This window comes from Phyllostomus discolor, chromosome 1, assembly GCF_004126475.2.
Source record: "Phyllostomus discolor isolate MPI-MPIP mPhyDis1 chromosome 1, mPhyDis1.pri.v3, whole genome shotgun sequence".
Classification (NCBI taxonomy): Eukaryota; Metazoa; Chordata; class Mammalia; order Chiroptera; family Phyllostomidae; genus Phyllostomus; species Phyllostomus discolor.
The window spans coordinates 101,138,995-101,260,890 of record NC_040903.2 but is presented as its reverse complement, the minus strand read 5'-3'; the positions used below and the strand labels follow the sequence as shown (position 1 = coordinate 101,260,890).

The 121,896-nt window shown below is 36.9% G+C and overlaps 1 protein-coding gene and 3 pseudogenes across 3 annotated transcripts; 1 reads left to right on the top strand and 3 right to left on the bottom strand.

The window, feature by feature from the left end:
- Nucleotides 1-923: 923 nt before the first annotated feature.
- Nucleotides 924-6,059, top strand: LOC114491996 (annotated as a pseudogene).
- A 2,930-nt stretch (nt 6,060-8,989) lies between these two features.
- KLHL8 (kelch like family member 8) lies at nt 8,990-80,086 on the bottom strand. Of its 3 annotated transcripts, none has more exons than XM_028506614.2 (10): nt 79,935-80,086; nt 47,195-47,557; nt 36,366-36,914; nt 32,883-33,069; nt 24,998-25,141; nt 23,267-23,378; nt 14,876-15,044; nt 14,499-14,658; nt 11,773-11,974; nt 8,990-11,544 (listed from the first exon to the last, which is right to left on the bottom strand). In XM_028506614.2, exons 2-10 carry the CDS (start codon nt 47,405-47,407, stop codon nt 11,421-11,423), a joined length of 1,860 nt encoding a protein of 619 aa, XP_028362415.1. In that variant the 5' UTR covers nt 47,408-47,557; nt 79,935-80,086; the 3' UTR covers nt 8,990-11,420. The 3 variants fall into 3 exon arrangements, with proteins under 3 accessions (XP_028362415.1, XP_035882694.1, XP_035882697.1); XM_036026801.1 differs by lacking the exon at nt 79,935-80,086 and adding an exon at nt 56,756-56,779; XM_036026804.1 differs by lacking the exons at nt 47,195-47,557; nt 79,935-80,086 and adding an exon at nt 39,383-39,463.
- LOC114491994 lies at nt 65,799-79,262 on the bottom strand (annotated as a pseudogene).
- A 16,513-nt stretch (nt 80,087-96,599) lies between the features above and the next one.
- On the bottom strand, nt 96,600-97,417 carry LOC114493160 (annotated as a pseudogene).
- Between the last annotated feature and the right edge of the window lie 24,479 nt (nt 97,418-121,896).

Sequence of the window (121,896 nt, the reverse complement as noted above, 5' to 3'; positions counted from 1 at the left end):
CCACTTGCCTCATCAGAATGGACCTTGCTTGTCTGTGCATAGAGAACTTTGCACCCCCCTCCACTGTTGATCTTTTTGTTGTTTCCCTCTCCCTCCTTATAAAAACCTCTGCCTCCACTGAGAAGTGGAGATGGGCTCTGAGACAGTAGTCCCCCACCTTCCAGGGTGCTGGCACCTGAAAATAAACCCACTTTCCTTTACATCGGCACCTGCCTCTCAAGTCTCGGCTTTTATAGCAGCAGGCAGCCAGACCTATGTTCAGTAACATAGGCACTGTGGATAAGTTTGGTATTTTCTTTAAAAGTTTATTACAATCCAGCTATTCACTTGTATGATCCTACCCAAGAAAAATGGAAACATGCTCACATTAAGACATATTCATGAACATTCATGGCAGCATTAGGCATAACAGCCAAAAGTGGGAAAGAATCAAAATGACCAACTAGTGAATGGATAAATAAAATGCGGTTACCCATAGAATGGAATACTGTTCAGCAATAAAAATGTTACAGTATGGGTGAAATTAGTCTAAAAACCTGCTAAGTGAAGGCAGCCTGATGTAAAAGACTGTAGAGTGTTATTTCACTTACGGAACACTCCCAAAGGCTGCTTGCCTCTGAGGGGAGGCAGGGAGGGTAGAAGTAGAGACTGACTGTAAGGGCTCCTGAGAATTTTGAGGGGATGATGAAAATGTCCCAATGCTGGGTTACTGTAATGTTGGCACTAAATCATGAACTGAAAACACAGTGGGTGAATTTTGTATAAATTATATGTCAAAATAAAAATGACTTCCAAAAAAGCACACCGAGTACTGCATGAGAAATGAAGTGAGACGGACAGAAGGAAAAGTACAGCGCTGTGTCTGTGTGTAATACAACGCCACTGTGTCATTCAGCCCCGAGCTCTGGTTTCCAGCAGGAACAATGATCATTGTTTATGGACGAATAGGGAGAAATCAGGAAATTTATGGCCAGGTAAAAATGTTACTATTTTTGGCCAACAGGCAAAACAGAAATTAAAAACAAACAACAGTTGCAAAGTTCCAGGCAATTATTTTCTGAACCTACATCAGTGTATGGGAGTCATACTTACAAAGGGATTTGGTGAACACACCACGTGCCAAGGGACAGGTGTATATAAAGTAACTGATACTTGAGACATTCAGGGCACACATACAAAGTGACTGACACATCTATGCCAAGTAATCTTACATGTGATGAATTATCCTTTCATAAACTAAATTTATTCAAGGCTTCAAGTATGAGAAATATATGGGATCATTCTGTTAAGGTCTACTAAGATAGTCAACAAATAACTCTCACGGAGGGACTTTTAGTGCATAAAAGAAAGGTAGGTGAATATTAAGATAAAACTGCCTTCTGGGATCTATAGAATGGCACTGGCAACATTCTGCTCTGGGGGTTGTGAATGTCCAGATAATGTAAAGGTTGTCCTATCACTGTTAGTTCTCAGATAAATTATAAACAACATTCTTTTTAAATACTGAATTCTCAATAACAACAAACAAGGAAACACCCCAGGCCAATTTATGTATCAGCTGGAACCTGAACAGGAGTGGTAAGTAGACAGAAGACCACGGTGGCTCTGAGGACAAAGGCCATTGTCAACGCTGAGACTGGGAGACTGAGCACTGAACCCTCAGTCAAGGGAAGGAGTCAAACCCCAGCACTGGGAATTAGGTCAGAGGAGAGCTAACACGTCCCAAGAGCAGTTCCTGGCCTGGAGAAGCAAATGCAAAACCTGTCACAGAGGATGTGCCCAATTTAGAATCTCTGGATTTCTACAGGTTCAACTAAGTATGTGGGTTTACAAAATAATGTCACCAAACTCAGGAAAGAATAGCACCATAAGGAAAAATTCAGAAACAATAAATAAATTTAGAGTCATGATGACAAGATACTGGATTTATCAGCCACAGGATATGAAGTATTATGAAAATGCTGAAAGAAAGTGATAAAAAGAAGAGTACATCAAACAACCAAACTTATGTAAAAAAAATGAAATAGAACTTTCAGAAATGAAAACATTGTAGTTGAAAACTTCAATAATTAAAGGCAGATTATACAGAAATGAACATTAGTAAATAGAAAAAGAGAACGGTAATATTCAAATTTTTTTCCATGGCAAAAGTTTTCAGAGCAGAAAGCATCACAAATGTAAGAATTACAATGTACACTAGCATGACAAATACAAAGACACATCCAGGTGGCCTTCTAGTGAAACTACAGGCCAGATGAGATCCTAGAGGCAGCAGAGAGAAAAAACAAACCCCATAGATCAGAGATGACTTGTAATACAAAGGAAACCATGACACCAGAAACAACTTCAAAATATCAAGACAAAACTAACTATAACTGTCTCTAGTAAAACTATCAAGCATAACAATAAGTGCTATGACCTCAAAATGTGTGGGGCAAACTTTAAGCACTCTTACCACACACATCGATATGATGTGAGGTGATGGATGAGTTCATTAACCTGTTTGTAGCAATCATTTCACAAAGAATTCATGTCAAATCATCACATTTTGCACTTTAAATATATACAATTTTGTCAATTATACTTTAATAAAGCTAAAAAAATTTTTATAAAAAGTGACAGTAAAATAAAAACATTTTCCAATGTTTTTCTGGTAATTCACCCCATTACCAGATTAAAGTAGAAAAACCATGTTTACTTTAAGATGAAAAAAGGCAGCCTCTAAAATTCAACCTGTATTTGAAATTTTCTTGCCCTAATTAAGAATAGCAGAATTTAGGAAGATTCAATATTGTAGAGCTGTCAATAATCCCTAATTAATTTACATGTTAAATGTGATTCTATTTTTTGAATCTACTTAAATTGCTCTTTCCCCAACACTTTGACAAACTAATTCTATGTAATGAAAGAGCAAAAGACCAAGACCACTCCTTAAGAAAAATAGGAGAGAACTTAAATAAATAAGGACTTTTCTTTCCTGTGTTAAGACAGGGGTGTCAAACCCATTTTCACTGGGGCCACATCAGCCTCACGCTTGCCTTCAAAGGGCTGAATGTAATTTTAGGGCTGTATAAATGTAACTACTCCTTAACTAGGGGCAAGGAGCTTAGTGCTGCTGCTGGGTAGAAACAAGGTGCTGGGCCAGATAAAACAAGGTGGAGAGCTGAAGTTGGCCCATGGACCTTGTGTCTGCCACTTGTGTCTTAAGAACTTTAATCAAGTTACAGCAATTAAAATAATGTCACTTAGCCCTTTGTTAGACAAATTGACCAATGGAATAGAACAGTAAGTCCAAAAACAGTAAGACATGTTTACTTATGTGGAAATTGGCCATCTAAAGTCCCCAAGGAAAGGATGAATTAGTAAATAGAATAAAATTGGTTATCTATATAAATTAAATTTTTCTTATCACACACAAATCAATTCCAGGTGGACTAAACACATATGACTTTCTTTTTTTGGTCTCCACATGTTTTTTGTTTTTTGAATTGTATTGATTTTTGAGAGAGAAACATACATTGATTGCATTCATTGGTTGATTCTTGCATGTGCCCTGACAGGGGATTGAACCCCCAACCTTGGTGTATCAGGACAATGCTCTAACCAACTGAGCCACCCAGCCAGGGTAGTCTCCATGTGTTTTATTGAAGTATGAAGTCTGTCCAGAAAGTATCAAGTCATGTAATATGAAAGAGAGACATTTATCGAAGATAGAAGAAACATTGCGCATAGGACGCTGATGCCTCAGTCCCCTTCAACATAGACACTTTGGGACCTCACGACTTCTCCCAGCATTTCTTCCACTGTTCAAAACACTGTGTAAAACCCCTTGTGGGAATCACCATCAGCAGTCCCATCATATTTTTTAAGTTTCATTGATGGTCTGAAATCTCTTCCCTTTCAAAAGTGATTTTAGTTGTGGGGAAAGCCAGAAGTTGCAGGGCAACAAATCTGGGCTGCAGTGGGGCTGAGTCACCTGGGTGATTTGATGTTTCACCAAAAACTCTGCACTAGACATGATGCATGAGCAGGCACGTTGGCACAATGAAGCAGCCAATCACCAGCTGCCCACAGCTGTGGCAATTTTCATCATATTGTCTCTCTCAACTGACGAAGAACATTGAGGTAGTTCAATGATCTCTGAACAAGATCATTGTTTGGCCTGGAGGGGTGGACTCATGATAGACAACACCTTCCCAATAAAAAAACACAGTTAACATGGGATTGATCTTGCTGCAACTTTGTTGCACCTTCTTTGGGCGTGGAGAACCAGGTGACTTCCAGTAGGGTGACAGACTGTTTCTGGATCACAGCCATAGACCCACAATTCCTCACAGTTATGACCTTCTTGAGTAAATCTGGCTCATGAGTAGTGGTTTGAATCAAGTCATTAGCAACTGCAGCACGACAATTCCTTCTACTTTGGTAGCAGAAGCTGCAGAACAAATTTTGCCACAAACACATTTCATGCCAAGACCTTGCATCAAAATCTCAGGCATAGTAGTTTTTGGAATCCCCAGATCAGCTTCTAGTTCTCGCACTGCCAGTCACCAATCCTTGTTGTCCATACATATTCAACATTCTCAGGTGTTCTGTTTCCTATTTTATAAACTTTATATAAATTGATTCAGTCATAATGTACTATTCTGTTTCTGGATTGGTGAGATTTCTCTATATTTTGTGTAGTAATACTTTATGTTCTTGATTGCATATTATGCCATCGTATGACCATACTGTAGTGTATTTAAGCATTTTTTTAATATTGAAGGAAAATTCACTATTATGATTGTTGCACACATGCATGCACTTCTATTGAGTATATACTGAGATAAGAATTGCTGCATCACAGGTTCAATTTACAACTTTGACTTTTAGAAGAGATGGTAAGAAATTTCTTAAGACACAAAAAGAACTACATTTGAATATTTTATAATTAACTTTCTTACCAAAACACCAAAATGATAAGCCACAAGCCACAAACTGGACAGATATGTGCAATAAAAATAAATGGAAATATTAGAATACATTATGAAGAATTCTTAAGTATAAAAATAGAAAAAATAGAAAAATAGACAAAAGACATCAAGAAGTATTTCACAGAAGAAACAGGAATGACTAGTAATCAAGGAAATATATTCAATCAATAAGGAAAAAAAGCCACAATGAAATATAATTTTATACCTGCCAGATTGGCAAGAATTAGGTGTTACAATAGCAAGTGAGTGGTAAACCATAACGTCAACTGGCACACCACTTTGAAAAAAACTTTGTATTATTTATAAAACTGATACAAAGCTAACTAAGCACATACCTACAACTAACTATACTTACAGGCATATACTCTAAAATCACCCTTGCACACATGTACCAAGAAACTATATGAAATATGATTGTTCACTTTAGTGCTATAAAAGCTAAGAAAAAGAAAACTATATCCAACACAAATTACAGCTTTTCCACCAGGTTCCCCCAACCCCCAAGCTCCACTTAAGCTAGCATAGCCCTCCTCTCCTTCCAGCTGCCGGCAACCTCATCAGCCAGGATGAGATGTTCTCTGATATCTACATCTGGAAGATTAGTCAGGCTGTGCCTGGAGGGGAGGGGAAGAGGGTCAGTGGGCAGAGAATAACATTGATGACTCAGTCATTGGTGGCAATGTCTCCACTGAAGGTCCTGAGGGCAAAGTTTCCGAAAGCACAGCCATCACTGGTGTTGATATTGTCATGAACCATCATTTGCAGAAAACAAGCTTCACAAAAAAAGCCTATGAGAAGTACATCAAAGATGACATGGAATCAGTCAAAGGGAAACTTGGAGACCTGCAAGAACAAAGCCTTTTTTGACAGGGGCTACAGAACAAACTGAGCATATCCTTGCTAATTTCAAAACTCCCAGTTCTTGATTGATGAAAACCTGAATTCAGATGGTGTGCTTGCTCTGTGGGAGTACTGTGAAGATGCTGCAACCCCACATATGATTCTCTTTAAGGATGGTTTAAAGAGGGAAAAGAGTTAAGAATCTGGAATTTGGGTCTGTCACCTGTCATCGTAACTGCTGCTTTTCAGCCACACACCAGGACTAGGACAAATGGGACTGATGTTATCTTGAGCTCTTCATTTATTTTGACCTTGATTTATTTGGGGTGGAGGCATTGTTTTTAACAAAAAGATGTCATGTATGCTGTCTAAAATTAAAATGCATTAAACTAATTTGAGAGAATGTCTCTTAGTTTAATACATATTTAAATTCATACTGTATAGAATTCCTGGAGAAGCTAAAGCCTGGTTATACACCACTACTAAAGCATAAGACTGTCTTCAGATAATTTCTACAGTGAAAACAACTCTTGAGACTTGAATACAAAAAAACAAGGATCAAAAGTCTTAATTCTGGGTTGAAGTAAAGGGAAAGACGAGGCTCACAGAAGAGCCAACATTTGAAGTGGATTTCTTAGACATTTCATTACCTACAAACAGAACTGGAAGAGATTACCATACAAATAAAGAGACTAATACAGTTTGAAAAAATTACAAAAATAAATCTGTTGAATGAAAAAGGACTAACATATCAGTATAATACTATTTTTATTTATTTATTTTTAGACAGAGAGAAGGGAAGGAGAAAGTGAGGTAGAGAAACATTAATGTGTGGTTGCTCTCACATGACCCCAACTGGGGACCTGGCCCACAACCTAGGCATGTGTCCTGACTGGGAATTGAACCTGTGACCCTTTGGTTTGCAGGCCCACACTCAACCACTGAGCTACACCAGCCAGGGCGATACTATTTTTTTTTTTTATGAAGCTCATCAACAAAAGTAAACAATATGTAATTTAGGGATATATGTATAACAACTAAAGGAAAAAAAACAAACTAATGATTGATTCAGGATACTTACCTCTCAGGTAGGGTGGGAATTGGAATTGAGAGGGCACACTAATGTGGAGTCAATCCTACCAGAAATATTCTAGTTCTTAGGAAGTAGGTATACGAGTGTTTTATCAGTACACTTGATAATATCCATGTTGCATATATTTATATATGTATCAAATACATACAGAAATATAGTGACCGGTGGCTACCAGAGGCAGCTAGTTGTAGGGAGTAGGTGAAACAGGTGAAGGACAGCAAAGACATAAACTTCTAGTTCTAAGTCCTGGGGATGTTATGTACAGCATTGTGACTATAGTTAGTAATACTGCATTATCTATTTGGAAGTTGCTATGGATGGTGATGCATGTTTAACTGGACTTATGTGGCGACCATTTCACAATACACACATATATCAAATCATTATGCTGTACACTTGAAACTAATATGTCAATTACATCTCAATAAAATAATAGGAAAGTGACAAAAAAGAATATAGTGACCAGAAATATTTTTATACTGCTAAGAAGAGACTGTGAAAAAACAAATCATCTTCCTTTAAAAGCATATAGACTTTCTTGTGAAAGCAGAGTTTCATAGCTGGTTAGGTGGAACAGTTAACTTTTTCAATCATAAAGAACACTGGTCAACCACTGATTAGTTGTGGATCTTGAAATACTTAATGTCTTTGAAACTATTTTTTAAATCGAGATAATAGAAGAGTGATTTGTTAAAACAGCAACAAAAACAACTAGAATTTTTGCATTCAAGTAAAGTTTGCCCTCAAAGAAGCTATATACTTCATTCACTGAAGGTGCTATTGCTCAGGGTAATTTTAGCACTCTTCCACTAAAACTGTTTACTTTTGAAAAAGTTTTTTCCAGTGAAAGAAAATATTCTTTGTGGGTAGATTTCAACTGTGATAAGCATAAAATATCTTGAATCCAGTATGATCAATAAAATACACAGGACCATAACCAAGTTAAGACCCTGCTCAAAATCAACACAACTTTCAAGAGACCAGTTCTCTCAGATGACAAATGGGATCTTCAGGCTGTTTTTTCAAAGAGGAGTTTCAGATAAGTTTTTAGCAATGGCAGCACAGCTAAACAAAACTGTAGTTTCACGAAGTTACTACCTATAAGGACAACATTCATCTTAATGTATAATGAATCTCATTTCTATACAGTACAAGTCTGCAATTGCTGAAGAGACAGTTGCTAGTGGCTGATTATATCAGTTACCTGTAACTTTTGTAAGGGTAACAAACATCTTCCTATTTTCGGTTAAACAGAAATATCCTTTTTATGAGAAAAATATTGCAGCCAACCTACTAAATTGATTTGTATTTGTGTGATGGAGAAAAATAATTACATCGTTTTGATAAGATTCATAAAAGTAATCAAACAGAGAAGTAAAGTTTTATCGACCATACAGAAAGACATTCCTATTTATAATAGATACATGCAATGTAGTTTAATAAATAGCACTGATACAAACCCAACTCTTTGATCTCAGTACTTGATAGTATATATAATTTATTATTTTGATTTGCTCTCGAGTACTACACAAATTTACACATGGTTTTAAGAAAATATTATGTTGAAGTTTTATTGCCACCTGTAAACTCCACATAAAGGGGAAAAGAGACAGAGCCAATGGCATCCCAATAGTAATTTCTTTAAAAGTCTGAGATGAGAAATCACAGAAAACATTCTTAACTGATAAGACATGAATTAGATTCTAAATGCATTCTCTACACAGAGAAAAAGGGAACAAATTTTTCACATTTATCATTTGTGAGAGTAGTTCATGCAATTTCAATAATCTCTTAACTAGACATTTAATAGCATTTTAAGTTCAAAATACATTTGGTAATTAAGAGAATGAATGATAACTCCTCCAAGGAAATAGAGTTTATTCAAACACTAAAAAATAATCAATTAGTTACACAAAATATAGTGAAATTAGTCAAAAACAATATTGAGTAATTTGTTTTTAAAGTGGCAGTGCAATAATAGTAAAGCAGTGGCTTTAATGACTAATGGGAAAACCACACAAAAGCACCTAGAAATATATCCTGAAGAAATAATATGCAAATTTTCATTTTTTCTTTTTTCCATGTACAATTTCAAAATTTAGCTCTATTTTATATCACTTTTTGATAGGCATTTTAACATCTGAGCTGAAAGTAACAGGCCTCACAATTAAGGAGCCATCTTTTAATATTTCATCTCATTATACCTATGAATATAATCATCTTTCAACTGCATAATTCCTTTGGCCTGATTCTCATTTCATATCTTAAAGAATATGTGTTTAATAAAGAGATTGTGCATATGATTCCACTATTTATCTTTTCAACCATTGCCGGGTCCTTCAAGGCTGTGCTTCTGACTGTGCCCACACAATGTGCCAGTCAGCCACATGTTCCGTTGCTTCATGTGACTTCTCTTGTGAGTAGTTCATATTTTATGGGTAGCTGGGGTACCAACTTAGTATGCTAGGTGACTACTGTAAAATAAAAATCACAATTGGAAATGTAACATCTTTATGTTCCTAAATTCTATACACATGATGAATGCAGAAATGTTTAAGGAAAAATATTTTAATCTTAGAAATAAGATCAAAATCCCTTTCACCACCAAATAAATAGAATAAACTGGTAACTACAGCTCGGCAAGCACTGTAATACAAGAACGCCATTAGATATGACAAATACACAGTTGAAGCCAGGTTTTGAAACTTATTCTCTACATCCAGCCTGTTGTAGCCAGTCTAGTAAGTACTACAGAGTTAAATGCTCTGGGGATTGACTGAATATGGTTATAGTTATATAAGACAACACTGGGTCAGATCCAGCAATGACATATAGACTTGCTCATAGGCTGAGAGCAAAAAAATGGCATAATTTGGGAAATTTTAAATCTGCTTCATGAAAGACCTTTTTATGCTATGCTGAGCTCTCCTACAATTTTGCCTTTTTTTTTTTGGAGGGTCTATTATACCTAACTAGCTTTTGTAATGTGGCTTTTTGATCTACTGCATGGACAAGCCCAGGTTATCCTTTAATGAGGACCACCAGAGCTACTAACTAGGCAATGCACTTCAGGGCTGGCTAGACGGGGTTAGTGTTCTTCATTCCCCTGCTTCCCTGTGAACCAGAAGACTGACCAGCAGTGAATTATACTAAATTCTAAGGCATTACTAAAGGAAAATTTAGAAAGGCCTAGAAGAGAAGTATCAAACTGCACTGCAAATACAAAATAGAAAATATTTAATATTCTTCATAAATATTTATAAAAATATATACATAAAGGGTAGGTCATTTTATAATGCTGGTTAAAACCATGAAAAGCTGTTAAATCAGTAGGTGTACAAATATCCTGACTTCAAATTAAGGTACAGAAAGATTTTCAATTAAAGTTCAATAAATATACCAAAGGGGATTAAATAAAACAGGAAAAAATATTTCTCTGTTTTACCAACAATATCTTTTATTTGTGATGATGGACTTTAATCAGTAAACTACAGTCTATATAAGGTTTCTGTAAAAATGCATTCATTTTCTGATAATAAATTAATACAGATTCTGTACAGTTAGAAACACCAGAATGGTGGCAAATAGCAAAATAGGGAGTTCAGAATCAAACAATTAAGTCAAAAAAGAGTGTTGAACATATTTTTAGGTTCCCCTCATTAAAGAGTCACATAAGCTGTACTGTTTTTTCTCAAGGTTTCTTCACTGGGCACCAGAGTAACATCAACTCTAAAGCCTTCCTCTAATATTTACTCTAGTTCAACTTTTGCTTATTATGTAAAAATTCCTTTTTGTAAGAGATGAAAAAATAAAAGTGTACATTTGTTCAGGTTGAATTAGTTCAGCTAGGTCTCTTGGTGTCTTAACAAGCCAAACTGAAATTAAGATCTTCTAACACTCCTATAAGTTTCTGAAAATGCAGCCAAGTGGCATGCAGAAAGAGGACACATTTGTTTCTACTTCTGTAAATATCCAAGAAATTGAAAAATCAACACCTAGAAAAAAGCAAGGCATACATTCGTCAGCACCAAATAGAAATGCTCTTTAAAAGGAGGTTTCTTACCTATCCTGATATCCTGGTGTTGATGAATAGGTTCTAATCTGCCCTCTAGGAAAAATCCACTGCCTAAGGTTAATACCTTTAGGCAAAAGAAGTTGTAAAACTAAGCAAATGACTCTGTTTTACATTTTGATTCATCCACACTTTTTAAAATGGGGATTTCAACATTTGGCATGACTTTAAACCTTTTTTCAGAGCAGGTATGGTTTTAGGTTACAATGTCTTCCTTCCCTACTCAATTATTTGCTAAAGTAGGAAGAACCAAATTTAACTTAATTACTAATAATTCTTTACCTACTATTCCAAAAGTTTCACTTAGTCACAAGACAACAGTTCACATTTAAATAAGACTCTAGTAGTAGTTAAAATTGTTCAAAGATGGTCATACAAAATCCGGGTCGTCTTTCTTGACTATCAGACAGGACTAAATCGTTGTCGGCTGAAACTCAAATCACATGCAGTCAACCACATTATTGGGCCCGTGACCTACATCTCGAATTTGGCTATTTAAACAGGCACACACAGCTACACCTGCTCCAGCTCTGCAGTGAGACACAGATCCAACTAGCTCCCATCTGAAAAGAAAGAGCAGAAAGAATGTTATCTTGAAACAAAGCATGATTTACTCAAAATATCAACAAGATAAAAATTGCCTATTAAGGGACTGGTTTTAAAAGACACCAAGCTTTCTTAGGGAGATAAGATATCCTAAATGTTTTATGTTAACTACATCTAGCAGCATTTTAGCACTGTGAAGTAATCAGTTACTGGAAGATCCCATTAAAGCAGATAACAAAAATTACCTATTCTGCACTGGATCAAATGCTTCTACAGTATTTAAGTATGCATTGCCATTATGACCACCAACTGCAAAGATCTTGCCCATCACTGTTGCGATCCCCACTCCACCCCTGGGAGTGGTAAGTGCTGCTACATAGTCCCACTTGTTGCTTCGAGGGTCATACCGCTCAACTGAACTAAGAGGAGAATTATCATCAAAACCACCTATAGAGAGAAAAATTTTAAAAGCATTACATTTTATAGAAATTAACTGCTAAGCCTCAATTCAACAACTTCAACAAACCTAATCTTTTAAAAACATTTTAGAGAAAAGAGAAAATCTGGAAAAAAAATTCACCTCAACACCTATAACCACTACCAATTCCTATTAGATATTTTCTACAATTCAAGATAACTGAAATAGTATTTTATTGCAATACAAGCACTTAATCTTAAAGAAGGAAACACTAGAGTCCCTGTATCTAAGAATACAATTTAAGAGAAAAGAAAAAAACAACAGACATTCCTACAACTTTTCCTTAGCTTCCTATGAGCAAGCAAGACAACACTGAGATTCCTCTGTGTGTACATGTATTATATTTTTAAACAGTAACAAGGCTTGAGAAGAAAATATACTACATTAAGTCATTTGACTCATTTAGATGTAAGTTAAAGTTTTCCAGCGATTTCCTTTAATACTATAATTGCCATCATAACTAGAAACAGTAAACTAGGATTGAATTCTTACCAATTTTTGCCAAAACTACATCCTCATGCTACAATATTGTAGGTGATGACAGTACTGTCTGCAGATCATTCTAACAATGTTACTTATAACATCCCTGAGGGTTAAACATAGACTGTTATTTTAACAGTGCTTGTTTTTTCCTTTATAAGTAAATGTCCCTCTTTAGGCTCTATGTCAGTCTACATGAATAACAGTTTTCTTTGGTGACTAACCCTATTTTCCTGAAGACAGGAAGTATTGATATTATGATCAACCTATTTAGAAACAAGGTCAGTAAAAAGAATATCAACAGGTAACTTCTCTAATGGCTTTAACTTGATGTAATCAACTGAGGTAAAATTCAACAAATTTATGTGCATAACTTGACAAATTTTAACAAATGTATCAGCAAATGATAACTGTCATCAACACCATGACATAGAACACCTTTTCATTATAATACAGAGTTTAGTTTTATTGTTCATGCTAATGTAAAAGATTAAGTTTTTATTGGTTATATTTTTCATAGCCCTCTTTTGCACTGGCTTCCTATCATTTCCTTGGGTAATGCATATATATAAGAAAGAATTCAAAGCAGAGGAAAGAGGATGCAAACAGCTTGTCAGACATGTGCATAGTTACCTCCAAAGCTTTCTTATTCAAAACAATTATATCTAAGTAGGATTTGAAGACTTAGAGGGGGTTTTTTAATGTTCAACCTGAGTCAGTTTTATTCTTACCATTTCTGTTCCAACTATAAGGTTAGGTTTAAAAGTAACAACAACAATGATACTCTTATTGACATAACACATACACAATGCCTATGCTGGACAGGGAGCTGTGAGGTAGCAACTGTGTACTGTAAACTCTGGTTTCTCAAAGACCCAAGTCTAAATTCCAGCTTTGTCACTTGTTTAGGCATGTAACTGTAAGTTACTCATCTGAGACTGACTCCTTCACAGAACTGCTGTGATCAGGCAGGATCTGAAGGTAAATTATGTTATTTCTTCTCTTCTTTAACGCACATGAGCACTGGAAGATTCAGCATTACTTTTATTACTTGCAGATATTTAAATGCTAACAATATCCCATTCTCTTTTCAAAAACCCTAAGTTATATAACACCAAACAATTTATATCAACATAAGTATGACATGTGCTAGTGGCAAACTCTGAATTTGTTTCTTCCTCTGTAAAGGAAGAAATTACTAATCCCAATATAGCTACCTATTTATTGGGTAACTACAAAGCACCAGATGCAATTGGAGATGCTTAACATATATTACCTCTAATTCTTAAAACAATTGGAAAGACAGGCATTATTGTTCCCATCTCTCAGTCCTTTAAAGCCTTACTATTGGAAGTGAGTGGACCAGAAGTAGCATCAATTATCACTAGGAAACTGATAAATATACAGAATCTGGGCCCCTCCTATGCAGTTCAACAATACCTCCATATTATTCATATGCATATCAGAGTTTGAGAAAGCATTGCCCTATGGTTCCTTCCAACTCTGCAAGTCACAAATTAATATAATGATGCCAATACCCATTCTGTATAGCTTAACGTAATCAACATAATTCTCTTGAGATGCAAAAAACATGTCTTAGATCTTTAAAGATTTTAGCAAAGCACATTCAATTTCTGCCCTTAGATTAAAAAATATGTATCTTATTTAAATGTAATACCTTAGTTTAGATACACTTGCTACTCCATACTAGGATGGAGTTTAGTTTATCCCTCAGTTTAGATATACTTGCTAGGAGTATGGAGTAGCAAGTATATCTAAACTTCTCCATGGAGGTAGAAGTTTCAAACATAAAACAGAAAGATATAAACAAAAAAGCATGAATGTCAACTGTAAGAATTCAAAAGCAAACCTTAGGACGGATTCCATTTGAACCTAATGAATGCATTAATGAATCTATTTGAAAGTATTATAATTTGTGTTATTGTGTTCTTTTATAACACTGTTATTGCACACCCTGTAAAAAATTAGACCAGAGAAATACCATCCACTCACCAACAACATATAAGCAACCGTGGAGCTCACTAACTCCATTGCCTGCTCTTCGTTGACCCATCTCTTTAACTTCTATCCACTTATCCAGATGTGGATCATACCGCTCCACACTAGATAAAGAAGCTACCCCATCGTTGCCACCTACTGCATAAACATGGTTCTAAGAGAAAATAAAAACATATCACATTAGACTTTGAATTTATTTATATATTATCCTGATGGTATACCAGAATCTTGAAAGCAAGCAGCATTTTGTGAAATAATATGGAGTATAATTGATATGTGCACATTGAAAATATGAATATACCAGATCTTTCCTTATTTGGTTAGGAATGTGATACAATCCAATCCAATGAGCAAGTTGCCATATCACTTACTATTAGAGCCACAGAGCCAACTCCTCCGCGGGGAATATTCATTGGTGCTACTGTACTCCACTGATCACATTCTATGTCATATCTCTCCACATAGTTGAAGCAAGTGTTGTCATCTAACCCTCCAATTGCATAAATTGGGCCTCCTAAGGAGGCCAAGGCAATTCCTCGCCTACAAAGTTGATAAAACACATTTTAGCATCTGGTTTTATTTTCAGAAAACAGGTAGCAAAAAAACAATTGTGCCAATGCAAGTCATTCATGATGTTAAACTTCAACGTGTATTTAGATTTATCAACGCTTTTAAACAGATGGTACAGTATTGCCAAATGTGCACGTCTATGTTAACAGTGCCTTGGGAGTTTTATGATGCATAGTCTATACAGGTTACTTTAAATTCAAATGAAGTAATAAGGTAAAAACCAACAAAATACTATAAATGGAGTCCAAAATAGTCAATTAGTAAAACACGGTTGCATAATTGAGAGGCTGACGAATTGAAAGATGATTTATTATGGAGATCAGAAGTCAATGCCATTTCTAAATTCATGTAATTTGCAGAGCATGTTTTGTTGCAGGATTTCATTACATTGCACAAAAGAACAAAAATTTTTATATTACAAATTTTATATCAAACTGCTTTACTTATATAAGACATTTGTTTCTCTTCTTGGAAAAGAGATTTACCCCATGTTAAATTACTGTAATAATGATCAGAAAAAGATCACATAAATTTCTTAAAAAACACATTACAGTAGTCAAAAGTTGAACTATTCTAGAACTATTATCTGTCACTGACTTGGTATGTAGTTTACATAAAGTAGTGTATTTTATAAATCTCTCCTACCTTGCTTCTTTATCTGTAACCCATTTGAGACAGGAGAAGATACAGCTAATATTAATGAGTTAATATAGACAAAGCACTAAGAACAGTGAGTGGCCCATATTTAGTGCTATGTATTACCTATTATTGGTGAGAGCAGCAGTTCTACTGAGATTCTAACTCTAAGTTTGCCAAAGCAGTATCCTAGGAAAGAATTCTTAAGGATAATGTTATCATTCATTTTCAGTCACCTTAACCTCTTTTCTCTTGAGTATAAAGAAATGACTCATAAAATATTATGGTTATACAACTATATGCCAAGAAATTTGAAATTCTGGGTGAAATGAACAAATTTCTAGAAAAAATATCTAGAAAAAAAAACTTCCAAAACTGAATGAAGAGGAAGCAGGAAGTCTGAACAGACCAGTAATAGCTGAAGAAATTGAAGCAGTTATCAAAAAACTCCCGGTACACAAAAGCCCTGGACCGGATGGTTTCACAGGAGAATTCTACAAAACATTTAAGGAAGAGCTAATGCCTATCCTTCACAGGCTATTCCAAAAAATGCAAGAAGACAGAAGACTCCCAAGATCTTTTTATGAAGCTAGCATCGTCCTAATCCCCAAACCAGATAAGTACACAATGAAGACAGAAACTACAGGCCAATATCGTTGATGAATACAGATGCTAAATTCCTGAACAAAACAGTCACAAACCGCATCCAGCAATATATTAAAGAGATCATATGCCATGGATCAAGTGGGATTCATCCCAGGGATGCAAGGATGGTACAATATTCACAAATCAATAAACGTAACACATCACATAAACAAAATGAAAGACAAAAATCACATGATCATATCAATAGATGAGGAAAAAGCATCTGACAGGGTACAGCACCCATTTATGACAAAAACACTCAGCAAAATGGGTTAGAGGGAGCATTCCTCAACATAATAAAGGCCATATATGAGATACCTACAGCCAATATCATACTCAATGGACAAAAACTAACAGCTTTCCCACTAAGATCAGGAACAAGACAAGGATGTCCTTTTTCACCACTTCTATTCAACATTGTATTGGAAGTCCTAGCCACAGTAATCAGATAAGAAAAAGAAATAACATGTATCGAAATTGGAAAGAAGGAAGCAAAACTGTCATTGTTTGGAGATGACATGACAGTGAACACAAAAAATCCTATAGACTCCACCAAAAAATTACTTGACCTAATAAGTGAATTTGGCAAAACAGTAGGATACAAAGTTGATATTCAGCAATCAAAAGCATTTTTGAACACCAACAATGAAATATCCGAAACAGAAATCAGGAAAAAAATCCCATTTGGTATAGCAACAAGAAAATTAAAGTATCTAGGAATAAACCTAAACAAGGAAGTAAAAGACCTGTACTCAGAAAACTATACAACACTGAAGAAAGAAATTAAGGAAGACACAAACAAATGGAAGCACATACCGGGTTCATGGATTAAAAGAACTAACATCATCAAAATGTCCATACTACCCAAAGCAATTTATAGATTCAACACAATCCCTATGAAAATACCAATGACATATTTCACAAATATAGAACACACATTTCAAACATTTATATGGAACCTAAACGACCCTGAATAGCTGCAGCAATTTTGAGAAAGAAGAACAAGTGAGAGGGATCACAATACCTGATATCAAGCTGTATTACAAGGCCACTGTAATCAAAACAGCCTGGTACTGGCATAAGAACAGACACATAAATCAATGGAACAGAATAGAGAGCCCAGAAATAAACCCAAGTCTCTGTGGTCAATTAATATTGGACAAATGGGGCAGAAGCGTAAAATGGAGTAAAAATAGCCTCTTCAACAAATGGTGTTGGAAGATCTAGACAGCTAGTTGCAAAGAAATGAAACTCAATCACCAACTTACACCATATACAAAAATAAATTGAAGGTGTTTGATAAGAGACTTAAATATAATTTGTGACACCATAAAAGTCCTAGAGGAGAATATAGGGAGGAAAATCTCAGATATTCCACCCAGCAATATTTTCACCAATATGGCCCCTAGATCAATGGACACAAAAGAAAGAATAAACAAATGGGACTCCATCAAATTAAAAATCTTCTGCATGGCTAAAGAAAACATCGACAAAATGGAAAGAGAACCAACCACATGGGAAAATATATTTGCAAATGATACCCTGGATAAGGGTTTGATCTCCAAAATATGTAAAGAACTCACGTGACGCCACTCCAGGAAGATAAACCACCTAATTAAAAAACTAGGCAAAGGACCTGAACAGACACTTCTCCAAGGAGGACAAACAAGGGGTCTAGAGACATATGACAGGAAGCTCAGCATCACTATCCATCAGAGAGATGCAAATTAAAACCACAATGAGATGCCATTTCACATGGGTCAGAATGGCCATCATAAACAAATCAACAAACAAGTGCTGGTGAGGTTGTGTAGAAAAGGGAACCCTAGTGCACTGTTGGTGGGAATGCAGACTGGTGCAGCCACTGTGGAAAACAGTATGGAATTTCCTCAGAAAGCTAAAAATGGAACTGCCTTTTGACCTGTCAAATCCACTGCTGGAATTATACCCTAAGAATCCTGAAACACCAATTCAAAAGAACGTATGCACCAATATGTTCATAGCAGCACAATTTACAGTAGACAAGTGTTGGAAGCAACATAAATGCCCATCAGTAAATCAGTGGATCAAAAAACTATGGCACATTTACTCAATGGAATACTACACAGCAGAAAGAAGAACAAACTCCTACTCTTCATGACAGCATGGATGGATCTGGAAAGCATTATGCTAAGTGAAATAAGCCAGGCAGTGAAAGACAAATAACATATGATCTCACCCATAAGTGGACCCTAATCAATAAAACAAACAAGCAAGCAAAATATAACCAAAGACACTGAAATAAAGAACAAGCCAACAGTAATCAGAGGGGAGGATGAAGGAGATAATGGGGGGAAAATGGGTAAGGGTCCTCAGGGAACTTGTATAAAGACCACATGGACAAAGCCAATGGGGTGTAGAATCAAGGGTGGGAGGTGGGCATAGGTGGGGTGAGTGGGAGTGGTGGGGAGGAAATGGAGATAACTGTACTTGAACAACAATAAAAAATTATTTTAAATTTTAAAAATAATAGAATATTGTGGTCATAAAAATGTGTAGGTGTGTGAACACATGTCTGTACTCTAGAACACAAGGGTGCTATATCATGCCAGAAATAAGTGTGCCTAGTAATTTCCCTCCCCACACACCAAAGCACAAGAGCACATGACATTGGCTAGTTCTTAATTCCTCAAAAGTCTTCTCGATTTTTGTGACACTGCATGTTGGAGTTCCCTCCCACATCTCTGGCTGGTTGCTTTTCAGCTTCCTCTATCAGTGCCTTCTTTTCTACTCCTTCATTAAATTATGAAGTTCCCTAAGGCCTCTTTTCACCCTATCATTTCTCGCTATAGGCAATCTCATCTTTTCAATGGATTTATGGTAACTCTTAATATCCAGACATATATCCAACTTCTACCTCCAATCTGTCTTGCTGGCTCTTTACCTTCACTATAGTGTGCATGAAATTCACTGTCTACTTCTCCATGACAGGCAGAATTCTAAGATGCCCCCACCAGGATATTCACTCTCTAGTTTTTGCTTATGATATGTTCCATTATATGGCAAAGGAGAGATTGCTTGAATGTCTACTCTAATTATATATACCCTATAAAAGCAGAGAGGTTTATCTAGCTGGTAGCAGAAGAAAAGTCAGAAACTTAAAGAATGAGGTGGATTCTGCATGCCGCTGCTTGTTTCACAATAGAGAAGAACACCTGGCAAAAACCTGAGTAGTCTCTAGGAGCTGAGAGTAGTTGTTGGCCAATAGCCAGTACAAATGAGAAACTCCACCCTACAATCATAAGGAGCAGAATCCTATCAATAACCTACAGGACCTTGGAAAAGCTTCTTCCCCAGAGCCTCCAGATAAGAGCTCAGCCCAATCTACACCTTAATTTTGGCCGTGTGAGTCCCTAAGTAGAAAATCTAGTCATACCTGTTGGACATCTGACCTATGGAATGGTGAGCTAAAAAATGGATGTTGCTTTAAGACACTAAGTTTGTGGTAATTGGCTACACAGCAATAAAATACTAGCAGACCCATCACAAGACAAACAAAAATTTTATTTTTTTCCTGTCTTGTTCTGCTTAATGCAAAAAAGTTGCATCACTATCCATATCCAGGTGCTTAAACCAAAAACTGAAGGATCATCTTTGCCTCTACCTTATTGCTCTTTCTAGCTGCCACACCTAATTATCTTGTTGATAATACTCTTCTGAACTCTCTCTCAAATATGTCCTCTTTTCTCTATCCCACCCTCTATTACTTTAGTCCAAGTCACCATTATTCCTTGACTGAAATAGTACAATAATCCTTTTGGCCTCCCAGACTGTTTTCAAGCTGGTCCTTCTCAAATCCCTCGTCTATTTCATGTGCAGAGGATGTTAGAAATGACAAGCATGATTACATCATCCCCACACTATTAAAAAGTACATGTGTGTATGTGTATTTCAAAGCCCACTAGATAAAATAAATCTGGGCAAACCCGAAAGGCCCTCATTCTGCTGTGGCTAACCTCCCAATTTGCAAGGACTCTTCATTTCTTTCTGCACCCCCCATGCTACTCATCCACCCACTACTACTTAACTAGGCTAAATTATTCTATCCCTTCAGGTCTTAGGTTAAATGGGACTTCATTAAGATCTTTTCCACTCTCCAGCACCCTTTACTCACCCTGTGCTAACATTACTACTGCCGTGTAATTGTGTCTTTATTTATATTTTATGTTCTAGAATGTAAGCTCTATGGAAGCAGGGACTTTGGCTGTCTTATTATTGTATCTTCGACCCTTGGTATATCTTGCAATGGTCACTTAACCAGCCTTTGTTGAATAAATAAATCAACCCCTAGAGATGCTCTGTTAGGATAAAGGGCTTCAATAAAACCACAGGTTAAACAAACACCAGTGTCCATTTTAGTGGAAAGATGAAAAAGCAGGGAGGGGAGTAAAGAAAACTAGTTATTTTACATGTGAATATGATCTTGGAATGCATACTGAAAAAAATGATTTGGGAGAATACAAGTTGGTAAGCATATAATGACAAAATAATTGTAGTTGTTATTTCTTTATATAGTTGGGTAGCTATTGTAAAGTCCTCAAGGCATATTTTAAAAGGTTAACAAAATTCAACTGCTATTTGCTAGAGAACTTTCAATTCTTGGCTAAAAACAGCTTAGCATAATAAAGAGGCAAGAATATAAAGATTAAAAATGTACTTCAGGGTTTTCTCCCTCATTTTAACTCATGTACTACAATTTAAACTATTTGTAGTTACCATATAGCATAAATCAAACCCTACTGAACTATTAAAATGTCACTTGTAGATAAATGGGAGGTAATTGTGTATTTTAAGATCAGTTTTTTCCCCTAGGATTCTTTTGCCTTGTGAGGAAAAAAAAGGCTAAAAATTTCTTTTTAGCAGAACTCTTTTCATAGTTTCATCTAATCTTTCATACTTAATAACACATGAAGAAAACCCAGTTAAAAACACTTCATTTTAAATTGGCAGAGTACAGAAAATCATATGGCAATGTATCCCATGCGCAGTTCAACTTGAAATTGCTTGTGTGGACAACAAGTCATTTTTAGCTCTTATAGAATGTTGCTACTATTTACGAATCATATTGGCCATGATGGTTTGAAGTTTGTTGTTTTTTTTTTTTTTAATTTTTTTGTTGTTGTTCAAGTATAGTAGTCTCCATTTTCACCCCACCATGCCCCACCCATCCCCACCACCCACCCTCAATCCTACCCCCTTTGGCTTTGTCAATGTGTCCTTCATACATGTTCCTTGATGAACCTTCTCCTATTATCCCCCATTATCCCTCTCCCCCTCCTAGAGATGGATACTGTCAGTTTGTTCTTTATTTCAATGTCTCTGGTTGTATTTCGCTTATTTGTTTTGTTGATTAGGTTTCATTTATAGGTGTTTTTCTTTTAAATAAAATTATAATAGAGATGTTTTGATTCTGTTTCTATACAAAGCTACTCTTAAGCATTATTTTGGATACTTATTCAGATAGCCCTCTTTTTTTTCCCATTATTACATTTTCACTCTGAAACAAAGAGGCAGAATTATGGTAGCTGGGTTTATGGAAGTTATTAAGCTCAGTCTTTGAAATCCTCACCCTATTTGCTGAATTTTAAATTTAAAAAGTGAAAGAATAGGTAAGTCAATCTCCCACTTGGTGCAAAAAATGTTATCTCTCCAACATATATAATTCCAGTCATTGGGAGGTATTATAGTGTGCTGTATTATTATTATTATTGTTATTATTACTATTATTATATTGAACTGTAAATATTTGTTCCTTCCTTCTAAGACACCATACATCTCTTAAAATATCTAGATACTCTCTTAAGTGCTTATGTCTCCAGACCAAAACTCTTCAACAATTTTTTATATGACATGGTTTTCAGATCTTTTACCTACTAGTCTGTACTTCCATGCAGTCTACATTTATAACCATGTTTGTGCACCCCTGTAGACCATAACTATTTTCAAATTATAAACACATACTAACAGATTATATTCATTATAAAACATCCACTTAAAATAAATTTCAAAGGATGCAATTAAAAATGTACAGAGTCTCATATTTTATTCCCACTCCCCAACTGATACTGCATATTGGCACTTTGAGACCAGAGCTATAGATACAGACAGATCAGCATAAAGAACAGTGCAACTGCAATCTAATCTCCTTTGATTGAAAGGCTTCAATTCTTTTAACGTAGGCAACTATATTATATTTGCTATTTTCCTCTCTCTCTCTCTCTCTTTTTTAAATGCTGTGCAAGTACTTTTTCCATATGAAACATAATCATAAACCTGACATCCCACTATGTTGTACTGGTATAATTGATTTTTTTAAAAATTATGTAAAGCAGGTTTTAATCTATAACTCTAATTTTAATATGTTTACATTTTGCCTCTAGATCTAGAGTACATTTTTGGTCTACTACATCTCTGAATTCTGATTTTGTCACATATCTAAAAATTTGGTATTTAACTCATTTTGAAAATTCTGAACAGGTTAGTCAACATTTACTAAGTCGCATTACTAGATACCTCCCTCTCCTTTAGACTGATCCATTTATCAACATATGTTTCAATTTATTATAGTTGAAGATTTTAAATATTAATACTTATAATGATAAACAATTCATAGAAATAGTGGGATATTTTCTTATCATGTTAGAGTACATCTACCTTAATTCTAAAGCCATTATCTTATTAGGGAAACATTTTTAATTCTCAAGAAAATTAAAAGAAGTTATAATAAAGCATCACATTGGATGCTTTAACAAAATGTATGCGAGAAGATATTTAAAACTTCTAAAAATATGAAAAGTAAAAAATTATCCCTTTCAATCAAAGCAGCTCTATTTTCTACCAAAAAATCAAAATAAATGTCCATGCTGATCTACCTCTTTGTGTTCATTGATGCCTTCATCATCCATTTATTAGTGAGAGGATCAAACATCTCCATGCTACCTAAATGTTCATTTCCATCATGTCCACCTACTGCATACACTTTACCTGTCAAATAAAGAAGTATTTTCATTTGATTCCAAATAAACCTAGTTATTTACATATAATCAATATACAAGGTCTGTCCAGAAAAAGTCCAGCCATTGTTAATATGATAAGAACAGTTCCAATGACATTGGTGTAACCTGGCAGCCAAGGAGAGTGGACTGCAATGCACATGTGTGAACACTGCAACTTTACTGTACTAGTCAGTGGGAGTAGTAGACACCATTCAGTGATCCTGTACACTGTGTGGCCATCACATTCAAAATGACTGAGCAAGCACAGCAACGAACCTGTATCAAATTTTGTGTTAAGCTTGAACATTCCTCCAAGGAAACTATTCAGATGATTCAGAAGGCCACAGCTATGGGCAACTGATGATTGGCAGCTTCATCATGACAATATGATTGCTCACACATCATGTCTCCTGCAGAGTTTTTTTGTGAAACATCAGATCACTCAGGTGACTCAGCCCCCTACAGCCCAGATTTGGCACCCTGTGACTTCTGGCTTTTCCTAAAACTAAAATCACCTTTGAAAGGGAAGAGATTTCAGACCATTGATGAGATTCAGGAAAATACGATGGGGCAGCTGATGGAGATTGGGAGAACTGTGTGAGGTCCCAAGGTACCTACTTTGAAGGGCACTGAGGTATCACCATCCTATGTACAATGTTTCTCATGTCTTGTATCTTCTTCTCTAAATGTCTCTATTTTTCATATTATATGGCTGGATACCTTCTGCACAGATCTTGTATAATTAAAACAGCATAAAAATTTTCAAGTTTTCTTTTGGCCAACATTATGATCAATGTCACTTTTGTATTCAAGTGAAAACAAATGTATGTTTCTACTTAATAAAATGCCTGGAATGTGCTGTTCTACATGGAGCTATTTAAATGTTCAAATGCTATCCCTCTCTTAGGTTTCGCAACATTTTTATAGTAGGTAATATCAGTAAACAATGCTTTCAGAGAATATCTAGTAAAATAAAAAAATTCCCTTGTGTAACATAAAGAAAATATAAAACAATATAATATGAGCAAACTTTTTCTAAATGAAATAAATAAAATATACAAACTGGAAAGTTACATATCAAAATTTTAACTGTGACAATTTCTGGGTGTTTGGGTTACAGATTATTTTTACTTTTATGAAAATGTTGTATTTTTCCAAAAAAAAGCATTTATGTGTTTATAATCAGAGTAAAAGTGATTTTTAAAAAGTCTAACAATTTTTCCATGTTTTCTGCAATTAATCATTTTCAGTAACCAGTAAAAAAAAAAATCTCATTTCAATAATAATTAGATGGGTATAGAAAAAAGGTGATATGTATTTATTACTCGGTTCAATAAATATTTTTCTTAATGTCAATTCTTTCGTGAATATAGCTTATTTTAACTCTCTTTTCCCTGATACTCATCTTCTGAAAAGCAACTGCATGCAAGAGATTGTACACTGAGCATCGATGGGCATAAAACAATAACCACCACTCAAATATTTTATTGATATACTGAAACATATTTTATCATTAAGCAATTTTCTTATAGAAAGAATTCTCAAAGTTCAAATATTTTAAAAGAGCATCATGATTATATGATGAGATTTATACAATAGTGATCCCACCTTCCACAGAGATGACACCCACATGTCGCCTTCGACTATTCATTTCTGGTCCAAAGAACCAACTGTTTTTGTTGATAGAATAGCACTCAATACTGCGGAAAGGGTCACCAGATCCACCTCGGCCACCCACACAAAATAGCACACCTAAAGGTAAAGTCACAAACAGAGGTCAAAATCACAGTTGCCAAATTTTTGAAAAATTAATATGGAAAAAATATTTAGGAAGTTAAAATTTGATTAATGGTAAAAAATGAGTTATTTGGGTAGCATTCAGTGTTATTACATTATTAGAAATCTCTCTTTTCTGTTTTTCCTCATTTGATTTTTGTCAAAGAATAAGACACATAACCTACCCCTGCTTGCTAACATCCCATTACAATACAGTTTGATCTTTACCCGCTATGTAAAATTGCTCTAAGGTCATAACAAGAGCCAATGAACTCTCAATCTCATACTGAACACAACTGCAACATTTGATCAGTGTTTTTTGAGAAATTCCTTAACTCTCTTGGCTTCCCTAATATCAGTCTCCTTTTTTGTCTGATCATTTCTCTTTTTCCTATGTTTTTCATGGTTCATCCTAGGCCTACTTCCTACATACTTCCTGCTCACACGGGAAGATTTTTATTCCTTTATTTTAAATCCCATCTTATGACAGAGCCTTCCAATTTATATTTGTAAGCCACATTTCCACTTGATGTCCCACAGGCACCCAAACCCAACATGTTCAAAAGGATCTCCCTTCCTCACCTACCTAAACCACCTCTCCCTTCCCTGAGGTGTCCTCCTTCTACCTCACTACTCCCACTGCCACTGCCTTAAGTGAGGTCCTCATCAGTTAGTGCCCACTACTGCAAAGTCCTTATCACTTAGTCGTCTTTTTGTTTTTGGACTGTCAACAGAGTGATCTAATTATAAAGGTTCTTGCAACAGCTTTTCATTACCTCCATCAACAGTTTCTTAAAAGTGTTAGCAATGCCACTAAATTATACATTTAAAAATGGCAATTTTAGTGTTACACAAGCATACTTCAGAGATACTGTGGGTCCAGTTCCAGACTAACCACAATAAAGCCAGTCACAAGAATTCTTTGATTTCCCAATGCATATAAAAGCTAAAATAGGGGCTGCTTAAGTGTATTTTGCCACAATTAACAAGGAACTAAAATTTCAGCATGGTTCAGAATCATCCCAATAACATAAAACACTAATTGTGGGGCCTGACACCCAAAGTTCCTGATTCAGTAGGTCTGTTGTAGGTAAGAAGTTCCCAAGTGAATGCTAATGCTACCGGTCCAGGCGCCACTGCTTCCTTCACACTATGAGAACCTCTGCTGTAGGAGACAAAAGTCTCAGCACGGCATAAAGGCCCTGCAGTTTCTAACCTGATTTTCCCCTTCTTTCTCTTAAAACTTCAAGCTCCTGCAACATGCATCTAGTTAGTGCTCATACTTGATGTTCTGATAGGAACTTTTTGGCAACTTTCACTTAATACACTATTTTGAAATGATCTGTATTACGCTGATATTTGTCACCAGAAGCTAAGCTAGGTTAAGACTGTGTGTTAAAGTATTTATGCACTAATAAGAACTAGCATAGTTCCTGGAATGTTTCAGGCATTCAATAAATATAAAACAAACAAAAAAAACCCTTTCCCTAACTGGCACCCAGACAAACAACTATTTCTTATTAAAAACCAAGACAGGTTTACTTTTTTATAAAACCTTCTCTGACCCTTGCAAGGTGAAAAGTACCACTCTTTTCTTCATGCTTCCCACTGTATGTTATGATTAAATCAAAGAATTTGTAATACTTTATGGCATTTATTTATTGACATGTCTATTTCCCTAGATCAGACTATAAGTTCCCTTAAAATAGGGATGGGTGTTTGTGTTTGCATTTCTAATGCTAACTAGAACGCAACACGTAGTAGGCACTTAATTAATGTTTGCTGAATGTCTGTATAAATGAATGATCAGAATTGCTTGTACTGTCTTTTCTAACTAATCCAATATCTTAAGTCAGAGAAATTTAAAGTTGAAAGAGACTTTTAAAATCATGCAGTCAAAATTGTTTATAAGTAAATTGAGGCCATCAGAGAATACGAAATCTGCTCAAAATACAGATGTTTAATGGCACTGCTGGAATTATAATCCCAGAATGTAATTGTAATCATTGATGAGATTTTCTTTAAATGTAAATCAGTATTTTACCTACATAGATCACCTAAGAACATGACATGGGAGAAAACTAATAATGAAGCAAAAAGACCAGGATGCAAATCCTTTCTCTGCTATTTCTCTGTAGGTCTTTGAGCATACCTTTACCCTCTCTGATTCTTAGCCTCATCCATAAAATGGAATAATACCAAATATTTCATAATGAGGATCAAATCCTTCACTAATGCCTACTTCATTAAGTCCCTGCAATCATGTAAAGGATCATATATGTGAGGGTTGGCCTATGTTTGGCATATAACCTAGACTGCCAAGATGTTGTTTGAATTCAAACCTAAATCTGAAGAATTTCATTAAATACCTTGATATCCCGAAACAGGATTCACAACTAAAATAAATCTATACTTTAAAATAATTTAATTATAAAGTAAAATAATTTAATTTATAAAGTATTATAAAGTAAAACCAACCTATGAAAAAAGAAATCAGCAGTCCTTTCCTGTTAAAATTATTCAGAATAACTATACTCCAGAGCAGATCTATGACATTCAAACTTTCTTTATACCTAGATAAAATCCCATATATATAATCAAATATTGCCTTCTGTTGTTATTTTAGGCTACCCCATTGGTATCTTTGATAATAACTATATTAGATAGCAGCAAATTTACAGGGAGTCTCTGGTCAGAGTACTGACACCTGAATTCTTGGACCTCATTTATTTTCCTTTCTCCCTCATATATTCTTTGTGTTTATAAAGAGTAACATTAAGTAAACATGAACTTGGGAAAAGGTAAAACCTGAAAATTGTGCAAATAAAGGTGAAACTGCATGCCTCCTCAAAAATAAGAGTGTTAGATTCTAGGAGTTTAATATAGTCTGTTATACAACATTAGATTTAGTACCTTCCTTTTGATTTGATAAAATACAAAAAAACCCCACAAGTATTTAAGAATGCACTATGTGTCAAGCTCCTTGCTTGGTGCTATAGATACAAAACTAAATAAGATACTTATCTGTCTTTGTAGAGCTCAAAATATACTACATAAATGAATTTCAATGCAACATAGTAAAAAAAAAGTTAAAGTGTTATAAAAGTACAAATGACAGGAACTAATTCTGCCTAAAGAATTAGAAAGAACTCAAAATAAGACATATTTTAGCAGGCTCTTCAGAGCGCATAAGATTTGTAATGGCTTTTTAAATTTTTATTTTAACTTATTTTTTATTGAATTTATTGGGGTGACATTGGTTAATAAAATTATGTTAAGTTTCAGCTGTACAATTCTATATCATCTCCCTAATGTATTATGTAATGGCTTTTAAAAAAACTGGCATATTGGTAAAACTATCTGAATCATGTACAGTAAGAACTCATGGACGATATCAGAAGAATGGCAGTGTGAGAAATCCCCTTGGCCTCTCCCCTGAAAATTTCAACAATTTGAACAGCTATAACTCACCAAAAGATTCCCTGCTAAAAATATAGGCATGCCTGAGAGGTCCACACATTGAAGCATCTAAAGGTGGACAACTGGGAACAAACAGGAGATAAGTGGGGAGAAGGGCTGAGCCACAGATGCAGCCCTGCAGCCAGAAGCTCACGGTGGGGCTCAGCCCAGAGAAGGGAGGAAGCTGGCTCTGAAAGGCAATCCCTTCAGCCAGGAGGAGCAAAGAGACTTGGTGGGCATCTTGGAAAGAGCAAGCAGTATGAGCCACAGCTGAGCCCAGAGATAATGGGCAAGGACACAGCACTGGGGTACTGGATACAAAGGCACAGAGCCCAGCCTAGAGCTCTTCTCCCTTTGTCCTTGGTGTAGGATTGTGGAACACCACTGTCTGCAAACCTGAGAACTGGTACTACAGAATGACTATTTTCTCTGAGCAAGGGATGTACTCTGTGACTGGTCCCAGGTTGAGGTGCAGGGGGCACCCGGCAGAGGTTCAAGGTCGCCATTACTGGGAGGGCAAAACAAAGAAGGTGGCTGGGTTCCCCCAGCAAACCCAGTCCCATGTGTCATGGCTACAGTAACAGCAGCCAGAGACAGCTGAGGGGAGGGGGTGGGGAGCACTGGAATGTCACTGAGCTAAAACCTCGTGATTTAGTGCCACCTACTGGAAAATAATAGAAAGACACCTTCTTAGTAATCTGTTAAAGAAGTGCCACTCATACACAGATGCCTGGACAGAAGAGGAATCCATCAAATACCATGCGTGACTAACCAAGGTAGTGAGGCAGCACAGAAATAAAATGAAAAAATCTACAGAAATCAAACTTAAGCACATGGAAATAGGTTATATAAATAACAGAGAATTCAAGACTGCAGTTCTGAAAATAATGAGCTGCAAGAAAATACAGACGGGTAATCTAATGTGCTCAGAACACAAATTAAAAAATGAAACGAGAACTTTACCAAAGAGACTGAAACGTTAAAAAACAACCAAACAGAAATTCTGGAGATGGAGAATTCAATAAATGATATCAAGAATGAACTAGACAGCAGAGGAAATAGAGCTGACCAGATGAAGGAAAGAATGATGATACCAAAAACAGAGATCTAGAAATGATGCAGAGGGAAGGAGAGAGATACTTGGGCATAAAAAATGAAGGAACTCTCGAAAAGTATGACTCCATCAGAAACAGCAATGTAAGAATAATAGAAGCACCCAAAGAAGAAGAAGAGAGAGAAGGGAAGAGAGAGCCTATTCAAACAAATAGTTGATAAGAACTTCCCAGAACTATGTGAAGAGCTACATCCTCAAATCCAAGCAGGAAACAGAATACCTTGTTCCCTTAATCCAAAGAGGCCTTCTACAAGGTTCATTGTTTTTAAAACTGTCAATAATTAATTACAAAAAAAGAATTCTCAAGACTCCCTGGGAAAAGAATAAAGTAACCTATAAAGGAAAGCCAATTTGGTTATCATGAGACTTCTCAGCAGAACTTTACGAGCCATAAGAGAGTGGAACCAAATGTTCAAACTACTGAAAGAGAGAAATTACCAGCCAATAATAATATATCCAGCCAAGTTATTTTTTTAGATATGAAGGAGAAATAAAGAATTTTCCAGACATACAGAAGCTGAAGGAATTTATCACTAGAAGATCTCCACTGCAGGAAATACTCAAGGGGGTTATTCTACCAAAACAATGAGTGAGATCACTGACAAACTTACAACATAAACAGAGATTGTTTGTGACAACAAAAACATAAAAGAAGAGTGGGTAAAGGGCTGAATTTGCAAACAAGGATGGAAATCAGATGCATTCAGAAGAAAAATGACTACTGTGTGTGTGTGTGTGTGTGTGTGTATATATATATATATGTGTGTATATATACACACATATATATATATATACACACACATATATGAAACTTTTTTTTCATAAACCTAATGGTAATCTCACACAAAAACCCAAAACAGACACAGCTATTGATAAAAAGAGGAAACACGGGAAAGAAGTATGAAATACTACCAACAAAAACAACAGACAAAAACACAAAGGGAAAGAACCAATGGAGATACAGAGCTACCAGAAAACAAAGATAAAATGGCTATAGGAAATCCTCATATATAAATAATTACCATAAATGTAAATGGACTGAATGCACCAATAAAGAGGCACTGAGTAGAAGACTGAATAAAAAAACAAAACCCAATCATATGCTACTTCAGGAGAATTGTGTAAGCTGCAAAGACAAACTTAGACTAACTGAAATGGTAAGAAATGATTCTCCAGACAAATAACATCCACAGAAAAGCAAGTGTAGCCATACTTATATTTGACAAAATAGATTTCAAGCTAACAAAGGGAACAAGAGACAAAGATGGGCATTTTATAATGATAGAGAGGACACTACATCGAAAAGACATAATATTTCTTAATATATATGCACTCAATCAGGGAGCACAAAAATATATAAAATAACTAACAGAACAAAAGGGAGAAACTGACAAAAACACAATCATAATTGAGGACCTTAATACTCCACTGACAGCTCTTGATAGATCATCCAAATGAAAATCAATAAAAATATTGGCCTTAAATAAGAAACTAGAATGAATAGACATAATTGACATTTACAGAGCCAACTGATGTTTACAGAGGCTTTCATCAGAACATCAGATTATACATTCCTCTCCAGTGCACATGGAACAGTCACAAGGACAAACCAAATGCTGGGTCACAAAACTAACCTCAGCTAGCCTCAACAAAATTCAAGAAGATTAAAATTATTATACCAAGCATATTTTCTGACCACAATGCTTTGAAGTTAGAAATCAACTCCAAAAAGGAGTAAAGAAATCCACAAATATAAGTAACATTACTAATAAATGACTTAGTCAAAGAAGAAATAAAAAGTGAGATTAAAAGATATAGAGAAACAAATGAGAATGAAAGTACAAATAGCAAAACTTCAGGGATACAGCAAAAGCAGTAAAAGAGGGAAATTTATATCAGTACAGGTCTAGTTCAAGAAACAAGAGAAATCACAAGTAAACAACCTAACATTACCTCTTAAAGAACTACAAAAACAAGAACAGAAGCAATCCAAAGTTAGCAGAAGGAAATACAAATTGTAACAGAATTGAATAAAACAGAGAACAAAAACACTATAGAAAAAAATTAATACAACAAAGAGCTGGCTCTTTGAAAAGATTAATAAAATTGACAAATCCCTGGCTAGACTAAGGATGAAAGAGAAAAGACTCATATAAACAAAATCAGAAATGAAAGAAATTACTACAGACATCACAGATATACAAAGGATCATACTAGAATATTATGAAAGACTATGCCACCAAATTCAACAACCTAGAAGAAATGAATAAATTCCTACAATCATATGACCTTCCTAGACTGAATCAAGAACTGGAAAATCTAAATAGAACAATCAACAGTAAGGAAACTGAAACAACCATCAAAAATCTCCCAAAAAGTAAAAGTCCAGGACCAGGTAGCTTCACTATTGAATTCTACCAAACACTCAAATAAGATTTGATACCTATTCTCAAACTCTCCCAGATAACTGAAGAAGAGGCAATACTTCCTAACATGTTTTGTAAGGCCAACAGAATCCTGACACTAAAACCTGGCAAGGATCACATAAAAAAGAAAACTACAATATCTTTGATGAATACAGACGCAAAAATCCTAAACAAATACATTTAGAAAATAGTTTGTCATGAACTATTTTCATTCCAAAGGCACAATCATCATGATCAAGAGGGGTTCATTCCAAAGGCATGAGATCATTCAACATACACAAATTGATGAATGTATTGGATTGGCCAAAAAGTTATTTTTCCCCCCATAAGATGGCTATTGTAGCATTTAGCAGCCTTAATTTTATTTGAAATAATTTTGTTAGACTGTATTGCGACAGCTATCATATCAGCGTGCATTTTCTAAAAACGTAAGTTGGTGAATTTTATATAGCCATTTTAATATTGATCCTATTAACCACTGTCACCTCAACAAATTTAATTTAAAAAGTCAACTATCCAGTGTTTCCCAATCCCTATTACTATTTCCAAGATGCAGTTAATTTAAAATTTTAAAAAATTCATAAATAACTTTATTTGCCAATTATTATTCTAAGGCAATCAGATATTAATCATCCAGTTAAGACTGGGCATATATAACCAACCCTCAAATACAACAAAGATCTTTCCAGCAGAGTTGATAAATGAGTAATTTAATTACCAGCAGTATGCTTCCTTGGTGTAGTCCGAACAGAGTATTCAAAGTCAGGTACTGCTCTGCTACTCAAGTGAAGGTGGTAATTTCTTGCTTCATCCAGTAAGTCTCTACATTTTAGATTTTGCTTCACAATCTGTTCTTTTGCCACAACACCCATAAGAAAATCCACTGGCAACAGCGGCAACCGAACCTAAGATCATGAGTATTTGTGGATATAAATTTAACTTGTAACTGATCACTCATTCTCTACTTTCACTGCAGTACATTATATTCTTTTTAATATTGATTTTATATAGGCAGAGGAAGGGAAAGAGAGAGAGAGAAAAACATCAATTTGTTGTTCCATCCATTTATACATTCATCAGTTGACTCCTGTATGTGCCCTGAAATGGGATCGAACCCACAACCTTAGGGTATCGGGATAATGTTTTCACCAACTGAGCTACCTGGCTAGGGCCTGCTGCAGTACATTACCTTTTAAAAACTCATTTACTTCATAAAGAATTAAAATACAATGTGCCAAATTCTAAAGCAATTTCCAGTAGGTCTGCACTAACAAAATTAGATTATATGGTAAATATATCCTCCCCTTTTAAATGCAGCTATCAGTAGACTAAATAAAGTAATTCAATTGTCTTCATTCAAGTTTCTTACTTCCAATGATAGTCATAATTAGAAAAGGCTCCTCGCTGCTAAAGAAAAGGCATAATCAAAACAAAATTGCTGTTCTTTGTCATTATGCTCCTTAAAGCTCAGACTGAACATATGAAAATGTGATCTATTTCTTACTTAAACACACAAACACTCAGATCTGAAACAAACAGGTGTTGTTTTCTTTAAATCAATGACCTTGGAAAGTTACTATATTTTGCCGGGTATAATGCACCCTTTTTTGCCCAAATTTTTGAGGGAAAAATAAGGATGCTCATTATATATGGGTAGTAATAATTCCATATCTATATAAATGTATTTCATTTTTTAATTTATGCTTATGCATTAAAAGTGTAACTCTAGAAAGAAATAACAATATCTGTATGAAAAATAATACCAAGGAATACCATAATTGGTTTTGAACTTACAAAGAACCTGCAATGAAAGCAGTTTCTGCCAACAATTCAACAAAATGAAATGAAGAGTGATGTATTGTTATCCACAGAGTAAGACGGATGATGCCTGATTGTCATCCACTTGATAAGATAGGTGACACCAAATTTTTTATCATAGGGTGAACAGCACGACATTTCTTTTCATATACTTTAGGCGGGAGAAATTATCAGAAAATCCTTTAGACAATGTTGAAACAGTTTTTGTACACTGCAAGCTTTAAGCTAAAAAGTATGGCAACAGAGCTGCCAAGAGACACTTCGGACTTCCTCCCGCAGACAGTGTCATCAGGTTGTGGAAGCAACAGGAAGAAAAGCTTCTTCAGATGCCAAGACAGAAGAAGGCAATGTGAGGGAAACCTCCAAAATGGCCAGATATGGAGCAGGAGGTGAAGACCTGATTCTGGAGCAGTGTCAGACTGGGATCTCTGTTTCAACCAATATGGTACAAAAAGGTAAAAGGATTGTAACAGAGAAAAACGGATGATTTCTCAGGGACACCTACAAAACACGAGGACACAAACAAAACTTGCCCCAAAACTTCCAGCAGCCTATGAAAATCAAGTTTTGGAATTTCATTCTTATGTTCAATCTTCAAAAGACTTACAACTCTGAGCTATCGAAAATCACCAATATGGATGTCCCGCTGATATTTGATGTGCCACCCAACAGAACTGTGGATGTAAAAGGAGCAAAGACCATGGCTGTTAAAACTAGTGGTCATGAGAAAACACATTTCACTGTTGTTCTAGCCTGTTGTGCAGGTGGGACAAAGCTACCACCTGTGATCATCTTTAAAAGAAAAACTTTTCCAAAAGAAAAGATTCTGAGTGGAGTTATTGTCCATGTGCATGAACAAGGAAGGATGAATGAATAAGGCATGACACTCTGGTTTAACAAAGTCTGGTCACCAAGGCTTGGAGGATTACTTAAAAAAAAACAGCTTTGCTTGTTTTTGATCACTTCAAAGCCCACATTACACAAAGTGCAAAAGCAGTCACAGTGGACTTGAAAACCCAACTTGCGGTGATACCTGGTGGGCTAACCAGCCAACTGCAACCTCTTGATGCGTCAGTAAACAAGCCCTTTAAGAAAGATTGGACATCATAGATGCAGTCAGCTGGTAATGGTTTAACCCCTATAGGCAGGCTCAAGAAAGCATCCATTGCCCAGGTTTGTGATTGGATCCTGAGATTGTGGAAGGTGTCAAGAAGGAAGTAGTTGTGAAATCGTTTAAAAAAATGTGTCATCAACAATGCTATGGACGGAACTGAGGACAATGAAAGTACCGGGATGAGGACAGTGACTCTTCAGAAGACACTGGTAATGTAGAAATTGAAGAAGATGATCCCTCTAATATTAACAGTGATGAAGAGTTCTTGGTCTTCTATGATGCATAAATATTGTAAATTTGTTACTGGTACATAAAATTTCTTGTACTTTGTATCTGGTTCTTGTGTTTTGTAATTATTTGTTTCATAAAATTTCTTGTACCATAATATGTTCAAAAATGAATGCTAAAAATTCCTTTATAATACAAAAAAACAAGTAAAATATAAATAAATAAATAATTGAATTAAAAAATTAAAAGATTTTTTTTCCTGGAAGTTTGGGCCAAAAAAGTGGATGCACATTATTCACGGCAAAACACTGTGTAGACTAACTGAAGGATGTATCCCCTCATTTAGTAGAAGTAGTTACCATTCCTCTCTTAAAGAAGCATTGATTTTCTAGTAGATTAAAGAGATTATCAAACCCAGTAATACTATTTTGAGTTAAAAGCATGCACACACACAATAAGATATAGCTGAAAGATAATAAAACTTTTTGTTTTTGTTGACAGATTTGTTTTCAAAGTAATTCTAAGGCCTACTTATTATCCAAGTCACATCTGTTGACAGTAAACACAAATGATTAAAATAAAGACACATTTCTGAGATTTAAAAGTAAAATTGGGTGAGGGAAGAAAATGGGAAGTGATATCTTGTAATTCTTTCCAGATCAAATTTATATGCATTAGGAATAAGTGTACTTTCATTAGCAAAGCAATTTGGTAGAAACTTCATTAAAAACAACAGCGGTGAATTAATTTTGAACAGTCTCCTCAAAACCATTTTCTAATACCATAAAGTATTCATTACTACTATCTTAAGGGATATTTTAAATTTTAGTTTAAAGAACAGAGAATAGTATTTCTAATTCAAATATAGCAAATTCAGATTTATCCTTAAATAGTATAGAGAATAAAAAGGAGAGTAAGAGTCAAAGCCATTTTCACATTGTATTATATCAATGGATAATTTATACCTTTCATGACAAATGAAACATGTTGATTTGCTTCTGTATTGTTCATTTTTACACATAATCTCATTTCAGTCCCTACCTGTGCAAGTGTTTCATCCAACCACTTGGAATGATGCTGAGGATTGGCAAGAAGCCACTTGATGGCTGCATTATAGACCTGTTTTTCATTCTCAATATTTAGATCACTGGAGGACAAAAGCTTATGGAGATGCTGGGGTGACACACTTGCAAAGTCTTCACACTCCACTACTTCAGTAAAATGCTCACAGGCATACTGATCCGCCATGTCCATTAAGTCTATTCGATTGTGACTTTCTGCAAAGGCTCTTACTGCCAAACAGTTGGAAGGATGAAAATGTAACTTCATGTATTCACAACAAGCTCTAGCCACCAGTTCAACTTGTAGAATACAGGCTGCATATAAGAGAGGCTGGACGTTGTCCACAGTCAAAGTCAGCCGTGAAGAATAGACAAACTTTACCAGGTCTTCTATTGCATCACCATCAAAATCTCTAATCTCAATGACTGTTTGCTTGGCTTCAGCCATTTCCGAGAGAAACATGGCTCTAAAGTAGGGAATAACACAAGCCAATACCAGTTTGTGACAAGAGATTAACTTTGAGCCAACCTGTTCAAAACAAACAAAAAGAGACTCAGTTTAATATCATAATTAGTTTTGGGTCAGATATACCAGGGACAATAACTCCAGAAAAATTGAGTATATTTGTTTTTAACAATGTAATTTTTTGGTCACTTCACTTATTTTTAATCTAGGCCAATTTCTTAAAACCAGGTAATTTTCTTCTTCCAAATTAGCCACTTTACTTTTATACATGTATCTGTGTGTGTATATACATATATAATGTATACATACACACACACACATATATAATGTATATACAGTAAACTATAACATTGCATAAGTTTAAGGTATACAACATAATGATTTGATATATGTAAATATTATGAAATGATTACCACAATATTTAGTAAACATCCATTGCCTCACACAATTACACTTTTTTCTTTCCCTGTAATGAAAAGTTTTAAGACATTAGCAACTTTCAAATATACAGTCCAATATTATTCACTATAGTCATCACGTCAGGAACTATTTAAGTTCTTTTCATATACATTCACTCACTCAGTTGTCCCAATGCCCTATGATTACATACTATTATTATCCACAATTTATCAGTGGGGAATTTTGAAGCACAGAGTAAATAAGTCAATATTTAGTAGTATTTTCTATGACTTAACCTAGGGTTTTTAAAATCATTCCCAGCTTATTTTGAAATAATGTATTTTACATAAAAATAATAAAATCACTGAAATCTCATTACCTTAATTATTGAAAGATTAGATTGCTTGCAATAATTCGCCATTATAAATGATCCAGTAATGAACTTCATTAAAACTGAACCTTTGTCTACATTCCGTTATTTCCTACAGATAAATTCCTAAAAATATAAATCCTGCTTCAAAGAATAGGTACGATTTGGATGTATTCTGCTAAACTGTCCATTTTCAGTCTACCTACAATATCTATTCCACATTCTGAGTATTAACTTGTTAAGAAATACTTGCCAATTTGATGAGTGAAAATATTATCTCATTATTTTAGTTTATCTTTCTTTAACTAATACAACTGAATCATTCATACATTGTGGGCTATTTGTATTTCTTCTATAAACTTGTTTCTATGACATTTTTTAAATTTGTTTATAAGAACACATATATTGAGAGTATCAGTCATCTGTCTCATATATACTTCAAATTTTTGTTTAATAGAGTGCTTTTCAATTTTATTCCCCCCTATAAATTTTTAAATAATTAAATCAATCTTTTATTTTTGACTTCTGCTTTTGGTACTATGCTTGAAATAGGAGTCATTCTAATACCCCATAAGTATTTAAGTATTTTTTCCAGTATTTTTTTAATGTTTCACACCACAATTTTATTTCCATCCAGAAGTTCTGGGTACTGAATAGACAGATATCTTCTTTTTAACCTAGTAGGTATCCAATTTTCCCAGCACTTTATATTGAATAGTCAATGAGTATAAGTAATAGAATAGTAGTGTTTTGGCAATTTTCCTGTTTTCATGTAGCATTTGATTATATAATACACTTATAGTTGTGTCTCATTATTTGGGAACTAATTTTATTTAAGATTTTATTTATTTATTTTTAGAGAGGGAAGGGAGGGAGAAACAGAGTGCGAGAGAAACATCAATGTGCGGTTGCTAGGGGCTGTGGCCTGCAACCCAGGCATGTGCCCTGACTGGGAATCGAACCTGCGATGCTTTGGTTCGCAGCCCACACTCAATCCACTGAGCTAGGGAACTAATTTTAAAATAAGAACTTCTAATGAAGAAGGCCTAAGGACTGTTACAATATATAAATGGTTTTGCTTAAAAATGTCCTTGCCCAACTTTTTTTCACTGATTTAGAGGAAAAAGCAATAACACACATTTCAACAAATGATTATTTCTATCATATATACTATGTTAAATTTTTAAAAAGAATTTATAAGGTAGGGTTTAGATTCTACTGAAGCTCAAAAACTACACTAAAGTAGAAAGCTTGGCATGTTTTTAAATTCACTTCAGTCCTAATGAGATCTAAAATGTGATATCAAACATTTTGAGAATAGCCTTAATATATCCCTTTTCTGAATTATCTGCACACACGACCACTGAGATTTGATTTTTATGCAAATATCTGTAAATCTCACCTGGCATATACCTGCTCGATTAAACAACTTGCCAACATTCTACTACATAACAGTACTATAAAATAGAGTTCTAAAATTTTCAGACAGACATTATTTTAACACTGTCTTCTCATCCAAGCTGTACAAATCAATAGTCCATAAGTTATCTTCATGTTGTTTATGATAAGATTCTGTTCCCTCTGTAAGTATGTTTTAATTTTAATTTCTTAATTCAAATAAACAAAAACATGGATATTTAAGACTCACACAAAACACACATACACAATCACACCCCTATGTACCCCTTAAAATAAATACCCATCTTAACTTTAAAAAGAGCCTTGAGCACTGTGTATGAAATAGGAACATCAAAAAGAATACCCTTTTTATTAATTCTCTTTTGACACTATATAGTTTCACTATATTCTTGAAAGTTGATTTCTACATTTTTCTTCTCTGTTACAAAAAAAACCAAAACTTCACCAGAGATTTAGAATCAAAAATCAAAGTCTATAGACTAGATGTTTCAAATTAGGTGAAAAATACACAAACTACAAAATATAAACATCACTATACAACTTAAAATGATATAAATAAATACTACATTATGTATCATTAATGATAGTAAACTTTCTAATTTATATTCTTTTTTAAAAAATCTAATCAGTGAACATATGAATAATTCAAGATGCTCAAGGGAAAAACATGCCAAGCTTAAACTTTTGTGAAATATGTAGAATATCAACATTAATAATATGATCCCCATTTTTTATAAAAACTTGAAATACAAACTATAAATCAAAACCTTGAGCAATTTTCCATAGATTACCCAGTAGGGATCAAAATAAAATGAAACAATGATTTTTAGATTGGTAAAGCACTTCCCTTTCAACACAGGGAGAAGGGAACAGGGGGAGTCAAGCATCCTTAATTCTAATTGTTGATACCACATTTAGGTCCAACCAGAAACACTATATGAAAAAATAAGTAAAACTCTGTTTGAAAATATAAATGATCTTCTACTAAGTTATGAGGTAAAATGAACTAAAATGATATAAAATTAAATAATATTAACTAAACAAAGAACATCAAAAATTTCATTATCAGATATGACTTGCAAAACGTACCTATATTACATAAAAAGATCATTTACTTTTCAAGTTTTCTTTCTCCTCCCTCCTCCTATACAGCATATATTTGATGTGTAAAACCAAGAAAGCAGAGAAAAATAAAAGGAAAAAGATTTACTCAAGAAATACTGTCAACATGTAACCAGGCGAACCAGGGCTTAGCCACGTGGCGCCCTGATACGTTACCCAACAATTAGTGTTGAAGGAAATAAGTTTTTATTTATAGGATTCCAACTTCAGGGAGGCTGAAAGCACTCCTGCTCAGAGCCCTCCTCTCTCATGAGATCTAACACTTCCCACACTCCCCAAAAGGCTATAAGCCAAAATCATGCCCAGAAGTTACCCACATCTCTGTTCTTAAGCCAGCTGTCCAAACAGGTCTCCATCCCCTCTGAAATGTGCAGGTATGGGTTTCAGAGTCACCATCGTCTTGCAGTAGCTTTCTCCTTCCAGATCTGGAGTACATTGTCCTCAGCCACCATGTACTAGTTCATCAGGGAAACATGTGCCATGTTACACTGTGTCATGGTGGAGTCCAGGGAGGTACATGCCTCCAAGAGAGTGGCTTCTCCATAAGTCCTTTAGAGAAGCAGAAGCCTGCGACTCAGCATTCCTGGTCACAGTTCAGCTGAGCTCCAAACATCTCTCACAAATCCAAACTTGTTTAGGCAGGTCCCCACAGAGTTCCATCAGCCTTCTCCTTATACTCTTTCCTCCTGTATGGTTTCTTCCTGTTCTCTTTCAGATCTCATGGCAGAATCCCTTTGTCTTTCAGCCTGCTCTAATTTCAAATGCTCAGCCTGGAACTTCTTATGTGACCTCATATCTGGGCCCTCCTATGATGTGCTACTTTTGCCAGTTCCCCTGTATTTTTTAACTTCTTTCAGTTGCCATCTTTAGTCAGAGCAAGAATTCGCTGTGACACAGTGGCATCTGCTTCCCCTGGCTACGTCACAGGTCACTAGACACTCTTAAAGTCACATACACCTTTGCCCTGGGCAATAGCACAGCTATTAACTTGCCATTGTTATACAAAGTATCTTAAATGCCGTATTATTCACTCTCCCTTCCCCCAATAGAGGTTTGTGGGGAATATGCTCTGCTATTTTGGGGGACCCCTATTCTGTACCCAGTTATACACTTGCTAGCATATTTCCTTTAAACTTTCTTCTATGCATTTTGAAACATAACTGAGATTGTCCTGAAATTTGTTTCCTAAGTTCTCCCTTTCCCATGTTTCTGAAAACTTTTATAAACTTCATTCTTATTGGCTATATACTATTCTAAACAGTGGATGTAACACACAGTTTATTTAACCATTCTGATATCAGCCACTTAGATGTTTCCATATTTTAAATAAAAGCAGTATCTTAGAAGAAAAATTTTTTTCAGCATTTTAGAATATTTCCTTGAGATAAAATCTGAAAAGCAGAATTAATGAATCAAAAACTTTAAGGTATTTTTACAGTTCTCAATACATACTGCCAAACTGTCCATGAAAAACAATGAGCCACTTTACCTATCTACCAGCAGTGTTTGAGAATATCTGCTTCATCAAAACTGGAAAGCAGCCCTTGCTGGTGTAGCTCAGTGGATTGAGAGCAGGCCTGTGAACCAAAGAGTTGCCAGTTCAATCCCCAGTCAGGGCACATGCCTGGGTTGCAAGCCAGGTCCCCTGGGTAGGGGGCGTGAAAGAGGCAACCACACATTGATGTTTCTCTCTTTCTCCCTCCCTTCCCCCTCTCTAAAAATAAATTTTAAAAAATCTTTTAAAAAATAAAATTTCAAAAGCAATAAATGTTCTAAATATTTAATATGTTGATAAGTAAACAAACTTTCATTGATTTTAGCTATGTTTAAAACATTTTTAAAAACTGGCTATCCTGAACTATCTTTTGCAAACCAGTTGTTTTACATAGGTTCATTTCATTTCTAAGTTTTAATTACATAATTCCACTAACACAGATTGTTAAAAATAATTTTACAAACATACCAATTTTTTTAAAAAATCATTAAAACAAAAACTAAGGTATATTAGGTTGAAATGTTTATAATTATGCCATAAACAGTAACTGAAGTGTCTGAGAACTACACTGAAATAAAAGTGCCAAAGACACACAGTGGAACAGAAATGAAGATTGCAGGGGGAAAAAACCCCTATATAACCAAGATTCCTTTTATGTACATCTATAAACCTTGTATTCCAACTTTTCAGTTCAATACCTTTCAATTTTGCCCTTTTAAAGTAAATAGCTTTTCTTTTCAATAATTCACCAATTTGAATGAGTTCAAATAGCCAAAAAAGTGTTTTATTGCTAAGGTCAAGGAAGAGTTAAATGTTTAAAACGCAAGACAATTTTAGCTTGCAGTGAATTGCCATATCACAATGTCTAGCCATATTTACTGTTCTACAATCTTAATTGTACTGAATTCATTTAAAAAAATCTACACAATGGAAATAATTTAGATAGCATTTTGAAGGTCAAATAAATAAGGATCTAGGAATATAAAGAGTTAAATATCCCTCTTTAAAAAATAATTAACATTTATTATCTCATACAGTCTATGGGTATCAAATTTGAGAACAGTTTAGATGGGTGGTTCTGGCCTGGGGGGGGTCTCTCCTGAGATTTCTTTTTTTTTAATAATTCTTTTTTTTTATTGTAAATACCCCTCTTCTAAACAACATGGGAAAAAAATCAAAATATTGACTTACTAGTTAAATGGAGTGATCATTTTATTAGACTTCTTAAAATAGAATGCTTAAATGTTAAATATAGGATTACTTTCTCCTTTACCATTTCTCTTTTATTAGATTACAATATGTCTGCTTTTCTATTAGGAGTTAACTGTCATATCTGTAAGTGTAATAATGTTGAGATTTCTATCTCTTGGAAGTATAATATTATGAAGTAGTTCACATATTTTTTTCTGCAATCTTTCAGAGTACTTATTCTACTTGATAGCAAATAGTAACATGTGGAGCCTTGAAAATGTATATTAGAATCCTGTTTATTTTTAAAAAACATTAATTTTACAAAAATCACAGAAATGTGCACTTTCAAAAAAGAGAAGCCAAATAATGTAAATAAAACACATATTTATTGAATCAGGAGGTAATATAAGGGGCTGTTTTACCCTGATAATCTCTAATTAACCTCTTGAGGCAAAATTAACTACGATCTTTCATAAGGACAATGACATTTCCTCAAACTACGTAAAGCATGAATAAAAGCATTTTTGTAAATGCTCCTCTTGTTGATTTATAACATATAAACTAAACGTTATAAGTACTATTCAATACTTCTCCAAGAAAATTTCTTCCTGCCCTTTCACCAACCAAATTGTTGCCCTGAAGAGGCTTTCTCCATATAATTTTAGAACTGCTGCTAGATATAGTTTAAAATATTTTTCACTAATAAACATAATAATATATAAACAAGTTTTGCCTCTCCATGGAATGACCTTAATATATAATCTCCTCTGTGAAGCTTCTCCAATCACCTCTCATCTCTCAGACATAATAGATCCTTCTCCTAGGCTTCCATAAAAATAACATAAAAGTGACAATCACTAAATTGTATTCTAGTTAGCTGTGTATGTGCCTATGTCTGACTAGTACAGAATATTATTCAAATTTATTTATACTCTCCATGTACTAGCATAGAACCTTAATAAATATTTGGCTAAATGAATTTATTTGTTGTTTATAATACAGGTGCTCACTCTGTAATTTTAAAGTGTGCTAATAGTCCTATATATGAATAATAAAATAAATTATGATAACTGATTTCCAAAAATGTTCATCCTAAAGCAGTTAGGATCAAAGAAAACACAAAAGAAAGGAGATGAATTTATATCAGGGAAAAATCTTCAATGTTGTATGAATATAAAAAGTAAAGTTTATGTTGAATAAAGCACTATAAATTATCAATAATCCTATTTGGTTTAGTTCTGTGATAATTAAATTCTGAAAAGTTGATGAAATGCAAAAGAAACCAATCCAATAAGAGACCTGATAAAACATTAAGTTCTAATTCTTTCTAATGATAGGAACAGAATATACCATAGCAGAAGTATGGAACAACTTTGGAACAATAGTGCACATAATAGTGTAACAGTATGTTACAGGGTGCAGCCAAGAGGGGGGCCCCAAATAGGCATTTGAAATGGGGTCCAGAACTCAAGGTGTCCAGGAGATTTTAAGATATCTCCATCCCCCACCCAGGGTGTGGGTTGGGGGAAGGGACAAATGGAGCAGGGCCATTGAGAGCTGTTTTGCATAGCAACAGCCTTGCAGCTAACCTCTGGGTTGGTCATTTAACATATCTATAGCCTTTGGCTGGTTGCATAGATAGGTTAAGTAGCTGTGATCAGCTCTAAGCCAGGGGAATGGAAGTAACTTCCCCACCTAGATGTAAATGGGGGGGTGAGTCCCCTGAGTTACAGCACCTGCGTGGGAGCTCAGAGAGGACTGGCTCCAGGACATGGGGCCACACCTGCCCAGACTCATGATGGCAGCCCAGTAAAGCTGGAAGGATACGAGTTCCGGCATGTGAAGCCGAGTGTGGGAGGAGTCAGAAATGAGGCTGCAGAGGAAGATTGGCCTCGGGGATTTAAAACCCAGATTTGGTGGCCATTGAGAAGGAGAGCCATGCACAGCCCTGAGAGAAGGAGAACCGTGCTGCTTTAGGAAGGAGAAAGCACGAGGACTTGACGGAGTGGAGACGCCTGCAGCCCTGATAGAGAGGGAACCACGCGGCAGCCCTGAGGAGAGAACCACTCGGCCTGGCAGAGTGGGGACCCCCGCAGCTTTAGAAGGGGGAACCACCACCTGGTTTTAGCAGAGATCCCGGTGACTCAGCGGAGGGTTCCGGGAACCCCAGTCGAGATGGAGTTCTAACTGGAAAGAACCAGAGGACTGCCTAAGTCATGGACTTCTATTTCCTTTCCTGAGATACGGTAGTCTGGACTGGGCAAAGGGGGAAGGAAGGAAGGACTGTCTGTGGGTGTTTTAAGGGACTTTGGGATTTTGGTGAAGACATTAGGTCACTACTTTAAGTTAGTATAGCATTAAATAAACATTTTATTTCCTTTTCACGAATCTCTGGCATTGAGAGACGTCTTTCCTAGGGCGGCGGACATAACAGACCTGGGGCCTTCTTTTAATAATAGTATATCGTCCCAGGCCCCCCCCTTGTGTGTTCTGTAACAAGTACACATAATGATCCTAACAGCTGATATATACTGATTAATTATTATGTGCCAAGAACTGTCATAAGGACTTTACACATCTCAATTATCTTACTCCTCACCAATAACCTAATCATCATTGTAATTTTACAGTTGAAGGAAAAATCGATAGCCCCTTTATATTAGTGAAGTTTCTCATTCCCAAAAGACCTCTATCACTGCTTCAAAGAGTATTTTTCATCTTTCACTACAGATTCTTTTGAAGTTTTCACTTCAACCTATTACTGATGCTACCAATAAACAAAGAAAAGTTGTGAGTTTAGTTATTACTTGCCCTAAAATGGCTGTATCCTTCCTTTTTACTTAACAAAGTTAATATGCAGTAGCTTGCAAAAATTATTCTAAAATCTAATTAAAATTTATAAAATCAGTAATATTTTATTTACTTTTCATGCATATATTGACATGTTGAATTGATAATTGATTAAATTCAAATAATCTGTTTTACAGTTTTTATTTTTGCCAAAGCCAGTGTAGGTCACTGAATATCATGCTAAGGTTGAACAACTGTGTGAGATTAAAACATAATTTACCATATGGATCAACACGTTCTTTCACTAAAATATATGCACTGCTAAATTTCACACGGAACTAGTAGAATTATATAATAGCTTTCTTCTCAAAATCTTAGGACCTAGAAATATGTAAGGACACTAAAAGTTTAAGTAAAGAGATTATCGATCGCTTATTCACAGTGGAACCCTGTACTCCTGTATCTTCTAGGCCTGAAACTCAAAGCTTATGCGTTCAGTTACAGACTTTTGCTGAGTGTCCCCTGATCTGATTCTCCAAGTATGCCCTCAATCCCCACAACTATGCACCCAAAGAATCTGTCTGATAAGGAACAGAAAGCAAAATCTAAGAGATCCCAAAGTGGCAAATCTTATGTGAAAAATGCTGCATGGATGTATATGAATCACTAAAAAATGTTAATCCTACACTGAGAGATAAAAATAAGAAAGTACCTTAAACAAATAATGAAAAAAAAATTAGAACACAGGCTCTTCCATTCTACTTGATCACTTTTCCAATTTTATTAAAACTGTCTTTTGTAACAGACCAAAATGATCCTATAACTCACTGATTTAAAGTTTACTAAAGACATTTTCATCCAAGTTAAACAGACTCTACTTCACCATCAGGTATAGATAAACAATCTCACTTAACAGACGATAGTTCTGAAGTAGATATTAAATTACCAGGATAGGAACATGAGTAAAACACTAGTGCAATTGAGTAAACAACCAAGAACTCCTGTCTTCTAACTAAAATCACGAGAAAGTGAATGCATCAAGTTTTTAAATTCACAAGTTAAAAGCTTATCTGGTCAACAACAATTTGTTAATTTTACTAATAAAATAATAACTTTGTTGTTTTGGAATTCTAGAACTCTCAGAAGTTAAACTAAGAAATAATGACCATCAACATTACACTAATTTCCCTTTATTTACCCTCCCTTACGTCCCTTCTCCTTCAATAAAAAGGATTGAGACTAAAATAATTATGATTACAACAGTAAGTACAACACCAAAAATTTGCCTATATGGTAATAGAAACCATCATTTTTTATAATACTCTAAAGTAGGGGTTTCCAACCTGTGGCCCATGGGCTGCATGTGGCTCAGGATGACTATGAATGTGGCCCAACACAAAATTATAAATTTACTTATAACATGACATTTTTTGTGTGATATTGTGTCACAATATATTTAATGTGTGGCCTAAGACAAATATTCTTCTTCCCGAGATAACAAAAGGTTGGATGCCCCTGCTAAAGAGAATGAGAAGAGTAAAAAAAGAATACACTCACCTTCAGTGTGACATCACAGAGTTCTCCATTTTCATAAAACCTAAGAAGAGACCCATGAAAATCTTTCCAAGCTTCATGTGCTTCAAAGATAAAGGACTCTTCTCCATCACCATCACTAACCGAAGATCTGTTCTTTATTTGCTGGTGCTGTTGCCTTTTTCCCTTTGTGAAGTGACTCCTACTTTGTTTTGCATTCATAGATTCTGAAGCCATTTGCAACACTCCTTTTTTTAACAAAGCTGTATTCTCAAACACCCCATTTATTCTTTTGTAAACAGGAGGGCAACAGCAGAAGGTAGATGCACCCACTAAGCTTCAGACAGTTTTAAACTCACTCAACTGCCATTATCCAGTTTTCTGAAACTGAAAAATGAACAAAACACACAATAGAAACAAAGTCAAAGAAAAAAATTCAGTAATAACTATAGTTTACCAATGCTATATATGTAAAAAGACTATATAAATGAAAAAATAACAGTAACTTTGGAGATCTTATGCTATATGTCCCATAAATTACTTCAGCAAAACACACATGACCCTTGAACAATGCAGAGGGGGTTAGTGGCACCACACCTAAGTGCAGTTGAAAATCCACATATAATTCTACAGTTGGCCTTTTGCATTCATGGAGTCAACCCACTGCAGATCAAAATCAGTATTTTTGATTCACAATTGGAAATGTATGACTGGATATCCATGGCTGAGAATGAGAAAACGCTGCTGTTGATCCAGGGCTCGTTGAATTTGCAGATGTGAATCCCATGGATACAAAGGGCTGACTATAAAACATCTGTACATAAGTGGACCAACATAAGTCAAATCCACGTTTTGAAGGGTCAATTGTATTTTGTTTAAGTGAAGAAACTCTTTTAAGATCTATTTTGAAAATTCTGGGAAGAAGGTAAAATAGAAAGCACCAGGAATTTGTCTTCCCACCTAGACAACAACTGCAGTGGCACAAACTGTCTGATGTAACTATTTTGGAACTTGAGTGTTGAAAGCTTGGAACTTCCACGAGAAGACATGGATGGTAAATTATGGTTAATTTTTGTCAATTTCAGCTCCTAGAGTACGGTAGCAGCTGTCTATCCCACAACCCCAGCCATGTGGCAAGCAGCTGTGCATGTGTTCCTGGAGCAGCCTGCCCACAACTTGTAGGAGCCATGGTGGATAAAAAGGACCCTGTCTTCTGACCGCTGAATGCTGTTCCTAAACAGAACATTATGATAAGTGAAATAAGCCAGTCAGAGAAAGACAAATATCATATAATTTCACCATATGTGGAACCTAATGAACACTGAACTAATGAGCAAAATAGAGACAGACTTACAGATAGCAGGCTGACTGTTCTGGGGGTAGGGGTTGGGGAGTGGAGGATTTGAGCAAAAAGAAAATTATGGACATGGACAACAGTTTGGTGATTGTGGTGGGGGAGGGGGCACAAGGGGTATAAATAGAAAAAATCTAATAAAAAATAAATTAAAAAAAAGAAAGAATACTAGACACTAACTCAAAGCCATAAAGAGAAATAAATATCTCAATAAAAGTAAATACACGAGTAATTGCAAAAGCTAGTATTATTATAACAATACTTTGAAACTATATTTTTTCTCTGCATGATTTCAAAAACTAATACATTTCTAAAAAATTTTTAATGCAAAAGCTACTATTAACTGTAACTTTGGTTTGTAACACCAAATACTGTTTCACACATAATTTAAGAAAATAACTTAAAAGAAGTCAAAAATAAAATTTAAATTTTAAAAGTTTTAACTTTTTAGTTTATATTTATATAAAGAGATGTAATTTGCTGAGATCAACAATTTAAAAGGGTAGAGATGGAGCTATAAAAAATCAGTTTCTATCTATTAACTTTAGAGTTTCTGAGGTTAAGCTGCTATAAATTCAAATTAGAGTATTATAACTTCAGGATATTAAATGTAATCCTCATGAACAGCACAAAGAAAATACCCATAGAATATACACCAAAGGAAATAATAAGAAAGGAATTTAAACACTTCATTACAAAAAATTCTAACTAAACTCAAAAAAGACAGAAATACAGGAAATAAGGGTCAAAAGGGTTATAAGGCATACAGAAAACAAATACACAATGACACAAGTCCTTCCTTATTAATAATTACTTTAAACATAAATGGATGAAATTTTCCAATCAAAACAATGATTAGCAGAATGAATAAAAATGCACAATCCAAGTATATGCTGTCTATAAGAGACTCACTTTAGATCCAAAGACACACACAAGTTGAAATGGAAAGGATAAGAAAAATAATACTGGACTTCCGGCAAGATGGAGGCATAGGTGGACGCGCCTTACCTCCACGCACAACCAAGATTGGAACAACAATAATTTAGAGGCAGAATAACACCCAGAACTGACAGAAAATTTATCTGAATGGAAGTTGGACAGCCAAGAAGTTGAAATAGACCTGTTTATCCAGACCTGTAGGAGGGGTGGAGACAAGCAGCCAGCCCAGGTGGTGACACGGAGAACCAGGAGAATTGGGCGCAGAAGGCAACCAGGAGTGTGTAAGGCATCTGGGGTGCGCAAGATCGCAGTGGGTAGACCCTGAGTATGCAAGCGGCAGCTGCCAGACCCAGTGAGGCGGCGATTGTGGAGCACGGCAGAGCGCACAATCAAGGATCCCAGGGAAGGGTCTGAGGTTCCACGGAGAATGGAGCTACCGCCATTGTTCCCTCCCGATCCTGACCTCATGTACGTCACAATCTAGCTACTGGGGTGCCCAGCCTGGTGAACACCAAAGGCTCCGCCCCTCACCATAACAGGAGCGACCAGACCAAAACAAAAAGAGAGAGAGAGATGGCTCAAACAGAAGCACAAATCAGTGCCCCAGAACTTATCCTTTTGAGCAACCAAGAGATAGCTAACCTATCAGATGCACAGTCCAAAGCACTGGTGATCAGGAAGCTCACAGAATTGGTTGATTTTGGTTGCAAATTAGATGAACAAATACAGGTTACCATAAAAGAAATGAAGGAAAATGCACAGGGAACCAATAGTGATGGGAAGGAAACTGGGACTCAAAACAATACAGTGGACCAGAAGGAAGAAAAAAACAACCAAACAGGAAAGAATGGAGAAATAAGATTCAAAAAAATGAGGAGAAGCTTAGGAACCTCCAGAACATTTTTAAACATTCCAACATCCAAATTATAGGGGTACCAGAAGGGGAAGAGGTACAGCAACAGGTTGAAAATGTATTTGAACAAATAATAAAGGAGAACTTCCCCATTCTGGCAAAGGAAATAGACTTCCAGGAAGTCCAGGAAGCTCAGAGTCCCAAAGACGTTGGACCCAAGAAGAAACACACCAACACACATCATAATTACATTAGCCAAGGTAAAAATGAAGGAGAGAATCCTAGAGACAGCAAGAGATAAGGGACAGTCACCTACAAAGGAGTTCCCATCAGACTGTCAGCTGATTTCTCAAAAGAGACCTTACAGGCAAGAAGGGGCTGGAAAGAAGTATTCCAAGTCATGAAAGACAAGGACCTATATCCCAGACTACTCTATCCAGCAAAGCTTTCATTTAGAATGGAAGGGCAGATAAGGTGCTTCTCAGATAAGGTCAAGTTAAAGGAGTTCATCATCACCAAGCCCTTATTTTATGAAATGTTAAAGGGACTTATCTAAGAAAAGAAGATTTTTTTAAAAAATGTATAGTAAAAGGACAGCAAACTCACATTTATTAACAACCACACCTAAAGCAAAACCAAAAGAAAGTAAACAAACAACTAGAACAGGAACAGAACCACAGAAATGGAGATCACATGGAGGGTTAGCAACAGGGGAGTGGGAGGAGGAGAGAGGGGTAAAAGGTATGGAGAATAAGTAGCATAGATTGTAGGTAGGAAATAGACAGGTGGAGGGTAAGAATAGTACGAGAAATGTAGAAGCTAAAGAACTTATAAGTATGACACATGGACATGAACTAAAGGGGGGAAGTGGGTGGGAAGAGGGTGTGCAGGGTGGAGGGGAGTGAAGGGGGTAAATGGGACAACTGTAATAGCATAATCAATAAAATATATTAAAAAATAAAAAAAGAAGAAAAATAATACTGGAAGTCCTAGCAACAGCAATCAAGGCAAGAAGAAGTAATAAAAGGCATCCAAATTGGAAAGAAGGAAGTAAAACTATCTTTATTTACAGATGGCATGATACGGTACTAGAGAACACCAAAGATTCCACCAAGAAACTACTAGAAATGATAAATGAATTCAGCAAAATAGCAGGGTACAAGATACCCAGAAATCAGTTTCACTTTTATATGCCAATAACAAACTAGTAGAAAGGGAAATTATGAAAACAATCCAGTACAACCACTATGGAAAACAGTATGGAATTTTCTCATAAAACTAAAAATGGATCTCCCTTTTGACCCAGCAATTCCACTGCTAGGATTATATCCTAAGAACCCTGAAACACCAATCCAAAAGAACCTATACACCCAATGTTCATAGCAGCACAATTTACAATAGCCAAGTGCTGGAAGCAACCTAGGTGCCCACCACTAAATGAATGGATCAAAAAACTGTGGTACATTTACAGAATGGAATTCTATGCAGCAGAAAGAAAGAAGGAGCTCCTGCCCTTTGCAACAGCATGGATGGAACTGAAAGCATTATGCTAAGCAAAATAAGCCAGGCAGTGCAAGACAAATACCATATGATCTCACCTTTAACAGAAACCTAATCAACAAAACAAACAAACAAGCAAAATATAACCAAAGACATTGAAATAGAGAACAGGTTGACAGTGTTCAGAGGGGAGAGGGGAGGAAATTTCAGGGGAAAAGGGGAAGGGTTTACAGGAACAAGTATAAAGGACACATGGACAAAAACTAGGGGCAGGTGGAAATTGGAGGGAGGTGGGGAGGGCTGGGTGGGTGGGATGGGATGGGAGTTAAAGATAGAAAATTGTACTTGGAACAATAATTAAAATAAAATTATTTAAAAAAAGGAAAACAATCCCAGTCACAATTGCTTCAAAAAGAATACCTAGGAATAAACCTAACCAAAAGTACAAAAGATCTGTATTTGGAAAATTATAAGACACTGAAGAAACAGAAGATACAAGTAGAAGCACATACTGTGTCATGGATAGGAAGAATTAACATCATTAAAATGTCCATATTACCCAAAGCAATCTATACATGCAACACAATTCCTATCAAGATTCCAATGACATATTTCACAGAACTAGAACAAATATTTCAAAAATTTATATGGAACCACAAAGGGCCCTGCATAGCAACAGGGATCCTGACAAAGAAGAAGAAAGTTGGAGGAATCATACTACCTAATATCAAACTATACTACAAGGCCATAGTGATCAAAACAGCATGGTACTGGCATAAAAACAGACACATAGATCAAAGGAACAGAAAGAGTGCAGAAATACACCTACACCCTTATAGTCAATTAATATTTGACAGAGGAAGTAAGCATATACAATGGGCTAAAGATAGTTTATTCAATAAATGGTACTGGGAAAATTGGACAGATACATGCAGAAAAATAAAATTAGACCACCTTCCTACACCACACACAAAAGGAGGATAACAACCAATTTAAAATCCTTAAACAACCAGAAGCGCCAGAAAATCAAACTGCATGGAACTCTGACAACCAAGGAATTAAAGAAACAGTCAGCCAGAACAACCAGACTAGTAAGGCAGCAGACTGCAAGGGCCAGGCAGCTCAGAAAAATTGAGGTGAAGCAGAGGACCGAGTGGGTGGGGCTTACTGGAGGTGAAACTGAGCTTCAGAGCTGACTGTGGACTAGGGCAGGGTTGCCATCGTGGGCGAAACTTCTAGTCCCACACGAGAGTCCATTGGAAAGTGCACTAGAGACCCGCAGGCCAGCTGCATTGTTCCCCTTCTGACTCCTCCCCCATAGGCAGCACCACAGTGAAGCAGAGAGGGTTGCCCTGCCCCAGTGAATGCCTAAAGCCCTACCCCCTGACAACTTAACAGGTGTGACAAGACAAAGAAATAGGGCCCAAGTGAAAGAACAAAGCCAAACCTCAGAAAGAGAACTAAGCGATGAAGAGATAGGCAACCTATCTGATGGAGAATTTAAAGCCCTGATAATCAAAATGCTCACAGATCTGATTGTGCTTGGTTGAAAAATGGAAAAATGAATGAAAGATACTCAAAATGAAATAAAGCCAAATATTCGGGGAACCAACAGTGACAGGAAGGAAACCAGGATTCAAATCAATGATTTGGAAGAAAAGGAAGAAATAACATCCAACCAGAACAGAATGAAGAAACAACAATCCAAAAGAGTGAAGAGAGACTTACAAACCTCTGGGACAACCTGAAATGTCCCAATATCCAAATTATAGGGGTGCTAGAAGGAGAACAACAACAGCAAGAAATTGAAAACTTATTTGAACAAATAATGAAGGAAAACTTCCCCAATCTGGTGAAGGAAATAGACTTCCAGGAAGTCCAGGAAGCCCAGAGAGTTCTAAAGAAGTTAGACCTGAAGAGGAACACACCAAGGCACATCATCATTAAGTTACCCAAGATTAAAGATAAAGAGAGAATCCTAAAAGAAGCAAGAGGAAGCAAGAGAGTTACCTACAAAGAAGTGCCCATAAGGCTATCAGCTGATTTCTCAACAGAAACCTTGCAGGCAAGAAGGGGCTGGAAAGATGTATTTGAAGGCATGAAAGGCAAGGACCTACATCCAAGATTACTCTGTCCAGCAAAGCTTTCATTTAAAATGGAAGGGTGGATAAAGTGCTTCTCAGATAAGGTCAAGTTAAAGGAGTTCATCATCACCAAGGCATTATTATATGAAAGGCTAAGGGGACCTATCCAAGAAAAAAAAGATAAAAAATGTGAACAGTAAAATGACAACAAACTCACAACTATCAACAACCAAACCCAAAAGAAAAGAAAAACAAAAACTAAGCAAACAACTAGAACAGGAACAGAATCAGAGAAATGGACATCATATGGAGGGATTTCTGTGGGGAGAAGGAAGGGAGGGATGGGTGGAAAAGGTACAGGGAAGAAGAAGCATAATTGGTAGGCATAAAATAGATGGGGAGAGGTCAAAAATGGTATAGGAAACAGAGGCTCAGAACTTATATGTACAACCCATGGACATGAACTAAGGGGGGAAATGCTGGAGGGTTGGGGAGGCAGGGCAGAGTGGAGATAAAGGGTGAAAAATTGGGAAAACTGTAATAGCATAATCAATAAAAAAATACTTAAAAAAAGAGAAAAATCCACAGGGAACCAACAATGAAGGGAAGGAAGTCAGGATTCAAATAAACAATTTGGAACAGAAAATATAAACAAACATTCAATCAGAAGAAAATGAAGAAACAAGACTTGAAAAAAAATTAAGGAGAGTTTAAGAAGACTCTGGGACATCTCCAAAAGGGCCTATATCTGAATCATAGAGATACCAGAGGGAGAAGAGGAAGAGCAAGAAATTCAAAACTTATTTGAAAAAATGAAAGGAAACTTCCTTAATTTGGCAAAGGAGATAGACATAGAAGACCAGGAAACAGAGAGTCCCAAACAGGAACCCAAGTAGACCCAAAGAGGAACACACCAAGCACATCATAATTAAAATGCCAATGGTTAATGATAAAGAGAGAATCTTAAGAGCAGCAAGAGAAAAGCAGAGAGTTTCCTACACAGGAGTACCCATAGGCTCTCAGTGGATTTCCCAAAAGAAACTTTGCAGGCAAGAAGCAACTGGCAGCGAGTATTCAAAGTGATTAAAAAACAAGGACCTACATCCAAGATTACTCTATTCAGCAAAGATACCATTTAGAATGGAAGGAGAAATAAAGTGCTACCCAGACAAGGTAAAGTTAAAAGAGTTCACTATCACCAAGCCATTATTACATGAAATGCTAAAGGGACTTATTTAAGAAAAAGAAGCTCAAACTGTGAACATTAAAAAGGCAACAAAATCACAACTATCAATGACGGAATCTAAAACAAAACAAAACTAAACTAAGCAAACAACCAGAACAGGAACAGAATCATGGGTATAGAGATCATTTGGAGAGTTATCAGCTAGAAGGGGGAAGGGAGAAAGTGAGGGGAAAGGTGTAGAGATTAAGAACATAATTGGTAGGTACAAAATAGACAGGGGGAGGTTATGAACAGTATAGGAAATTGAGTAGGCAAAGAACTGATACGCACAACCCATAGAAATGAACTAAGGAAGGGACTGATGGGTGGAAGGCGGGTATTGGGTGGAGGGGGTAAAGGACAAAAAATTGGGACACCTGTAATAACATAATCAATAAAATACACTTAAAAATTAAAAACTTATTCTAAAATCAAAAACTTAGTTTAAAGTGACAATGTGGCAATGGTAAATGGTAGACCAGTGAAGTTCAACCTTTTTAATCATGGCACACACAAAATAATTACTAAAATTCTGTGGCACACCAAAAAAATTTTTTCTAGCTTATCTGACAAAAAAAAAGGTATAACTTTGAGTCATTCACATCAGATGGCCATTGTTGTATTGGCTGTTGCCACTTTTTAAAATTTGATTATCTAAAGAAAAAGAGGTCAGCGTCCCTAATAGTCTGGTATTGCATGTTTTAAAAATTCTTTGGGCATACCAGTTGAAATCACTGTGATAGACACGCATAGCAAAAGAACAGAATAAAGAGTTCAAAAACAGACCCACACAAATATGGCCAATTGATTTTTGACAAGGGATAAAAGCAACGCGTGGAGAAATGATAGTCTTTTAACAAATATTGTGGAAGCAATTGGACATCCACATACAAAAAAATGAACCTTTACCTCAGCCTCAGACCTTAAATAAAAATCAACTGAAAATGAATCACAGACTGCACACACACAAAAAACTTTTAGAAGAAAACACAGGAGAAAAACTTCATGTCTGAGTTTAGTCCTTAGAAAAGAATTCTCAGATACATTTAAAAGTATTGATAAAATGGACTTCAACAAAAGTTAAAATTTTTCTTATGAAAAAGGCTGTAAAAGAATGAAAAGATAAGGTACAGATGAGGAGAAAATGTTTTCAAATAAAACATCTGACGTGACTTGTACTCCGAACATACAGGGGAGGTGAAGAGTAGGTATACAGTTGTGAATATGTGAAACAGAGGTTGTTCTTGTATTATTACTTAATATTTTATTATTTTCCATATGAACAACTGTAAACCCACTTTTGCCCACCCCTATATAAAGAACTTTCAAAATTTAACAGTAAGAAAACAATTACTAATTAAAATATGGGCAAAAGACTTAAGACATTTCAACAATGTAGATATATAGGTAGCAAACAGCACACAAAAGATGTTCAACAGCATTATCATTAGGGATATGAAAATTAAAATTGTAATGAAATACCACTGCATACCTACCAGAATGGCTAAAATAAAAAAATACTAACACTACCAAATGCTGGTGCGGATGTAATTTTCATACACTGCTGGTGAATACAAAATGGTACAGCCATTGTAAAAAAAATGGTCAGTTTCTTATACATACAACTTACCCTATGATCCAGCACTCTTACTCCTGAGTATTAATAAAAACTGATGTTTGAGGTCCTGACCAGGTAGCTTAGTTGGTTGGAGTGCTGCCCTGTACGCCAAAAGGCTGCAGGTTTGATCCTTGGTCAGGGTGCATACCTAGACTGCAGGTTCAATCTGAGTAGGGGGCACACACGGGATGTATACGAGAGGCAACCAATTGATATTTCTCTCTCACATTGATGTTTCTCTTTCTTTCTCTTTCTCTCTCCCCTTCCTCTCTCTCTCTACAATCAATAAATAGACCCTCAGGTAAGGATTAAACATTTTTTTAAACTTATGTTTGTACAAAAACCAGTACATAGCAATTTATAGCAGTTCTACCTACAACTGCCAAACTGGAAACAACCCAAATAATCTTCAACAAGTGAATGGATACAACAAACTATGGTACACTTATACAATGGAATACTACTCAGCAATAAAAAAGGAACGAATTTATACATAAAGCAACTTGGATGAATCTCAATGGCATTATGCTGAATGAAAGAAACCAGTCTCAAAAGGTTATATTTATATGACTCCATTTATATGATATTCTCAAAAGGACAAACCACAGAGTTGGAAAATGGGTCAGTGGTTGCTGGAGGTTGAGACAGAGGAGGGTGTGACTATAAAGAACTGGCACAAGGGAGTTTGGGGGGGTTATAGAAATGTTTCATATCCTCATTTTGGTGGCAACTAAACAAATCTAAACATGTTAAAATTCATAATACTATACACCAAAAATGTCCAATTTTACTGTAAGATAAAAAAATGATAAAAGGAAGTTTTATTCTAATATATTCATGATAAAAATTTAAAGGACACAAAATGCAATATAATCACAAACTACTCTAATCCCTAAAAGGATTAATCAAAGATAGAATAATATATTGGGCGCACAATATCATCAGTATCAACATCATCATCATCATCATCATCATCATCATGACACAAAACGCTAATATCTGCCAGCCATTGTTTTAAGTGTTATATATATTAAATTATTTAATCCTCACTACAACTCTATAAGGCAGCTACTTTTATTTTACCCTTTTTGCAAATTAGGAAACAGCACAATGAAGTAGAGTGGAGCCCAGGTGACAGAGTCCAGATCAAACCTAGGTAGAGGGTCTTCAAGGATCTGTGCTGTTAACCACTGTTTAAAGTATTGTTTATAGCATTCCGCAAGTGAAATAGAATTACAAAACAACATCAAAAATACATAAAAAATCAAGGTCCCTATTTTCTCTCCTCTAAAACCAGCCATTCTTTCTAATTCTCTTACTTTTGCAAGTGAAAACCATTTTTTCAGTGGTCCTATTTCAAAACCTGAGCCATATGTAACTTTTTTGTTTTGAGGTTTTAATTTTGCCATGCTTTAAAATGAAAGTAGTTTTTTATATTTTATTGATTATGCTATTACAGTTGTCCCATTGGTTTTCTCCCCTTTATTCTCCTCCCTGTACCCCACCTCCCACCAGCAGTCCCCCACCTTAGTTCATGTCCATGGATCGTACACTTAAGTTCTTTGGCTTCTCCATTTCCCATACTATTCTTAACCTCCCCCTGTCTACTTTTTACCTACCATTTTTGCTTATTACCTGTAACTTTTACCTCATTCTCTACCCTACCCCTCCCTGCTGATAACCCTCCATGTGATACCCATTTCTGTGAATCTGTTCCTTTTCTACTTGTTTGCTTAGTTCATTTTTGGTTTTGTTTTTTTTAGGTTTGGTTGTTGATAGTTTTGAGTTTGTTGTCATTTTACTATTCATAGTTTTATCTTCTTTTTCTTAGATAAGTCCCTTTAACATTTCATATAATAAAAGCTTGGTAATGGTAAACTCCTCTAACTTGACCTTATCTGGGAAGCACTTTATCTGCCCTTCCATTCTAAATGATAGCTTTGCTGGGTAAAGTAATCTTGGATGTAGGTGCTTGCCTTTTATGACTTTGAATTGTTCTTTTCAGCCCCTTCTTGCCTATAAGGTTTCTTTTGAGAAAGCAGCTCACAGAACTCCTTTGCAGGTAACTTTCACCTTTTCTCTTGCTGCTTTTAAGAGTCTCTCCTTATCTCCAATCTTGGGTAATGTAATTATGATGTGTCTTGGTGTGTACTTCCTTGGGTCCAACTACTTTGGGACTCTCTGAGCTTCCTGGACTTTCTGGAAGTCTATTTCCTTTGCCAGATTAGGGAATTTCTCCTTCATTATTTGTTCAAATAAGTTTTCAATTTCTTGCTCTTCCTTTTCTACTTTGGGCACCCCTATGACTTGGGTGTTGGAATATTTAAAGTTGTCCTGGAGGTTCCTAAGCCTCTCTTCATTTTTTAAAATTCTTCTATCTTCATTCTGTTCTGGTTGAATGTTTGTTTCTTCCTTCTGCTCCAAACTGTTGATTTGAGTACTGGTCTCCTTCCCACCACTGTTGGTTCCCTGTACATTTCCCTTTACTTCACTTTGCATAGACTTTATTTTTTCCTCTTTTTTTTGCAACCATACTCAAACTTTTCTATGAGCATCTTGATTACCAGCATTTTGAACTCTGCATCTGATAAGTTGGCTATCTCTTCATCACTTAGCTGTGCTTTGCTGGAGCTTTGACCTGTTCATTCATTTGGGCCATATTTTTTGTCTCAGTGTACCTGTTAAGTAGTAAGGGGCGGAGCCTTATGTATTTGCTAGTATGGGGCAACCCACATCACAATATGTGGCACTATACGTGAGGGAGGAGTCCTACAGGGAACAATGCCACTTGCTTGGCTCTCGGGAGGCTTTCAGTCACTTCCTCTGCTACCCACAAGCAAATTGGGCCCTCCTGGTGCTCATTTCCAGGTGGGTGGTTTTGTGTATGTTTTAGGATCTTGTGGGTCTCTCCAATGAACTCTCCTGTGAGGTTGGGAGTTTCTCCTGCCACTGCAATCCCCACAGGTTTTTTCAGTCAGAGGTTTTGAGGTGTTATTTCCCCCGCACTTGAACCCTGGGTTGCTCAGTCTGCCTCCCCAATTGTTCCTCCAGTTTATCTGCATGCAAATGTGGGGTCACAAGGTCTGCCAGTCACTGCCGTGCCCACCCTAGTCCACCAGTCACTGCCTTGCTATGATTCCTCTACATCCTGGCTACTAGTCTCCGCCCCTCCTACTGGTCTGGATGAATGCTTCTTCTTTTAACTCCTTGGTTGTCAGACTGCCATATAGTTTGATTTTCTGGTAGTTCTGCTTATTTTTGTCTTTGAATTTGTTGTTGTCCTTCTTTTGGTTGTGCAAAGAAGTAAAGTGTATCTACCTGTGCCTCCACCTTGGCCAGAAGTCCGTATCTTTTCTCAACTTTACACAGCCTATCATTTTCAATTCCTGATTTTTACTGGGGAAATTCTCTTTCCCATTTCATTCCTTTTTCCCACTCTCACTGAACTCTTAATTCAGACCCATATCTCTTGCCTGAATTATAATAGCCTCTATAAGCAATCATCATGCCCTTCCCTCCCATCACTATACATCTATCAAGGGCAACACTGCCAGATATATCTAGCTCTAGGTTTCACTTCCGTACTGCTTACCATATGTAGTTCAAACCACTTATCCTGTCATTCAAGATCATCCTTGCTCTGACTCCAGCCCGCCAACTAGTCTTTTCCTCCATTAATTTTTAGCATAAAGTAGGGGAAAGAGTACTTACTAAACCACTATGTCCCATATATTTTGCCAGAAATCTTACATATGCTCTCTAATTTAAGCATCATGACTACATTACAGATGGCCTAAACATCCCTGACGTGCCCAGTCACACAGGTAGAAAATGGTGAGAGCTAGGGTTTCAATTCAGCTCTGATTAAAGCCCATTCTTTTTATACTACACCATAGACTTCACGATTCTGATTTCCTCAAATATGTATTTGAGTACTTACAGCATTCCTTGTGGAAGAATGATGTAAAGACCCCGCTTAAATAATGCTTGTTTTCACAAAGCCCTCTCTAAATTCTCCCAATGGGATGTGCTCTCCCTTCTATGACTCCACATAGTATTTTGTACTTCTCTAACTCATTCATTTTCTTACCTTTATTTTGCTTTAGACTTATGTACTTAATACAGTGTGAACTCTTTGAGAAGGCTATTTCTTAACAACATCTATGAACCTTGCCCACATGATGAGCCTGGGTCATGAGTGACCAAATCAATATGACTTTTGTGAGTTAGGTGCTTCTCCTACCCCAAATATATATATATATATATATATATATAGAGAGAGAGAGAGAGAGAGAGAGAGAGAGAGAGAGAGAGAGAAAGATACTTATATATGTAAATGTATACTATATATATTATTATATATTATATGTAACATTCATATATTATAATAATATATATTATATATTATATAATATTTATTTATTATATTTATATTTATATTAATTATAATAATATATTATTTTATATGCATATATAAAATCTGGGTCAATTCTTCATTATTGGTTAGTTTAATGAATCTTCTTTAATCTAGAACTTTCATCATACCATAGGTTGTACCCTAAGTGTCTAAGAATTATGATTACAGACATTACTAATATCCCATTTTTTTATTTTTTTAAGATTTTATTTATTTACTTTTAGAGATAGCAAAGAGGGGGAGAAAGAGAGGGAGAGAAACATCAATGAGTGAGAGATACATCAACTGGTTGCCTTTCACACATCCACAACTGGGTACCTGGCCTACAACCCAGGCACATGCCCTGACTGGGAATCAAATCAGCAACCTTTCAGTTCACAGGCCAGCACACAATCCACTGAGCCATACTAGCCATAATGCACCCACCCCGCCGCCCAGTGCTAATATCCTGTTTAAACTTTATTAGGTTTAATTATACACAATTCAAAACTATCCTACACTTCTAACCCTTATATCCAACCACTCTAGCATCTTTCTAGCAAAAAGCTTTATTATTGTTGTCACAAAATTATTTCCTTTATCTGAGGACTGTTCTATGAAAAGGGTACTAATAAATATTCATGTCTATAAAACTATTTTTATATTTTAAGTATATGTTATTGACTATGGTGTTACAGTTGCTCCAATTTCTCCCTCTTTGCCCCCCTCTGCTCAGTTCCCCCTTTCCCTCCAGTGATCTTCTCCCTTAGTTCATGTCCATGCGTTGTGCATGTATGTTATTTGGCTTCTCCATTGCCTATACTGTTTTTAACATCCCCCTGTCTATTCTGTACCTATCCAATTATGCTTCTAAATTCCCGTACCTTTCTTCCATCCTCCCCCTTCCCTCTCCCCACTGATAACCCTCCAAATGGTCTCCATAGCTATGATTCTATTCCTCTTCTAGTTGTTTGTTTAGTTTGTTTTTTAGATTCAGTTGTTGAGAGTTGTGGGTTTGTTGTCATTTTAGTGCTCATAGTTTGATATTCTTTTTCCTAAATAAGTCCCTTTAACATTCACATAATAAGGGCTTACTTAGTATGATGAACTCCTTTAGCTTTACCTTGTCTGGGGAGTACTTTATCTGCCCTTCCATTCTAAATGATAGCTTTGCTGGTTAGAGTGATCTAGGTCATAGGTTCTTACTTTTTATCACTTGGAATACTTCTTGCCACTCCCTTCTTTTGAGAAATCAGCTGATAGTCTTATGGGACTCCTTTGTAGGTAACCTTCCACCTTTCTCTTGCTGCTTTTAAGATTCTCTTTATCTTTAATCTTTTGCATTTCAATTATGATGTGTCTTGGTATAGACCTCTTTGGATATAACTTGTTTGGGACTCTCTGTGCTTCCTGGATTTGTACGTGTATTTCCTTGGCCAAATTGAAGAAGGTTTTTTTTTTCATTATTTTTTCAAATAAGTTTTGAATCTCTTGCTCTTTTTCTTCTTCTTCTGGTATCCGTATGATTTAGATATTGGCCCTTTTGGAGATGTCCCAGAGTCTTCTTTAACTCTCCTTATTTTTTTTCATTCTTGTTTCTTCATTTTTTTTTTCTGGTTCAATGTTTATTTCTACCTTCTATTCCAAAACCTTGATTTGAATCCTGGCTTCCTTCCCTTCCCTGTTGGTTTCCTGTGGATTTTATTTCCCTTAGTAAGAGACTTCATTTCTTCCCTTATGCTTTTGCCATATTCAATGATATCTTTGAGCATTCTGACCATCAATGTTTTGAACTTCACATCTGATAGGCTGGCTATCTCTGTATCACTTAGCTCTTTTTCTGGGGTTTTGTTCTGTTTCTCTGTTTGGGCCATATTTCTTTGTCTCCTGATTTTGGTAGCCTCCCTCTGTCTGTGTACTAGGTAGAGCTGCTTTGATGCTGTTTTAGTGCACCTGTTAAGTCATGTGGGGCGGAGCCCTGGGTAGTCACCCAGGCAGGGCAACTGTGGCTCCCTGTGTGGAGGAGGGGTTAATGAAGGGATAATGCTGCTTCTGGCTGACTTTTCTGGGCTTGCCTGGCCTTTGCCTCCTTTCCAGTCACTCACCCACTTTCCATATGCTCCTCTAGCCCCACTAGCTGCTCTCCTGGTTATGGTTCCCAGGGTGGGTGGGTTTGCCTGAGTTCAGGGCTCTGCTGAGAAACCAGCCATTTCTTCTGCTGCCCCAACCCCCCACTGGGTTTACAGCCAGAAGTTATGAAGCTTTCTTTTTCCCTGTATTGCATGATCTGACCTGGTGCTGGGTTCCCTCGCTCACAAGGTGTCTCCCTGATTTTTATCCACCACACATGAATAAGGGGCTGCCCATTCCACTAGCCACCATCTCCTCACCCCATCTCTGGCCCTGGTTCACTGCCACCACACTGAGTCCTCTCCATCCCAACTTCCTGTCTCAGCCCCTACCCTTCTGGATGAATATAACTTCTTTAAATCCTTGGTTGTCAGACTTCTGTACAATTCTGTGTGTTTTTCTGGATGATTTTGTAGCATTTCTGGGTGTTTTCACTTTTAAGTTAGTTGTGTACCTTCTTATGGTTATCTTGACTGGAAGTCTGTAAGTTTACATTTGATTGTAGCATTTGGGCAAGACACAGCAACCTGAAATTTTTTTATGGCAACTTCTCTTAAAATAGTCTATTTAAAGAATGCAATGCCCTCAACTTAAAAAATCTATTATTTGTAATAGAACAGAAATGCAGGAGCAGGAAAAGAATATTTACTTTAAAAAATTTCATTTGAAGAAACTTAGCAGACTTTGTAATTTGTAAAAATTGTATATCGAGTCAAAATGTAACTAAGCCTAAACTCTAACCCAAAACTTTAAAAAATGTATCTAAGATTATGACTTGTAAGGAGAAAACAATTATGACACTATTCCCCAAATATATTGATATTAAAAACAACAGAAAAAAAAAAAGACATGGTCCATGGAAGTCTGCTTCTATCACACCCTGGCACATTATGACACTGAAGCAGGCTGGAAGTTCAGACCATTTTTTGTTCTTCTAAGTGTCAATCAAGTCATATCAATCAACAAAACAGAAAGTTCTGAAGGAAAAAAATACATCAAACAGAAGCAGAAAGGTGATACTGGCTTACTGCAGAGAATATACAACAAAACTAATGTATTTTTACATGTAGACACTACTTATAATGAATTACAGAAAATAGAACTTACAGCAAAAGCATAAAGATACTTCTATGTTAAGTCAGTCTACTTTATTTTCTTTTTTTCAAATTTCTTTGCATTTATAATCTCTATTACACTTTAGCATGAACTATCAATATGTAACACTGTTACACAGAACATGATTTTTGAAGACAAAGGGTGACTTTTATACAATACATTAATCAGAAGAGTGTTAAGTAGAAAGAGAACTCCAAACGGCACTTTGAATGACTGAAAGCACCTCTAAAAAACACTCAACGCTATACAGTTACTGCTGCAGTAGTCTACTACAGGCACAAATAGTGCTATTAGACTCATTCCACTACAAATATAACTTTATACTCTTCACAATTCAGTTAGGTGAAGATTTTAGATAATATAAAATGTTATATTTGATACCAGTTTCTGCTTAATTTAGAGCTATAACTGAAAGTTGATGGAGGACATGTGTGTATTTATTAAAATTAACTCATTTATATTTGTTAAATAATAAGTTAGTTAACCCCACCTCATGTTGTATAGAGTAAAACCTGACTGCATGTAATTCTCCACACGCTCCATGTTAAGTTGTTACCAAACTGAAGGGGTTTGCCATGTGGGGTGCTCTATTCAAGAACAAGACAAAGTTGTCAGGTTGTCACAAGGTAGTTTCATTTACTTGCAGCAAGTAAAAGAGACAGGGGACTCACATCCAAAGCTCTGTCTTTGGAAGGGAGGCTTAGCCACTGCTTATACACACCACCTGGTCATTTACAGATTGACTTGGTGCCTCTCAAATTCACCCTCTTTATAGGTGGTCTGCAAAATACTGTATTACATTATAACATTTAGTAAGAATAGCACTTAGTAAGAACGGCCCAGGCTGTGAGACCCTTGTCCTGCCTAACAACTTCATACTTCTCTGCCTCTGCCCAGGCTACACTCTCATTCTGAAATGGCCTTTACCACCACCCCTACCAGCTGACTCTTATGCATCTTTAAAGGCTCAGCTCAGGTTCATTTCCTCAAAATCTTCCTTCTTCCTAGCCTGGATTGGGAGTACTTCCTCTGTGCACCTGTAACAATCTGATCACATCTTTTTCATTGCACTAATCATAGATTATATCATACTCAACACACAGTCTAATTTATAATACTTGTAATAATTGCCTATAAAAGCCCCAAAATATAGGTACCTTCTCTTCACTTCTATTGCTCCTGTGTTGAGCACAGCACACAGTAAATAGAGGTACTATTATTATTTTTGGAATGAATGAACTGATTTATTATGAACACTAGAGATTATTTTCCTACTATTACCCAAATCAATATTTACTTAAATTATTTGAACTGAAATAACACTGCACTCTGCATATATTATTTTAATCACAACCACATGTAAATGTTTTAATAAAGATATTTATTTCCTTTTTTTTTTTTTGCAGAGCCAGCTGAGACTTTATTTTGGGGAAAAAAAACATTTGATTCGGCTTTTAGTTGGGGGCATGGGTAAGAGGCAGCCGCCCAGGTTGTAAACTCCCCCACCCCAAGGGTCAGCTGAAGACTGGGGCTGAGCTTCAGGGGGCCCTCTGCTCTCCTGCACAGCTCCCTTCCCACAGGCTTGGAGGACAGGAAGGACCACAGTAGTTGTTCACTTGGGCAGGACTTCAGATGACTGAGACACCAGCTTCCCATCATGGGTCTCAATTTTCTTCATAACCACCATCTTGGAGGAGCTGCTGCTGGTGCACCTGAAGGAGCCAGGGCCCCTGACACAGTCCAAGCTGGCCTGGAAGCCCAGGCCATAGCTGAGGCTCTGGTAAGCTGGGCTCAGCCCACCAGAGTAATGGCTGCTGGTCTTGGTAATAGATACTCATGTTTCTGCATCCCAGACTCCAGGCGGTTCTCCTCACCTTATAGCAGCTTGTGGTAGGTAGTGATCTCTGTAGCCAGGGCCAGCTTGATGTTCATGAGCTCCTGGTAGCCTTGTAGCTGCCAGGCTATGTCCTGCTTGGCAGTTCTCAGAGGGGCCTCCAGCTCTGCCACCTTGGCCTGAGCATCCTCGATGGACAGTTTCCCATGTTGCTCGGCATCAGCAATGGTGGCTTCCAGGAAAGTCCTCTGGCCTTTGAGGACCTTGATCTCAGTGTGGATTCAGCTGATGTTCTGGTTAATCTCAGAAATCTCCATCTTCGTGAGACAAAGGTTATCCTCATGCTTCCCAGCCAATGTCTGCAGCTCTTCATACTTGATCTGGTACATAGACTCAGCATCAGCCCAGCTGTGGGTGGCAATCTCCTCATACTGAGCATCGACCTTGGCGATGATGCAGTCCAGGTCCAGACAGTGGCTGCTGTCCATAGGCAGCACCATGGACATGTATGAGACCTGGGACTGCAGCTCACAAATCTTCTCTTCATACAGCTGCCTATAGAAATTGATGTCATTGGTGAGCCCTTCCAGGTGGGACTCCCACTCTACCTTGTTCATGTAAACTTCATCCACATCCTTCTTGATGAGGACAAATTCATTCTCCATCTCTGTGTGCTTACTGATCTTGTCCTCATACTTACTCTTCAAGTCCTCCACCAGCTCCTGCATGTTGCCAAACTCCACTTCCAATCTGTTTCTCCCGGGCCAGCATTTTCAACTGCTGCCAACAGTTGTTGATGTAGCTCTCAAACACATTGTCCATGTTACTGCAATTCCTGCTGCTGCTGCTGCTGCTGCTGCTGCTGCAGGAGAGTCCACTTGGTCTCCAGAATCTTATTCTGCTGCTCCAGACTCTGCACCTTATTGATGAAGAACAAACTTGTTGAGGCTCCTGATTTGCTCCTTCTCCTGGTTGTACACAGCCTGGATGTTGGGGCCTGCCCTCAGCTTCAGGGGGCTTAGTAGGCTCTGGTTCACTTGGATAGCTTTAACAGATTCCATACTCCCAGCTCTGCCAAAACTCCCAGGCAGATTTATGTTGGAGCCCAGGTCAACCTGGTAGCTACTGCCCACCTGGAAAAAGGCTAAGGACCTGCTGCTCGGCCCACTGAAGTACGAGTGGCTGCTGAAGGCCTGGGGGCCAGAGGTGGACACCTTGTAGGTCTTATGGGTCATGCTTGTAGATAGATATCCTATCTACAAGCTGTAGATAGGTGTAGGCTGGAGTGGAGGCAAGGATGGAGCCAAAAAGCTCTCCATTTTTGAAGTGTTTTATTTCAAAGGTAGATATGTTTTAAAAATTGTTTTTAAAGTCAGAGAAAATTAAACTATACTCATTATTTCCTTTTTATTTATAGAAGCAAAGTGTAGAGATTTTAAATTTTGAACCAAACAGTCCAAAAAAATACACTGTGCTAATAATTAAAGGAGATTCTGCTGTTTTAACAGACTGGTTTATAGTTTCAATAGTTCCTACTCAGTCGAGGAATACATAACTTCCAACAGTTTAGTACTATGACTTTTAAAAAGTGTTTTTATTATCAATAGCATTCATTAGATATAACTGTTATCAAAGGCTACTTTTTAAATACTGATGTCATTTCCAGGATCTATAAACAATACTTTCATTGTACTGACTACTTTATACGATGTTTCTACTGGGGGTCTATTTTATTAAGGCACTCTGTTGATGTATCACTATCATAATCATTTCCTTGTTTGAATGGACCACTTAACTTATCAGAGTTGTCCAAAATTCTAGTATTAAGTAGTAAAAAAAATAAAATAATGGACTTGGATTTTATCTAAATATGTGAACTACATCTATTACTTATTATTTTTGTTTGAGAATGCATAGGAGTCACAGAGTTGTATTTAAGATAACAAACAATAATTATTTGAATAGAAATATAAAGACTACCAAAAAATAAATTCACCAATAATTTGTTTCCAAGTATGAAAAGGTATTTCCCACTAGATATCTGAAATAAAACAAAAAACACAAAGTTGAATAATATTATTACTTAGTTCAGGAAGAGCTCTGCTCGTCAGGCACAGTGCCTCTGAGTAGAGCACATTGCTAATCTTACACAGGGTTTGGAAGTATGCCTTTCAAGGGTTGGTGGACTTTCAGAGGCTTAGAAGCATGGTTACTAGAAGGGCTGTCATTGACTAGCTGGCTTTCAAAATTCTGTTCACCAAGGCAAGTTATTGCTAATTGATTACACTGACTTAAAACCAATTTTAAAGAAGTATCATTTATTAAGTAGGTTTAATACTGGTTCTGGTAGCTGTTACCATGGCTATATAAGAATTAGTCTTCTAGCCCTGGCTGGTGTGGCTCAGTGGATTGAGCACCATCAGCCTGCAAACTGAAGAATCAGTCTTTTAGGAGTTTGGGAACTTCCTTTTATTTTTACAAGGCAAGCACAGAAATCAACATACACATATGTACATACATACTAGTCATGGTTTTATAATCACATTTCAAGAAATTTCAATAAAAAGAGAAATGCCCGTGTGAAGGGGAAACACCATTTTTTAGTTTTAATTTAATTAATCAGCCATCACATGGTATATTGCAGGTTGTGGAAATTCAAAGATGAACATGAAAAGCAACAACCAAGTGCTTTTAAAGCAGTGCTATTCACAGCAGGTCTGATCCACATATTTTTTTACAGGTCTGCAATGAAGTACAAAAATGGATTATTTTATCACTTGTTGGCCTTTTGGCTAGATTAAGTGTACACAATTTAAAAACTCTTTGAGCAAAGTTATATTTGACAGTAATTTTATATCTCTCAAATCTCATAAAAAGCTGATATTTGTATTTTTGTGTCCTTTTTAAATTTCATTTTTCTAGTAATTCACTTTTGTTTTCTCTTACCAAAATATTGGTTCACAGACTAGTCTTTCACCACAGAGAATTTTAGAAGCACTCCTTTATAAGACTCAAGAAATGCAGATACCCACAACAGGTGAGCCTGTGTTATGATCTGCTACTAAAATACATACAAAAAGAATGTAAATCACACACCAAGCAAGTAAACACACTTGCATCAAAATCTGAAGAATGGTATTGGTAACATAAAAGAAAATCCCTCAGATGATGATACAACACACTTAAGAAAGGCTGCATCATCCATCCCCTCTAGATGGACTAGGAGACTATACTATACGGAAAAATAAATAACTCAGATTAGACTGCAAAAGAGTCAAACCCTGAATGTGAATAAATTTAGGAATATCTTAATCTATCTCTTATGTTTTCTTTTTTAAAAAAGTGTATGTACAAGATTAATCTATTTTTATCAACTATAATTTATCTAAAATAATTTCCCTCCAAAACAGGAATAAGACATAACATAATTCCTACTGTTAAGGAGCTTGAATCATTCGACTGGGACAAAAACAGATGGTAACAATAATGTGATAAAGGAAATAGTAGAAAGATATACTGGGTATTATGGGACAACCTAAATTCACATGGGTGATCAAGAAGGCTCCCCACTGAACATAAGATAGGCCACATATACTCAAAGTTCCCATTCAACTCCAACTGCTATAACCAAGTTTCATACATCCTACTTCCTAAATTTCTCTCATATTGTTGACCCTGCTTCCTTTCCAGCCACAACACTTTAGTCGCTGTCCTCATCATCTTACAGCTATTATTACAGCCTCCCACCAATAGTACACCCTTCTTACTATTGCCAGTTATTACCTAATTCAAATCTGACTACATCATCTCAATGCTTAAAAACTTCATGAATAATGTAATGGTAAGTGAAAAAAAAATGAATACAAAACTGTTAAGATCTCCATTTTGTAACTATGTACAAGATCTGTCCAGAAAAAGTCCAGCCATAGTTAATATAACAAGAACAGTTTGAGTGACATGGATGTAACCTAGCAGCCAAGGAAGGTGAACTGGAATGCACATGCGTGAACAATGACAACTTCACTGTACTAGTCAGTGGGGGCAGTAGAGGCCATTGAGTGAATGTGTGTACTATATGGGCATCACATTCAAAATGACTGAGCAAGAAGAGCAACAAATCTGCATCAAATGTTGCATTAAGCTTGAACACTCCTCCACGGAAACTATTCAGATGATTCAGAAGGCCATAGCTATAGGCAACTGCCGATTGGCAGCTTCATCATGACAATGTACCCACTCATGCATCACATCTTGTGCAGTTTTTTGGCAAAACATCAAATCACCCAGGTGACTCAGCTCCAGTACAACCCAGATTTGGAGCCCTGTGACTTCTAGCTTTTCCTAAAATTAAAATCATCTTTGAAAGAGAGGAGATTTCAGACCATCAATGAGATTCAGGAATATATGATGGGGAGGCTGATGGTGATTTGGAGGGAGAACTGTGTGAGGTCTCAAGGTGCCCACTTTTAAGGGAGCTGAGGTGTCATTGTCCTATGTACAATGTTTCTTATATCTTGTATCTTCTTCAATAAATGTCTCTATATTTATATCACATGGCTGGATTACAAGGTCTTTTGGACAGACTGTTGGGGACCACCCTGCCTGATCTCAGGAAGCTGTAACCCCCTGTGACTTAGGCTGAGTGAAAGACCTCCAGACCAGGAGCCACTAAGGAGACAAAACTTATTCCCCTGGCATGAATGCTGCCTGCTCTGTGCCTGGCCTCCTAGGCTTGATCAGTTAGCCAATGATGGGTAAGATTTCCTACGGAGGGAACTGCCTAAGACAGGCATGATCACGAGAAGGCCTCAGGGAAGAGACTCGGGGCTGTGGAAATGAAGGGGTGATCGACTGCCCCCTGCCCCCTCAGCTTTGTCAAAGCCTGAGTCCTTGTTCTTAGATGTGAGAAATCCAAGTCTCCTGGCTGCCTTTATCACCTCTGCCCAATTCAAGCCTGCAGAAATAGCAGAGGGGTGCCCAGACCAGAGACAGCAGATCCCTGGGGTTATCAGACCTGGGATATAGAATATGCAAGATCCTATGAGATCTGTTTGCTGGAGGATGTTATTGAATTACAATTTGAAGGCACAGACAGGAAACCAAAACTAGCCCTTTGAGCCCTGTAGTCCCTTCAAATGATAAAACTCCAAACTTTGCCCAGAATCACAGTGGGGGTTCTGTCAAAATCTTTGAAAGTCACCTATTTCTTTTGATCTTTTCTGCCAGATTGTGAATCCACAAACTAAGTCTGTATTCTTAATAAAAACCTGCTTGGGAATGGAAACAGGGTGCTCTCCACTAGAGAGAGTGGCCGTTCTGTCCCTACTTCCCCACAGGACCTGGTTGTCTCTGTGTATGTTTTTCTCATGTTTCGATGAGCCATCCACAGTGTTCTGCGATCACTGTAGGCCGGTAAGCACGCATCATTTTTATATCACATGGCTGGATTACAAGGTCTTCTGGACAGACCTTGTATACGACGTGACAGGTTTCCAATGGTAAGATAGGTTACAACTGCAATTGCTGTTCTGTAATCAATTAATAAAATGATTCTAAAAGCCTCTTTATTAGAGAAATTTGGGAAGGAAAATAAGGAAAGATAAGTTTAAAGTGGGCCACAGAACTTTAAAGCATGGGCCATACAAGTACACATATATTCCCAAAGCTCTTCAAATTCTAAGGAAAGAGAAATGACTAAATGTTTATTGTTATTATAAGTAGCATATCTATTTTAAGTAGGTTATATGAGTATATTCTTATACTGTAACCAGCTGCATAATATTTCAGTCAACAACCATAGATACAAGAGTGGTATACCATATAACCTAGATGTGTTATAGGCTATACCATCTAGGTTTATGAAAGTCACTCTATAATGTTCACACCACAATGAAATCTCTTAAGGATGCATTTTTCAGAATGCACCCAGGACATTAAGTGGTGCATGACTGTATATCATAAACATTTTATGATACTTTAAAGTCTTACATAATAATCATATAGTATACTTGTTGATTTAAAAAAAACATACAAGGTAGCATGGTATAGCAGAAATTACAATTCAGTTAGGGAACAGGAGAACTGAATTTTAATAGGCACATTATTGGGGAATTATCTAATCTCTCCAAGTCTCAGTTTCTTCATTCATAAAAGAATAGAGATGGTCCAGGTCAGGGTCAGCAATCTTTTACTATAAAGGGCCAGAGAGCAAATACATTAGGTTTACGAACTATCTAGACTCTGTCACTACAGGTGACCCTTGATGACCCTTGAACAACATTAGGGGGTTTTGAAATACCCTTCTTAAGGGAAGTTTTTTTTTTTTAATTGACCTAGATCACACCCATGTAGTTCAAAGGTCTCCTCCACAACTCCATGGTTGGGAATCTGTATATGAATCTGCCAAAGTAGTTAAATGCAGATTTTCAACTTCAGGGAGATCTATGCCTCTACATAGATAATGGGTATGCCTCACCCATCAACTGTACCCAATTATGACACTATAGGAGGAAAGCAGCCATAGACATACATAAAGGAATGTGTATGGTTGTGTTCCAATAAAACTTTTATTTTACAAAACCAGCAGCAAGCTTAGTTTTGCCTATGAGACCTTAGTTTTTGGTAATCACTATTTACTTCCAGGTCTAAACTAAGAGAGTAGTTTCATTTTTCTATTTAAAATTACTTGGGCTGTTTCCTTGCATCTTAGAGACATCTGTTGCCATATCTAACACGAGGCACATAAACTAGAGGTTAATAGCAGACTTTAGAACAGATAGTTTAGGGATTTCCTACTAGCTGAATACCCTTAGGCAAGTCACTTAAAAATACTGAGTCTCACCCTGTCTGGGTGGCTCAGTTGGTTGGAGTGTCATTCAACCAAAAGACTGTGGGTTTGACCCCCAGCTGAGTCTCATACAGGAGGCAACCAACCAATGTCTATTCTCTCTCTATCCCTTCCTCTCTCTCCAAAATCAATGAAATATACATATCTGGGTGGGGATTATACGTATCTCATTGGGTGAGGATTAAAAAAAAAACAAATAAAAAAACTGAGTCTTAGCTTTCTTGAAAGGTTGTTTGTTGTAAAGGATAAATGAAATAATATACATAAAGTACGTTATCTAGCACATGGTAAGTATTCAATAGACATTAATATTTCTATAAATTATGAAATTCTGAGTCATTGATCAAAAATATAATCCTCTGCAGCTCCACTCCAGGAAGACACAAAATCCAATTAAAAAATGGGCAAAGGACTTGAACAGACACTTCTCCAAGGAGGACATACAGAGGGTCCAGAAACATAAGAAAATATGCTCAGTGTCACTAGCCAGCAGAGAGATACAAATTAAAACCACAATGAGATACCACCTTACACTGGTCAGAATGGCCATCATAAACAAACCAACAAACAAGTGTTGGAGGGGATGTGGAGAAAACGGAACCCTAGTGGCACTGTTGGTGGGATTGTAGACTGGTACAACCACTGTGGAAAACAGTATGGAATTTCCTCAGAAAACTAAAAATGGTACTGTCTTTTGACCCAGCAATTCCACTGCTGAGATTATATCCCAAGAAACCTGAAACACCAATCTATAAGAACCTATGCACCTCGATGTTCATAGCAGCACAATTTACAATAGCCAAGTGCTGGAAGCAATCTAGGTGCCCATTAGTAAATGAGTGGATCAAAAAATTATGGTACATTTACACAATGGAATTCTATGCGGCAGAAAGAAAGAAGGAGCTCCTACCCTTTGCAACAGCAGGGATGGAACTGGAAAGCATTATTCTAAGCGAAATAAGCCAGGCAGTGGGAAGCAAATACCATATGATCTCACCTTTAACTGGAACATAATCAACAAAAGAAAAAAGCAAGCAAAATATAACCAGAGACAGAGAAATTAAGAACAATTTGACAGTAACCAGAGGGGAGGTGGAAGGGGATAAAGAGGGGAAGGGTTGCAGGGACTGCTATGAGGGACATATGGACAAAATGGGGGGGGGGGATGGAAGCAAAGAGGGGAGGTGGGTTTGGTGGGGTGGTGGGGAGTGGTTGGAAGAAAATGTGGACAACTGTAATTGAACAACAATAAAATAATTATTAAAAAATACAATCCTCCAATCAATATTTTTCCAGCAAAGAAATAAAATATGCTTTACAATGATCTACATTTTCACTACAGCAAAAGAGAAGGACTTGCGATATTACTTTAGGTCTTCCCATTTTCTTTTTTTTAATGAAATGAGTCAGCATTAATTGAATGCTTACTATCAACTTACTAGCTGTATGACCTTGGTTAAGTTACAGAACTTTTCATTAACCTCAGTTTCTTCATTTATAAGAATTTAGAAAAGAACAATGCTAACTTCATAGGACTGTTATAAGAATTAAATGAATTAATAAATTGTCTGGCACATAAACTATATAAGTAATTGCTATTATTTCAGTTAGATACTTCATATTTATTGATTTCAATCCTCAGGACAACCCAAAGAGGTATTATTTCTGTATTTACATAAAAGAATATAGATAACGAGGCTCAGAGAAGTTAAGAAACCTATCCAAGGCTACACAAACATTAAGTGGCAATGCCTGGTACTCAACATAGGCTTGCCTGACTACAAAGCCAAAACTCAACACTAGGCCAAAGATGGCACTCTATATAGGGAGAGTAACTATATCTTTGTATGGCATGCATACATTATTTATAAGAACTAAAATACAGGTAATAATAATATTCTGTCCATACAAAAACTGTTTTTGAACTTTTAAAAGCTCAAGAGAATACACATAAAATCATTAATCTTCTTAAAATGATAGTACTCCCACAGGTAAACTGTTTTCTAAAATGATTTCTATTTTCTACATCTAATTCATTTAACTCATACTTTCATTATTAAAGAAATAAGCAATCTTATACATTAAAATAACTAAAAATGCAGCACACTAACTTTCATACATAAAGTACCATGCAAAGTCTGGCATTCTTCTCTAATTAATATTTGAGATCTACATAGACCTCTTAGACAATTTTTATAAAGAACAAATCTAGAGAGGCAAAGACAGTTGTTACTTTATTTTATAAAACTCCAAATATTGTTTTAGAACCTTGAACTTTGAAAAACATTTGGATTTCAAATGGAAAAAAACTGACCAATATCAAAGGGAAAAGGACAAAAAAGATCTGAGAAAAAATACAAAAAGACATTATTCTGGTGGACAGATTTATTCATAAGTTTGTAAAACATCACTTGGTCCACCTCATACTCTTTAGAACTTGTGAATGCCACTGGTAACTGGCCCAGAAGCAGAAGTTTGCTTCATGTTATAAAATCTTATAGTGCAGCAACCTATCACTTATAAGGAAAACAGGGCAGTTGATATAACTTACTTCAAACTCTTATTAGAAGAATGAATTCAAACTTAGAACTATAACCTAATTCTGAAATTCCCCAAATGCAAATAAGATTAATTTTAAATGTTATAAATTCAAATGATAAATTATGATCTAATTTACATAAGATGATTATAATTTCCATACTTTCCTAACCAGCAATACTGAAAGTAAAATGATCAATTAGGAGATAATAATACTTTCCACTCTGTGCTATGTAGGGAGAAATATTATACAACACATATACTACATAAATATCACCTAGTTTGAAGATAAAATACTTAATTTTTTTTAGCATTTGGTGTTTTGTTGATAAAGGAGAAAATGTCCAACTTTTAGAATAAAGAAACCAAGTTACCTTTTAGCATTTCAAAATAATAGTCTAACATGTTGGATTGTATTAGGGTGCCATTCTTTGCCATGTGTTCTCTTGCACATCAAGCCTGGAGAGGATAAGAGTGGACAGTATCTGCCTAATGACAATGGATGAATCACTGGTATAATCTCCAGGTCTAAGAAGCAACATTATTATTCGTATCAAAGTATTATATCATAACTATCAACCTCTACTTCTAGCAGAAAACAGGCACTCATGGCACTTCAGAAGTTACCTGTTCAATTTCTTTTCTCAAAAAACTAATGTTAAAAATAATTTACAAAATACTTAGTAAAAAAAAAAAAAAGAAAAAACTGCATAGATAACTGAAGCTAATGGTTTTTACAAACTTTGGGGGAAGGATGGCCATAAACCCCTTTTGAACATATTGAATGCTGTGGTCTTCTCCCCAGAAAACTGCTGTACAGATATATACAGAGTTTACACTCTTGGAAGACCATTTATGGCACCCCCACAGATCAGGTTAAGAAGCAGTGAGATGACACTGTAATTCTACCCATTAATGTTTTGTCACTCAATGCGGTGATGCTACCAAAAAGTGCTTTTATGATTCATCACGTTGTAAAAGAAAGTGGGCCATTTTTAAACTTATTAATCACTCTATGGGTTCCAGATATCAAGTATATTGGTTGAAGTTTGCTTCCTAAGTATTTTAAAGCATTAATAGAACCTGCACAGGAAATAGTGAAGTATAGTTCCACTCTCCCCTACATTGTTCTTACCCATTCATTTCTATAAATAGAACTATTATATTCTCTTACCCACAACTTGGAAAAGATGTGATACTGTGTGCTGAGAATGGGTATGGCCTATGTCAAAGCCCTGACCACGCAGACAATGGCAAAAATATCTTCCAACAGGGTTACTGGGCACATGGAACCCTAGGCCACCAGACGAGAAAAACTGTGGCTCAAGGGCTCTCAGTCACATTTTATTGTAGCTATATCTTAATATCAATAAAGAAAAATGAATATAACTAAAATATCTAATTTCTTCTTGCTTCACTGGTTAACATAAAACATGTTTTTCCAGAAAAGTGAAGAAATGGTCAAGCTAATGAGTTTTAGGACTGAAAATACAGTATTTTAATTTCCTATGAAGCATTTCTTCGCCCTCATCTCTCTACTCATTACTATACAAAAACAAATAATTACTGAAAATTACATAAAAAAACAAAGTTTAAACATTCAATTTTTTAAAAACATAAAGGCTATTTGAAATTAACTTTTAGGGTGTTTAAAATATCCTAAATCTTTAATCTTCTAAAAATGATACTACCCATTTCAGTTCTCTACAAGTCTCAAACGTTCTTGACTTTTTTTTTTAAAGGCATCATTTATCTAAACCCACAGCATGTACAGACACCAAGAGTGAACCCAAAGTCCAGAGTAATGTAAACTCTGGATTTTGGGTGATAACAATGTATCAATGTAGGTTCACCAGGTGTCACAAATTTACCATTCCAATGTGGGGCTTTTGATAGTTGGGGAGACTGTGCATATGTGGGGCAGGGCAGAGGGCATATGGAGGCAGAAGGTATAGGAATGATCTGTGCACCATCAAATCAATTTTACTATGAACCTAAATATACTTGTATTATACTGTTTGAAAAAAGGGTTGGGGGTGTGATCTACCTTTCTTTCTTCTTAATAATGGGTAAATACTATTTGTTTGTTTTTTGTTTGTTAATTATACTCATTGACTGTGAATTAAGTTTCCTGCCAAAATACAGAACATGAAATTATTATAGAATATATTATCATAAAAGAAAGTAACTGTGATCTTATCAAATGCTAAAAGAATTAGTAGCTTTAAATGTTAACAGGATTTAAATGTTAGTAGCTTTAATAGTTAAGGTACAGTATAAAAATTTTTAAAAAAGAAAAAAATGCAATTTATTTGGACCAAAGTACAACAGACAATGAGCCAACAGAAATCAGATCCTGCTGATGAAATTTCTTTTTATATTTATATTAATACTATTTGGTATCTTAAAGGCAATTTATAAAGTGACTAAAAGCTGAAGTGGGTCATGAATTGACTGCTTAGAGGTGGCAGTAGCAAGAGGAAATGCAATAAGCAATGAAAAAAGCCACTGCCAGGCAAAGATCTTCTGCTCACCCATGTCTATCCCTCTGTTAGGCTCAAGACTTGGGGGGAGATTTAGGAAGAGGATTTCCTCATAAAGTGAGAATGAAAAACACCAAGAGCTGAACAATTATCAACTTACACAGAAGAAAAGCAATGCAAGAAAAAAAAAAAAAGTAAAGGTGCAGCTAGCAGATAAAATACTTTCAACCCAAGTTCTTTCAAAAACCTTTTCCCAAAGAATCCTTCCAAGGTGATAAGATTAGTGAGGGGACCAAAGTGTTTCCTTCCTAAGGCTGCCTTTTTGGGATCTTGATTTTTTAGCTTTTTATTAACAAACAAGACTCAAAGAGAACTGCTGACCTTCCCCCTTTCCTGCCCAAGACATCCAGACAAGGAAACCTGCTTCAGGAAAGGTATCTTAGGAAGTCACCTTAACCTAATTTGAATTATGTGTGGTAAACAGGAGGGCTTCAGGCTAGATTCCTCCTCAGTGCATTGTTTCCGTGTAGCCCAGCAAGGGTTTCCTGCCACGTGTGTTGTGTTCGACTCTTAAAATCCATGTAAATCGTCCATTCTCCCCCTCCCTTTTTTCCCCTTTGTCCACAATGTCTTATCGACCCAGTGTTGCCTCGCTGTCCCTGAAATGTTCATGCTTATATAAATTCCTTATGCACATATATTAAAAACTGTTAATTTGATGAGTAGCCCAGCCAGAAGAACTTAGAAGGTGAGAGAAAAAGTTAACATTATTTTACCTCGCACATTAGCATAGGATAAAAGGGCCAAATGTGGTTATGCTACCAAAACAGGTTAAAAGGAATAATGAGAAAAGGTCCGTTTTTTACGAAAACTCATCTGATTAAACACTGCCAAGTGGGAAAATACATAACAAGCTTTTCAAACTCAGGTACCTGGGAGTGTGCAAATCCAGTAAAGAGCGAGCCCCAGGCTAGAACACCCCAACAATGTAGACAAGTCACACTCCCTGAAGAAACTAGCAAGCTAACTAAGCCCAGGACTGAGTGGAAGGAGCTGGCTGGCATCGCCGCAGTAGAACAACTCCACTGAGCGGCTGCGTGTCTTGAAAAAGGCTGCAGTCTCTGGTGTCACACCAGGAGGCACTCTTCCACACCGTCTCCACCACAGGTGTCCATCTCGGGAGGTACACCTGTTGCAGGCAGAGCCCCTGGTACTAGCAGTTATGACCGACAATGGGCCCGCCGAGGGGCAAATCCCGGATGGGCGACTCACCCTCGCCCCCACCCCACCCAATACCCACCAGCCCGGGACAAGCAACGTGTCCCTGAGCAAGTCCCGCAGTGGCAGCTCTGCCTCTCAGCCAGCCGCGATTCCGCGAACAGCAGGGCCTGAAGACAGCCCGCCGCCCCGCCCCCACAGCCGTGGTTCTGGGGGCGCCCAGCGCCCTCCCTGAACCCAACCCGACTCCAGCCGCCCCGCCCATTCCCTGAACCTGAGAAGTACCTGCTGGCCCTCTTTTCCCTGAAAGACCTACAGGAGCCAGGACCCACAGGAGCGCATCAGGGGGCTGACGGAGACTCTGACCGAGCCGGAGGCTGCGGTACCCCAAGGGGAATGCAACCCGTTCTCCCCGCCAAATGGAGCAACGGAAACCGTGCAGCACTTAACGGGCCCAAACCCTCTAGGCTGTGGAGTTTTGTTTACTGCTCACAGGGCTGGAGTTCCTAGGCGCCTGAGGCACAAGCCGGGACTGCAGCAAGATTTGTTGCTGGAGCTAGAGAGGTCTCGGTGGGACCGCAGGGCGCAGCACAAGGGCGGAGAATGAAGGGCAATGAGTGTCCAGTTACCTCGGTCCTCCGCTAGTCCCTCGGCTCCGTTTCTTCTGGCCTCTCCAGGACTGCAGCCGGGCCACCAGGTGCCCCCCGCGGCCAGGACTAGCGCCGCACGAGCCCTCCGGCGCCTGGAGCCCCGCGTCCTCTCTGCTAGCCACCAGAGTGAGGCGCCTCAGGGGCGGGGCGAGGAGCGCGCCGGCTGCGCAAAGCACTCTGGGAAGTGTGGTTTACAGCTCTCTCGCTCGTCGGTCCGCCTCGCGTCCGGGCTGCCCCCGCTCCCCCCTTGGGCACGGGAGTGTGACAGTGACAGAGCAGAGTCGTCCTGCCGCGGTGTGGCAGGCCGGGGACCCAGCCGTGGACCAGAAAACACATTTTGGGATAAGACACTGCGTAAATACCTCTGCAGTTGCCAGTTTCCTCATTTCAGTGACAGCACAAAATTTATTTTTACATCCACCAAGTTTCTTCATGTGCGTGCTGTTCTTAAGGTTTTTAACTAAAAAAAAAGGAAAAATGGCTTCTACTTGTATTCCTGTCATTTTCTCCATATGCTCTACAAAGCATATGTGTTTATAAGTACATACCCACAGGTCATAAAATTAAGAAAGCAGTTTATTAGCCTAAGCACTCTCTGCTAAAATCCATTGCGAGTAAAAATGACGTTGAAGTAAACAAACCTTTCAATAGTCAACGGCGTGGAAGAGGGTAAAGACAGAGCAAACACTTTAAAAAGAACCGCATCCCCTAAATACAGCAACTTCAAGCTGCAACAACCCTGGGAATCTATTTCACAATAAATTCAGCTGTAGATATATTTGTGGATATTAACAGATAGGTTTGTATTATGCTAGAAAAGAACGTATATTGTTACACTAGCATCTTATGTAAAAATCCTAAAATGACTTTTTGAATTTGAAATTTCATTTCTAGAATCTAGAAGAGAAAAATCACTTCTTTTTTTACATAGTTGAAATGGAAATAAATAATTCGTAATATTTCAAAATATTTCTGTTCAGAGCATATTTGGCAAATTTAATGCAAATGCCCTTAGAAAAACTGAACAAGACCAGTTTTAAGGTGTGCACACACAGGAAAAGGGAAGTAAAATTTGTCTGGAAGCATCATGTAATACAATGTATATTTAACAGGATCATGTTCTAATAGAATTTTTTAATTTGTACTTTTTTAGTCTGCTATGCAATGTTTCCTAAAAACAATGTTTATAGAACAGATCTTTTTTCCTGCTAATTGACATATGCAAACAATAGAATACTTGTAATTACTAATGGCATCAAAGAAATATTGATGTTTCCATATTGTTATTATTTATTTATTCACAAATATTAATTGAACACCTACTATATGCCAGACCCTGAGCTAGGAATGGGAAATACACGGTGAGCAAACTGAACCCTCTACCCTGATAGAGACTTAAGATCTAGTAGAGGAGACAAAGAGCTAAACAGATTATGAGCAATAATAAGGTATGCACAGGGTGGCCAGGGAAGGGGGAACATATAAGGTATACCAGTGTAGAGCTGTGTGTTGGGAGAGGGGTGTCAGGCAAAAGTTCTGAAAATTAAATGAGATTCTCAAAGGAAATGACAGATTGAAGGGAAAAATCCTTCCCTTAAAAATGATATATCCACAACAATGCTCTCAAATAATTATTTTTTAAAATATATCTTTTATAAAACAAGTTATATCTTGATATGGTTCAGGGCATGTTGTCCCAAAATATGGCAGCTTGGCATATTGAATATCTTTAGCTGAAGGAATCTGTTACAGAAAGAGGAATATGACTCTTTCCTTCACACACCCATTCTCCTTTCTTTCCCTAAAAGGGTCATAAAACTCCTATGTAAAAGGTACTCTACCAGTTCCAGTAGGAAAGAAGATATTTTTATCACCAGAGAGGGAATTTAGGGCTGAGAAAGCTGTATAAACAAACCTTGTTAAACTAACCCTTGTCTTCCTAGATAATGGGTTGGCCAGAAAGTCCATTTAGTATTTTCTGTAAAATAAAAGACACATTTTTTCATTTTCACAAATAACTTTATTGATTTGAATATTTTGAGTATGTCAGCTATCTCTCACATGGTAGACCATTGATTGTTCTGAATTAGTGTCTCAATTTGATTGCTACTTCAATCAATTCAACTTCAATTCAATTCAACTTCGGTTCAATTCAACTTCAACCACTCTACCCAACTGTGGAGCTTCATCCATCGAGAAATCTCCAGCATGAATCTTCACAAAGCACTTTTGAAAAGTTCAATCAGTCGTAGCACCTTCTGCATATACCAAACACATCTTTTTTTTGCATTCCAGTTGCATTTTTACCTTTCTTGAAATAATAAAGCATAACATGCTGAAAATGTTGTGTACTTTCTTTCATGTTCAATATAAAAATGGCTATACAAAAATTCACCAGTTTTGATCACTTTTTTTTAATGCACGCTGATATGACAGCTGTCACGATCTAACAAAATTGTTTCAAATGAAGTTCAAGATAATTAAGTGCTACTAGAGACATCTTACAGAAAACACCGAATGAACTTTTCGGCCAACTCAATACTTCTTTACCATTTATGAATCCCAGCCCAAACCCCTTTGTCTTACCAATTCTTCAAGTTTGTTTATTTGTTTAAAAGGTAGAAAAGCTTCTAGCTCTGGTCACTTCTTTGGGTCTTCATTCTCTTGTGAAGGTTCCCATGTACATGTAAATATTCAGTAAAATTTTATGCTTTTATACTGTTAATTTGTCTTCATCAGTTTAATTTTCAGACCCACTAGCAAGGGACCTTAGGATGGTCAAAGAAAACTTTTTTCTATCCTACAACCGCAACTGAAAGAAAAGAACACATATTTCCTAAATCTACCCAAAAGTATCTTAGCTTTTATTCATTGCTCTACTGCTCCATTTGAGAATAAACAGGACAGGTCCTTAATAAGGAAGGATCTTGCATTAGAAACTCCTTTCTTACCTTAAAGTCCCATAAATAAAAAACTGGGGAGGATCTGATATCTGTTAGCTCATTGTCTCTTGTACTTTGGTACAAATAAATTGCACTTTTTTCTTTTAATTTTTATTGTATTTTTTCCATTATCATTTAGTCCCCTTATACCCACCTCCCCCAAGCAATCACCACAATGTTGCCCATGTCCCAGAGTTCTCATTTCTTTTTGCTCAATCCCTCCACCCTTGCCCCTACTCGCCCAGCCAACAAACTGCAGTTTTAACCTCAATTGATATTTACATTTACATCTTTATCTCTAATCCTGGAATAAAAGGCTTTATAATCTCCAAAAGATTTTCAGATGTGGCCTGCAGAGGGATTTGGAAAGATTAATGAAGGCAATTTCATCTTAATTTGCAGTGGAGGCAATGTTTGTAACTAGAGAGCAGTCATCTGGACAGCTGCCTGTCTATGAAAACCTCCTTAAAGAGCCTTCACAACAGCAGTAAGATCACCCCTTCCTGTCCAGGTCAAAGTCATGGGGCTTTAGGTAACCTTTCTTCTCACTCCTTGATGCCTGTTTTATCACCTTCCTCCACGAACACCCCTTAGTGTGATGCTTCAGCTTCCTTAAACAAAAATCACTTCCTTGCTTCTGCCCCAGTACAAACTACTTTCTGGCCCTGGCTCAGTGGCCCAGCTTATGCTATTTTAGTTAGTTTATGACAGCTTTTCCACCCTTGCTCACAGTGTGTCATGGGTATTTCTAAACTTTTGCTGACCTTTTTCACTTTCACCTCTGAAATATTTGAATTTCCCTAATTTCTCTCTCAGCATTTGTAACTGTTGTGCCTTCTCCCTCTTCGAATGGCTAACTCCTGCTCATCATCCAATGTCAGTTTAGATACTGTTTTCATCAAGAAGTCTGTACTGGTTACAATACCCTTCTATTCTGGCTTAGCACCTTCTATATTAGCTTACATTGCAGCCTACTTTTATCCCTAAGGTAGCACTTACCAGTAAGCATTTTAACTAGTTATCTACTCTTTTATTTGTCTGAGAGCTTCTTAGAAAGTAGGAGCACAGTACTTGATATATAATAGCTGTTTAATGAATTCTCAGACAATAAATGAGTGCATATTAACTTTATGCAATAAAGAAGGACTCAGCAAATGTTTTCTGTAAAGGGTGGAGTAGTAAATACTTTAGGACCATGGACCATAATAAGGTCTCTGCTGCAACTGTTCAACTCTGTTCTCTCAAGAACAATGGCTAATTCTCTCCAGATAGCTATGTGAAATAGAATTTGAGTTCCAGCTATGGAAACATACTTGAGAATATGTTTCCATAGCTGGTACATTGTTCTTGTTTAGAGTGATTATTTCAGGTAGTTTCAGCTTGGGTGGGTAAATGGAACTAAAAGAGAAGGTGTCCTTAGTATGGCCACTGCCAGTTCAGTTTGTACACAAAATTCTTTTGAAAATTAATTATGTTGGTGAGTTTTTAAATTTTATAATTTAATGTGGAGTTGTTTTGTTGTTCTTCCATTTTCTAACATTTCACTTTTGCTGTTTCATCCTGCCCGAGTCAAATCACTTACCATTTTCCATGGACTTGCCTAGACATGGTTGAGCATTCAGGCTGCATATGTGGGGAGCTATGGAAATCTCTCTAGAACAATATGTGAAATGACAGGGTGAGAGCAGTTTGTCTCCATCCCTACCATGCTCCAGAAGTGCTGTGACTTTAGCTATCAGAAATACACATTGAGAAAAACATTATTTTCTGATTTCCATGTTTGAAATGTGTGCAATTACACTTCTGAGCAAAATTGTATCCATGTGTATGTTAAAAACTGACACAGTGGAACAAATGTAACCCTGTTTCAATTTCAATATGTATTGCAAATGTATGATGTTCCATTAAGATATAGGTATATATTACATTAGCTTTCTGATATTCATCTTCACATTCTCATAATAAAATCTATCTCTGAATTGTTCATTTATTTATTTTAATCCTCACCCAAGAATATGTTTATTGATTTTAAAGAGAGAAGGCGGGGACAAGGGGTGGGACAGCAAGAGAGAGAGAGGGAGAGAGAGAGGGAGAGAGAGAGAGAGAGAGAGAGAGAGAGAGGGAGGTGAGAAACATTGATTAGTTGCTTCCTGTGTGCACCCCGGCCAGGGATTGAACCAGGAGCCTCAGTATGTGCCCTAAAAGGAATGGAACCTGCAGCCTTTGTGTTTTGGGGAATGATGCTCCAACCAACTGAGCCACCCAACCAGGACTGAAAATGTATTTTTTGAAAATTTTTAAAATTAAAATACATGCAGCATGGCAGATATTGCTAACTACTTAAACAGTATCTTTTTGTTTCATTAAATAAAAAAAAACAGTTATTTAGAGAATGACTATGTACATGGATAACAGATTATTTTTCATGCTCACTGAAAGACTAAGTTCTATCCATGAGATAGGTCTTAGGACTTTGGAATGGCTGTCTAAATGGAATTGATTCATCTGGGAGGTAGCTTTCTTATCTTCTTTCTTTTTTGGAAGAAATGACAAATTTTAGCAGCCATCTTGGACTATGAGACAGGAAAGGACTATGTCTAAGCTGCTGTTCCAACTTGATCAGTAACCAAGAAAACATAATAAATTCCTAACCACATATACTTTCTAACAACTGCAATAAAAAAGATAATTATAGAAGGCAGTGACTGTTCTTTACACATCCTGATAAAAATGTAAAACTAATTGCTTCCAGACCCCTTTCCACATTCCTGATTCCAGGTACTTGATGAACCTGCCTTACCTGTATATTCTCTCCACCTGATGCAAACTGTTAATCTTTGAATGTAGTTAAAAGTGCTGATGCATAGTTGTATTTTTCCTTGTCCTCCTGCACATATAAACATCCCCTCACTTTCCTAAAGTTAGAGCACTGTTTCATGTCTTCTTGGAACTCTGTTCTCAAGCAATGTCCTCAGATAGGCCCAAATAAAAATATCTTTTCTTAAATCTACAAAGGTTCAAATCTTTTTATTTTATTTTATTTTAATTGTTGCTCAAGTACAATTTTCTATCTTTTACTCCCATCCCATCCCACCCCACCCACCCAGCCCTGCCCTTCTCCCTCCCATCTCCACCTACCCCTAGTTTATGGAAAGCATTATGCTAAGCGAAATAAGCCAGACGGTGAAAAACAAATACCATATGATCTCACCTTTAACAGGAACCTAAACAACAAAACAAAGAAACAAGCAAAATATAACCAAAGACACTGAAATAGAGAACAGGCTGACAGTGTCCAGAGGGGAGAGGAGAGGGAATTTCAGGGGAAAAGGGGAAGGGTTTACAGGAACAAATCTTTTTTTCATTGACAACCAGGAGGTTATTTGAAGGTGAAAGTCATGTATATGATGGTGGAAGAATGACAGAAGATGACCTGATGATCACTGAAGCACCAAAACAGTCTCACTACAGGCCCTGATGGGTTGGAATTTGCAAAAAGGATAATATTTATATTTGATAAACAAAATGTGGCTGCTTCCAAGTTTTGGAACTGGCACAGTTCTGCCCTGACTTTTCTTTCCTTATTAATTAACAGTTTAGGACTTCTCTTTCACTGGGTTAGTGGAGAAAGAAGGCATGACAGTTTGGAGCCAGAACTCTGCAGATGAAAACTACTGATAGAAAGAGCTAAAGCAGTCCTGGCCCAGTAGCTCAGTTGGTTGTAGAGTCGTCCAGCTAGGCCAAGGTTGTGGGTTCCATCCTTGTTGAAGGCACATACAACAAGCAACCAATGAATGGATAAGTAAGTGGAACAACAAGTCAATGCCTGTCTGTTTGTCTGTTTGTCTGTGTCTGTCTCTCTCTCTCCCCAAGGTCAATTTAAAAAAATGAAAGAGAAAAACCAGTGTGGTGTGGAGGAGTGACTATTCCATGACATCACTGCTATCCTACCAGGCAAGCTGGACCAGGGCCAAATCAGAGATAGCTTACAGAAAACCACCTTGGAGACTGTCTGATTATAATTGATGTCTATTGTGACACAAACCCTACCCCTGCATCCTACTATGTGCTGGGCCCTGGGACAGGTCATTGTCCTGAGCTGGTCAAGCATGTAATTTCCTGTACCTGGTAGCATCCATGTGCTAGTACCCATGACTATCTTCCCTCCTTTCCTCTATGTAATTTTCTGGTGCCTATTAAGCATCTAAGGGATCTATCTTGTCTTGCAGCTGCCCAAAACGTGCCTTATAAGTAAGTTTCCCTTAATAAACTCTGATAATTACTATATTGGAGTGGCCAGCCTTTATCTTCCATTTTTTCCTGCCCTCCAATTATGAAGGTAGATTTTCAGTCCTAGGATGTTTTCCTGGGTCTGCATGTACTAACAACCAGGGAAATATCAGAGAAGTATGTGAACTTACTTCACTAGGCCTTGACCTGTTGGCACAGAAACTTTAAGACAACTTTAAGATAAATTCACAGTTATTTTGTTGATGCTTATGAAGATGTAATTCTTTTACCCAAATGTTTGCTGGCTGTCAGGTCAGCAAAATCAGTTACAGAACTCATGTACCCATGTTCCTTGCACAAATGGTGCAGAAAGAAGCTCAAATTTTCAGATCCTCTTTGTAAGTGATTCTCTTTGGGACTTTATAAGCCAATGTTGAAAAAAATTGTTCAAAAAAAAAAAGAAAGAAAAAGAGAAATTGTTGCAATTGCATTCAAGGAAGCAGAACTAGAAGAAAAATTTTAAACTTCCTCAGAGGCAAAACTGGATTATAGAATAGAATAGCCTGTTGTTCAGCTTAGTTGGAAGGTTTCAGTTGCTATTTTTATCAGCAGCTGAGACTTGAATCATAGAAACACACAGGATGATTAAATATGTGTCTACCTGCTGGAGGTGCCATGTGGAAAGACTCTCCCTTTATGTAGAGAATAGTTGAGTCCAAACAAAGCTCAGGATGGAAGGTATGTAATCACCTTTGCTACGTGTTCATTGGCAAGCAGACATTTACATGTAATTTAAGATTTTTAAGCTTCATTCTGAATATTATCCTCAAATGTGGAGTACCACTTTCTTTAGAAAAAAGAAATTGAAAAGAAATGTCTGCACCAAACATTTTATTCGGTCTTCTCTCCTCTCACAGAGCCCATTTCCACCCTCTCATTCAGGCAGCAGTCAGAAAATTCCTGGTACAGTTAAGGAGCAATTGGAGGAGAATTTAGCAAAAGTGTGGACAGGTTTTAGGAAATGCTACAAGGAACAGTGCAGTACACCTGGGCTAGTACGAGAGCAGTTACCAGAACCTGGGGAGGAGAGAAAGCTGTGTGTAGTGGCCCACTGACTGTAATAAAGCCTTGATAAAAGAAAGCAGTTCACTCTGGGGTTACCCTGCAAAAAGGGGACTGGAATAGAAACACACCAAACTTCTCCTTTTTAAGTATATTTTATTAATTATGCGGTTACAGTTGTCCCATTTTTTCCTCTTTGCCTCCTCTGCTTGGTACCCCTCTTCCCTCTGGCAATCCCCCCCCCCCATCTTAGTTCATGTCCATGGGTTGCACATATAAGTTCTTTGGCTTTTCCATTTCCTATACTATTCTTAACCTCCCCCTGTCTATTTTGTACCTATCATTTATGCTTCTTATTCTCTGTGTCTTTTTTAAAAATATATTTTATTGATTATGCTATTAGAGTTGTCTCACTTCCCCCTTCACTCCCCTCCACGCTGCATACCCTCTCCCATCCACATTCCCCCCTTTAGTTCATGTCCATGTGTCATAAGTTCTTTAGCTTCTACATTTCCCATACTATTCTTGTCCTCCCCCTATTTCCTACCTACCATCTATGCTACTTATTCTCTGTACCTTTTACCCCTCTCTCTCCCTCCCACTCTCCTCTTGCTAACCCTCCATGTGATCTCCATTTCTGTGGTTCTGTTCCTGTTCTAGTTGTTTGCTTAGTTTGTTTTTGTTTTTGTTTTAGGTGTGGTTGTTAATAATTATGAGCTTGCTGTCATTTTACTGTTCATGTTTTTTATATTCTTTTTCCTAGGTAAGTCCCTTTACCATTTCATAAAATAAGGGCTTGGTGATGATGAACTCTTTTAACTTGACCTTATCTGAGAAGAAGCACTTTATCTGCTCTTTCATTCTAAATGAAAGCTATGCTGGATAGAGCAATCTTGGATGCAGGTCCTTGCCTTTCATGACTTGGAATATTCTTGCCAGCCCCTTCTTGCCTATAAGGTCTCTTCTGAGAAATTAGCTGAAAGTCTGATGGACATGCCTTTGTAGGTAACTCTCTCCTTTTCTCTTACTGCTTTTAGGATTCTCTGCTTATTTTTAATCTTGGGTAATGTAATTATGATGTGCCTTGGTGTGATCCTCATTGGGTCCAACTTCTTTGGGATTCTCTGAGCTTCCTGGACTTCTTGGAAGTCTATTTCCTTTGCCACAGTGGGGAAGTTCTTCTTTATTATTTGTTCAAATAACATTTCCACTTGTTCTTCCTCTTCCCCATCTGGTACCCCTATAATTTGGATGTTGGAATGTTTAAAGATGCCCTGGAGGTTCCTAAGCCTTTCCTCATTTTTTTGAATTCTTATTTCTTCATTCTTTCCTAAGTGGTTGTTTCTTTCTTTCTTCTGGTCCACTCCATTGATTTGAGTCCCAAGTTTTCTTCTCATCACTATTGGTTCCCTGGACATTTTCCTTCGTTCACTTAGTGTAGCCTTCATTTTTTCATCTAATTTTCGACCATATTCAACCAATTCTGTGAACATCCTGATCACCAGTGCTTTGAACTGTGCATCTGATAGGTTGGCTATTTCTTTGTGCTTAGTTGTATTTGCTGCAGAGCTTTGATCTGTTCTTCCATTTGCACCATTTTTTTTTGTCTTGTCATGCCTGTTACATAGTGAGGGGAAGAGCCTTCGGTGTTCACCAGGACAGGGCAACCCAGTCGCTAGGTTGTGACGCTGTATGTGGAGGTGGGGTCCGAGATGGAACAATGGTGCTTGCTCTGCTCCCTGTCAGATTTCAGTCCCTTCCACCACTTTCCCCCAAGCAAACTGGGCCTTTCTGGTGCTGATTCCTGTGGGGGTGGGCTTATGTATGTTCTAGGACCCTGTGGGTCTCTCCATCAAGCTCTCCTGTAAGGCTGGGAGTCTCTTCCTGCACCTCAACTGCCACAGGTGTTTTCAATAGGTGTTTTGAAGCTTTATTTTCCAGTGCTGGGACCTTGGGCTCTGTGTCTAGCTCCCCAATTTCACCTGGCTTATCTGCGCGCAAATGTGGGACTGCCTGGTCAGTCTGCTGCCTTGCATGCAGTGCCTCGCTTCACAGTCATAGCCTCGCTGGGTCTGCCCATTGCCACTCCACACCCAGGGTCCGCCTGCTGCCTGCTGCTGTCTTGTGTGCCTGGGGTACCTTGCGTGCCCAGTGCCACCGCTTTTTGTACCTTGACCCCTCTCCGCCCTGGCCACCTGACTCCACCCTTCCTACTGGTCTGGATGAATGTGTCTATTTTAACTCCTTGGTTGTCCGACTTCCATACAGTTCAATTTTCTGTCAGTGCTGGTTATTATTTTGTTTCTAAATTGTTATTGTCCATATTTTGGTTGTGTGAGGAGGCACATTGTGTCTACCTATGCCTCCATCTTGGCCGAAGTCTCCTGTCTGTGTCTTTTCCCCCATCCTGCGCTTCCCCCTCCCCATTGATAACCCTCCATGTGATATTCATTCCTAGAATTCTGTTCTTGTTCTAGTTTGCTGAGTTTGTTTTGGTTGTTGATTTTTTACATTTGATTGTTGATAGTTATGAGTTTGTTGTCATTTTGATGTTCATAGTTTTGATTTTTTTCTTAAATAAGTACCTTTAACATTTCATATAAGGGCTTGGTTATGATGAACTCCTTTAGCTTTACCTTGTCTGGGAAGCACTTTATCTGCCCTTCCATTCTATATGAAAACTTTGCTGGATAGAGTCATCTTGGTTGTAGGTCCTTACTTTTCATTTTAAATATTGCTTTCCAGTCCCTTCTTGCCTGCAAGAAGAGGAAATCCTTCTTTTGAAGAAAGAATCCTTCTTTTGAAGAAAGTTTCTTTTGAGAAATCTGCTGTCTTATGGGAACTCCTTTGCAGATAACTGTCTACTTTTCTCTTGCTGCTTTTAAGATTCTCTACTTATCTTTAATCTTTTGCATTTTAATTATGATGTGTCTTGGTGTTGCCTTCTTTGGATCCAACTTTTTTGGGATTCTCTTTGCTTCCTGGACTTGTATGCCTATTTTCTTCACCAAATTAAGGAAGTTTTCTTTCATTATTTTTTCAAATAAGTTTTGAATTTCTTGCTCATTTGCTTCTTCTTCTGGCATCCCTATGATTCAGATGTTGGCACATTTGGAGATGTCCCAGAGTCTTCTGATTCTCTCATTGTTTTTTTTTTTGAATTCTTGTTTCTTCACTCTGTACTGGTTGACTATATTTCTTCCTTATGTTCCAAGTCATTGGTTTGAACCCCAGCTTTCTTCCTTTCATTGCTGATTCCCTGTGGATTTTTCTTTATTTCACTTAGTGTAGCCTTCATTTCTTCCCTTATGTGTTTACCGTGCTCAATGAATTCTTTGAGCCTCCTGATCAGTGTTTTGAACTCTGCATCTAGTAGGCTGGCTATCTCTGTTTTGCTTGGTTGTTTTTCTGGAGTTTTGATCTGTTCTTTCATTAGGACTATATTTCTTTGTCTCCTCAATTTGGCAGCCTCCCTGCTTTGACTCCCTGTCTTGGTGCACCTGTTACATTGTAAGGGGTGGAGCCTTAGGTGTTTGCCAGGGTGGAGCAAACTGCTTTGTCCTTTGTGGCTCTGTATGTTGGGGAGGAGCCAGACAGGGAACAATACCACTTACTTGGCTCTCGCCCCATTTCCAGTCACTGCCCCCACTTCCTGTATGTGACTGGTGCCCTTCTAGCTGCTGCCCTGGTGCTAAATCCTAGAGTGGGTGGGTTTGCATACATTCTAGGGCTGTGCAGGTCCTTTAAATGGGCTCTTCTGAGAGACCAGCAGTTTCTTCCACCACCCCAACCCTCACTAGTATTTACAGCCAGAAGTTATGAGGCTTTATTTTCCCAGTGCTGGAATCCTGGGCTGCACCATCTGGCCTGGGGCTGGAGTGGTTGGAACCCCACATAACCCTCCCCATTTTTACTTGCCACATGTGAATGTGGGCCCACCCATTCTGCCAGTTGCTGACACCACCACTGCCTCACTGCTGTCCCCTAGCTGCTGCCACACAATGTCCTCTCTGCCCTGGTTCCCAGCTCTGCCCCTCTTACCTGTCAGGATAAATATTTCTTCTTTAAATCTTTGCTTGTCAGACCTCCATACAGTTCAATTTTCTAGCAGTTCTGGTTGTATTTTGTTCTGAGCTTAGCTGTGATCCTTCTCATGGTTGTGCAAGATGAAACATGTCTACCTATGCATCCATCTTGGTCAGAAGTTTCCTCTCCCTCTCTTTGACCTGTAGTGATACCCTGCCAAAGGAAGTTATTGGAATTCCAAGGAAGTCTGTTAATCTTGTCCATAAATATCAGCCTTCCTGGAACACAGTAAGCTAGAGCAGGGTGAAGAGGAATTTAGAGATACATTAGAAGATACTCAGCACACCTGTTACTAACATTTTTGCTCATACTGGGCTTATCATTTAGAACACCCTCATTTTCAACTGCTGTATAATCCCTCTGGTCTGGTGTAGGATTCAGTGTATTTTTAAACACAGGAGTGCCTCTCTCCACATTTTTATCTGTATCACTCACACTGATAATTTATGTATATATGTGTGTGTAAATATACATGTATATATGTATATATGTATGTATATGTGTGTATACACACATATATATGCATATATATCTTTTATTGCCACTTCAATGTTTCATAAATATATGTTTTCTCTTGTATTGTAAGCTCCGTGGACCAGAATTTATGAGTTACACTTCTTTACCATTTCCACAACACCTAATACTATTCAGCACAGAATATTTGAAGCAAACTGTAGTCTTCTTACTTTCCTTCCTCTCTTTACCCCCATTCCCTATCTACCTCAGAGGAGGCTTGCATCTTCATATCATGATGTGGGTACTCAAGGGAAAAACTCATTTAAAAGCAGTATTAGAAAGCACAGGAGATCCACGCATGAAGATCTTTACATTGCTGTTTCAGCAGGGTGTCCCTGAAGCTAGGTAGTGGAGCATACAGGTGGAGCTCAGGCTTCCATTTTCAGACACATGCAATTCTTTTTTTTTTAATCTTCATCCAAGGTCATTTTTAAATTGCTTTTAGAGAGAGAGGGAGTCAGGGGCTGGGAGAAAGACAGAGAGAGAGAGACATGTGAGAGAGAAACCAATTGAATACCTTCTTGTACATGCCCCAACTGGGAATCAAACCCACAACCTGGAGATGTACCCTGGCCGGGAATCAAACCCATGATCTTTTGGTCTACTGGATCACACTCCAACCAACTGAGCTTTTGTGATATCTAAACATATTTTTGATCTACCTGAGAAAAATTACAGATATTTTTTAAGTGAAAAGTCAATCTTAGTTTTGTTTTATTTTATAAAAGCAACATATGCTAATGATTCAAATATTAGAAAATAAAGATACCATCACTTCTTTTTTTTTGAGTGGAAGTTTTATTTTAGGAGGAGGCTGACAAAGCTTATGAAAATATGGCCAAAATATGGAAAACTGTATGCTATTTTGAGGCATTTAACTTTAAAATATAGGCAAAACTTTAAAAAAAATTTTATTCAAGTACCGTTGTCCCCATTTCTCCCCCACTACTCCCCCTAACTCCAGCCATCCCCACTTCCCACCCTTGGTCCTACCCCTCTTTGGTTTTGTCCATGTGTCCTTTATAGATAAAAATAACATCACTTCTAAAATAGCAGCTGTTAATATCTTGCTGTATATTTTTTGAATCAGTCTCTTTACATGAATTAATGTTTTTAAATTTGTTTTGCTTCTTTTCCCACTTGATAATATATCCTGAATAATTTGCCAAGTCAAAAATATGTATTTATATTTATCAATATTTAAAAATGATTGCAGAATGTTTCACTGTATGGATTTACTAGTGTTCCTTTAATCAAGTTTTTATTTTTATTTGTTTTTCCATTTTCAAAAAATACTGGGTTGTATAACTTGTAACTAAGTCATCAAGATATTTCCCCAAAACTGAAACTGCTACTTCAGAGAGCACATGAATTCAAAAGATACCAGATATCTCACCTAAGTGGCCCTTAGAAAGGGTTATACTCCTAACCAGCAATGTATAAGATTATTGATTTCCTGACAACTTTATCAGCTCAATTTTCTTTTCTTTGAAGTCTTTGCCAATATTTTATTTTATTTCTTTGATGAATAATAAGGAGAAACATTTTGGTCATCATTTTCCTTTTCTTATAAATTGCCTTGTTTCTGTATGGGACAGTTGTAGGAAGATGCTGCTGCTGTACTATTAGCTGAAGGTCATGCCATTATTGCTCTTTGTTACTCAGTTGGTTACTCCTTCTCCAAGAGCAGACCTAAGGGGAGCCCTGACAGCTCCTTGCTTCAGTATCTTACACTTAAGTTTTACCTTGACCCTTGTACCAATGACCTCATACACCAGGCTTTCCAGTAACCTGGATCTCTCCATTGGCTTTCCTATCAGTATTGAATTTCAGCATGTTGAGTCCTGATTTCCAAACTGTTACTATTGCCAATTTCCTCGGTGCCACGCCAATTCTCCTGGCCTCCAAAATTTTAAATAGTGGGACTTTAAAAAATTTATTTTTCTTTTTTGGACCCAAATAAAATGAAACATGATTTAAAAGTTTCTTTGTTCACAGCATCTCACAGATTTTGTCCCAACACTGTATATCTACAACCATGACTCTAATTAAAACCTATCACATTCTTTCCAAATGACTTCTCTCAAGTCAGGACTAAAGAGCTTTAAATGTACAAATTTTTAATATTTTAAAATAACTAAATTTGTCTGGCACTTAATGGCATATGTGAACACATTAAGATAGAAAATATAATTAAATAAAATTATGTACTTAACCTCTGTGGGCTCATTTACAAACACATTCCTCCCTCTCTTTCCCACAAAGGTGAACATTATCCTGAATGTGTCATTTCCCATATATTTCTCATGTATTTTGCACATTTTTAAACTTTAAGTAAACAGTATCATATTCTATGTATTTTTTTTTGTTCAACACTATATTTGTGAGATTCGTCTCAGTGTATTTGGCTGTGGTTTATTCATTTTTTGTTGCATGTGCCATAGTTCACTTCCTATCCTGTTGATGGGTATTGAATTGTTTCCTGTTTGTTACCATTACAGACAATGCTGCTATGAACACTTGGAACCTGGAGAAGTTAACAATAGCAAATGCAAGAGTCTCTAGAAGTGGAATTGCTGATTTCACAGTATTCATGCTTTGATTTCATTAAACAATGCCAAATTCTCTTCCAAGATGGCTATATCAACATATTTTAAGAAAAGATTTTGAGTCCTGGCTGGGTAGCTTGGTTGGTTGGAGCATTGTCCTGTTATGCCAAGGTTGTGGGTTCAATCCCTGGTCAGGAGACACACAAGAATCAACCAATGTATGCATAAACAAGTGGAGCAATAAATCGATGTCTCTCCCTCTTTCTCAAAATCAATTATAAAAACGTTTTTAATAAAAAAGAAATTTTTTTGAGATTCCACTTGTATCACATACTGCCAATTGTTTTTCCAGACTCAAAAACTTTTACCAATCCTGGTATATGAGGTCTGTCTAAAAAAAGTCCAACCACTGTTACTATAATGAGAATGGTTTGCATGGCATTGATGTAACCTAGCAGCCAAGGAGCGTGGACTGGAATGTGCATGCATGAACAATGATGACTTCACTGTACTAGTCAGTGGGGGTGGCAGAAGCCATTGGATGAACATATGTACTGTCTGGCTGTCACATTCAAAATGACTGAGCAAGTAGAACAATGAATCTGCATCAAACTTTGAGTTAAGCTTAAAATTTCTTCACAGAGTCTGTGCTGATGATTTAGAAAATCACAGCTATGGGCAACTGGTGATTGGTAGCTTCATCACAATGCACCTGCTCATGCATCACATCTTGTGGAGAGTTTTGTTTTTTGTTTTTTTAAACATCAAATCACCCAGGTGACTAGCCCCTCCACAGCCCAGATTTGGTGCCCTGTGACTTTTCACTTCTCCCAAAACTAAAATCACCTTTGATAGGGAAGAGATTTCAGACCATCAGTGAGATTCAGGAAAATACAATGGGGCAGCTGATGGCAATTGGAACTCTATGAAGCCCCAAGGTGCCTACTTTGAAGGGGACTGAGGTGTCATTGTCCTATGTAAAATGTTTCCTGAATCTTGTTCAATAAATGTTTCTATTTTTCATATTTGCTGGATACCTTCTAGATAAGACTTGCATATAAAATAGTTTCCTGGTTTTAATCTGTAGTTATCTGGTTATGAATGAGGTTTTAATGCTTCATAAACTTATTACCAATTCAGATTTACTTTTCTGCAAAAATCCTCTTTCATTTTCCCCCATTTTTCTATTTGATTTTTCTCTCTTTTTCTGATTAGTTTTTAGGAATAATTTTTTATATTCTAAAGAGTAATTCTCTGGGTTTTTTTTTTTTCAGTTTTAAAGCACTCACTGTTTATTAGCTGACCAGATTACAAAAATAACCATGATAGATAGCTTAGTTCATCCTTCTAAAAAGCCTATTGATCTGATCTCCCCTGTTACCAGAATCCCTACCATCTATAAAATGGTCTTTGTCTTCATTCCACCTCATATAGAAGATACTTTGAAGCATTTTCTAATAGTATAGATCTCATGAATCAGATCCTCCATGCAGATGATGCCATATTTTCCAAGAGATGGAGCAAGCAATGTGTTATCTGTTAGGGCAATTTGGTTTTTTGTTGATTTTACCATAACCATGCTTGTAGATCAATCCATTTACTGACTTCAAGTTTGGGTACTCCCATGCAATATATGGTTCCACAATTCTCAGCATGTTAATCGAAGCCTTGCTGAGCTTAAAGAAGGTGATTTTGAATATCTGGCAAAGGTGAAGAAGCTGCAGCACCTTCTGGACATCTGGGCTCACACAACTGACACCTCTGATTCTGATGACAAATGCTAATTTGGGTTCCACAGGTACATAGAAGTTGGCAGCTTTTTTTTTGGCATCCTAGCAATTCGAATCTCAGTTCTGTACATCTTCCTTTATTCCTTGTGATAGTGCTTAGATTTTTCATAGATAAGCTTCCTCCATGCCTTTCAAAGCATCTTTTGGGCAAACTTCTTTCTCAGGTGCTTGATCTTCAGTTCCACAAAATTCCTTCACTTTTTCTAAAGGGTTCCTAGCATAGCAGGAACCTTCTTCTCTTCTGTGCTCTCCATGGTTCCAGCAGGAAAGCAGCTGTACTTCGTGTAAGTATTAAGTTCCTTCTTCTAGTTTGTGGCTTGTCTTCTTACTTTTTAATAGTAACATTATCTCTTGATAATCAGGTCTTAATTAGAAGGTAATTATCAATGTTTACCTAATGGGTTGAGCTTTTTATATGTTCCTTAAGAAACACTTTCCTATTCCTGAGACATAAAAATAATTTCTTCCAAAACTTTTGTTTTATCTTTTATATTTAAATTCTTAGTCTGCCTGAATTGATTTTTATAAATGAAATTTTTATTATGTTACTATTTATGCCTACATCATAGCAACCCTCTAGAAGATACTCAATATTTTCCATCTCTTTTTTCATTTTTTGATTTATTATTTTTTTAAGATTGTATTTATTTATTTTTAGAGCGGGGGAAGGGATGCAGTAAAACATTGATGTGAGAGAAACATCAGTCTCGTTCCTGCCCAGATTGGGGACCAAACCAGCAACTCAGGCATGTGCCCTGACCAGGAATAGAACTATCAACCTTCTGTTTTGTGGGATGATGTCCAACGAACTGAGCCACACTGGTCAGGGCTCAACTTGTTACTTTGAATAAATGTTTTTTAAATGCTTATTTCAAGCTAAATGCATTTTTTAGAAGCACTCCACAATACATTCTTTGTCACTGTTTATATGCTGCATAAGTTACCAAAAGCACAGTAAAGCCAACAATTTGCCACAATCAGCATTCAATTCTTAGGCTAATCATTAGATTTAGAGTGAGATGAGCTTTGGGCTCATATTGCAGATGTAGAGATATTTTTACAGATTTGACCTGCTAAATAGAAAAACTATGTAAAAATTGCTTTTGTGTCATCCTTTGAGATGAATTGGATATGCTACACCTTTTGAGGAGGAAGCATGGTTGTCATTTAATCATCATCTATTATGATGTCTAACTATATAGAAAATCAAGAATTTAAAAATTATGCTCTATACTTCATATTGTATACTTAAGTATGACCTCCTTAATTGAATATAGAGATATGTGATAAAAATACAGAGTCTCTCTCTTCAGGGTTTTCAGACCCTAGCAGCTTCTAATGCAACCCTAGGGGAAAGCCAGGGGCTGTCCAATGACTTGGCACCAGAATTAGCCCCAATGCTTAAGTCTCTGGGCTAGGTGGAGAGGGAGGAAATGAAGGCGGGATAGTAATAGGTAGTTGTAAAACACTTGAAGCTCCCTCTGCTGGAATATGTTACTAAAAGAGCAGGGTTCAAGGAAGTGCTCTTTCTCCAAGGTGGAAGGAATGGAAACAAATGGCTCTCTCTAAGTTAGCTTTGACACTAGGTTAAATGGAAAGCTTAAAACAACAGTAGGCTTTCTTCTATGGTTTTATGTAGAATTCATCACTTTTCCATTTACTTAAGGAATATTTGCCTTATGGTAGGAAAAAGCATGAACTTGATTTGTTAATTGACACCTTATAGGAGCAGCCTCAGGAAAGAGCACATCATTTTAGAACGCTGATGACTGACGATTAGTGTTCTAAACTTTTATTTATAGCCCAGACTTTTATTCACAGTGCAAGTGTTTGAAAGTCATCTAACTTCTCTGTACTCTGTCCTAATTTTAAAGTGAAGATGACATCTATCTCCGAAGTCCCAAACACTGTCATAATGAGAGAGCAAACAAGAAGGCAACAGATGAGAAAAAAAAACTTCCACAGTGCCACAAATGCTCATGGCTAAAATCCCAGAAATGGCTGGTAACCATGTTCCTTGATGAACATAGTGTTTCCTCCCAGGCACTCAGTCAGGCTCTGGTGATACAGTCGTGAATAAAGCATGTGCCTCACCCTTCCAGAACTGACAGTTTAACAGCCTACTGGGGAAGATGCTATAAGCATACAGACAATAACAATGAAACATGGCAAATCCTATGATGATATTTTTGAGGATTATAGAGACATAATTTTCTGGATTGATCAGAAAAGGCCTCAGAGAAAAGGAAGTTGTATTTGAGCTGGGACTTGACTGATAAGGTACTTGGCCAGTACATATTTCTTTATTTTTTTCTTTTTTATTGAATATATTGGGGTGACATTGATTAATGAAATTATATAGGTTTCACATGTACAATTCCATAATACATCATCTGTATATTGTACTGTGTGTTCACCACCCCAAGTCAAGTCTCCTTCCATCACCATTTCTCCCCCTATGCCCTCCTCCACCTCCCCTTCCCTCCATTTCCCTCTGGTAATCACCACACTATTGTTGTGAACATGACGTCCTTTTTCCTTTTTGCTTAATCCTTTACCTTTTTCACCAGCCTTGCAACCCCTCACCCCTCTGACCACTGTCAGTCTGTCTTCTATCAATGAATCTGTTTTTATTTTGCTTGTTAGTTTATTTTGTTCATTAGATTCCACATCTACGTAAAATTATATGGTATTTGTCTTTTTCTGACTGGCTAACTTTACTTAGCATAATGCTCTCTGGGTCCATCCATGATGGTGCAAAAGTTGAGATTTCCTTCTTTTTTTTATGGCAGCATGGTATTCCATTTTGTAAATGTACCAAAGCTTTTTTATCCACTTATCTACTGATGGACATTTGGGCTTCTTCCAAGTAATATATGTGCTATGACTCCTAGTATTTATGGGGTGGCCTTATGTAGTAGGTGTCCTATCAGATCCAGTGGTGCAGTCTCCTTGATCACCTGAACTGGATGGCCCAAAAATGTCCCTTGTGTAGGGTATGTGTAGGCCACCCCTCCTGTTGTAATTGAGCCTTGATTGCTATTGGCCCATTCATACATGGGATCAACCCTCAGTCTGGCTAACTGTGAGGCTCAACCCCAACCACAGCATGGGAGCTGCTGTGCAGAAGCTGACCACACAAAATGGAATTCCCTCAGCCCAGTTTGGTGCCTGCTGAGATGTCCCTTTGGATATGCTGCTGGTGAGTCTTATTGGATCCTCTTCTGATGTTGTCAGAAGCTGGCCACTGGGTTTGTTGATTCTGGGCCTCTTGGGAAGTTCTCTGGTGCAGACCTATGTCAGATGCTTCCTGTGACTGCCCCTGGGCAACCTGTTTTGACTTACAAGTAACCCATAGTTTGTGGATACCTCCATAGGCCTGGGTGCACAAGGGAAGGACCAACCTTTTCACCTAGGCTGGCTTTTACTAGCTCTGGGCCTGGGGACAGGTCAGCAAAATTCCAAAGCACTCTGATATCTGCTTTTGCCTGTCTCTACCTGATGGCTGCCTTTCAGGCTCATTCACTGAAAGAAACTGCCTGTATTCACATGGCTGTTTTTACTCAGCCCTCCCTCCACCAGAGCATAGGGTGAGTGGCTGTGATTGAAATTTGTGCATTGGCCCTTTAAGCAGCCACTTATCTCTCTAGCTGATTTCTGTCTCCTCCTGGTGAATGGAAACCCCACTGTTCTTCACAGCCAGATGTTATATGTGCACCTCTTCCTGGCTGTGGTGCTCTGGGCTGGGGATCCTGCCTTGGGGTTTAGAACCCACATTCCTCAGTGGGATCACACCTACACCTGAGATATTCCTCAACTGCTACCTGTGGGAGTGGGGCCAGCCCTTTTCACATCTCTGCCCATTTTGCCAGTTTCAATGTGGCTTCTTCTGTAAGTCCTTGGTTAAAAGACTTCTATTCAGCTAGTTATTCAGGATGATTAATCTATAATTTAGTTGTAATTTCAGTTTGATCCTGGGAGGAGATGAGTATGCCTTCTGCCTAATCTGCTGCCATTTTGAATCACATATTTCTTTTTAAAAATTGTTTACTTAGCTGTTATCAGTAGAAACTCTCTCCAAAAATGTTTAAACAATAAAATAATTAGGAGAAAAGAAAGTTAACCTAGGTGTATTTTATTTCATTGGAAGGCTTAACAAACCACATACTGATACAACTTTTGGTTAAATAAATCATTAGACTGAGATAACTATGCTAAAAGGGCATAAAACATAGTGGCTGATCTACAGGTAGAAATGAATGGAGTGGTACATTATCATATATATTTGTCATTGATACCCTACTTCTGAAAATAATGTTAAGCTTGGTAGTTCTTAGTTGGTGTATTGAAGATAATAATACTGATTTAACATTGATAGTGATGAGTTTTGTTCTTGCTCCCCCTTTGGAAATAAAGTCTATACCCTGTTAATAACTTTTAGATACTTGAATGCTAATCATTACATCTTATAGTCCAGGCATTTAGTCCTTGATAATGTCTTAACAAACATCTTCTTAGAGCAGGAAAATAATTATACCAGCAGTTGTGTATATTTGAAAAGGAGGAAAACGTTATTTTGCAACTCTTGAGAAAAATTTTAAAACAGAAAAAAAGGAAGACCTTAAATTAATAACTGAATTATATACCTTAAGGAACTAGAAAACAAAGAGAAAAGTAAACTGAGCAAACAGATGGAAAGAAATAATAAATGAATGGAATTATGTGAAACAGAGAAAAAAAAGATAAAGTTAAAGAAACAAAGTTTTTAAAAATATATTAATAATAGTACAAAGTGTAAGCAAAACTGACCAAGAACAACAGAAGGAAGACTAAAATCACAAATGAAAGCAGGGGCATTACTACCAACCTTACAGAAATAAAAGGATTATAAGACAATACTATGACAATTATATGCCATATAGGTATACATAACCTACATGAATGGACTGATTCCTAGATCCATCTCAACATCTAAATTTCTTCTATGAAGCTAGTATTATTCCGATACCAACAAAGACATCATAAGAGAAGAAAACTGTTTAAAACCACTATCTGTTGGTTTTGCAAAAATCCTCAATAAAATACTAGTGAACTGAAGTCACCATCATTTACAAAGATTATATACCATGACTAAGTGGGATTTATCCCCAGAATACAAGGGTAGCTAAACAAATGAAAATCAGTCAGGTTAGGGAGTCCTAAGATGTCAGAGGAGTAAGTGGAAGTTACACTAACCTCCTCCCAGAACCAATGTGGAATTACAACTAAATTGGAGAGAAATCATCCTGAATAACCAACTGAACAATTGCTGGAGAGAAGCCTTATAACCAGGGACAGACAGAAGAAACTAGTTCGCCACAACATAATAAAGGCCATCTTTTTCAGGTAGAACATGCTTCTCCAAGTGGCATCAGTCTGGGGGGAGGCAATAGCCCTGCCCAAAGGAATTATCCTGTCCCACTATGTGGGGCTGCTGGTTACAGCTTGAGGCTATAGTCACTGACCAGTTTAACAACTAAGGCAGAAAATACAAAGCAGCAGCCCAAATGGGAAGACAAAGAAGCACCCTCAAATAAAAAAACAAGAGAACTCTCCAGAAGAAGAACTTGATGAAATGGAGGCAAGCAGTTTATCAGACATAGAGTTTAGAGCAGTGGTCCCCAGCCATGGCCATAGACCAGTACCTGTCCAGAGCCTGTTAAAAACTGGGCCAAACAGCAGGAAGTGAGTGACAGGTGACTGAGCAAGCTTCACTCGCATTACTGTCTGAACTTTGCCTCCTGTCTCTCCTGCCCCTTGGCCCGTGGAAAAATTGTCTTCTGTGACACCAGTCTTGCGTACCAAAAAGGTTGAGAACCTCTGGTTTAGTGTAATGATTATAAGGATTCTCAATAGCATGAAAAAAGATATGGAAACCATAAAAAAAGGACCAATCAGAAACGAAGAATGCAATATCTGAGATACATAATACACTGGAAGGTATAAAGAGTAGGTTAGATGAAGCAGAGCATTGAATCAGTGATTTAGAAGACAAAGTGAAAAAAAAACCCACCCAGGCAGAGCAGCCAAAAGAAAAAGTAATTTTTTTAAAAAGGGAGAGCTTAAGAAACATTTGGGACAACATGAAATGTAGCACATCCACATCATGGGAATACAAGAAGGAGAAGAGAGTAAACAACAGATTGAGAATTTATTTGAAGAAATAATGACAAAAACTTCCGTAATCTGGTGAAGAAAAACAACACACAAGCACAGGAAGCTCAGAGAGTCACAAACAAGTTGAACCCAAAGAGGCCTAGACTGAGACAGATAATAATTAAAATGACAAAGCTTAAAAGCCAAGTAGAGAATCCTTAAATTCATAAGACAAAAACAGGTAATTACATACAAGGGAACACCAATTAGACTGTCATCTGATTTCTCAACAGAAACATTTCAGACCAGAAGGGAGTGGCATGAAATATTCAAGGTGATGAAAAGCAAAGACTTAAGCCAAGGCTACTTTACCCAGCAAGGCTATCATTTAAAATTGAAGGAGAAATAAGGAGCTTCCCAGACAAAAAAAAAAGCTAAAGGAAGTTTTTAACACCAAACTGATACTGCAACAAATAATAAAGGGCTTGTTTTAAGAAGAAGAGAAGAAGAAGGAGGAGATGGGAAGAAGGAGAAGAGGAAGAAGAATAAGAAGAAAAAGAAAGAAAGGAAAAGGAGGAAGAGGGGTGGAGAAGGGGGAGGAGAAGGAGAGAAGGAGGGAGAAAAAGAAAAAAAGAGAGGAAAATAATCTAACAATAATCACATTAAATGTGAATGACTTAAATGCTCCAACCAAAAGACATAGTGTAGCTGAATGGATAAGAAAACAAGGTCCATATCTATGCTGCCTCAAAGAGACCCATCTCCAATGGAAAAATACACACAGACTAAAAGTAGAAGAATAGAAAACGATATTTCATGCAAATGGAATGGGAAAAAAATCTGGGGTAGCAGTACTTACATCTGACAAAATAGACTTTAAAACCAAGGCTATATTAAGAGACAAAGAAGGATACTACATAATGATAAAGGAAACAATCCAAGATGATATAATCCTAGTAAACATTTATTCACCCAACCTAAATATGTGAAGCAAATCTTGATTGACATAAAGGGAGAGAGCAACAGAAATACAGTCATAGTCAGGGATTTTAACACTCCATTGACTTCAATGGATAGATCTTCCAGACAAAAATCAACAAGGACACAGTGGCCTTAAATGACACAGTAGATCAAATGGATTTATTTGATACCTGCAGAGGATTTTATCCCAATGCAATGGATATACATATTTTTCAAGTGTATATGGAACATTTTCTAGGATATATCACATTTTAGGACACAAAACAAGTCTCAATAAATTTAAGAAGTTTGAAATCATGTTGAGCATCTTCCCTGACCACAATGTTAGAAAACTAGAAATCAGCACAAGAAGAACATTGAAAAACATGCAAAGATATGGAAGCTAAATAACATGTTATTAAACAATGAATGGGGCAACAATGAGATCAAAGACAAAATCAAAAGATAACTTGAAACAAATGAAAATGAGGACACAACAATCCAAATCTGTGGGACACAGAGAAAGCAATCCTAAGAGGGAAATTCACAGCATTACAAGCCTATCTCAAAAAAAAAATAAATAAAATAAAAAACAAGAAAAAGCTCAACTAAACAATCTAACTTCACATTTAAAGGAACTTAAAAAGAACAACAAACAAAGGCTAAAGTGAGTAGAATGAAGGAAATAATAAAGATCAGAGCAGAAATCAATGAAATATAACAAATGATTTTAAAAGATAAGAAAGATCAATGAATCCAAGAGCTTGTTCTTTAAAAAGATAACTAGATGAACCACTCCTGGGCCTTGTGCAGATGGAAATATGGCAGGGCATAACTGGGGGACCAGCAAGCCTGAAGGAGACAGCCATAGACTGTGGATCACTTGTCGTCTCAAATGGGTTGCCTAGGGTGAGACAAGGACACCATCTGACATTACTAGGGGCTGATCCAGAAGGAACACAGTGGCAATCTGTAGACTCTGCTGAGATGAATTTTACTGCAGTTTTTATCATTATTTCAGTTATTTTTCTCTCCTGCACAGCTTTTTAACATTTTTTCCTTTTTCTTCAAGTTTGTTCCTATTATTTCACTTTTTAAATTTTAGTTTACTTCAAATCTCATATTTTATTCCTCCCTTCTCTTCATTTTGCATTTGTCCTCCTTATTTTTGTTTTAAATTTTATTATTTCCCTTTTTATGCCTTGTTTCTATTCTGCTCTCTTACTATTTCTCTTCCCTCTAGCCTCTCAAATACACATTTCTTGCCATTAGTCATCTAACATTCTTAGCTTCTGCATGGCCAAGGAAATCATCATCAAAATGAAGAGAACTGAGCATATGGGGGAATATATTTGCCAATGATACATCAGACAAAGGTTTAACCTCCAAAATATATAATGAACTCATGACTCAACACCAGAAAGACAATCCAATTAAAAAACAGGCAAAGAACCTGAGTAGACACTACTCCAAGGAGGACATACAGATGGCCCTTAGAGATATGAAAATATGCTCAACATCGCTAGCCATCAGAGAGATGAAAATTAAAACCACAATGAGATATTTCCTCACACCTGTCAAAATGGCCTGTCATAATGGCCATCATTAATATATCAATAAACAACAAGTGCTGGCAAAGGTGTGGGGAAAAGGGAACCCTAGTTTACTGTTGGTGGGCATGCAGACTGGTTCAACCATTGTGGGAAACAGTATGGAATTTCCTCAAAAGACTAAAAATGGAACTTCCTTTTGACCCAGTGATTCCACTGCTGGGAATATACCCTAAGAGTCCTGACTCACCAATTCAAAAGAACTTAAGCACCCCCATGTTCATAGCAGCACTATTCACAATAGCCAAGTCCTAGAAACAGCTGAAGTGCCCATCAGTGAGTGAGTGGATAGAAAACTACACCGAAGAAGAAATGAAGGAGCTTCTCTCTTTCATGACAGCATGGATGGAACTGGAGAATATTACGCTAAGTGAAATAAGCCAGTCAGTGAAAGACAAATACTATATGATCTCAACTATAAGAGGAATTTAATGAACAAAATAAACTAACTAGCAAAATAGAACCAGAGACATAGAAACATGGAACAGAATGACAGCAACCAGAGGTGGGTGGAGGATAATGGTGGAAAGAATAGGAAGGGATTAGTCAAGGAACATGTATGAATGATGCATGGACATAGATAATGGTGTGTGGATTAATTTTGGGAGCAGGGGGTGGGATGGGTAGAGGAGGGAAAAGGGGGGAAATTGGGATAACAATATAATAACAATAAAAATTTAAAAAAATTTGGTTTTGTCAATAATAAAAATTGTGCTTCCAAGGACACTATCAAGAAAGACAACTCACAGAATGGGAGAAAATATTTGCAAATCATGTATATGATAAGAGACTTGTCCTGAGTGTATAAAGAATATCTACAACCCCACAAAAAAAGGCTAAAAACCCAATTTTAAAATCATCAGAGGACTTGAATGATTTCTCCAGAGAAGATATAGAAATGGCCAATATGGAAAGATGCTTAACATCATTAGCAAAATTGCAAATCAAAACCTCAATAAGTTACCACTTCATACTCACTAGTATGGCTATCATCAAGACAAGCAATAACCAGTGTTGATAAGAATGAAGGGAAGTTGGAACTATCATGTGTTGCTGGTAGGAATATAAGATGGTATAAGCACCTTGGAAAAACAGTTTGGGAATTCCAATCCTTGGCATTTACCCAAGAGAACTGAAAGCATGTTTATACAAAAGTTTGCATGTAAATATTCATAGCAGCATTATTCATAATAGCTTTGTGAGTGGAAATAACTCAAATGTCCATCATCTGGCAAATAGATAAACAAAATGCAGTATGTCCATACAAGAAATATTATTTAGCCATAAAAGTAAATAAGGTACTGGTACAGCTGTGAAATGGATGAACCTTGAAAATATTATGCTAAATGAAAGAAATTAGACATAAAAGACCACGTGTTTTATGATTCCATTTACATGTAATATCCAGAACAGACAAATTATAGAGACCAAGTGTAGTTAGTGGTTGCCAGGGAGTGGGGAGTGACTGGTAATATATGTGAGTTTCTTTGTGCATTGATGAAAATGTCCTGGCATTAAATAGTGGTGATGGTTGCACAACTTTGTGAATATACCAAAAACCACTGAATCAGGCATTTAATTAAACTAAACAAATCATATCTTCAACAACATTTTAAAGCTGTGGAGGGAGCTAATAATACCTAACACTTTATCACATTAGCTATTGTTAGTGTTCAAATTCAAAAAACGTACTTAGTCCTCATTAGAAGCCTATGGCATTGTCCTATTACTATATCCACTTTTTAGAGAGGGAAACCTGAACTCAGAGAAGTTAAGTAACTTGCCTAAGGTCGCACAATTAAGACAGGGATAAAGCTGTGATTTAAACTCAAGCAGTCTGACATGGAAGTCTACTCAACCAGTACATTATTTGTCTTGTCATTGTGACTACACAACAAGGTTCTGATGGAAATGATGAGCAGGAAATAACTTTATAAAAAATAGTGTATAGTGACAAAGATTATTATGCTTTTTAGGAGATATTGAAAATCTTAATTTTTTTTTAAACAGAAGAATAAAACAATTTTTTTCCTGACTTAGGAAAGGCCCATTTCTGGCACTTACATTTTAGATATTGTTGGCAGCAGGCAAACCCGGAAACTTCCATATTAATTTTCTTTGAAAAATGTGTTTCATTACATCTTTGAATTCTATTTGCAGCACTCAATAGAATAAGAAATGTTCATTTTATTTTGAAGTGGAATTTGGAAAAAACAAGATGGGGCATTTGGCTCTCATAATTAACATGGGCTGAGTTTCTTTTAATGCTGCCAACTCAAGCAGGCTCAGTGAGGCTTGTACTGCAAGATGCTAACAGTAGGTGCCAGTTCCCACTGGCGAGTCTGGCCAAGGTCCACTTTGTCTCTGCACAGAGGGGAGCACTTCAGAGCAAGTGAGGGTTTATTCTTTGCTATGCCAAGATTAATCAGCTATATTTTTGCTCATGTTCATTATCAGGAACCCTGAAAAGAAGGATGTCTCTTGCCCCAAAGATGGTAGAAAACATCTACACCCAGTGTAGTCATTGATTATCTGGAAAAATAGAATAATCTTCATGAGAAGGCATAATTTAGGGACTCAAGATTAAGGGTAGAGCCTTAGCTCTGGAGATGGCAATGAGTCTGCCTGTTTCCACTCTTGCCCATAAAAATCTATTGTCCACACAACAGCCAGAATGAGAATTTTAAAAATGAGATCACAATAGTTTACTTTCTTATTGGCTTTCCATTGCAATTGAATCCCAAAGTTCTTAAAATGACTTATAAAGCCCTACAAGATCTAGCCCCCCTGGCTGCATGTCTGATCTCCTCTCCTACTTCTAGTTTCTTCAGCAACAAATTGCAAAGAAACGAAGATCTGCAGGGAGAACTATGTTTGAAGAAACTTAAGAGACCTATAAACAAGGAATAAGTGAGTTCTGGTAGGAATCTGAACTAAGTGACACAAATATAAAAAATTATGAGGCAATTTGAGTAACTTGAACATGAAGTGAATATTTGTATTAAGAATTATTGTTCATGTTTCAGGTGTAACAATGGTATTGTGATTATGTTTTTTTAAAGAGCCCTTATCTTTTAGAGATATGCACTAAAATCCAGGTAAAATAATATATCTGGGATTTGCTTCAAAACAATCTAATGAGTTGGGGAGTATGGAGATATAAATAAGACAAGATTAGCCATAAGGAGATAATTACTGAAGATAGACAATGAGAACACAGGAGTTTATTATTATGTACTTCTACTTTCCCAAGCATCTTTGACTTTTCTGCCTGCTTGCTATTTCTATTAGTTATCTTCAAAGCCAGAAAATCACCGTTTTTCTCTTTATTTATCCTAAAGCTGAATAAAGCCCTTTTGATGGGGATTACTGCAAATTTCCACTTGATCACTTTCACATCTTCTTAAATCATTCTCACTTCCTCCATTGTGGATCTCCAAAATTTCCCCACAGGCTCAAACCCTCAGATCCTTGATTCTCCTACTTCAATAGAAGATGTGTTCTACTTTACATTTGAAGGTTTAGGTCATTTTGCCTGAAATTTTTTTCTTCTTTTTTGCAAAATCAAATTACAAAATGGGAAAAGGTCTTTAAATGTAAGCTTTATTATTCCTTTGTTTCTATATTAATTTAATTCTTGATTTAGAAATACTGTGCTGAAGTTGGTATTTGCAAGTTGGTATTTTAAGATTTCTGTAAGCATTTAAAACAACAGTCCTTTTTCTACTGAAAGAAGAGGAATGTAAGGTGTAATTTGTCTTATGTTCATCTTTGTTATCACCAACACCCAGCACATAATAGATGATACAAAAGAGTTAGCTGAATTGATGTATGATATTTACCACTGTCTTCCTTTATTCATTCAACAAATATTTATCCACAGTCTACCAAGTGCTAATGAAAGGTCTTATCATGTGACTACCCAGGGAGTGTTGAAGCCAGAGGAAAATGCACGATGAAAGGTCCTGTGGTGTGAAGGAACTTGGTCTGCTGAGAAACAGGAAAAAAAGCAAGTTTAGCTAGAATGCAGTGACAGTGAGAGAAGTCAGAGAAGGGGTCAGGGTCAGATATGCAGCCTGGGGCTTGATCTTATAGGGCTTTATAGTACAGTGTATGGACTTTGTATTTTAAGTGCAATGGAAAACCATTAAGAAAGTAAATATATGATCTTATTTTTTCTTGTAGCCACATTCTCATCCTCACTACTGTTTAGGCAATGAATTATTGTGGGGCAAGAGTGGAAAAAGGCAGAGTTCTTGCTGCCTACAGTACTTAGGCTTCGCCCTTAATTTTGTGTCCTGCTCTAACTTTACTTGGTGATTTTCCTGTGTGCCAAAGTTGAATCACATAGTATAGAAGGACTTAATAATGCTTAAACTAACAGAAAAGTATGGGTGAAAGAAAAGCCAGGAGGAGGAAGAGGAGGTAAAATACAAAGCAAATATTGTATTTCTCCCCATTAGTCTTTAATCTGGCTAGATCTCCTTTAAAAATCTTATGAACAGTCCTAAATATCATTCTGAAGAGTTCCCTTGGCCCATGGATGATAAAGTCCCACTTTGTATTTTTAAGAAGTTCCTTTTTTTTTCTTTTTTAGGTCATAATCCAGTTTGTTGAAAAACTAGCAGTGTCTTTGATAGAATGTAGTAGGAGCTGTGAGAATAAACTAAGAGTCAAGTTTAAACAACATTCTTAAGGCTTATAGGACAAGAGAAAGTTATGGTTCTAGGAGTAGTGAGAGGTCAAAACATCTTGAAGAATACTACTATAAGAACATTTAATTTAGTAATAATATTTTGGTTAATATTAATAAATATTCAGAGCATTCTATAGGAGACAATTTTAGAATCAAATATTTGATAAATATTCAAGTATATTGTGAATAAAATATATTTTGACAACACTTTGTAAATCAGTGAACAGTAAACATATGATAATATAATAATCAGAGAACTGAAAATATTTTGCAAGAGTTTTTTGCTTAAAACTTAATCATTGGCAAGGATTTAAATGAAATGATAATACCTAGTGTTCATGAAGGTGTAGCAAAGAGATACACATAAATAAAATGAAATAACCATGCAATGACTAAAAAGAATAATGCAGATTCATATATAATGACATGGAATTATGCCCACAATCTATTCCTTTCTTTTTAAAGATTTTATTTATCTATTATTTTTTTAGAGAGGGAAGGGAGGGGGAGAGAGAGAGAGAGAGAGAGAGAGAGAGAAACATCAATGTGCGGTTGCTGGGGGCTATGGCCTGCAACCCAGGAATGTACCCTGGCTGGGAATCGAACCTGGGACACTTTGGTTCCCAGCCCAGGCTCAATCCACTGAGCTACGCCAGCCAGGCACAATTTATTCTTGAACAGAAAAAAGCAGTGCCAGAATATGATCTTATGTTTGTAAAAATAATAATGGTTGAGTATATATTGGGATTTGCATAGACAATGGCACTTCTCAATGAGACCTACTTTGGATTCCCTGCTTAAAATTGTACCCCACCAGCTTGCATTCTTTTACTCTTTTACTTGTCCTGTTTTACTTGTTTTTTTCCATAAAACTTAGCACCCTCTAATGAATCACATACTTTAAATATGCATTATTTGTTGACTTTCTTTAGAATGTAAAATCAGTAAGAATAAGGATATTAGTCTATTTTGTTCATGAGTTGTCCAAGAGTCTAGGTAGGACATTGCCTGGCATATAGTAAGTACACAATAAATATCTGTTCAATAATGAGTGAATGGAAGGATTCCAGGGGAGGAAGATTAAGGGGAAGAGTGGCCTTTACTTTAAGCTTTATAAATTTTTTTATTGCTAGAAATTTTTATGATTATGTCTTACTTTTATTATTTAAAATTATATGTAATGGAATTACAAATTCTGTCTTTAATCTTGTGAACAGTCCCAAATATAATTCTTGGCCCATGGAGTTATTACAACCCTACTTTTTACTTTGTAGTAAAATAAAGGATGTATTGAAGAGGAGTCACAGCTGCTATTAAGAACCTTGCCTGAGGCCAACTACAACTAATTACTGAAGTATAGAACCAATGTTTTAGTTGTGTTAACAAAATCTAATTTAATTCCAAGTGTCTTTATCCTATACAAATGTCTGTTTTTTACAACTTTCTTGACCATTAGCTCCTTCAGTACAAGAGTTGAATCTTACTTTAGATTTCTCTAAGGCATGGTTCAAAAATCTCATCTATCTTTTATGGAAATGTCCTGCCTATTCTTTAAATAATCTTTCATTTTCACATATACACTGTGAACAGAGAGCAGAAATTTCCCTGAATAATCCAAGATTTCAAATTCTAGGACAATTTTTCCCTCTCTAAAATTCTCAAGATGTCCAAGCAATTCCAGAATTCAGTATCCAAACTGCATCTCCTAAATATTTCTGTAGCTTCAAAAAGGGGCACAAACACACGTCATAAATTTTAAAAACAGGAAGAAAGCATGACATCTTAGAAAGGGTATAATCTTTGAAGTAAGACCACTGGAATCCTAAACTTTGTCTTTTATTAACAGCATCTCCAGGGGTAACCTCTCTGTGTACCTGTTTTCTATAAAACTAAGGATTGTAAAACCTAATCTGAAGCAAAGTTGTGAAAACTAAATGAAATCATGTATCTAAACCACCTACTACAGTGTCTTGCCCATAGAAAATGCTTAATCAGTGGCATCTTTTACTATTTATGAAGAATCAAAATAGAAGTACAGCAGCGTACTTCCTATATCACTCACTTCTTGTTTCTCTGTACTGTTATTTAACTTTTACTATCTGTGCATTTTTTTTCTTGCAGACAGGAATGTAAGCTGCTTAAGGAAATTGAAATTTTTTAAAATATTGCTTATTGTGCCTAGAACAGTGATGAGCATGACAAGTGACTACTGACTGAATAAAGCAAGGCAAGGTGTTTGGCCTCTGAGTTTGGGCATCAAGAACTAATAGTGAATCATTAATATTAACAATGACTGTGGAACATCACAGGTGTATTGTTTATTAACTAGAGTTATTAAACACACATTTATTGAGCACCAAATATGTGCCAAGCTCTGTTCTAGTCACAAGAGAGGAATGAAAATTAAAAAGAAGAAAATTTTCAAACGTTGGTCAACACTATGAGATTAATTGTATACAGACTTTTTCTCTTATTTTTGTTAATGTAAATGGTCTCATTCACTTTCATCCACTTGCTGCAGTTCTGACATGTTTTATATTAAGACATATTTACTTGACATTATATATTCTTGGCATTAAAAACAGAGTAAGAATTCCATTTTCAAAAGAGGCATAGTTAACTGTTAGACTCTCTGCCAAAGCAATTTCCCCTCCCTTCCTTTAACCTCCCAAAGAGACAATTGGTTACATTCTAAGCAGATGCATGCTCACAGAGTGGGCAGCAAGCCGTGGGCAGCCTGCTGGCTTAATGTTAAGCAAGATCTTTGTGTGTTTTATTATATTAATTAGCGTATTGGCAAGGTTGAATGGGATTTTTAAACCAACAGGGGTTTTGCTGATCCCTTAATTTGAAATTTGTGATGGCTCTTTTGTTTTTGTTTACTTTTTCCACTCATTAAACACTTCAATCGAGGATGCACTATAACTTCCTGTAACACTAGAGCTTTGGGAAGTGATGTATGAAGAAGGCTGTGGAGAGGGGCCAAACACACTTTCTCTTTGGTACTGGTTTGTGAGTGGGCAGCAACCCTTATTTTATGCGCATGGGGATTTTTTAAAATTATATTTTATTGATTATGCAATTACAGTTGTTCCAATTTGGTTTAGGCTTTTCCTGATTTCTTTTTGTTCTAGATCATGAACCAGCATAGATGACCTGCTTCCTTCAGTCTTCTGTCAGATTCAGGGAGTACCTGAACTAGCCAGAATAGTCCACTTCTTTTTATTTGTTAAATAAATGGATTTATTGAGCAATTATTTTTATATTCTATTATATACTGTTTGAAAACTGCTCTAAGTAGTATCAATTTTTAACCATCTGCCTTTTTATGATTTAATTTTTTTATCAGAGAAATGCATGTACTTAGAGTTTAACAGCCTTGTCATGTAAAAGAGGAATCCTCTCACTAGAAGAAACATTTACCGGTTTCAACTAGTTTCTCAAGTATTTATTTCCAAGTTTCTAAACAACATGCTTATACTACTATTTTTCTCCACTTTTCCATATTCCTAATTACATTCTATGAATTAGCCATCTTACACACCCAACAGCTCCTCTCTAAACTCATGTAGTCTTCCACCCTCTATCCTCCCAATATAGTTAGATGATCAGTTCTATAGGAAATTGTTCCATGTGTAGATGAAGAGCTGAAGATCCATTCTGTTCCTCCAAGGAGATGAGTTCAGGGTCTTTCTACATTGCCATCTTGAACTGCAACCCCACGATCCTTTTAAATTAAATATTCAGAGTTTACATTATTATGACTGTGGAAGCATTATTCACAAGTGAGCCACATCATGTACTACAATTATATTTTCTTTTCTATACAATTTCCTCCCAAGTTAATTGCCTTTTTTTAGCTTATTCTTTTTTATCCACCTTTCCTTTATTTGTTTATAGCTGTTGTCAGCAGGATGAATCTCATCTGAAATTATACATATGTATCAGGTCAGAGATCTGCTTTCCCCAAGACCCCTTCTCTCTTGCTCTCACTCTTTCTGCAAATAGCAGCACCCTGGAGCTCTCTGGCCTTCTGTTCCAAATGGAGTGGCTTGCTCTCTAGATCTGAGACCCAACTTCTGTTCTAGAATTGCCTTTGTTCCCCTTGTGTTGGATTCCTTATTTCCTAGATCCCAGATCTTTTTTGGTTTACTTTCTATTGTGTGGAGAATCTCTTCTAGTGCCTTCCCAAGAAAGAATATATGATAGGTAAAGTTTTTGAAAACTTAGAATATCTGAAAATGACTACATACTGCCCTCATGTTGATTAGTAGTTTGGCTGGGAATTAAATTTCAGGTAGAAAATAATTTCCCCTGGGATCATGAAGAAATTGTTCTATCATTTTCTAGCTTCCTGTGGGAATGCTGAGAAGCCCATTTTTTCATTCACAGCCTTTTGTATATAAACTTTCTTTTTCCAGAAGATTTTTGGAGCATTTCATCATCCAGGTGTTCTGTAAATTCATGATGATGGCCATTATTGTCAATCTTTTTTATTTATTGCAAATGATATTCAATGGACTCTTTCTGTCTAAAAAGTTATCACTCTAATCTTCATTTCTGAGTAAGCTCCATGAGATCAGGAATTTTACTGCTTTTTACTATTTACTGAGGAATTTTCATCACCTAGAATAGAGTTCGGCATATAGTACACACTCTCTAAAAAGTGAAGAAATGAATTCACAATCAAATGAATAGGAGAAATTTTGGTAATAGTTGTTTCTTAATGTCCTCCATTTCTTTCTGTTGTCTAGAACTCTTCTGGTTTTCTTGCTTTCTTGTCTTTTTTCTCCTTCTGTTTTAAGTTTCTCTGTCTCTTTTAATATCTGTGAAATTCCCTTGGCTTTATCTTCTAAATCTTTTATCACATTTCTAATATCTGTAATATTATGTTTAACTTCCAAGATTTCTCCTCTCGTACTCAAAATGTTCCTTTTATAAAATAGCACATTTTTCTTGTTCTGAGGATATATTATATCTTGAATCCTTGAGGATATCATATTTGTTTTCTTGTTTTGCTATAACTTACTCAAAAGTTGGGTGCAAATATTAGTTTGCTTCTTTTTGGTTTACTCCTCTGGGGGTTGAGGTTTCGGCTTTTCTCTCTCCCACTAAGTTGCTTACCACTCATCCATCTGCCATCTGTATTCTCTTCTAAGACTGTTGTAGTCTTATCTGTTTGAATCCTGACACTTTGTACTTTTTAAAGATTCCTTTATCTTTCATTTTAGAGAAATTATGCGAAGCAATGGTGATAAGTTTATGTTTCAATCTATCGATTTAACTAGAACTTTCCACTACATTTTCAGTAAAAAATCTGAAGGATTTAGGGCCAGGTAGCTTTTTCATAAAGGCTTCAACACCTGGCTGGCGTAGCTCAGTGGATTGAGAGTGGGCTGGGAACCAAAGTGTCCCAGGTTCGATTCCCAGCCAGGGTACATTCCTGGGTTGCAGGCCAGAACCCCCAGCAACCGCACATTGATGTTTCTCTCTCTCTCTCTCTCTCTCTCTCTCTCTCTCTCCCTCCCTTCCCTCTCTAAAAATAAATAAATAAAATCTTTAAAAAATCATTAAAAAAAAAAGACTTCAACATAGCCTGGGGACATAGTCTTTATCATGAAAATGGTGAATGGTATTATTATTGTTTTTGATAATAAAATGTAGCATTTTATTAAACTGTCCTAGTATATAAAACATTTTTATAAGTGTGAAAAAGTACTCTCCTGGATTTTGTTTTAAAGTTCTAGTGAATTTTTTTTACAATGTGTACCACTTTAATAGGCATTTGAAAAAATCCAAAGGCAAGGTCTAAGGGCTTGTCTTACCCCAAATGAGGAGGAAAGGAGGGAAAAATCTCTAAAAATTTTCCTTCTGTATGTATTCAACATAAAAACAACTCAAGGACATTGTCAATAGTGCTTTCATCTCAGAGTAGGCACTTAGCAGTTCATTTTGCTACCTCTAGGGGGAGCCACCTTCAAGGAGTTTGATCAACCACTGGTATTAAAAAAAATAAAGAAAAGAGTCATTGTATAGAAGGAGTCTTCTGCTAGAAGTATAAAGTCAAGATAAAACTTTGGTTCCTCTCAATAATGGAAACCGGTCTTTCCATTAGAAAAAGACCAGTGAGACTGGTCTTTCATTTTTTAAACAATTTACTTAAAAACAGTATACATATATATTAAAAAGCCAGTCAGTGCTAAAAACTGTGTGCCTCTTTTCCACTTCCACTTCTCATAGCTAGTTCTTCTGATATTTACATACATATTCCAAGAAAAATGTATACACAGCCATCGTTTGATTAATTATTAGGTATTATTAATTGACTTCTGTTTGAGTCCAGACCCTTCAAGAAGCAGATACAAAAGCAAGAAATTTATTAGGGTAAATGTCTTTGAGAAAAAATGAGGAGGAAACCAGGGAAAGGCTTGGAATGCTATCCGATTGCCCTGCAGGTTTTATTAAGTCAGGAGAGAGAAAAAAGAGGAAGATTGGGTAGAATCATCTTAGACCAGGAACAGTTCTAAGGAAAGGTCAAGAGGCTTTGGGGAGTCCTCAGGTAGCAGTCACCCATCATCGGAGGTATCCCCTACTCCCAGGAACCAGCCTACCTTTCTCTCTCCATCGTTGGCTAGAAGCAGCCCTTCAGGAGCATGACCTAGTGGTGGATTTCAAAGGGCCAACTGGGCCCTTGGACCAAAAGGAGGGGATTTTTAAAAAAAGATTTTATTTATTTTTAGAGAGAGGAGAAGGGAGGGAGAAAGAGAGGGAGAGAAATATCAATGTGTGGTTGCCTCTCATGTGGCCCCCACTGGGGAGCTGGCCTATAATCAAGGCAAGTACCCTGAATGGGAATTGAACCAGCAACCCTTTGGTTCACAGCCCACACTCACTCCACTGAGCTACACCAGCCAGGGACAGCTGGGGATCTTAAAAGGGGAAATCTCATGTCTGCCACCACTTCCAATATGACTGGTGAAGATTTTACCTCTCTTACACAGACCCTCTTCCCTTTTTCTTCTCTCCAATATAGTTATACTACAATTTTGATTAAATTCACATTTAGTGCTTTCATTATTATGATATGTTAATTTTGCCCATGGATGAGCCAGATAATGCATTATAATTACAGTATAATTATTGTATAATTTTTTCCCCTAGAGATAATAATTGCCTCTTCTTTTCCCACTGGCTTAGTTTTCTTTGAAATATTGGTGAAAGTTTTTCACAGCTCTCAATAGCTTTGTAAAACACCTCTTAATATAAATTTCCATATAGTCAAACTTAAGAGCAAACCTGCTAAGTTCAGGAGTGAGATGTAAATGTTTAACAACCACCTCTCTTTGGGTGTAGGGAGGACCAAACCCTGATTTTGAGGGCTTCCTTCCATTGTGTAAACACTCCCTCCATAGCAGATTTCAAGCTCTCAGCATGACACCACTGGCTGTGGGTTGGGAAGAGGAGCAGCAGCCCTTGTGGTCTTGTCTGAGTCAGCTCTGGAACACCACGGAGATGGCCTCCTGGAAGCCTTCTTCCTCTGGCTCCAAGGTGGACTTGTTACTCTCTAGTTCTGCTGTAACTTCACTTCCTGTATGTCCCTGTTTTTCTTCTAATTCTTGCAACACACAGTGTCTTTGCTCCCTCATTTTGATGAAGCCTATCCTGTGACTACTTCCTGAGAAAGGCTGTTGGCAGATTGACAAGCTTCCATTTCTGCTTGCACTTACATTTGCAAGCTTGCATCTCTGAAAATATCTTCTTCTATTCTTATACTTCCTTGGTAATTTTCTTGAATATAGAATTCTAGTTCTAAAATTGTATCTCCACAGAATTTTGTAGGCATTGCTTCCCAGTGTTTTAGCCTCCCCATGCTGCTGCTGAGAAGTTTGATGCTATTATCTCCCCAGACCTTTAAATGTAACATTTTTTTCTTTTTGTAAGCTTTCAGGATCATCTCTCTCCCTGGTGGTCCACACTTTAATAATGATGCACTTTGGTAGAAATCTTTTCTTACTCACTATTGGTAGCAATGTTTCAGTCAGGATACTCATGTATAAATATAAGTTGCCTTTTCGATTTGGGCACTCATTTTGATCAATTTTAGATATCTATGGTTTAATTGACAGTTTTCTCCCTTTCTTGTTTTTATTTATATATTTATTTTTCTGGTTCTATTGTTATACAGATATTGGGTATCTTGGGTAGACTTTTTAATAATTCTCCCTCTTGTACCTTGTTCCCAAAAATGGTCTGATGATTGAGCATATGATCTTTAGGCATAGCAGAGATTGCTAACAAGCAGGTATTCTCTGAGTTTTCAAGGCAAACATGGCTGCCGAGTTGGGCACTACATGCTCAGCTCCCCTTATAGCTGGGTGTGACTATATGACTAAGTTATGGCTGAGCCATAAGAATAGAAGTGGTATGTGTGACTTCCAGTCAAATAGTACTTAGAAGGAAGCTGCTTTCCCCCATTCCCTCTTTTCCACTTTCTTTGAGCTGGAACCATGACATGCTGGAGTACACCCTAGAGGAAGGCGGAGCAACAAGCTAGAAAGAGTCTGAGTCCCTAAGTGATACTGTAAAGCAAAGCCGTCCTCTTCCCCTAGACTACCCAACAGCTTAGACTTTTAAAATGAGAGAAAACATTTCTTTTGTGTAAGCCAATATTAAAAAGCAGTGGAGCCAAATATACCACAAATTAATCACAACACATCACAGATTCCTAGAAGAAAGTGTGGTAAAGTGGTTAAGAATACAGACACCATTGGATAGAGGGGCCAGTCCTGGCTGTGCCACACAGCAGCTGCATGTTCTGGCCCAGTTACTTAATTCCTTGGTACCTCAGGTCCTTTATCTTAAAATAGGGATAGCAAGAGTAGCTACCTCAAAAAAGTTTTACTGTGGTTCAAGGCATTATGTAGCATGGGCTGGGACATGGTGAGGGTTTAATAAATGTAACTATAGAGAAAGCATTTAAAAAGGTGAGAATAAACTCTAAACATTATGAACAAATAATGACTGAGAAAATATTTTGTTTGAATAGGGATGAGTGAGGAGCACACAGGGTCATTTTTAAAAGGAGTACTTCAGTGCTTTGCCCCTCCCTTTCCAGTTGTGGCATTAGAGGCTAGATGTCCACCCAAACTTTGTGCTTCCTCTCCAGTGAGGAGGTATTACTGGAAGGCAGCTGCCCAGCAGAAAGATTATTTGTTACCAGACTCTCTTGACTAGTTCTGAGCTGAAGGTTTTAAAAAAAAAATTTGGTAAAATATATGTAACCTAAAATTTACCATTTTTAAGTATACAGTGGTGTTTAATACATTTACATTGTTGTACAAACATTACCACTGTCCCTCTGGAACTTTTTAATTATCCGAAAACTAAAACTCTGGACCTTTTAAACAATAACTCCGCATTCCCTCCTTCCTCCAGTTCCTGGTAACCACTGTTCTAGTGTCTGTCTCTATGTATTCGACTATTCTAAGTACCTCATGTGACTGGAATTGTACAATATTTGTCTTTGTTTGTCTGGCTTTTCATTTAACATGATGTCTTCAAAGCTCACCCATGTTGTAACATGTGTAAGAATTTCCTTCCTATTGAAAGCCCGAATAATATCATATGGATATACCACATTTTGTTTATCTATTCATCTGTTGATGGCGTTTGCATGGGGCTGCAGGTCTTGTAGAAGTTGATGAGGCTTCTCCATTCTCTCTTACACCATCACTTCAGAAGACACTGAGATCCTAGAAAACAGAAGAACTAAAAAAAGGAAGGACCCCATACCCTGGAATAGCCATAGAGTCTGCTCTCTGACCAGGCACACAAGTATGGGTCCTTAACATGAGTAAGAAACACACATTCATTGTATTAATTAACTGCAGGGAATGTGGAGTTTATTTGTTACAGTGTCCTGTGTTGCCATAACAAATATTACCAGGCTACTCATACTTGTTTACTTACTTGACAAAATCTATTTTTTGTCACTGACTCATGAAAATAATTTTTTTCTTTTTCTTTGCTACCACAATTTTTCTGCTTCTAGAAAACCACAGTCCCTTAATGGTCAAGAAGGCAAACAGTGTTAAATTGGCTCTTCTTACTCTTTCCCCCTCCTTAAAAGCAAGAATTACAACTTCTTTTCTAGAACCTACTCTAGATTAGCCCATCTTTTACCTTGACTGAATTTTTCCCAGGCCAACTATTTGCCTTGTGTCAGATCAACTGAGCTCAGAGTTTTCTTTCATACCTGGCCCAAGTGTCTAGACCTTCATCTTTAAGACTTGTGCTTGCTTACTAGAGAATAACTACTATGAAATTAATAGCTACTAATAGTTTTAACATCAGGCTCAAAGATAATATTAATTGTACACAGGGCCAGGCCTGTTAGCTCAGATCGAATGAAGACTGGGAAAGCTTTTGATAAGCTCATGCAGGCACACAGGAAAAAAGCATGAAGAAATTAATGAAAATGCAATTATATCCAATCATGAAGAAGGCTGTTGGCTCATTTAACTTGTATATTTTCCTTCATGCTAATAATAAATTAAAACAACACTAAGCCCCATTTCACCTATCTTCTACATGGCTCCAGTTTTCATGGTCATTTTGCAGATAAAAATTCTATTTTTATAGAAAAAAAGTCAAAGATCAAGAACTCGATGGGTATCTTTGCTTGGTTGTATCTTTGCTTGTATCTTTGCACCTGGCTTTCCTTTACACAGCAGAAAGGCAGCTAGGTCTCTGGGCAGGAAGCTCCCAATATGTCCCATGGCTTGCTCGAAGGCAGGATGACCAAGATAATTGTCTTTTTGTTTTTCCTTCTTACAGTATGTGCATTTCACAATCTCCAGTCTATCAAGTTTGGGCTTTTAAAAGGGTAAATGCAAGTTTTACTCAGATGCCAATTATTATTATTATTGATTGACTGATTTTTACATAGAGAAAACATCAATTTTTGTTCCACTTATTTACACATTAATTGGGTGATTCTTGCATGTGACCTGACTGGAGATCAAACCCACAACTTTGGCGAATTCAGGCAACAATGTTCCAACCAACTGAGCTACCCGGCCAGGTCTGAGAAGATGCCAAATATAATATAGAGAAACTACCACTCAAAAACCTTTTTCATTTTGAAATAATTTCAGATTTACACAATGGTGGCAAAAATAATACAAATATGAAAGGGGACCCCCCAAATGGAATTTATTTATAAAAAATTATGTATGTATTTTTACATGTTTAAGCTTCAGTACTCTCCATTTGATGCAATACACCTAGTGAGACATTTTTTCTACTGCTCAAAACAGTTTTTTAAACTTATAAATTCTGATGCCTTTTAGTGCTTCTGCCATGT

Excerpts from the sequence above, each read along its gene's own strand:
- KLHL8 (XM_028506614.2), bottom strand. The coding sequence starts at position 47,407 with ATGGCTTCAGAATCTATGAATGCAAAACAAAGTAGGAGTCACTTCACA. Across the intron at positions 33,070-36,365 it reads TGGATGAAACACTTGCACAG|GTTCGGTTGCCGCTGTTGCC; the intron begins GTAGGGACTGAA and ends TCATGATCTTAG. Across the intron at positions 23,379-24,997 it reads GGGTGTCATCTCTGTGGAAG|GTAAAGTGTATGCAGTAGGT; the intron begins GTGGGATCACTA and ends TTTATTTGACAG.